Raw genomic sequence first — 141102 nt, forward strand, 5'->3', positions numbered from 1 at the left:
AGGGGTTGGAGCAAATGCGGTTGTATCGCAGAGCTTGGCTGTAGACGATGGATCGTGTGGTGTGGTCAGGGTGAAAGCTGGAGGCATGCAGGTAGGAATAGCGGTCAGTAGGTTTCCGGTATAGGGTGGTGTTTATGTGACCATTGTTTATTAGCACTGTAGTGTCCAGGAAGTGGATCTCTTGTGTGGACTGGACCAGGCTGAGGTTGGTGGTGGGATGGAAATTGTTGAAATCATGGTGGAATTCCTCAAGGGCTTCTTTTCCATGGGTCCAGATGATGAAGATGTCATCAATATAGCGCAAGTAGAGTAGGGGCTTTAGGGGACGAGAGCTGAGGAAGCGTTGTTCTAAATCAGCCATAAAAATGTTGGCATACTGTGGGGCCATGCGGGTACCCATAGCAGTGCCGCTGATCTGAAGGTATACATTGTCCCCAAATGTGAAGTAGTTATGGGTAAGGACAAAGTCACAAAGTTCAGCCACCAGGTTAGCCGTGACATTATCGGGGATAGTGTTCTTGACGGCTTGTAGTCCATCTTTGTGTGGAATGTTGGTGTAGAGGGCTTCTACATCCATAGTGGCCAGGATGGTGTTATCAGGAAGATCACCGATGGATTGTAGTTTCCTCAGGAAGTCAGTGGTGTCTCGAAGGTAGCTGGGAGTGCTGGTAGCGTAGGGCCTGAGGAGGGAGTCTACATAGCCAGACAATCCTGCTGTCAGGGTGCCAATGCCTGAGATGATGGGGCGCCCAGGATTTCCAGGTTTATGGATCTTGGGTAGTAGATAGAATATCCCAGGTCGGGGTTCCAGGGGTGTGTCTGTGCGGATTTGATCTTGTGCTTTTTCAGGAAGTTTCTTGAGCAAATGCTGTAGTTGCTTTTGGTAACTCTCAGTGGGATCAGAGGGTAATGGCTTGTAGAAACTCGTGTTGGAGAGCTGCCGAGCAGCCTCTTGTTCATATTCCGACCTATTCATGACGACAACAGCACCTCCTTTGTCAGCCTTTTTGATTATGATGTCAGAGTTGTTTCTGAGGCTGTGGATGGCATTGCGTTCCGCATGGCTGAGGTTATGGGGCAAGTGATGCTGCTTTTCCACAATTTCAGCCCGTGCACGTCGGCGGAAGCACTCTATGTAGAAGTCCAGTCTGCTGTTTCGACCTTCAGGAGGAGTCCACCTAGAATCCCTCTTTCTGTAGTGTTGGTAGGGAGACCTCTGTGGATTAGTATGCTGTTCAGAGGTATTTTGGAAATATTCCTTGAGTCGGAGACGTCGAAAATAGGATTCTAGGTCACCACAGAACTGTATCATGTTCGTGGGGGTGGAGGGGCAGAAGGAGAGGCCCCGAGATAGAACAGCTGCTTCTGCTGGGCTGAGAGTATAGTTGGATAGGTTAACAATATTGCTAGGTGGGTTGAGGGAACCATTGCTGTGGCCCCTTGTAGCATGTAGTAGTTTAGAAAGTTTAGTGTCCTTTTTCTTTTGTAGAGAAGCAAAGTGTGCGTTGTAAATGGCTTGTCTAGTTTTAGTAAAATCCAGCCACGAGGAAGTTTGTGTGGAAGGTTGGTTTTTTATGAGAGTATCCATTTTTGAGAGCTCATTCTTAATCTTGAAGCTGGCACCATTGGCAGAGCAGATGAGGGAGGTGGGGTGTGACACACAAACAGACAAGTGTGGATAAGTAGAGAGGTGTGGAGTTTGAACACAAAGATCAGATAATATTGCTTTTGTTCCTTGTTTGGATGAATATAACCTCCAATCAAAGTTTCCAGTATAAATACTTGTGTTTCTGAGATGAAAAATTTGCATTCTCTGAATACTCTTTAAAATTGGTTTAAAATTGTTTCCATAAACATTCCTGTTGCTACTCTCATTTACTATAATATTTTCTAAAAGTGAGTGAAAACACAACTGAAGTGGATTCAGTGTATTTGATCTGAGCAAATATGTGCAGAAAATGTTTAGCGGTATTCCCTCAGTGCTCAGCTTATAGCTAAGCCATTGTGATTTGCAGAAACCTATAATGCAGTACAAAGGCCAGCCTGAGAGCTTTGGGTGTACCAGTTACAACTGTTGCAGTTATACCGTCAAAAGAAATAATTTTGTTAGTAAGTTATTTCTTTTAACAAAACAAAAACTTGGGGATTTTCCCTGGGGGAAAGAGTGTTTGTAGGTGGAAGTGTTTATGTAACTAATGGATGTGCATAGAAATCAGGAGGTTACTGACTGCCTCCACATAGTTAGAAATGTAATTACTTAAGGCCAGATTTTTAAGTGCTTAATACCCATAATTGAGGCCAGATTTTCAAAGAACTCAGCACCCAGCAGGATCCTGATCTCCCACAGCTCTAACTGAAATCCATGTTGCTCAGGGCCTGATTCTACTATCTTGCATCTTGTGTAGTCACTTAACACCTGTGAGAAGTGGGTGTAAAATGCTACCACTGGCGTGAGTGAAGAATTCAGACGTGGTAGTATTTTATATGCACTTTGCACAGGTGTGAATGCACTGAAATACAAGGATATGGAAAATTGGGCCCTTGCTGCGAGATTCTGATCTCTTAGTCTTTTAACATTAGTATAACTTTAGAGACTTCAGTGGAGTTACTCCTGAGTTACAGCAGTGCGAGAGAGAGCAGAGTCAAACTCTTTGGGTCTGCCCCATTATGGAGTAGTATATATTTGTGACAATAGTCTGACTGCGCTAGATTTCAGAGTATAATAAAGCTGTGCATTAGAGTAGTGATTGTGATGAGTTACCTCCCACTCCAGGGTGCCACCTGATATACTGGGGTACCACTGAGCCCACCTGTTCCACCAGTGTGGGCTCCCTTACTCTGCCCTGCTGAGGCAGGCCCTTAAGCCTCCTCCAGCACACACATGGGTAAGGACACACCCAGCTGCAGAAAGACAGACACTGATATCAGCTCTGCATGGGAAGGCTCAGCTGAGGATTTGCCCAGCACTCAAGTGCACACCCCCTCTGGAGTGTAAACCCAAAATTGTATTGTCTTGCACTGCACAGAGAACTGTACAGCATAAATTAATGAAATTCACCCCCTCCCTCGATGTGGAGGAAGATATGCAAAGCTTCCCCCCCCCCCCCGGTTAGGAATTCCACAAACTGGTTTTAGAATAAACAAAAACAAGTTTATTAACTACAAAGGGTAGATTGTAAGTGATTATAAGGGATAGCAAAGAGATCAAAGCAGATTACCTAACAGATAAAACAGAAACCGTAATGTAAGCTTTAGACACAAAAGAAACTGGTTGCAAGTATCAGAGTAACAGCCGTGTTAGTCTGTATTCGCAAAAAGAAAAGGAGTACTTGTGGCACCTTAGAGACTAACCAATTTATTTGAGCATGAGCTTTCGTGAGCTACAGCTCACTTCATCGGATGCGCTGTAGCTCACGAAAGCTCACGCTCAAATAAATTGGTTAGTCTCTAAGGTGCCACAAGTACTCCTTTTCTGGTTGCAAGTAGTAATTTCTCATCCTAAATGTTGTTTTAGGCATTTCTTTCATAGGCCAGACACCTTTTCCAGCCTGAGCTCATCTCTTCTCCACACCTGGCTTTTTGTCTTTATTTCTTAGATGTTTCCAGTAGTCATCCTGAGTGGGTTTTCAGTGAAGAATGAACCCTGATTAACTCACTTCCCTGCCTTAAATAGGATTTACATATGGCAGGAATTCTCTGTTTCCCAGTTTGATTCCCACTCCCTATTAGTGGAAATATACTAGTAGTCCAAGATGGAGTCCAGTACCAGGTGACATGATGACATGACCCTGCAGTGTCACAGCAACCATGAGTCAAAGGTTGTTTGCAGCATCCCAGGAAGTTTCTAAGGAAGGTGGGAGATTAGCATCTTCAAATTCCTATTGTTCTCCCTAATGGCCCATCCAGGTTGATTGCATTCTGACAGGTGGGCGTTCCTCAGGTGTAAACCCACTTGTAATTGTTATATAATCAATACTCCTAACTTCTGATACAGAAATGCTACATGCCTACAAACAGGATAATCATATTCAGTAAATCATAACCTTTCCAATGAGACCTCACATGACCCATCTTGTGTAGATCACATCTTAGTTATGCCATAGTCATATAATAACAATATCTCTAGGGAGAATATGGGGTATAGTGTCACAGTGATGTCTTTACAAAGTACCCGAACTGAAAGCGGCATTTTTCTTTGCCCACTGCCTCTATCCCATTTGTCACTGCTACAAAAGCAATAAAAGGAGAAACACTGGAGCAAAAAAGATGGGGGTGAGCTGGGGCCAAAACTGAGACATGCAACCCTCTTCCAAAGTTCTACACCACATCTAAATTATGGACCGTGAGTTATTGGACCTGTAAGCTAGAAATAACAACTACCTCTGCACAGTTAGGCCTTGTCTACACAGGGAAGTTTCACCAATTTAACTTAAATTGTTTTTTAAACTGATTTAGTTAAACTAGTGCAAACCTCTGTGTGGACACTTATTTTGGCTTTGAGAGGCTTATTTCTGTTTAGCTTAAGCCAGTTCCCTATAAATTTAAGCTAATCCTTTAAAAAAAAAAAGGCCATTATTAAATCAAAATAAGAGTGTCTGCAAAAGGCTTTGAATTGGTTAGGTACACTGGGATCAGGTTTTCAAGTTTTTCTCTGCAATGAGGGTAAGAGACTTTTTTTTTTTTTTTAAATGAAAGCTGAGATTCTTTTGTAATCACTTTACTGAAGGAGCTGAGCCTTAAGAAAAAATACCAAGTATGGTGAGACTTGCAATAAAATTGCCAGAGTTGGCAACGGTGAGATGTGTATATATGTGCTTTAGTAGGGCCTGCACTGATACCCAGTTGTAGATTACTGCCGTACAGAATGCGGCAGCATGATGAGGCCCACATTAGTGAACTGCATTAGCCACTTGTTATCCAACAACTGTGCCTCAAGGGCTCGCCAACCGTGTATGGCGCCAGTTTGAGGGAAGATCCTTCAACTGGATGTGTCTACACGGTAGCTGGGAGGGGTGATTCTGTGTGGGTAGACAGACTTGTGCTAGCTCAGCTTGAGTTAGTATGCTAGTGAGGATGTTGCAGCACCGGCGGTGGTTTGGGCTAGGTGCCCAAGCCTGGACCCAGCGGTTTGGTGGGCTTGGACTGTGGTGACTAGCTCAAACTGCTGCCCGTGCAGCAATGTCCATGCTGGGTTTGTTTGTTTTTTTAATGCGTTAGCTCAGCCAGAGCTCAGGTGAGTCTATCTGTGCTGGGACTCTCATCTCCCAGCCGTAGTGTGGATATACCCACTATGTCCCATTGTGGTAGCTGGGTGTGATCAGTGGCCTCATACGGCTGACTTTTGTTCTCCCCCACCCCCCAAGTGCACACACACACACTTTTGTTCTTTGGTTAAGCACTTGAATAAATTGCCTAGGGAGGTTGTGGAATCTCCATCATTGGAGATTTTTAAGAGGAGGTTGGACCGACACCTCTCAGGGATGGTCTAGATAATATCTAGTCCTACCTTGAGTGCAGGGGACTGGACTAGATGACCTCTTGAGGTCCCTTCCAGTTCTATGATTCTATAAGAGGTGTGAAGGTGGGTGAGTGGAATCTCCCAGCTGTTGAGTGAAGGGACTTGTTGGGTGAGGGGTTGATTTATTTTATCACCAACTTGATTTGCTAGACATTTTGCCTATGGTTTTAAGACATGTTTTTCAGCAGCACCCAGAAGTCTTTGAGCATGGAGAGTCATAAAAATATTGACAAAGTTCCCAGTGCCTGACAGTTGGTGTTCAAAATATTCATAATGCCAAGCAAAAGTCCTTGAAAATCTAAATGGTGGCATTTTCTTATGATTCAGAAACTGCCACGTGTCCCAATTTTTAGTTTAAAAATGAACTTCCTATCCAGTGTAAATTGGCTTGTGTTTGAGTGAAAATGGGCCCATTCCAAGTAAAATGTGTCTTCAGACATCCACATTTTAATGTGAAAACAGTCCTTAAAAGAAAAGCAAAATTTGAGATACATTAAATAAGATGAAACTAGATAATAATGGGATGGTTTTGATCCAGTGTTTCGATTTAGTCCCTTCTGGACCACAATCCAGTATGAACTGAAGTAGTATTTTCCACAGTACCATTTACAGCGTAGTTGTTACATATTTCAGATATAGAACAAAAGGAATGGAAATATATTACAAAAAACCCCAGCTTGTTTCAATGGGACTTTACAACATTTCACTCAAAATACTAGTCAACCATTGTAGGGAGCCTTCAAACATTCTCCGCATGTATCCCCAAACTTGGAACATATAGTATGGGTATTGATAAAGAATACAGCTTTAACTATTTTGGTTTTACCTTAAATGGAGTTAAAGGTGAACTGTGACTTTCAGAAAAGTTGATGGACGTGCAGGGTTAAGAAAGCAAACATGAGGTTACCACTTTAGAGCTTTTGGGAAAACTCTGCTTTATGTTCTAACGTTTGGACTGTAAATTTACAATGTACAGCGTCCAAAATGCCACATAATGTCACTTCAAATACTGGTATCAGTTGCCTTCCTATACTGACAACCAATCTTGCAGCACTTTGCTACATAAAACTCCCATTGATATCAATAGCAGTCTACATACAAAAGGACTGCAAAACTGGGCTGTAGAAGAAATCAAAATTATGAGTTCAAAATGCTAGTGTCCTCTTATGAAGAGCAGGCAAACATACTTTAATACCTTCGGTACATAGGGAGAAAAATATCATTGTGTAACTGGATGCTACCTCTTCTTGGGCAGGGTCTTGCGGTTCTGTTTCTAGGTATAGTTCACTAGTCTATGCAGTATCTGTCTACCCACACCAGAGGTGTCTAACATGTCCCATAGGCCAAATCTGGTCCGCTCTACATGACAACATGCAGACTGTGCAGAATCTAAGACTATTTTTTTTTTTTAAAAAAAAGGTTGAAACCCTGACTCCATTAAAGTCAATGGGAGTCTGGAATTCACTCTAAAGGTATGTCTACACTGCAGCTGGGAGCATGCATCCCAGGCCAGGTAGACAGACATGTTGGCTCTGCTCACTAAGGCTTTGTCTACACTACACAGCTTTTAGCAACACAGCCGTGTCGCTAAATGTCGGGCAGTGTAAATGCTGTTTGTCAGCACTTTTGCAGACAAAAATACTTCCACCTCCTACGAGTGGGGTTCACGTTTTCGATAGGAGAGTGCTCCTGCCAACAACGCAGGCATTCACACAGACACTCGTGTGGCAAAACTTTTGTCTTTTTGGGGGGTGGAGGGGAAGGTTTTGTCGTTCAATTGGCAGTGTAGACAAAACCTAAAAGTAGCAGTGTTGTGAACAGTGTGGGATGGGCTAGCCACCCAAGCACAGACCCAGGGGGTCAGACAGGCTTGTACTTGGGTGGCTAACTCATGCTGTGACACCCACACTGCTAGTTTTAGTATTCTAGCTCAAGCAGAGCTAGCATGTGTCTGTCTACCCAGGTTGGGAGAAAGTTTTTAGCTTTCATGCCTGTGAACTGAATGTAGCTAAAGCAGTACTGTTTTCCTGGGTCTGCAGACAAATGTGAACTCCCTTGTACCCCCCATTAATCTCATCGCAGCGGCACAATATAAAGTGAGTTTAACTCATGAATGTCAACATAACTTTTGTATTGCTGATCGTTTTAGAGAATAGAATGTGGAAATGGGAGGAGGGAAGCTCACACACTGGTGGAAATTAGGAGTTGCCATAAAGCAGGAAATGCAGAGGGATGAAAGAGGGAGACACAAATAGGTATAACGTATGTTAACATAGTGTTCTTTATCCCCTTCTAGTTGCTAGCCCATGTACAGAAGTTTGAATCTGCTACTGCCTTTGAGCTACCTACATCTTATCCTTTAGTTCAAGCAGTAGAGGCAGATGAGGGTTTTTTTTTGATTCAGAGATCTCAGGTTCAATCCTCCCCAGGTGTAGTGTTACAAGTTAATGTGAGTGTGACAATCAGGTATTGGCCAAATACTAAATAATGGTAATACTAGAAGTTGTTATATATTCTACCACTGACGTCTGCAAACCATTCACTGATACTAGTGGGCATTCTACTATGGATTGAGTGGAGTATGAAGTCTTAAATGTATGCACCCACAGCACACTGAGCACAACTAAAACTGGAATTCCACCTTCCAACCAATGAATGTGACTCCCCCCTGGTCTACACACACTATACATAAAGGTACTGGGAGAGGTTAAACTCTGACATGATTACTGACAATGGCCAAGGAACCAAGAAAAGCCATTGCTTCTAGAATTCCACACCCAACAGTAAAAAGAATGAGGAGGACTTGTGGCACCTTCGAGACTAACCAATTTATTTGAGGCACCTTAGAAACTAGCAAGTGCCAGACGTAATCCTTGTCCTTTTTGCTGATACAAACTATCAGTGGTAGGCTACCACTCTACAACCAACAGTGGATTCTGTGGTAAACACTACAACCACCAATCAGGTTTAAAGCATGGTAACAGAGGTTTGGGGGAGCGGCTCAGAAAATGTGCAGTGATGAAGGAGTCAGAAGTCTCCATAGTTAAGTTTTAAAATAAAATTACGATACTACTAAAATGACAGCCTCGTTCCTAAAAGTTGCTTGTGCAATCAGGGTAGCCCTAGGCACATGTGTAAGCATAGCGAGGGTTGCTCCGACTTGCCAGGAGCCCTTCAACAAAAGTATATGCCTTTCTGCAAAGCTAAAAAAAGTATGTCTATTTTGGACCAAATGGCTTTATTCAGCTTGCTCTCTCATACTAGAAATTCAGGTCTTGCCTAACCCGTATTTCCTTGAAGACATAATGGATGACTGGAGAACTAGAAAGATGACATCACCACAAACACCAAGAGAGACCAAAGCATTTTGGAGAAAAGATCTTTGTGATTCAACATTCCTACTCTTTCAGTGGAGAGATATGAAAGCTTCTACTCTAGTTCATTGATCCATCGCAAAAGCAAAGAAGAGGAGTCTAGTCATTCCTGATATTTCTAAGGTAAAAACAAGCAGAATAAATAATTTAATGTTTTTTTCAGGCCTTTTATCATGATGCAAAAAGGGCACAATGCAATTCTCTCTCTCAAGTCATCTTTCGAACAGGTATGTTTTTTGCAGTTTTGCAGAAGGCTGAGATGGTTCCTCTTTTGGTACCCTTGCTTAAAAAACAAAACAAACATCCCCCCATACCTTTGGTTGACAATTATTTTATGCTCTTGCTGTAAAAAATTAACCCTTAAAACATTGCAGAATTTTAGGGTTGCTGTATGTGTGTATGAATGCTTAGCCTTAAATATCTGGTTTTGTTGGTTGTAATGAGGCTTGCTTAGCAAGATCCGAATTAATTGGCAAATAGTACTAAGTGTCAATTTCTTACTTTCCCTAAACACCAGAAACAAAAAATGTCCATTATTAATAATGGAAATTTAGTCTGGAAAGATAATGCATGTTGCACTTATCCACAAGTGATCTTCTCTTTAGTTGTTAGTTTTGCCTGGCAATCCACAAGCCAAGAAACTAAATACTTGTAATGCAATTATGATTTTTATCACCGACTCTGTTTTGTATCTCCACCACCCCAATGGTCAATTTTCTGTAACTAAGGAACATGTGAGTGTTTTTAAATGTCCTAGTTTTTAAAAAGTCAACTCAAACTTGAGAAAACATCCTGGGCACCGAGCGGGGATACCTATAACATCACCCTGAACAAAGGGAAATGCACTCCTTGCAAACCTGGCTGGGATGGGCCTGCCCGAGCACAGGGAACCTGACTCCCGGCAGGGGCCGTGGCGGTAACAAGCCTTCCCCACCCTCCGCTTGGAAATCCCATCGCAACTTGCAGCAGGCCCACAGCTGGCTGCTCAGCCGCAGCGAGCGAGCCCCGCCCCGAAAGCACAGGGGCCCGTGCGGGAGCAGCGAGCCCGGCCCCCGCCAGCGTCCGCCCCCCTCTGCCCGAGCCCACAGGCACCGCCCTCCTGGGCGCCAGCCGCGCCCCGCCCAGAGCGGGGGGCTGCTTCCACCCCGGCCCTGCCGGGCAGCCCCCGCGCCGGCTAATGGGCTGGCTGGCTGTCAGAGGCAGCCCCGGAGAGCGTCCCCCGGGCCCGCTCCCTCCTCCGCCGGGCCTAAAGTGTAATGAAGAAACAGGTGCCGGGGCTGGGGACTGCCAAGCCCAGCGGAAAGCCCTGCCCATGCTCAGGTCTCCCGCCTGCACCAAGGGGCGGCCCCGCCTCCGCTTTCCCCAGCTTCTGCTCCCCTCGGTGCAAGAGCCTGCCCCCTCCAGGTCCTGCCCCGCCCTCGGGGACAGCTCCCCCCCGCAGGCTCCCCCAGGAACAGCTCCCCCAAACAGGGCTCCCCTAGGGACAGCTTCCCCCCACCCCCGCTGCAGGCTCCCCAAGGGACAGCTTCCTCCCCCTCCCCGCCCGCTGCAGGCTCCCCCAGGGACAGCTTCCCCCCCCCCCCGCAGGCTCCCCCAGGGACAGCTCCCCATCCCCCAAAACAGGGCTCCCCCAGTGACAGCTTCCCCCCCTCGCCACTGCAGGCTCCCCCAGGGACAGCTCCCCCTCCCCCAAAACAGGGCTCCCCCAGGGACAGCTTCCCCCCCCCGCCACTGCAGGCTCCCCCAGGGACAGCTTCCTCCCCTCCCCCAAAACAGGGCTCCCCTAGGGACAGCTTCCTCCCCCTCCCCCAAAACAGGGCTCCTCTAGGGACAGCTTCCCCCCCCTGCAGGCTCTCCCAGGGCAAGGCTCCCCACCACCACCCAGCGCGTGCTGCAGGCTCCCCCAGGGACAGCTCCCCCTCCCCCAAAACAGGACTTCCCCTCCCCTAGGCTCCCACAGGGCTCTCCCCCCCAACGCGTGCTGCAGGCTCCAGGCAGGGCTCCCCTCCCCCTGCGCCTGCAGCAGGCTTCGCCGCCCCCAGTGCCGCCCACGCCCCCACCTATCTGTCCCGCTCCCTCCCTGTCAGGCTCCCAGCCTCCCCCCTCTTTGCGTGACCAATTTAGACGGGGGAGGAAAAGGGGGACGATGCCGCCTCCTCTGCCTCCCTCTTACCTCTGATTGGCCGGCTGTGCCATGCCCATCAAACTGATGTCCACAGCGGATTGGCCAGGCTGCCAGACCAGGAGAGGCTCCGTCCCCCAAGGGCTCCCCTCCTCCCGCTCTCCCTTCGCAGCAGTGTCCTCAGAAGACTCATTGGGCGAAGGGCCCCCCACCAGCCTTGGGTGAGAGCTGCAAGGGCACTGGCTGGCAGCCCTGCTACTCAGCCTGGCTGGCCTGGCCATAGGCTCCCTGGAGCAGTGTGGGCGGGGCTCTTCCCCCTCCTGTGACTAACTAAAGTCTGTGAGTCACTGCACAACCCATCAATCCCATTAAATGCCGTGTGCGGGCAGGCGGTGCTGCTCCCGGCGCTGCCCCAGCCCCCGTGCATGGGCTGCCGCCGCTTCCCCCTCTGATACATGGCTGGCTGGCTGGACTTGCTACAGTGTCACATCCTCCCCGCCAGCTGCAGCACCAACTTCCCCCCCAGCTAGTCTCCTCCTGCCCGGGGCTGCTGCAAAGTGATGGGATAGAGCAAAGCCACTCCAGCACCTGGGCTCCTATTTATTACAGTCTGTCTCCCTGTCCTGTTCCTCGGTGGTTGTTCTTCCTCTCTTCCCTTTCCCCTTTATTTTATTCCTCTCTTTCCCCCTTGTCTTGGAGCCTAGATTTGTTGAGTTCTTCTGGAAAGGGTGAGTACAAGACATGGCCTTTCTGACTTAACATTTTTGTGTGGTACACTCTTTTAATGAGAAAAAGTCATATGGGGTTTGGGTTGTGTCTTGGCATGTGCTGTTTGCTTATTCAATAAATATGTAGAATTAAAAAGAAAATGGGGGTGGGCGAGAGGGTATGTGATCATTATCCTTTACTACTGCTACTTGCTGGATGGGTCACTTATCTGTTGCAAACTGTTTAAAAGTTGAATTGATTTCTTTAAAGTTAACTCTGACATGGATCAAAGATCATACTTTTCCCCCTCTCATCTTATTTTACTCCTTCTCCCTTACTCCCCTCTTGTCTGTCTAGATTTTGATTTTTTGTATTTTTATAAAGTACCTGTGATCAGTGCAAATCCACATCAAATGGTGATAGATACATTCATTGTTTTGAAATAAAAATATTTCTTTTTGAGACAAGAAAAAATTCTATGGAATATATCTACTAACTTCTGAAAGTAATTCATATTGAAATGTATTTTGAGGGAGCAGTAGACAACTTACTGTCCAAATCATACTGCAGCTCAACTCTTTGAAATTTTGTGCTGTGTGTATGTCCTTTTTATTAAAACGAAACCATTAAGTAGTTGTAAAGTGTTTGAACCCACAACAAACAAGGAAATTCATTTGTTCTACCACTGCATCCTTGGCACACTCTGATCTGTCTAGATATTTCAACACATATGGAATGTATGAGTCTTATAACTGAATCACAGGAAAATGAGTGTATCCAATTGGATTTTAAGTCTTCAGTTTGAATGTCCTTGTGGTGGACTAAACTCAGATTCAAAATATTAGTGTAAAATAGTTTGACCTGGAATTTGTTTGTGTTGATTGTTTAATATATAATTAAAAAATGAGACTGGAGCATGAATTTGTCTTTTGTGTAACCATAATATCCAAAGGTGCTAAAATGAAAAACTAAGTCTCAACCCCAACAAGTACTTACAGTGTATCTCCAGAAGATACTTTCCAAGCCTCAGTACTTTACCTATGTATACTGTGTATAAAAGTATACAGTACTTTTATCTATATATAAAATATTTTAAATAGCAGACTAATAACTTACAACATTCAAATCAGGTAAATAAATTATTTTTGAATTGCGGTGTTTGGATGTTTACGCTCCTTTTATTACAACACTACAATTTTGTCTTTAACTCGTGGCTAAAAACAGTCACTAGAAATTTCTGCTAAACTTTGTTAAAATAAATAAATTGGTGCCAGACTAAGATCTTGTATACCAAGTTTCAACAGTCCTTTAAAATATATATATTTGTAAATGAGAAGAAATCAAGATAGCTATGATTTCTTTAGCCAGTGACTACTGAAATGAAACCCAGAGATTTCAGTGATTGTCCAGAGCAATCAAATTGGAGAGGTGAGAAATTCATATATTGTCACCATGTCATTGGAAAAGGAAAAACCTTGGGATGATGGCTGAGATACTAAATTCAGAACGTGACCACTATTCATAAGTGGTAACTACTTTTTGTTAATTGATATGCACAATAAAAAAAAAATTATGAGCCAAAATCATTGCTTTTATAACATTGTCAGACCCTGTGTACTTACAGCAAGTATGAATGTGACCAATGTGTGTGAAGCTTTTTAAAATACCTGTTACAGTTGCTCTCATGGGGTCCTTTTAGGTATGGTCTGTTGAGTCAATATTACATAGGTAAGGCCCTACCAAATTCAGGGCCCATTTTGATCAATTTCATGGTCATAGGATTTTAAAAATTGTAAATTTCATGGTTTCAGCTATTTAAAAGTGAAATTTCAAGGTGTTGTAATTGTAGGGGTCCTGATCCAAGAAGGCGTTGTGGGGTGGTCACAAGGTTATTGTAGCGGGGGGGTCGTGGTACAGCTACCCTTACTTCTGCGCTGCTGCTGGCGGCGGTGCTGCCTTCAGAGCTGGGTGCCCGGCCAGCAGCCGCCGCTCTCCGGTCGCCCAGCCCTGACGGCAGCGCAGAAATAAGGGTGGCAATACTGCAACCTCCCTAAAATAACCTTGTGACCCCCCCCCATTCCCTTTTGGGCCTGGACCCCCAATCTGAGAAATGCTGGTCTCCCCCATGAAATCTGTGTAATATAGGGTAAAAGTACCCAACAGACCAGATTTCATGGCAGGAGCCCAGATTTCACGGTCCATGATGCATTTTTCATGGCTGTGAATTTGGTGGGGCCCTATACATAGGCCTGTTTCACCTCTCTGAAACCAGTTTTATACAAAAAGAAAAGGAGTACTTGTGGCACCTTAGAGACTAACCAATTTATTTGAGCATGAGCTTTCGTGAGCTACAGCTCACTTCATTTATTTGAGCATGAGCTTTCGTGAGCTACAGCTCACTTCATCGGATGAAGTGAGCTGTAGCTCATGAAAGCTCATGCTCAAATAAATTGGTTAGTCTCTAAGGTGCCACAAGTACTCCTTTTCTTTTTGCGAATACAGACTAACACGGCTGTTACTCTGAAACCAGTTTTATACCAGTGTACCTCCAATAATTTTAATGGAGTTACTCTTCATTTACATCTGTATGGGAAGAGATTAGAATCCAATATTTTCAAAAAGCCTCCAAATACTTACTTGACAAACTGTGATTCCAGCTCTCATCAGAGGCAGTTCTGCTCCTGTTACTCACACTAAGTGGTATTTTACTACGTGAGTAGTCCCTTTAATCCTGGTGTGACTACTCACATGCTAAAGTACCAATCAGTGTGAGTAAGGGTGACAGGATCAGGCCCTTAATATTTAATTTTATTCTTTGAAATAAGAATATATTATATTTCTTGGGGTCATGGCAAAATTTTCTGAGAACAAAGCGCGAAGTTATTCTATTAAATGATTACACCAGAAATAACTGTTTGAGATTATCCCTATGCTACAAATGAAATAAGCAAGCAAGTAAGTATTCTGGGTATTTCTCTTGATGCTGTGGAAGGTAGAATAAGATTGTTGTGAAATTCAGTGTTTTGTAATGAAATTCTGTGCTGGAGGGAAGTTTGAATACTGAAGGTCTTGCGGGAGGCAAGTTGGGAATGCAGTGTTAGAGATGCTTTTTTACAATATGACATGAAGAATTTTGTTGATTTCAATGGGAGCAGAAGCAGTTCAATAGTCTTTCTGAGAGCAGTTGATGTTGTAGGAAGCGTTCACAACGCTACTCGTCTGACTTACTTCTGTCTTAGCAGAAAGATCAGTGCTAAACAGACTGTTAAGAAGAAAACCTGTCTAGCGAAGTGGTGTTATGTCCTGCCTTGATGCATTACATGTACTTTTTAATAAATCTCCTGAAACTTGTATTGGACACGATCAGGATGACAGACAATTATTTCATGTTTGTTTCATGTTTTCACTTCCTTTTATGACTGTATTCATTGCTACGCTTTTGTGTCACTGATTGCGATGTTGTTGTAATTAACGTTAATTATGCAAACTAGATTGTTTTTAGAGGCTCTCCCACTCTGTATTGATACTGTCATCTTGTCTGTTTGTTAAACAAGAATGCATACATTTCAGGATGCTGGAGGAACTACAGCTATTAGTTACAAAATAGTATCTGCCTGGGAAACAAAAGCAAATACCACTTTCAGCTCAAACATTACATGAAATTTTTATTTGGCAGCACTGCTTAGTCACACAATTTGATCTGAAATAATGAGGCATCGTGAACCAAGGATACAAAATAGGAAGTAAGTGTAGGGACTTTGTGAAGAGAGCATGTAGACTTTAGAGTTTCACCATGTTCTTTCAAGATCGACAGGATTATTGAGTAAAAATCTGCAGTCCTTATTTGAATAAAAATTCCATTTAAGTATGTGAGAATTTTTTGCCTGCTTAAGGAAAACCGAATTTGGCAGCTAGTAATGTGCTAGCTTTGGCAAAACAAACTGATGGAACAGGCAACTTTATGCTTAATTCTTCTTCTTCTTCTTTTTTTTTTTTTTTTAATTTTTGCTTTGTTGTCTCTAAAAACCTCCACATCAGCTTGAAGGGTGATATTCGTTTTGCACCCTAACTTTTCTAAACAAAAGTGCTCGTAGAAGAAATGATTAGTCTAATAATCTTTTATATAGAGGAAGTACAGTAATGATATTTGAATTAATTCCTTCAGATTAACTATAGTGAAATTAATAGAAATCTTGAAATCTGACTTTGAATTGCCCCTATGAAATACTTGAGAGCTGAAAGTGATTCATGTTAGAGTCTCAATAGAAATCATAATTGCAGGAATATTTGTGTTCTATTTTTATATTCATAATATATTACAGGAGAAATACCATGGTGGAGGGAGAATTTAAATTGGAATTATTTTACACTGTCAACATTCGAAGGTGTTGGTGTGTAAACATACTGTAAGACATTGGAAAACGATTCCCAGTTTTCCTTTGACTTTCCATACCAAATAAGCAATAATTTGTTTGCAGTTTGTATTAGATATTTGTCTTTTGTGCAAGACCATCAGTGTAGTAGTCCTCTGGAAAGCTAAAACCAGTACCCTGGGCTCCAACAAGTGGAAGTTATATAATTAAATGGAAAGATTCCATAGTATTAGAAAATTACCATTTAGCAATCTAGTGAGTCTGTTAAGCCATGGAGATGATTTTATGAAAATCAATAAAATGCCCATTTTTCTTCTAATTGTAGATCCACGTTAAAAGAAAAAAGATGCTATTTCTTGGTAGCATTTCACATTGGCTTGCGATATAGTTAAATTAGAAAGGCATTCTCTTCAGTTTAGACCATACATGTAAAGATAATAAATGTTTTTTGCTTTTGTTTTTTTAATTCTTTATTTATTAGATTGCCTTCCAGAAATCACACTAAAATGCTGGCCTGTAAGTGAATTCAGTGTGTCTGTCAGCAGAATCAAGAATGAGGGTCACTTATTTTTCAGATGACATGCTGGCATGACACTGGTTCCTATTGCCTAAATGCTGTATATTCCTTCACTTCCAGCTCATGGTTCCATTGCTTTGAAGTATGTATGAAGGTTCCAATATACCAGGATGTGATGTACCCAAAGTAAATTTGAAAGAGAAATTGTGACCTTAACTATTTTAGAGGGTGGGGTGGAGAGAGTTGGTATTGCTCTCTGTAGAGTCTGTAATGTTGGTTAGCCTCTCCTTGCCTCAAAGGTCCACCTGTTCTGGTATTAGCAAAACAAGTAACTAGACCATCAATCAAATTAAGTACTTGGGGAGAAAGAAGTGACAAATTGACAGCCTTCCTCTGTAGCATGTATGGAACATTAAATATTGGTGATCTGTAACAGTAAAAGGGAGCTGTTAACCCTTAATGTTGGGACTTTGTGTTTTGCAACTGAAATGAAAATTACTTTATTAAAATAAGATAACTTGTTTAAAATATCCTGAGTGTTATGACCCTTAACCAGATACTCCAAAACATTTATTCAAGCAAGATAAGGTACTCTACATCTTTTCTTGTGAGGAAACTTGCCTGCCTTAGTGATCTGTATTGTAATTCTTAACTGCTCTAGAATCCACGTATAACAAACTCCAAGTCAGCAGCTTTATGAAGAACCTACTTCATGACATGTGTGAGGAGTGCAAGTACTGAGTTTTGGTATGTTGGGGCTTACAAAGCTTGTTCTTGTATGAACAGAAACGGTTCAAAATGCCAGATTCATGATGCATGCAACAGTAAAGGTCACCAACTTGGAAAATTAATAATATGGTTCATGTTGACATTTCAGAGGCAATGCAGATTGGAGTGAGCCACACCCCAGTCTGTTCTAGTGGTTCCTGTGGACCTGCATTTTTCACTGCACTGAAACACACAAAATCAGTGGTGTTCCCCTTTTCTCCACCCCAGCCAAAATCCTTTCTATGATGAAACTGAAAAAATGTTTGTAATCTTTAACAAGCAAACAATAAAATGCTGATCAATTATTAAACAGAGCCAGTGAGGGTCAGAGTGGGGCTTTTAGCGTTCATCTGCATTTTACAAGCTGTATTTTGTCTTCTGGTCAGGTTTTGTTCCCAAAGGACCACGGGAGTCAGAGTTAGCACATTTTACAAATAGGTTCCTGATTCTCCAAAATACTGCTTGTAGTTAAGGAAACTTATTATGACCCTGTGGCCTTCACTATTTTTCTTTGGCACAGCTGTGGGAATCAGTTCAAGGAAAGTTGTAAGAACACACAAGTGAAAAACAGGGATAAAGAAATCCTAACTTGGGCTGGAACAAACTTCTTTAGATTCAATAATATAAAGCCAGAATCTCAAGAAATAATGATGATGTTACTTTTCATAAAGTCACATAAAATGTGGAGCTTCTAAGTGGAGAGGAAATCGTAATTACACCATTGTTTCTGTCTTGTAAACCATTCGGCCATTAACAGTGAGGTTAAAGAGCATTAATTCTGACATCAAATTTCTTGTGAACTTGGAATTTTTCTTGTCAGAATTAAAATGTTAATTTATTGCATTTTCCTATATATACTATAAACTTTGGGGAAAATAAAGCACTAACACTGTGGTAAGGAATATGCATTGTATTTTTCTTGAAATAAAATAGACGATATGCATATTTACCCCTGTGTTTACTCCTCCTTATACTTCTCTTCTTTTGTCTCATAACTCTTCCATTTCCTCTGTTTCCTCCCTTGTTTTCTCTTCTCTCACTCCTCGTGATCTCTTTTGTTTCTTTCCTCTTCCTTTCTCCTTTTACCTCTTAGTACCATTATTAGTATTCTCAATTATTGAGTTACATTAACACTTAGGTGCCAAAGTCAGGATCGGGGTCACGTTTTGCTAGGCACTATACAAAAACATAGTAGTAGTCCCTGCTCCAAACAGCCTACAGCTTGAACAGCCAAGATAAACAAAGGGTGGGAGGGGAAACAGAGGCAAAGTGAGGTGTAATGACTTGCCCAAGGTGGCACAAAGCAGGTCAGGAGGTTAGCCAGGAATAGAAGATGGGTCCAGAGCCCCACTCCAGTACCCTGTCCAGTAGACCACCCACTTCCCATCTTTTCACCTCTTTCTGCTTTCTATTTTTTGTGTGCCTCATCCGTTTGGTCTTTTCCCTCTTAAATACACTGAGTGACTTTTCAGAGTGCATTTTGAGACTGTTCTGTAGTCATAAACGTTTTTCTTCTGATACCATTTACATTGGTGCAGCATCACTGATTTCAGTGGAATGTCTCCTGACTTATACAGGAGTATGTGAAATCACAGTAAAGCCCACTGGCTTTACGTACCAGAAGAATACATGTACGTTCAGGTTAGGCACCAAAATATATATTTTTAAAAATGAATGTAGACAGGAAAAAGGCAATATTTGGTGCATTTGTGTTGTAATTTACATGCTGCACAAATGCAACTCAGGAATACTATAGAGGTAAAAGGTACATCTTTTCTTATTAGTTCTTAAAGGACTACATCAGCTATTGTGCTGGGCCCAGTAGTCTAAAAATTTGAAAGATGAGCAGTGCTTTTCACCATGATGAGTAACCTATTTGAAAATACTGTTTCTAAATAGACTTGACATATCTAAGGCTACTGCTAGCCAGGGTCATCTTGCTATGACTACTCTGGCAGAGTAAAAGCAGGAAGCTGATGTACAGACAGTTAGATCAGTACTGAAAGCATGTTGGAAATTGACTTGCAATGGCAGAAGAAACATAAAGTAGCAGTAGTCCCCTTTCCTCTCTCCCAAGCAAAATTTTTTAAACTTTGAAACTGATAAAATTATAGGTTTCAGAGTAGCAGCCGTGTTAGTCTGTATTCGCAAAAAGAAAAGGAGTACTTGTGGCACCTTAGAGACTAACCAATTTATTTGAGCGTAAGCTTTCGTGAGCTACATCCGATGAAGTGAGCTGTAGCTCACGAAAGCTTACGCTCAGATAAATTTGTTTGTCTCTAAGGTGCCACAAGTACTCCTTTTTCTTTTTGATAAAATTATGTTTGCTTAAACTTCTAAATTTTAAAATTTTCCTCACTCTCAAATATTTTAGTTTGTTCCCAGGAAAAGGTGCTTCTTATCTTTCAAAGTGTTAGATTGAGGGGCTTGACATAATGGCACATGTGGCATCCCTAATTTAGAAAATCCACTCTCCTAAATCACAGATTTTTTTTTTTCTCCAGTAGTTAATTAAAAATTAGATGAACTGCCCTCTTGCTCAGGGCAAATATTGGATTTCTTGGACTGTAACATATGGATTAAACTTCATTACTTCATACATTTTTATTATTCTGTAGGGGCGGCATCATAGTTGTCCAAGCATAAGTGGTTACCCACACAAAACGACCCTGCTAGGGATGTAAGTACACGGTGCAGAAAATTCAAAATTTACAGTTTCCAGAGCATTTGTTAGCTTGTCCTTTTTTGCATCCATACTTGTTAATCGTCATGTGTGTATTGATGATTTATTCCCATCATGATCAACATATCCCCTTTGTCCAGGGCATACACACATGTTGGGTGATTCATTCACCTGCATGCACCCATATTCTCTCATCACCTGCAATTCAAGCTCTGACAGCTGCTCGTCTTTAAGTGCTTGTTGATTTCTCATTCCCTCTCTTTTTCTGGGTGCAGGACTCTCCTTGGCTTTGCCTGAGAGTCCTGGCCTCAGAGGGTCCTGCTTTTGCCTGAGAGTGCTTGCTTCCTGCTCTTACTATCTGCCCCAGTTATGAATGTAGTATAAATCCTTACTGCTCTTACTCAGGCAAACGGGTCCCTTCAGGTACTGGGAAGTCTGTAGCAAGTCCTGTGTTCCAGTTCACATGGATATTAAGAACTCTAACCAGTAGCTCTGATGCTTTTCTCCTCTGATAGTCTCCCCCCCCCCATGCACCAATTGGACTCATGTTCTGAAGTGGAGGAGCTGGGAAGATCTTCTATTGCTTTCCCAGGCTCATGGGAGGAGAAGGGATGGGACAGAGAAAACTCCCAAGGGATTGGGCAGCATACGTTCTCTCTGGCCCTGGAGTGACATCCCACTGCCTCCAAGGGAGAAGAATGAAGGTTTCCCTGCTGCTCCCCTTTCCTTGACTTGTGTGAGAGGACAGTGACATTTCCTCTTTCCAGAGGAAAAGGGGAGTGAGATAGTAGCACCCCTTATGAAAAATCAGCATCAGGTAAGTGCTGGAGAGTCGAGGGGCTATTCATCTGGCCCAGATCCCCCTGAGACTGTGTATCTGCATTACATACATGAGTTATTTATTTTAAATGAAGAGGCTAGATTCGTGTGTGTGTGTGGTTTCCATGTGTGTTTTTTAATGGTTATGCTGGATTTTTGCCATGCCACAAAACTGATTAGAAATTATTATAATGAAAAGGGGGCAATGGTTCATTTCAGAGATAGGTAACATGGCGGGGAGAAGGCAAATCTGAACACTTCCCCAGTTGCTGGATGAGCATAGGGTGCAGGTTCCCCACCATCATCTCCAGGAGCTACTACTGTGCTCATTTTTTGGGTCAAAGATGGGACCAGTATTTTGTTATCTTAATATATATCCTTATGTGTGTTGCTATTATTTATGTGCAGTGGTGCCCACTGTGTGCCAGGCACTTGGTGACAGTTCGTGCTCCAAGAAGCTCCCAATCTAAAGCCAAAGGTCAGGGGAAGGAGAATAACAATAGGCAATTTACATAGAAATCAACAAGATTTACTATGGGCAGCATGCCAGAGCTGGGGCTTTTAAGAGAGATGTAAATGTGGGCAGGGTTAGGTGCCTTGCAGGTGACCTCAGGGAGGTCAAACCATGCGTAGGGGGCTGCATGAAAGGAGGTGTGTGGCACAGATGACTGTGAAAATCTGACAAAATTGGTGAACAAGGTTGGGAATGGGTGGGGGGAGGCAATGTTTGACAGGGAGAATAAGAAGGGAGGGACAGAGCTTTGAGAATGTTCACCAGAAACTTAAATTTGAGTTTGATATAATCGGATAGGAAGCCAATGGAAGGATTCAAAAAGGGGAGTTGAGTTACAATGTATATACAAGCTGCAGTGTGGTTGGATTTATTATGTTAGCAGCTATTGTATGCTTGAATTTTCTGGCTCTTTTTCATTTAAACTCTCAACTATATAATGTTGAGTTTGTGTAGGGATTTTTTTATTTTATTTCTTTTGCATCTAATTTCCTAAGCGTTCTAACAGGAGTAAAAAAACATTAACTGAGTGCATGCCATGTTGAGTTCCCATTACCTTTGGGTTGAGAACAACCATGAGAAACTTCAGTGCAAAGAGTAACTTCTCTGAAAGTTGTAAGTACCTGAAACCAGGGACTTGGATTGTAAGGACACTGGGGCCGGGGCTGTCTCATTTGTTTATGTTTCAAGCAGTGCTCGGAGGCCTCCGAGCAGCTAGGGTAGTACAAATAATCAATAATCAAATCTAAAACAAACAAAAGGAAGTATTTTTTCACATAACGTACAGTCAACCTGTGGAACTCCTTGCCAGAGGATGTTGTGAAGGTCAAGACTATAACAGGGTTCAAAAAAGAACTAGATAACCATTGATGGACCTATCCTCCATGAACTTATTAGCCAGGATGGGCAGGGATGGTGTCTCTGTTTGCCAGAAGCTGGGAATGGACGATGGGGGATGGATCACTTGACGATTACCTGTTCTATTCATTCCCTTTGGGGCATCTGGCACTGGCTGCTGTTGGAAGACAGAATACTGGGCCAGATGGACCTTTGATCTGACCCAGTATGGCCATTCTTGTATATGTTCTTATAATAATTTTAGAATAAAAACTCTTCAGCTGTAATTCTATTCCATGTGCGTGAGAGAGAGAAAGAAAGAGAGGGGAGAGATTCTTTCTCTCTCATTCTTCCTCCATCTGGAAGGATGAAATGCAGAGCTTTTTCTAAGAAGGTATCTAACATACTTCCTCAAATTAGCCAGTAAGTGGCATTACAAACAGGTTACAGCAAGTGGCTGGCAATTTTCCCATCCTTCTTGTCGCTGGAAACATAATGCTTGTGCAATGTGCTCATTCACGAGACATCTGCATGCAGAGTCGGTCCTGGGGACACACAAACAGTGTGGTTGCGTGTGGCACACTTTTATCTGTGATGCCTCATTGGTGGCATCACAAAGAAGTGGCCTGGGAGCAATGGTAATAAACCATTTTTCCTTTATTTGACAGTACGATGGAAGAGGTGAGAACTCCAGGAGCTGAATTTGCAGGGGAGCAGTGGAAACATCCTGGGATGGGTGGGGAGATGAGAAGTAGGGTAGGTCATTGGCAGTGCCATTGTGTGGTGGAGGACTTTAGATAATTTCTAATGCTCAGCATTCTGCGCATAATAAAGTAAGACCATAATAGCACTGAATGCCCTGAGCACAGCAAGGTGGAGTGATTAATTAAAGATGATTTTGATCATTGACTTAAATCACTTGATTTTTTTTTTAATAATCGATTTAAATCGGGTTGAGGCTTCATGAAAACTAATTTGAAAATTTACGCTATTACAATGTTGGATTACAATTTAATTGTAAATGTTAAATGTCTTTAAGTGCCGCTACTCATTGGGCATCGTATTTCAATTTTACAAAATTGCTGTAAGCAAAAATCAAAATGATTGAAAAGGGAGGCGTTATCCTGTGAACACATAAGCAGGTACATAAGTTTCACTCACATGAATGCTCCCATTGATTTCAAAGGGCTAAAATGGGGTTTTTATTAAGTTGGCTTCTCCTCGTGTCATAAAATCTGTCACTTCAAAAAAAATGTTTTGGTGTAAACCATGAAAAGTTGTTTAGATTGTCAATATGTTAAAGTTATTGTGAAACTTTTTTATGCACATGGGTCAAAATGTTCAAAAACAACCTACAGTTAGGCTTCTCAACTCAGTCTTAGGTAACTAAGTGACTAGGGAGCACAAGACCCGTTGACATCAGATTGCAGGCTCTGATGGAGGAGTCCAGCCTGGTTGAAACATCTCAGCTTGTTTAACCTGTGGAAGCTCAATATATCATAAGGCGGGGGTTTAGTTACAAATAATGCTTGCTTATCAATCCTGTGCTTGCATTTTTGGTGTTCTCACAGTTGGGATGTTAATGAGGCCCTGGAATTGTCCTTTTCAGCACAGAGAAGTATGAAAGTTCTTAGGAGGAAAAAAATCTTCATGTAGGATCTGAAATTCTACTGACCAGTTGCTGTTGTATCTGAATGCTTCTCAGACAGGAATGGGCCCTTGCTGCCTGTGGCTGACCTCAGAATGCCCCTATGCTGGAGGCTGTGAGGGGGTAGTGTAGTGCTGTCTATCCTGGATCCCTGCGCCTAGAGGATTCTGCTACACAAGAAGAATCCTCACCTGGCCACTTAAGTCAGCGCTGAGTATGTTTGCTCTGCTTCAGCTATTTGTCGGGGCTGAGGATCTGGTCCAGTTAACTTAAACTTGCAAGCGCCCTGTCAGATAGAGTTTTATCCCTGTTTTATAGGTGAGGCAACTGAGGCACAGAGATTCCTCCCCTCCCGCTGGAAATCTGTGTCAGAAGAAGTAATAGAAGCAAGACCTTCTGATGATCAGTCCTCTGCTTTAATCACAAGATATTTCTTAAGCCACTTACTAAAAAGCAGCTTAGATTGTTACTCTGTTAGTGGCTCCACCTCCCCATGCAGACTTGTAGACAGTGCATGATCACATAGTAAGTGGAGATACTTTGTTTGTGTTTCTCTTTACATAACACTCTAAAGTATGTAATAGAGAGAGGTTTTGTTCACGTGTTTTAGTGCCTATGCACGATGGTTGTATTTTTGGTTTTCTCCTATTATTTCTAAGCTGTTAATAACCAATAAGGAGACAGATGTGTGGGTAACAGTATCTGCAGCCAAATTGTCCTCTTGACTTTTAGGCACAGAGGGAACAAAAGGTGTTCATGGACCAAGCAAAGATGACTTGTAAGCACATAATGGAAGTATGGCCCAGCGGTTAGAGTACTAACCTGGGCTGTGGGGGAGACAGATTCAATTCCTGCTCTGCCACAGACTTCCTGTGCGGCCTTTGGCAAGTCACTTAGTCTCTCTCTGCCTCAGTTCCCCATCTGTAATATGGAGATGATAGTGCTTCTCTACCTCAGAGAGTTGTGACGATAAATACACTCAATATTGCAAGCCACTCAGATGCTTGGACTATGAGAGCCAATACGAGGGCCTTATATAGCAAATGAGGGGAAACTATAAACAGCATCTTTCTCACCCTGAAGCCCTTCTGTAACAGCAGCATGTAGTTTGGGCACAGAGTTTTTGTAGGTGAAAGCCACTTGCTGTGATGGGCCCACAGCAAAATGCACAGGGGCATTAATGCTGAGTGTCAAAGTCTTCATAATGGAGGACTTTTCTTGTACTATATCACAAGTGGCTGCTTTCATCTCTCCTCCATTTTAATGGCATATACATGATACAGACTTCCTTATCTCAGGTGGGGGGGATGCTATGTAGATATTACGCAGTACCACTGCCATCTTTCTTAATTATGTATGAGGTATGGCCATTATATCTCTTTCCTGATGTATATTAACAGAAAGGAAGGACATAACACCATCCAGAGTTGGAAATAGTTCAGTGTCTTGACTCTGGTTCGTGGCTGGGCAGCGATAAGCATGAGGCATGAAGTGCAAAGTGGCTTTCTTTAAGGCTAACTCCCAGCAGCTGTGTGCTCTGGTGGGCTGGGAATATAGGAGACCAAGGATGGCAATCTTGCGTCCCTCGTGTTGTGCATGTGGCTTGCAGTGCTGGACTGTGACACATACTTCATTTTACACAGTTTCCACACAGTTGTTTCCTGTGCGAAAGGTCAACATACAACGTATAGGGGCCCCAGATGCACCAAGAAGCATTGCATATATTACAGTGGCATATTTCTCATATACAGCATGCTCAGCATCTACCAGCTTGAGTCAGAATTGAGGTATTTCCACTCTGGCCTCTGACACTGAAAAGCCTAATCTCCTTTTATATTTTTAATATATTGCATCTGGAATCATCTGAAGCTGTTGGAGAGCTGCCTAGGCCAATGGTAGTGCTTTTCATTTTCTAGAGGGCTCCTGTGCATATCAGATTGGGCTCCTAGCCTCTCACCAGCCCCAGTTTGAGCAATTTAAGTCCCAAACTTGTCCCACTAATACTTACAGAATGCAGAGCCTGAGAGGTGTTACAAGTGTTCCACATATTTCCTGATCAGGCCTTTTGTCTTGTATGACATTGTTCCCAGTGGCATGGGAGGAAAAAGGCCCAGGGGGTCTTTTATGGAGTACATGTTATCTCCCTGCATTTTTACATCCCTTCCAACTTTAAAACTTTGTATCACAGCTACCATCCTTTTAGCCAAGAGGGCTTGGGCAATGTTCTTTGCTCATTGATGCTGGAAGAAGCACTGTCAAATGAGAGGAGGCACTTCCTATTTTAAACAGGAGGACAAAGTGTATTTCCTCTGTAGCACTCCTAGTCTTGCTGGCTTGGAGAAAGGGACAGGAACTGATCTCTGCTCTCACCTGTGGCTGTAAGGCTCTATCTCTCAGTATGCTGGCCCCGACAGTCTCTTATTCTCTATTACATTTTTCTCCTTTTTGGAGGAACTTTGACTCCGTAATAATGTGATACATCAGCTTGAGTAATTTCTGTTTGAAGATATTAAGCTCTGTGAATACTGAAGAATATTATGTCTTCAGATTTTGAATGGTCCTCTCCATAATTCAGTACTGCTGTTGGAATGATTTTGTTTCAACTGCCGGGGCTAGTTTAAATAGAACTGTCTGAGCATGGGCTGTAGTTTCTCATAGATCACAAAGTGAAGTTCAGTGAATGATGAGTTGTCACGGGATACCATAATGAAATAAGTACTCCTCATAGTTTTGAAATAAATAGTAATTTCATTAAAGGGGAGAAAAGGACATTTTGTCTGTAAGCTTAATTGTAAGAGCTGGAATTCCTAAGCAGAGATTTTTCACATGCAATTAGGTTGCAGTGAGTTTTAGTGAGAGTGAATTCAATGTGGGGAGGGATGCTAAAACTCCCAGCAGTGTCTGAACTACATGTCTGCAGTAGATTCTCTTCGTCCTTTTGGTACTTGGTGATGTGATACTTATGCATGGTCTTCGTACATGATATGTATGGCCGTGCATGCAGCCTGGTCCTTGAGGAAAAAGTCAGCAAGGTATCTAATGTGATACCTTTATTGAACAACTGACAAAGATGCAGTAGTTGCTGTTGAAAGTCAACATTTGATAAGAGTGACATCTGCTAGCAATTTTCCATTTAAAAAGTCAATATTTGCTATATATTGCTTTTAGGTAGATGTTTGCTAAGGACTGCATGACAGTGGAGTTCAAACCATAGTCCTACAAGGCAGAAGTTGAGTATCTCCCCCTCAGTTCTATTCATTTGCTTCCCTATTCATCTTGTTTAACACATAAGCACAAATATTGTTGTTGATTTTTTTAACTGGAAATAGTACTTTATAGTAACCGTGAAAAAACAGATAATAGGCTGGGGATGGAGAGCTAGGATCTTTGGGGTTCAAAAGCTTGTTCTCAAATGCTGACTTCTGTAACCAGAACCCAATCACTTTCTCCCTCTCCCCGAATTTCCCTATCTGTAGAACGTGAGTGATACCTGCCCACTTCAGAGTTGTTGAGAGGGCTGATTTTGCTGGTGTCTGTAAAACACTTTGAAGATGAGCAGTGCTATATATGGACCAAGTGTTTATTTTTGGAATTCACTGTGATGCTAAAAACAGCAAATTCAAGGAAGCAACTACAGTCGTACTGTCATGATCCTAGCTCTCAGAGCTAGTACCTGGGGTTTACTATTTGTAGCCTCTATCTGCCCATCTGTGATAGTTCTGCTGGAAAGTCTCCATTTGTAGAGGCTCTCATGGTACTGGGGGACAATATGCAATTGAGCATGTGGGAAAGACTCCCTAGTCAATATGAAAAATTCAATATAAAATTAAGTTTATTTTTTTTAATTTGTTTTACATTTTGATTTTAACATGAGTCACCTGATTCTCCCCAGGCCCTGCTCCCTTTCTCCTCCTGAGAACAATACCAGCTAAAGAGCAGACCAAGCAACAGGAGCAATAGTTTCTAGGACTGGAGAGTAGGGACCCGCCACACACACCGTTCTGTCAGTTGCTGCAAAGACTGGGAGTGACAGCTGGAATGCCTATTCTTCCCACTGTGTGGAGTCATGGAAGCTGGTGTCCATTCAGCAGAGGTTTCAGAGTAACAGCCGTGTTAGTCTGTATTCACAAAAAGAAAAGGAGTACTTGTGGCACCTTAGAGACTAATCAATTTATTTATATAAATTATCAATCTCTCTGGTCACGCAATCACAGACATGAAGGTCGCTATCTTAAAACAAAAAAACTTCAAATCCAGACTCCAGCGAGAAACTGCTGAATTGGAATTCATTTGCAAATTGGATACTATTAATTTAGGCTTAAATAGAGACTGGGAGTGGCTAAGTCATTATGCAAGGTAGCCTATTTCCTCTTGTTTTTTCCTACCCCCCCCCCCCCAGATGTTCTGGTTTAACTTGGATTTAAACTTGGAGAGTGGTCAGTTTTGAAGGGGTTTTACCAGCAGGAGAGTGAGTTTGTGTGTGTATGGGGGTGGGGGGGATGTGAGAAAACCTGGATTTGTGCTGGAAATGGCCCACCTTAATTATGCACATTGTAGGGAGAATGGTCACTTTGGATGAGCTATTACCAGCAGGATAGTGAGTTTGTGTGTGTGGTTTTTGGGAGGGGGGTGAGCTGGATTTGTGCAGGAAATGGCCCAACTTTATTATCATGCACATTGTGTAAAGAGTTGTCACTTTGGATGGGCTATCACCAGCAGGAGAGTGAATTTGTGTGCGGGGGTGGAGGGTGAGAAAACCTGGATTTGTGCTGGAAATGGCTCACCTGATGAGCACTTTAGATAAGCTATTACCAGCTGGACAGTGGGGTGGGAGGAGGTATTCTTTCATATTCTCTGTGTGTATATATAAAGTCTGCTACAGTTTCCACGGCATGCATCCGATGAAGTGAGCTGTAGCTCACAAAAGCTCATGCTCAAATAAATTGGTTAGTCTCTAAGGTGCCACAAGTACTCCTTTTCTTTTTGCGAATACAGACTAACACGGCTGTTACTCTGAAACCAATTTATTTGAGTGTAAGCTTTCGTGAGCTACAGCTCACTTCATCGGATGCATACTGTGGAAAGTACAGAAGATCTTTTTATACACACAAACCATGAAAAAATGGGTGTTTACCACTACAAAAGGTTTTCTCTCCCCCCACCCCACTCTCCTGCTGGTAATAGCTTATCAGTAGAGGGGGATTGTCCTTTCTGCACGGATCTGTAGGAGTTGGAAGAATGAGCTGGTTTCTGGTGGATTGGGGGGCATGGTATGTGCCCCACCCCACAATGGCTGGGACTACAGTAATGTCTCCCAGCACTCACTTCCCTGCAGCTTCATGGCAGCTGGTTTAGGGAGAGGATGGGAGCAATTCACCCCTAGGCACAATTGCCGAGGTAAGGCTAAGGTCCATACTGCAGTTACATGGTCCCTACCGTCATGGTCCCTACTGCAGTTACAGATGCAGCCTAAGTAAAAACCTGGTCCATATCTTTGGAATATCTCTGGTTCACTCAACATACCCATTAATTCAGACTAATTTAATTTCCAGTCTCTCTGGCTTGTCACTCAGGCACAATGAACCAGTAGGAATGATGGTGTTCTGGGACTGGCTTGACTAGTTTCTCTCTCCTGAGAGCCAGTTTCTAGTCTGCCACCAATCAGCAAAGTTGCAACCGGCTCCACTACTATTGTTCAGTACACCTGAGCCTCGTCAACAAAAGCTTCAATGACATCCTGGAAAAAAGACAGCAAAGGAGAGTTACAGCCCTTTGCCAGCTCTTTCTGGGCCTCTTATCACTAAGACTGAAGCAGCTGAGGCTTTAGAATCGCTGCACTCTCCCTCAGCCCTGGAGAGTTAAACAGTCAAAATCCTGCCAAGTGTGCTGCCCCTCAGTTTAGAAGGGGAGGACTCCTCTGTCAGCAGCCCCTCCTAGTATCTCCTTTGCCTGCTAGTCCACTCACCTCACAGCATCTTGTTTAATAGGTAGGATGTTGCATATTCATAGAATATCAGGGTTGGAAGGGACCTCAGGAGGTCATCTAGTCCAACCCCCTGCTCAAAGCAGGACCAATCCCCAATTTTTGCCCCAGATCCCTAAATGGCCCCCTCAAGGATTGAACTCACAACCCTGGGTTTAGCAGGGCAATGCTCAAACCACTGAGCTATCCCTCCCAGCGGGGGGACTCAACCTTCCATTGACAAGCACCCCAATCCCTTGAATTTTCCTTGACTGGGTGTTGACTGAAGTCCCTGAGATTCAGGGTGAGCTGGGGCCCTCATGTCTAAAAGGATCAAAAAGTGCCTAGAAGAGATCCTTTTCCTCATTCACCTGGTGGCATTGGCCCAGTGGCTCTATTTGCCAGGAGGGATCTTGGGGAGCTAAGGGGGGGCAGGGATTTTCATCAAAGTACCAAGGCACTGACAAAGATCCAAGCCTGGTTCAGTTTTCTCCAGCATCTTTGGAGAGCAGAGACTGGAGCTCTCTCGGTGCTTCCCGACTGACTGGAGGCCAGAAGGCTGCTCACTCCTGAAAAGTAAATATGAGGAATGGACCCGACTGGAAGGCAGGAAGGGATGCACCAGAAAAGTATACCTGAACCCAGTTGAAAGCTGGGATGGGATGGAAAGCTGGAGGTGTGGCTTGTGGATACTGTCCCCTGTCGTGACAAGCAGTATTTTTTTGTAGCTCTGACCCATGTCAAGAAACAAAGTTCAGTCTCTTCCTTGCACTCCTGTATGGTCAGACGTCTATTAAATGGTACTGGAAGTAAACCAGATTCTTGACAAAAATTGAGCACATGAAGCCACCTGAATCCCTTGGCCTGGAAGGGAGCCTGGCAAAGAACTGGAGGAAGTGGTTGCAGTACTTCCAAACCTTTCTCAAAACCAGTGGCATTGCAGAGAAATTGGGGAGGGCATTTTGGTTCTGACTCTGACAATGCAGCAATTGAGATCTATAGCTGATTCCAATGGAAGCATGGGGAGAACTGAAAACTGCTAGAAAGTCACTAAAATACGTCATTTAATCCTTTGACCAATGCAGGAATATCACTTGGGAAAGGTACACCTTCTTTATGCTGGCTCCCATTTATCATAGTACTCCATACTTACGTAAAGCTAAATCATGAGATTTTTGAACTGTTAGCAGATGGACTAATTGGAAACCAAATGATTTGTGGTATAACTGATAAGATGAAAAAGGTATTTGCAAAGAGCAGTGAGTATTTGCAGGATTGGGGAAAACTGCACTTTTCCCTCAATGAAACTGTTAATAAGCAGTGGAAGAACTGAAGTGTAGCTAACTAAAAAAAAATATGGAGCCATAAAGACCGAATACATTTTGTAAACAAAAATGGCAGACCCAGATTTGCTAGTAACAAATGCAGAGGTAATTGCAATATAAAGCCAAGGGGTCCAGCACAATGTGTACATAAAGTATACTACCATTTTGCAAAACTACTTCACGTCAGCACAAATTTCAAAGTATAAAACCAAATGATGTTCATGAACATACTGCTGAAGGACAAAAATCAAATGTTGATGCAGAAACAGTGGTCTTTGTTGAGTCACTTAATTAAAATGACCAAGGAAGGTTCTACAACAGAGTGGTGTGTGACCATGGAAATAAATGAACAAAAAATGAATTTCAAAATAGATACTGGAGCTGAGTGCAAAGAAATCACCGCAAATATATACAGAAACATTAGTGACTGCCTAATGTTAAAATAAACTAAGCTAGTTTCATATAGCTGGGAAATGAGCCCATGTGGCAAAGCCATGCTGGCATGCCTGAATAAGGGCAGATACCACTCAGTAAAGCTTGAAAGAGTGGAACAGACAGTGTCGTATGTAGAGTTGAAGAACAGTCTACAAATACGGATGCTCAAATGGGGCTCTTAAAGAACATGATGAGGTGTTTAATGGACTGAGATGAATTAAGGATATAATACAACATATGAGAGAGATCTCGGTAGATCACCAAGATACATGCACCATGTGAGAGATGAAGCAAAAGATGAAAATGACCAAACAATAGTTAATTATTGCTTGAATACAGACAGCAAGCTGAATTAACAGTGTGGTCGCTGGAAAAAAAAAAGTTTAAATATATGTGTACCTATCCAAAAAGTCTTAATAAGGCCATCAAACTCTAGAGCTCTAGCCTAGCAGTTCTCAACTAGAGGTCTGGGGCCCCCTGGGGGGCCGTAATCAGGTTTCAGGGGGGTCTACGAAAATATACCAGAGAGCAGGGCCCACGTTAAGACTCCCCGGGGCTCAGGGCAGAAATCCCAAGCCGTGTGGGGCTCAAGCCAAAGCTCGAGCAACTCAGCTTTGCAGGCATCCTGTGGTGTGGGGCAACAAGCAGGGCAACTGCCTGTGACCCCCTAACGCCAGCCCTGGTTATTAATCTACTGGATATGCAGAAAACCAGTTGTGGCACAGGTGGGCTGTGGAGGCTTTCATAGCATGTCAGGAGGAGGGGGCTCAGAAAGAAAAAGATTGAGAACTCCTGCTCTAGCCCATGAAAGTAGATGAGGAAACCATGTCTAGACTTTAAAAGCCAAAGTATATTCATTTCTGGATGAAAACTCCATGTCTCGCATCTTCTAATCTGCATTGAGGAAAGGTAATTGTTGATGCTTTCTTGATTTGGGGAGAACACAACCCCCCAAAGGAGTTTGACCAGACCCAAGTAAAAATTGAAGCACTTCTACTAGTGGAAAGACCACAAAACAAGGAGGCCTAACATAGAGATTCATGGGCATGTTGTCACTAAGTAAATTGATTACTAATTTGTTACAATTAAGTGTGACCGCACAGCTTGAGGACAGTACAGAATGGCAATAGTATGACTGGAAAAAGGAAAAACTTCATGGAATTAAAAAAAAATGTTACAGAAGCATCTGTACTGAAATATTTTGAGATTAACCAGGAGCCTAAGATCGGAGTAAATGTAAGGTCATGTGGTTGGATGTCTAGAAATAATGAAAGCGAAGAACGGTAGGAAGTGGAATTTGAAATAAGTGCAGCTCAAGAACTGTCCAATTCAGTAACAAAATTCGATAAGCTCAAATAAGAAACAAAAAGTGAGTCGAGCCCAGGTATTTTCAAACATAAAAACTTACTGGGATATGGAATTTCTATGTAAAGGATGTTATGTCATAAATACCACAGCAAGAGGTCATAAATGCAAATCACAATCTGAGTACAGAAAAATGCAAGAACGGAGGCTGGGATGTCATGTTGTGGCCAGGCACTCATGCTGCCACTGAAGATAAGTTTTTGAAATCTGTAACAAATACAGGAAGCAGGATGCAAAAGCGCTGCATGAAATTTCTAGTCAGCCCTGGTCCAAGATTGGCACAGACAACACATTGAGTAACAATGCAATAACCTATTGTGTATTGTACCTGTTCACCATGGGATTCAATGAGCTAATAATGGATTACGGCCCGCAATTCATGACGGACTCATTTCATTGGTCCTCTTTGATATATCCATTCAGTCACACCACGTCAAGCCCTGACTATGTATTATCAATGGGTCCAGTCTCTTACCAATACAGTCCTTTTTGTGTACAATACACATTACACAGCTTCTTTTACAGACTGCTCAAGCAAGTTCTGACTGACTTTGTCCATGGTAGTACACAACTACCATTATCCTTAGGGATCAAAAACCTAAGGTAGAGGCACCTGGCTTGTGCTAAGAAGCTCAAGACCCAGAAATGAGAATTTTGTCCAAATGGTATTGTTGGAGAGGTAGCTCTTATGCTGGTGAAATGCCCTTTTTGTCAGCTTACAAAGGGAGATGTTTCGCGCTTATTCCTAATTAGTGTTGAGGTGCAGCAGAATCCCAGACAGATCGCAGAATTGCTATCCTGTCCACTTTGCCTGGAGTATTTGAAAAAGGCCATCTTTTGGCTTTTGGATTGTGAGGCAGTAGACTCCTGTAAAGGAAATCTGCAACGTGTTGCCGCCTCTGGGAAGTCTGTCAACATGCTTTCTGCCAACTCTATGCTGAAGTCAGATATTTTAGCTTCTTGCATTGTAGCCTCGAGCCACAGGGGCTGAGAACAGAAATGCAGTCTCGTAGGTCACCTTCCAATCCTAGAAGCTTCACTTTAGGTACAAATACATGCACTTTCTTTTTCCACGATTAAAACGTAACTGAAACTTTCCTACGGGCAGAAGCTATGGTATGGCACTTGCAAACTGATACAGCTCTGCCTATCTGTCGGTGGTGGTGGTAGTGGTGTTTTTTTTTTGTTTGTTTTTAAAAAGCAGGATTAATCAGTCTTTCTTCAGCTAACTTTCACTCGACTTGAAATTGTCCCTCTTCCGCACCTCCAGCCCTTAATTTCCCACCGCTCACCCTCCCACCTTGCCCCGAAAACACACCTACATTTAAGTTTGCTGGGTTCCAGGAAATACCATAAATGAGAAGAAAAATGTTAAGTCAGGCGCTATTCTTTTTTTTTTCTCTACTGGCAGTAAATTTGACAAAATATCTTCCTCTGGTAGATTCTATTTATGTATGTTAGCACTGACAAGGGGATTTCCTGGCCTTAGAAGAGGAAGGAACTGTAGCTACTCTGAAATTTTAAATGGTTCCTGCAATGCTTGGTCACTCAGTGCAAAGTTTTGACATTCTGTGTATTCACATTTTCATCTTAATCCTTTTATTGGTGGGCAAACATTTTAGATTTTGGGAGTATTTACAGGGGCGGTAGGGAGAACTCCAAAATTCCTTGCTCTCCGTTGTCTTTGCAACTATGGTTTTCATATGCAGTATGATATGTACTGTGATAAAAACAGAACCAGGTTTTTATTTGCAGTCTGACTCTGAGGTTTTGCTGTCCTAGAGAAGATTGTGTATTTGTTTTGGCTTTTTTGGTGTCCGAGTGAAGAATAAGTAGCCTTTTGCCTGCATGCACTCACATACATGTGCGCACGCTCTCATTCTTTCTCTCCCCCGTGCACCAACACACAAAAGGAGTTTGTTCTTTTTTGTGCACAGCCAAAAGAGGCCGGGCACTGCTGTCTTCAGCTCAGTGGAAATTGGCAGTATCCCATCTCCTGTAAACAACAGTCTGACGTCAGCTCGTGCAGTGGTGATAGCAGTACAACTTGAGAGATTTTCAACTGGCCAAGCTGTTGAAAGCCTGTCGTTGGCTTTGATAATCTCTGGCTAGACTTTAGAGGAGTTGGTGGGGGGGAAAGATTGGTTAATGACAGAAATCGGAGAGCAATTCCTGATAACTTTGCATGCAGCAGAGAGGTGATTTTAAGTGCTGTATAAGAGTATTTTGAGTCTGATCTCATTGTATGTAGTAGTCCTTTCTGTCAATTCTTGCTCTAAAATATTTACTGCTTTGTCGAGTTGATATGATTGTACTGGAGATTGCAGCACAATTAAAGTACCATATAACAGGCAATCAAGCAGACGATTAAATTTGACTTTCCCATTGTGTTGAATTCAACACTTATTCATTTAAAAAAAAACTATGGGTACTTGTGGCACCTTAAAGACTAACAAATTTATTAGAGCATAAGCTTTCGTGGGCTACGGCCCACTTCATCGGATGCATAGGATGGAACATATAGGAAGAAGATATATACATACAGAGAAGGTGGAAGTTGCCTTACAAACTGTAAGAGGCTAATTAAGATGAGCTATTATCAGCAGGAGGAAAAAAACTTTTGTAGTGACAATCAATATGGCCCATTTAGACAGTTGACAAGAAGGTGTGAGGATACTTAACATGAGGAAAAGGATTCAATATGTGTAATGAACCAGCCACTCCCAGTCTCTATTCAAATCCAAGTTAATTGTATCTAGTCCTCCAATGAGAAACTGCTGAGCTTGAATTAATATGCAAACTAGATACCATTAACTTGGATTTGAATAGAGACTGGGAATGGCTGGGTCATTACACATATTGAATCTATTTCCCCATGTTAAGTATCCTCATACCTTCTTGTCAACTGTCTAAATGGGCCATCTCGATTATCACTACAAAAGTTCTTTTTTTCTCCTGCTGATAAGAGCTCATCTTAATTAATTAGCCTCTTACAGTTTGTATGGCAACTTCCACCTTGTGTGTGTGTGTGTGTGTGTATATGTGTGTGTGTGTGTATATATATATATATATAATATCTTCTTACTATGTGTTCCATTCTATGCATCGGTGAAGTGAGCTGTAGCCCACGAAAGCTTATGCTCTAATAAATTTGTTAGTCTCTACGATGCCACAAGTCCTCCCTGTTTTTGCAGATACAGACTAACACGACTGCTACTCTGAAATTTTTCATTATAGTTTTAATTTTTAGTGGTTTGGGGGTTTTATTTAGTCTAGATATAATTCAGGGAACTGAACCTGACATGTTAAGCTTCTAACTAACATGAAAAATCGCGGTACCGTTTGACAGAAAATCAGAATATTATAGCAAAAAGTTGACAAACTGCTAAAAACAATTTTTCATGATTAAAATACGAGCCAGAAAAGGACTCTCAGTAACATGTTAAAATATTTGTCTTGTATAAAAGAGCTTCATGTCTGCATTATTCCTTGTGCTGCAATGGAGACAGCTAAAAAGTACGTATTCCTTGTCAATTCTGCAGTGAGAGTTTGCAGAATCTGTTAAAATCCCAGAGGGGAATGAGAACAACAGTAAACCTTTCAGTTTTCTGAATTAAAAAAATGTTGAAATCTCTTTTTAAGGGTATACATGAATGGGGTTTGTAATACAATCTGGCTTTATTTGAGGGGGAAGGGAGGGAAGAGGAGAGAAGAGAAGGGGGCCATTTTTGGTTAGGTGTTTTTACAACCATCAGTGCACAGAGTCATAGATCACTTCCTAAAGAAACTATTTGGTATAGGATGAAAACAATCATAGGGTATTTCCCACACATTTTATAGAAAGAATGTAAACCAGGGGTTGTTTCGGTCTCAGAAAGGAGGCACAATAGTGTATCTCTTAAACCTGGAAGAGCCCTAGCCTACTGTTAGCCAGACTATTCCTTGAAATCAGTGTGGGTAGAAAGTACTCAGCACCCATGCAAGGCTTTTGGCATGTGGTAGTAGGATCTGGTCCTTCTTGATTTATATGTAAGCCTCAGATTATTTAGATAAGACCAAACAATTGAAGCCTTCAAATAACCCTTATGTTGTAACAGGCCTGTAAGTGAAAGATAACCCAGTTAAGTTAAGAATGCTCACATGTAATCCACTTGGGTAAAATTCATCCACCCGCCTGAAGCCCAAATATTTGGACTCTTTGCAGGTGGAGTGTAGAGGGGCTGCGGGGTGAAATTCACCCCTCTCAAACCAGAGCAAGTGAACTGATTTGCTACACACTCCTCTGCACCAGCTGGGGGCCGCTGGATCCATGTAAACGTGGATCCTGAAGCCTCTATCTTGGAGCAGGTTTGTGCACCAATCTATTCAGGGCCAGTATGTAGCTCCTTTCTGCTCATGTAAGGGATGCGCAGGTGATCTCTCACTTGGAGTGTCGAACACAGCACAGCTCAGTGAGACTTTGTGGGCATGAGAAATTTACAGAAGTGTTGCCAAAGTGTAAGAAAAAGACATCCCCCTCTGACCTCAGTTCAAAGAGGGTAAGATACATCCTGGGCGGTTACACGCTGTGCTTGAGGTTCAGTGCCCTGCGTCCACTGTCATTTGTCTCTTACTGATCTGGTGGCATATTACTATATTGTGTAATCCCAGTCTCTGCTGTGTGGCTTCATTCTCCCGAGGTCTGGCACAGTTTTTGTACTTATGCCCACAGAGGGTGAAATCCTGACTCCATTGAAATGGATGGGTGTCTTGCAACTGACTTCTGTGGGGCCAGGATTTCACCCAGAGTTTCCATGTGAGGCATAAGTGGCATAGCGGGCCTTGTGCTGGCTTTCTGCAGCATGTGTCAATTTCCAATATCAGCTAGCGACAAAGGCATTTCAGTTCTCAGGCGTGGCCTCACTACAGACCAGATCCTGCTGTCTGTTCTGCAAAGGGTGGAAGAAAGAACCATTAGGGTGGTTCTCCTCTTCTCCCTATTCCCATGTGTAAATGCCAGGGTGCTATCCTGCTTTATCATCTTGCCCACTATGACAAAGTTCCTGCTCTACCTTGATGGGTCTTGCTCTTATTCGCGGATTTGCTCGCCTTGGAGCTTCACGGCAGCCCTCAGCTTGGCCGTTTTTCTGAAGCCACAGTCCAGGTCGACTCCTGTGTCTGACCAGGAGTTGGGAGGATTTGGGGGGAACCCGGGCCCGCCCTCTACTCTGGGTTCCAGCCCAGGGCCCTGTGGAATGCAGCTGTCTAGAGTGCCTCCTGGAACAGCTGTGTGACAGCTACAACTCCCTGGGCTACTTCCCCATGGCCTCCTCACCATAGTACCTTCCTCCTGGTGTCTGATAATGCTTGTACACCTCAGTCCTCCAACAGTTCACGTTCTCACTCTCAGCTCCCAGTGCCTCTTGCTCCCAGCGCCTCACACGCACACCACAAACTGAAGTGAGCTCCTTTTTAAAACCCAGGTGCCCTGATTAGCCTGCCTTAATTGATTCTAGCAGCTTCTTGATTGGCTGCAGGTGTTCACAGAATATCACGGTTGGAAGGGACCTTAGGAGGTCATCTAGTCCAACCCCCTGCTCAAAGCAGGACCAATCCCAATTTTTACCCCGATCCCTAAATAGCCCCCTCAAGGATTGAACTCATAACCCTGGGTTTAGCAGGCCAATGCTCAAACCAGTCTCCAGAAGGTTCTTGATTGTTTTGGAACCTTCCCTGTTACCTTGCCCAGGGAAAAGGGACCTACTTATCCTGGGGCTAATATATCTGCTTTCTATTACTCTCCTGTAGCCATCTAGCCCGACCCTGTCACACCACCTAACATGCTGGTCACACAGTGCAATTTAATGGAGATATGGGCTGTGCTTAATGCACACGCTGTCAGTGGTAATCCCGAGCTGGACACTTACAAACCAGTCCTGTTCCAAGGAACAGTAAGCCGTGTGTTGCAGCCTGTTTTGCCAAGACTTCCTGCTCTGCAACTGCAAGATGGCTCTTGAGATGGCTGCACTGCTGGCCCCACTCTGGGATCTCTTACCCCCTCTATATGTGGTTCCCCCAGGTAAGGATGGCAGTTTGCCCTGTTTTTGTAACTAGGGTTCATTGCTTATAGGCATCCCCTCTTATATCATGCAGCACATTAGACCCAGCTTATGTGGCAATGGTCCCAAACTTGCCCAGCAGAGTTACAGAGTAATGTTAGTTGATTATGATTTTTTTCTATAACCTTCTGTTTTACCAAGATAATTCTTTTAAAAAGTGTGTTAGATTGCTTTATCTTTTTTCAGTGTCTATTTGCTTTTCAGGAAAGATGTGGACAAGTTGGAGAAAGTCCACCAGAGAACAACAAAAATTATTAAAGGTCTAGAAACCATGATCTGTGAGGAAAGATTGAAGAAGAATTGGGTTTGTTTAGTCTGGAGAAGAGAAGATGGCGAGGGGAGGGTGAACATGATAAGTTTGCAAGTTCAGAAAAGATTGTTACAAGGAGGAGGGTGAAAAATTGATCTAATTAACCTCCGAGGATAGGACAAGATGCAATGGGCTTAAATTGCAGCAAAGGAGACTTAAGCTGGACATTAGAAAAACTTCCTAACTGTCAGGGTAGTTCAGAACTGGTACACATTACCGAAGGAGGTTGTAGAAGCTCTTATTGGCGTTTTTAAGGACAGATTAGACAAACACTGGTCAGGAATGGTCTAGTTATTACATAGTCCTGCCCTGAGTGCAGGGGACTGGACTAGATGACCTACTGAGGTCCATTCCAGTCCTACACTTCTATGCTCCTATTTGTCATGTAGCTTAGGCATTTGTCATGTAATGCCAGCTCCAGTGATTAAGAAGTCATGGATCAGGCCTCCAGAAATCATGAGAATAATTTAAAAATCCTGGAACTATTCATTTAAAAAAAAGATTTTTATTTGCCTTCTGGTGTTTGAGCTTTAGGGTACCAATTTTCAAGCTTTTCTCCACAACCATAAGGGCTAGAAATTAATGTTATTAAAGATGAAGTGAAGTTTTAGAGTCTCTTATGATCACTTGACTCCAGGAGGTGGGGCTTTAAGACAAACATCCGGTATTGCAAGAATGGCAATCAAACTGCAAGAGCTGGCAATGCTGCATGAGACTGCCCTGATATCTTACTGAATTTCCACAGTGATCAAAATAGCGATGAACAATTGCAAAGATGGCTTCTCTTCAGACCCTTGAGCATGAAGCAAATTAGTAAATATGCAAGCCAGAGGTTTGTGAGGTGGCGAGGGTTCATTACTGAAACATTCCTTGATCTGACTTCATGGAAATGAGAAGGACTTAAATTCTGAAGTTTGTTCAGGTCAGCAATGGACCGTAAATTCTTACTAGAGTTCACCCTCTGTTGTCGCGGGCAGTTGTTGAGTGAATCTCTGCCATGATCACTTTGGGGGAGAGGTAGAGGTGGTGGTGGCTAGCTGGCTGGCATTTGGCTCTCTGCTCTTCCATTCCCTTGCTGCTAGGCCTGGGAATTCTTCCTCTGCCTGGGATTCTGACTGTCTACTTTCATTTGGGCCCTTGCTACCCCAGCAGCCTACTTGGATAGGGGTGCGTGTGTCCTTTTCTGCTCCCTTGAGCATGAACAGTGTGAGGAGGGAGAGGCTCACAAAGATGAAGCGTAGGTCTCCAGGTCCACCCCACTGAGGCACCTTGTGCTGCTTGTCACAGTGAGCTGGCAGGAGGAAGGCTAGACGTAGAAAGAGAAGAACAGGGTGACAGCATCACAGGTCATAACAGACACGGGGAGTGGGACTCTTGCCATTGGAGTTCAGGTGTCCTCAGGGTTCTATTCTGAGAGCTGCTGCTCCAGGCACTGGCTCAAGTGAGTGCGGTGAAGTTGAGGGTAGTTTACATTAGCTTTTGCTGTGGGTGGAGGGGTGGCTTTTTTTTTTTTCTTTCATGCAAGGCTATGAGGATAGAAGGAGGGCCAGGCAGGGCTGGTGAGGTTAAAGAAATCTGCGAGGAAGACACCTACATTTGCAAGCAGTCTCCTGGCCCTAGAAGTGCTACAAACCTTCCTGCTGCTGCCTGCCTCTGCTGCCCTAGTCCCGTCACCAACCACACAGTCATCTTCCCTCTGGTGTTGGCCTTCACTGGAGAAGAACCCTACCCCTATGCAGCTGAGAGCTGCAGAACTGAGGAAGGCAGCTGCTATGTAGAGCAACTAAGCCTTCCTGCAAGTATCCCACCGTCCCTATAAATATCATGGCCTCCTTCTACCCTCCCCCACTCCATTTTTCCAGTGGGCCACAGAGTCTCCCCTGCTGCAGAGCAGTAAGTAGATAGGAATTTTCTCCATGCTGTCACCCCGCTTCCCACCTTAGCCCTGACAGTAAGGCTCCATGAAGTACCCTATCCCAGCTCCAAGAGAAGGTCTGTGCAGCCAGGTAATCATTCTTGACCTTGATGCTGTCTTTTAATCTGGAAAGGATCTCCCTCTTGCTCGCCTCCAGATCTGCCCTTTTAAGGGCAGTGGCAGGCACAGGAAATCTACTGATCTCCCTTGGCGGGGAAGCCACAGAAGTCAGACTGGGAGGAAGAAGTCAGGAAGGCAAACCGGAGGGTGGGGAAATTCAAGAGCAGAAGGAAACAGCGTTTTATGGACCTGTGCAGCACAAATAGGAATTTGAATAATTTGACAGCTAGGTACATCGTGCGGGCCCTTAACGTCTGTGTGATTGAGCAAATGGGTGGCTGATTTTATGACTAGTGTTAACATTACTGTTCAAAATCGCACAGTGCTCAGTTGAAACTCTTGTCTCCTCCCCTGAAGATTCACTTATTTCTGTTGTAAAAATGATCACGCTGATTTAAAATGGACAAATTTTTTTTTTCTTCGAAGCAATATTGAGGCAGGACTTTGAACCCATGTCTTAAAAACAGGAAAGTGTGACAACAAGGGCGATTTGAATGAATAATAGATTGGGGGGGGAGGACTCAACAAAGAAAACAAGTTGCTGCCTCTTCACCATTTTTCTTTCCCTTTCTGTGAGTGACTGAGAGTAAGCGGCAGTAACAGCTGCTGGCCAAAGCTTTTTACTTCCTTTCTGCTGTACTCGTCTCAAACACAGGGCCCTGCTGAGGGAGCGAGGAGCAGCATATGAAGTGCGCCAAACAGAGGGTGTGGTTTCACCAACCAAACACTTCAGCAGAAAGCAACAGAACTGCTTCTGTGATAACACACCCTCTCCAGAATGGGGGGGGGCTTTTATTTTGTTGTTTTAGGTGAAGGGTGGTTCTTTGGGCCCCCAGCACATCTTTTTAACTTGAAAGGGATCAAGTGTTTTTGTTTTTGTTTTTAAATCGCACATTTGCCCAAAAATATTTTATCTACTTTTGATACAAGTAATATCCAAAATTACTGTAACTGAAAGAGATCAGAGGGAAAACCTTTTCTTTTCTCAGCTTGTTGACTTTGTGAATTTCGATAACGCTTTGGTGGCAGCTAGTTAGTTCCACCCTTTGCTCTGTTCTGTTTTCTTGTTTGTGTGTGTCTCTCTTTCACATGGCAAGTGGTAGAGAATTTTTTTTTTAAATAGAAATATTGTGATTGTAAAACCACAAAAATTGGCAGGGGACAATGGGAGCAGGTATAGAGCTGAAAGTAATTTGTAAACTCTTCCTCCCCTCCCCCACTTGGCTAGATTTCAAGTGGACTGTGTCCTTTCCAGGCAAGTTAAAGTGTCTGTCTCAACTATGTTTTGGCACAAAGTTGCAGCTTTTCATTTGCACCCTGAGGTGTATTTATTTTATTTTTCTGTTTTCTTTAAAATAAATAAATAAATGAAGAAAAAAAATCTTAAGTCAGATGTGGGACAAGGTCACTTTCATGTTGTACAACTGAAGTCAACAGGAGAAGCTTGTGTGGATCTGAGGGCAGAATTTAGCCCAAGCTTGTTAGTTTAACTCCAAAATAAGTAGTGATCTTGCTGCCTAGACAATTACTATACGGTACATCTGGTACACGGGGGTGCGGGGAATAGCCATAGAGCATTCTGCTCCGGATCTGTAGCTTTTTTAGCTTGAAGTGTTGATGTGTATGTTCTTCTGATGTGAAGTTACTTGCCTTTTTTTTTTAAGAAGTTTTTTTTCCATCTTAAAAAGAGGTGGCATCTTTTTCTTAAATTGTACTAGAATATTAATCTCTCCTTTCCCCCCACATTTCACCAAAATTACCCCTGTACATAATCCTGTGGTATCTTTCTTCTAAATACATACAGCATATGTGTGTGACAGTGATGCAGAATGGCTCTGGTAGGAGAGAACTGGGCTGGGTTTGGTTTTTCCCCCTCTCTCCTATATTTTTGTATGTATGTTTTAGGAGGATACATTTTCTGATAGACTACATGATCAATGGAAGACTAAACTCCAGAATTTCTGACACAGGCACACGGTCTAATTAAAAGCAACCCAATGGACTGAGGAATTGAAAACATTTAATTGAAAAATTCATGGATAACAAAAATCTGAACTTTATCTGCAGGAAATATTAATGAAGGAGAAGCTGACACTTTATGCGAGTGCCCTTTTCTCCCTGGGGTAGAATGCCAGACATAGTCACATTGAAGTCATTTCAGAGTAACTCCAAACACCTTTAAGTTGCTGAAAGTACAAAGATTAGAAAGCAAGTTGCTGTTATTGCTATTGTACATTTTTCTTTCGCAGTTTCTGTAACTGTTTAAAGCTATCTCCCTGACAAAGTCCCATTATTAAAGTTTTGTGACTATGGCTCCACGGGGTAAATTTTCAAAAGAGTTGTTTGGGATTTTAGCTATCTGACTCTCATTGGCTCCAAAGGGAGTTGTGCAGCTAGAATCCCACATAATTCCTTGGAAAATGTACCTGCAAGAGTTTGTGCCATCTCAAATCAAGACGAATTTGCAGGGAGTGCAGGAACTGTCAGATGACATAATGTAACAGCGATCATTTTGATAGCTGACACGTGGAACTCTCATAAATGAACTCATTAGCTTTTACATAAAGTTTTAGAACTTTTGAATGAATTACAGCTGGAAAAAACTGTATCTTGTGCACTTTATTTATCTAGTTTAAATGTATTTGTTTGTCGGTCATAGATGCAGAAATCAGTCGCATTGGCAGTTCTAACAAAAGTAACTAATATTACACATTTATAATGAATCGTGTATCATGAAGGATCCTAATGCACTTTGCAAGCTATTCATATACACATACAGAAATCATTTCACTTGCTAATGAAAAGCATCCACATTAGGGTGGAATGCAGCAGCTGTTTAACGGTACAGCAACATATAAGAGTTTAGGACAGGAAGTGGAGAAGTTTATTGTAGCTATTTGAAAGTGTATGGGGAAGTTAAGTAAACAGGTTACCTACACTGAGAGAGGGTCAGGACACCTGAGCTTTTTCTTGCAAAAAGTACTGCTAGATCTTTAATGTTCAGGTGGTCAGGACATGGTTTTCAATATCTCATCTTAAAAATACTCATTGGCTCAATAATACTGAGTCAGAGGGAAGAAGAGTACTATGATTGAATCCCTACCTACTCCATTTCCTGCAACACTTGGATTTTTCTCTGAAGGTCTCTCTCTTTCATGTGTTGACCCAACCTCACCCTGCTCAGCTTGCAAGAACTGAGGAGATCACAGCCCAAGGTATGGCTGTAAGCCGTAAAAATGTAAGGACTGATGTTGATTATATCAATGTGTGAGAGAGGTTATACATGGATGCACTCTTAATAAATGCTACAGCCTAATCCTTTCAGTCCTTCCTTTTTTCATCTATTATCAATAAAACATTTATTTTGATAATGCCTGGTTTTAAGTGACCGTGAAAGGAGCCAGATTAACCAAGGGTTTTGGAGACTGAAGTCCTCTGCTTACCCACAGAACAGGTGTGGCCCAGGCAGCATCCATGTGAGCTGCCCCAACATGTCCTGCCAGACACTTCAGCTTAAGGCTGAGGTATTCTATCTCTGAGGATAAGAGTTGCTTAGTCTCCAAATCCATCCATACTTTGGCTGTTCTGATTGCATGCTGCTAGCCAGGTTCTCCGTTAGTGCCAGCTGTAGACGTGAGTTCTGAGACCTTCTCTGGGGCAAAAATTGACTTTGAATATCCTTAGGGAAAGCCAGCAACTGGGATTTGGTTTCCATCTGGGTTGGATTCAAACAGGTGACCTGGTGCTCTATACTGCATTTGGGTCCCTTGAGCCATCCAGTCCCTGAGGGCTAGTTCACTTTCCATTTTTGTAGTTGACTTAACTTTTGCACGGTGGATCAAATTTTGTCCTTGGTTATAACCAGGCAGTGCCCTTGATTTGAATATAAATGAGGACACAATTTTTGTTCTTTTTGTTTGTTTAGAAATTGTTTGGGCACAGGAATATTTGTAGTGATATGAACTTGAGATATAGGTTCCCACTTGAAATACACATGCTTTACACTCCTGCCACACACACACACACCCAACATGTAAGGTAAACAAGCAATGACTAATGCAGAGGGAAATTTCTGTTACAAAACCTGAAACTGGACAAAACTTTCTGGGCTTTGGCTTTCATTACAAGGCCTGGTGATCTTTGGCAGTAATTCGAGTGAACTTGGGACTTGTTAAATGCAGTGTCTGTTTCTAGTTTTGAACCAAAACCAGGCAAAACTCGGAAGCTTCATGTTCAGCTTTGGGTTCACTCAAACTTGCAAATTAAAGCAAAACTCAGGTGGTCTGAAGCTGCTGAGTTTAATGCAGCTCTTGTGACCACCAGCCTTTGAAATAGGAGCTTTACCTTAATAAGATATTAATCTTATGATCTTTGAAGAAACTGTTGAGGGGATGGGCTGAAGTCAACTGCTAGTCAGTGCAGCCAGGATTTCATCCAAGAACTTTCTCAAGGCCTGGAAAGGTGGGAGGGGGAAGGGGAGGAGGGAGTGTGTGTGTGTCACTGTCAGGGTGGGTGAGTGGTGTCCAATTCTCCTTTGCCTAATCACAGATACAGGTGCATGACTGCAAGTCTGCCATTGCTCAAGGGTTTTACTCAGGATAATTAGTTGGCAGTGCCAAGACCCAGAGAAAAATAATTAAGTCCCTATAAAAATAACTTGCAAGCAACATTGAAATAAACCGGTGACTCTAGTTATAGGTAGTGAGTACTCTGGTTTCAGATGGCAGAAACTGAGTATGCTGAGGAGTGTTAACCTACAGCACTCATCATAATTTTCTGTGCACCATCCGGGAAGGTAAAATTCATTGTCTCTGTGCTGATCAACTCGTAGAAGTTAGAGGGGGTGAAATGGGATTCCTGTGAGCCCGGAGAGCAAATACATCCTCTAGTACTCTTAAACTACAGTCCTCTCCAAACTGCGTTGTGAAGGGCTCTCTTACTGTGCCTCAGGAGCCAATTTAAACAAACTTTTGAAAAATTGTAATCACAAAATATTTGCGTAGTGCTATTCCTTGTCAAAGTATTTTCTTTTTCTTAGTAGTTGGAAAATCAGATAAGCATGTTAAATCAGACACACGTTGAATAAGATTGTCAAACCACAATATATAAAAATGTATATTATCTGTGTGCTGTAAACATCTACTTTTGTTGGTGTGCTGCACAAAGTTAGGTCAAATGTCGTGTTCCAAAAAGCTGGCTAAGTCAAAACAATTCTCCTAAAAGTATTGTATTTCAAATGGACAACATTTGTTAAGTTTTACTGACCTTTCAATTATGGAGTGCTCAGAATATGTGCACAAAGGATGTTGTCTGTAATTTTAAATGGTTAATGGTTAATTTACACTTGGGCAAAAAGATCCCTCTGTGAAGAACCACATTGGTTTATAAAGCTCCAGCCTTATGAACACTTCTAGCCTTGCCCATCTATGAGCTAACCTTTGACATGGTTGGTCCACTAACTCCACTAATAACCAGCTTCATGATTCATTTTGTACTGTGAAAAGAAAAGGAGGACTTGTGGCACCTTAGAGACTAACCAATTTATTTGAGCATGAGCTTTCGTGAGCTACAGCTCACTTCATCGGATGCATCACGAAAGCTCATGCTCAAATAAATTGGTTAGTCTCTAAGGTGCCACAAGTACTCCTTTTCTTTTTGCGAATACAGACTAACACGGCTGTTACTCTGAAACCGGATTTTGTACTGTGTTTTGCAAAAACTAATGTGCAAAATCCTCAGTTTCTAAATGCTCAGCACTGGAAATATTCCTTCAGATTAAGACATTCTTAGGCTTGATTTAAGATGAATCCCTAATATTTAATGCTTATTATTTGTTTTATATTTACAAAATGCTGTGCAAACATCACTGATTTGTAATGTCTCAAGGAGCTTTCAGTTAGCCTCCATGAGACTGTGTACTTGCTCTTACTCTTTTCTGTACTATGTATGCCTGATGTTCTTCTTTCTGCTGCCCTAAATAATAGGACAGCACGTTTTCCTACATTCCAAGTAAGATGAGTGTTTTTTAAGGGAAAATGTTAATTTTTACATCACCCAACAATGTTAGGCACCTCACAGAATAAATAAAAGGATTGATTCCTGCCGTGAAGAATTTGAAGTCTAATTGATTGAGACAATAAGGAGCGAAAGAATGGTCTTGTACTAAAGGCACTACTAGACTGGGGCTCTGGAGACCTGAGTTCAGTTCCCAGATCTGTCACACACACTTGCTGTGCGAGCTTGAGCAAGTGACTTAATTTCAGCCTCAATTCCCCATTAATAATAATCCCGTTCTCCAACCCTTTGTCGTTTCTGTTTAGATTGTAGGTTCTTTGGGGCAGAGATTTTCTCATCATGTATTTGTAAAGAACCACATCCTATAAGAAGACACCAGGAGTGAGTATGAGGGGGATAGTTTGGTTATGCTTGCATCTTGGAGATCCCACTGGATTTCTAAACAGTGTTTGTCATTCGATAACTCCTTATCTTGGGAACTAGAAAATACACTCAAGAGCATCCTTCAAGTGACTCTCTTACTGTTCTTTTTCCCTGTTGTTGCTCCAGTTTCTGACCTACATTACTTAGGCACTCTCTCATTTAAGAGGGCATAACTCCTGCACAGGCTGTCTACTTGCTTTCACTGGACGTGGCATTCAGATGCAGCAGGATGATTTTGATGGTGTTCTTGGGACTTACTGAGCCATCTGTTGGTGTCAAAGTGGTACAATGCTCTGCACTCTGATCTCTTACTTTATTCCCTTCTCAGAAGATACTTTCCCCTTTTTTAGGATGATGTATTACTTCAGCTCTGCCTTGTAAAGGGACAGTTTTGTAGCTAACTTGCTTGTTAGAATACAGTTTGCTGGTGGCTGCCTTTACTGCAAAACTAACCCTCTATAGAAATCCATTGTTTCCAATGTACTGCTGTTGGCAGAGGTGTTTGCTCCAACTTCCTAATTTTAACTGTTTTATTACCTTAGTATAAATGTGTCTTTTAGTCTTTCTTTTCCTTTACTCCCTTTTATCTGAGCACAGATCACATGATACCAGGCCTTAACCAGCACCAAGCAACTGCTGGTCATAATGTGCCGTCAAATGGCACCATTCCCAATTCTCCATAGCTGGCAATTCTCCTCCTCCTCCTTCTGTTTTGTGGTGGTTGTTTTACTCCTGTAAAGCTCTGTTTTCCACACCTCTTGCCAAGCGCATTTCCTGACCATGGCCATGTCATTCACTATTTGCCCCTCCCCACCCATTTCCTGGCCTCACTTTTATTTTACATCCCTCAGTAGCAGTGGTCAGCATATGTTGGGGCACCCCACCCAGTGCTTCCAAGTATTCTTCCGAATGCAGTAAATCCTGCTGACCATTGTGTTCGTGTTGCGTAGATCTATGAAATTTCCAAAGCTCTGGGTTTTTTTTTCTTTTGATATACACAGTTTACAAATAAACCGTGATTTGAAACTGCATGTTTTGAACTGTTTTCAAACAATATAACCTTGACACAACAGTGGTTTTTATAAAAAACCCCCAAGCACTTTGTTGGTCTGATGTGTCTACAAGATTCCAGTCCCCAGCGGCAATTCTAAATACCCTGGCATGAAATGGCCTGATAAAATACATTCATATTGTTTTAAAGGTCGTTCTGCAGATGAACTACAAGTAGACCAACTCCTTCACAGCACCGTCCATTTTCTATTGCTTTGTCCATCTGGCCCCTACATGTAGAAAATGCCTCATACCAAGATCGAAGTTGTTGTTTAAGTGCAACTCCTGTGACAATCTGCTGGGCATCTTATTGGTGCATACCCCTGCCCCTTACAGGCTTCCTATTTAAGCTGGCAGACTGGTGCTTGTACTGGTGTCACCAAGACTGGTTGTCCTGGGGGGCTTTGTGCAGACAATATATTTAGCTCAGTGACCTGGCATCTCATGACTTTCATGTCACTCTTGAGGTCACCCTGTGTGACTGTTGATTCTAATTGTGGAAGTGGATACGCTCTGGACCTGATTTTTACAGTATGATGCTGGGGGTATAAGGAACTTGCGTGATCTGAGCACCATCTCTTCCAGCCCAAGCTAAAAGCCTTTCCAGCCTTCTGACCCTGCAGAGGGCCTGCTGTGATGGTCTGCTCTTGAAGACTGATGGGTCCTAGTGAGTTTAGGACATGCTGCCTCTAGACCACGGTGTTTCCTAGTGGGACACTATGAATCCATTGTCCACAATCATCCTCTAGGCCCAAAAGGGCCCCTCTCCCTGAATCATCCTAGCAGGTCACTGTGAGTTTCTAATGAACTGTGACAGATGAAGCAGGAGAGGGGTGTGTAGAGGCCATGCATTAAAGGAAATGTAATTGCAGCATGGGACATTTTTACCATCCTGTGCCATGAGGATACTTTGTTTGGAGTCCTGAAGGGTTTGGTCTTGCTCTCTTGCTGATGTGTATGTGTGAACATGCTGAGGTGTTATCGATATACTGACAACGTTCCTCTTTCTGTCCCCATCCCATCAGGCCCAGTTTTAGCTTTTCCCTGCTCACTTAGTGTCTGCCTAAGGCACCTACCTAAGTGGAGTGTCTGATGGAGATGGTGACTTGCGTGAAATCTAGTGGGCTTTGGCACCGCCCAGGTAAGAGAGAGGTGAAGCGTGTTGGCAGAGGAGAAAGTTTTGAGAAATTTGCAGGGTCACTGAGTGCACTCCCAGATTTATCTGCCTACCTGTTATCAAAGGGAATCACAGTCACTTCTATTGGATTCCCGCTCTCTAGTGACCCAGGACATGCCCCTCTTCATCTTTTGGCCTGCCAACATTTTGCAACATTTTCTGTCAAATGCGGTCTTGCCTCTCTTTCTGAAGGCCAGACTACGGCAGGGCACTCTGTCTGTCTGGGCCTGTCCCAGAAGAGCTGCTATTGTAGAACACAGCTGCCCACCTTGGGAAGAGGGCATGTTGGCCGGAGCATCTTACACCTGTCCTCCATACTTTACTTTGGCTGCCAATCTATGTCTGGGAAAAATTCAAGGGACCAGTTATTATGGTGTGTAAAGCTGTGCGTGGTCTAGAATCTGGCTCTCTCAAAGATGGCCTCTTTGTGTATGCTGCCACCATGGCACCTGTGCTCAGCAGGGATCTGTCTGCTTTGTTTTGTTCCAGTAGGAGAGCTCACAGAAACTGGGTCCAGCGTGTTCTGAGCAGCTGGCATTCACCAGAGACCTGTCTGAGCCTGATTCTGGCTATATTTGTCCAGGCCTGTAAAGAATTTTCCATGATTGGCCTTCTGGCTGTTCCCCCATTTCACAGAGGTTGGCCCAATAAATACAGAAGGAAAAGGAGTATATGTTCCCTAGAATGCAGAAAATGTCTCTTTATCTAAATCATGTAAAATGGGTCTAGACAATCACCTCTTATAAATCTATGTAATAGCAAATCTTAGTTCATATATCCATGTTCAAAAACCTTCAGAGTTTAGAGGAGCAGAGCTTTGCAGAAACCAGCACTGTGGTATCAAAGATTTAGATGTCTGGCTACGGATGCAGGTAAAGTTTAGGATATAGGTGCAAATGACACTGCAGGGCAAGTCTCTTTCCTGGCCACAGGCAGGGGGTGAGAGTATTTGGGAAGTCATGCTGCAAGCAATAGGACTGCTTCTGTGTTACCTGCAGAACTGCTACCATGGCACTACAGTGAAGATAGACACAGCATAACGTGTAACTCTTTAGCACTAGGAGACTGGGATGAGGGTTGGTTTTTTTGTTTTGTTTTTTATGGTTTGGACCATATCTGAATAAAGAGATTTGTCTTGTGAACCATCTCAACTACAACTGTCTGCATAGCAAAGTAATATTAGGAAAGTGTGTCTACATTTTAGCATTTTAGCATCTTTATTTTGGTCAGTCCCATCTGGGGAAAAAGAAGTTGCTCACACTGTGTCTACTCATCTCTTCTCCTCTCCTCCCATCTACTCTGTGATTTTCCCTTCTTTCTTGCACATGCTTCTCTGTTACTTGACCACACTTTTCTCCTCTCTTTGGCTCCATTCTTCTTCATCTCTCTCAAGATGCTGCCCAGTGACCTGGCCCTCTTCTACCCCTTCTCCCCAAGACAAAATATCTTGCTACCTCATTCCTTTCTCCCCGGTTATTATTCCTTTACCAGTGGTTAGCCACTCCAGTCATGCTAGTGGTGCCTGAGGGCAGTGCAGTTCTGCCCTCCGATGCTCCTATTGGAGACAGCCAGTCTGCTTCCTCCGCCTCCTTTTTCCTCTAGCTGCTTTTACTAGTCTGCCAGCTCTCCTTTGCAATGAAGAGTCTTGGCATCTGTAGAAGCTGCTGGAAATGAGAGAGAAAGCCAGCAACATGTGACCAGCCAACGCTCCACAAACCACAGTTTGGGACCCAGCAGGCTAGGATACCCTTGCCCTAATGTTTAGGTCAGAGGGAAGGCTTTTATTTTTCATTATTAATTTCCATAATGAACTCCTATTTCCCACCACACTGACAAATATAAACATTTATGATGATCCATGATGGTTTCACTAAATTCCATATGCACAGTAGCTGTAGTTTTAGAAATCTCTCAGCTGTTCAGAAAAATGAAGAGATCTGCCAGACCTGAAGAAGAGCTCTGAGTAGCTCAAAAGCTTGTCTCTTTCCTGAACAGAAATTGGTCCAATAAAAGAGATGACCACATCTACCTGCTCTTTGATATTCTGGGATCAACATGGTTATAACAACAACGCTGCAGACGGAAAAATGAATGCTCTTAAACTTTTGTGGAAGAAGGTGAAATTATACCATCTTTGTCTTCCTCTGAATTTGGCCCTGCTTCTGTAATTTAATCTGCTTGCATCTTTTGATGGCTTCAGATGACTGACTTGATGCTGTATTAACTAGTTGTGGCTTTTAGTGCATCATTAGCCAATGATCATTTGATAATTTACTTTTCCTTCCCTGTGTGGCATGCAGAAATTTGCCTCCTGAGCTAAACGTAAACCTCTGTCTCTAGGAGGAAGCGATCAGTATGCTAATCTCAAGAACTACCAAGTTTTCTTTACCCATATTGAACCATTTTCCTGTTTTCCTATAGACCTTGAGCCTAAATGGGAAGGCTCTATCAGAACAGAGGGGAAAAAAGATACTTTTGCTGCTATTACTTTAGAAAAAGGTAATCTGACATCAAGAATTATTATGATGGATTCAGCAGGATTGTGGGGCTGTGCCGCCCCCCCAAACTATTAAATCATGTTGCCATCAAAAGCCTTGCAGCATGTTACAATAATGCTTGGCAACTTGTATAATTGTTTAACTGAAATCACTTTAACACAACACTCAGCAAGAAAGTTTCTCCTTTGGAGCAGGCGACTACACAGTATCTTTCACCAATGCACAACTGTCTGTGGAAGCCAAGCATTTAGATTTATATTGCAAAGTATAGTGACTGTAAATCCTTACAAAACATATACTTTATTAGGGAATTAAAGTTTCCAGTTCTATGAGAGGGTACATAAAGAAGCAAATGTGCATGAAGATGCCTTGATTCGCTTGCACGCATGTACTGAAGGGATTTTTTTTTTAATTTTTTTTTTTAATGTAGAACAACATTTTTGTAGGGATCTCAACTCAGCCTCTCATTTTACTCTTGCAGTCAACTACAGGAACAGTTTTTGCAGAAGCAGCTATTGGCAGTTAGATATCTAACTCTCTGATTTGCAACATTAACTAGCTAGTTGTAGCTATTTGTTTAAATGCTTTTTTTGCATTCACAAAATTGCAACTTGCAACAGCAAAGCTGGGGAGACCACCTTTAAAAATATGGCACTTGAAATAAATTCAGGGAAACTTAGGCATTACTAGAACCACAGTATAAGAGAGAGGTTTCGTGGTTGGTGGCCTTTGCACACAGATCTCTGTGCGTGTGTGCACACGCACGTACCTATCGCAGGTGTTAAAGTCCATCGTAAAGCAAATGTAAGAAAGTAGCATGGAGATTTTTGTCCCTAAACCTTTGCTGTGAAAGAGCTTTCACATTTTCCATTCGTAATTCAAGAGCTGGAATGATCACGAAAGCCAGGTATCATATTACAACAGAAAGAGCGAAGACATTTGCTCGCAGCTTCATCAGCACACAGGACATTCACACAGCCATTTTCGTCTGCCCCTCAGTCCATGTGCATATGATGTAAGGGAAATAGTGCATCTTTTCTATAAGTCTGTCCTTGAGAAGTATGATGTCTGAAAGGGAAGTTCATGCCAGACTTTCATGGAGTTTGGAGGCAAAGCGCAGTACCGGTACGTGAACTGGGGAGCCTTATTTTTGTTTCGCAGGGGACAGTGCAATGCTTTTTAGAAATTTTGTTACTACAATGTTTAACCGACAAGTAAAAATGTCTTTGATAAATAAAAATGTTCAGCTGAAATAATTTGAACTGGTCATGTGTGAAAATGTGGGTGGATTGGTACCTTGAGTCTGGTAATCTGATTTTAAACTCGGTGAGCATAGTCTAGATACTGCATGTCCTTGCTTGTGATGGAGGGTTTGTCAGAGGCATTCTTAAAATATTCTTTTTTGGGGGGGGAGGGGGACACTAATCCTAGTCTGAAGATTATCTGCTGGGACTGTCAAATATGGGGCCCAAATCCTGTCTCATTTAAACATGAACTTTAAGGAGAGTTGCACCTGTGTGAGTGAAGGCAAAAATAACTCTGATTCTGTGTTTGTTCCCTCCTTATTTTCCCATCCTCTTCCTATCCTCCACTTGTCTCTCTCTATTGGTATATCTTTCTTGTAATCATTTTCAAGGTAAGTGTATTTCCTCAAGCTAACTTCATCCTTTTAAAATGTTTGATGGTTTCTTCTGTCTATAAAATAGTCTCCCCCACCCCCTTTTTATTTTCTGAATTGGCCATGTCCTCCCTCTAATTCTTAACTTCAGTGTTTGTTTTTTCTCTTTCATTCCACCCACCAGTCTTCTCCCCTCAGCCACCTGTCTTACTTCACCTTCATATCTCCTCTATGCCTTCTCTTGGTCTTTCCTCCATCAGTAGTTCTCTTCCCTGACCCTATCCCTCCTGTCCCCTGCATTATTCCTTCTCTTCTGTATGTTGGTGGCTGCATGGAGGGAGAAGGGAGCAGTAGCTTTTGGGGGGATTGTAGTGCTTCTGAAGGGCAGGCCAGGCTCTGCAAGCCAACCTGTGAATCGTTCTCCCTCTGCACCTTTTGATGGAGGGAATTGGAGAAGTCCTCGGTGTGGGTAGGTGACAGAAGAAAATCTGTGGTGCAGGCATACTGGCAAGGCTGTGAGGAGAGCAGCCCTGGGAAGTGTAGTTATCTGCCTTTGTGTATTTTGCATAGCCTAAGTATTGCAAGCAGGCATTCTCTGCACAGCTGGGGTCACTCCTAGCTATTTTGGTAATCCAGTGGGATGGCTCTTTTGGGGAGAGGATGGTGGGGACCCAAATTTAACTCTCTGATTTTAAATGGACCATTATCCATGTGATTGGGACTATGAATGACTTGGGGGGGGTAGTTGTTTTGTTGTCCTTTCAGCCCTAGCCTTCCATTCACATTTTGAAGGCTCTTTTCACAATGAAAAGAGGTAGAAGCCCCCCACCCCGCTTATAATGAAAGCTCAGATCAATGTTAGCGGGACCTGGAAAGCCATGGGACTCATGGCCAGGGACCACAAAGGGTGACTCCAGGCACAACCAGTTACCCAGGGAATTTTTGAAGAGTTGAAGTGGTGTTTTTAATGGTGTATTTCTTGGCGCTTAGTTGACACTTCCAATATGTCAGTCCCGAAACCATAGTCATTCACAATGTCTGACTGGTGTATTAAGAAATTCTGTAAACTACATTAACCCTAAATATGAAACCATATAAAATTATATATAATGTGTATATGAAAATAGTAACCTAGATGATTTGGACAGCTTTATATACTATCACTTCATCAGCCTTCACATCTCTCCTGTGTAACAGGGGAGTTCTTTGTGTGCAAACTGTACGTGCAATATATAATATGCACAGACTACATTTGTACAAGTTGCATTTAATAGTGCATAATCTCCCCCCCCCCCCATTCCCTCCCCTCCCAAATCAGGCTGACATTCCTCTGATGGGCCCCTGTGCTGGCAGTGTATTCCAGAGCTAAATGAAGCCCACAGCATTTCTGTGTGAAAGACAAAATGTAAGAAGTGGTGTTCTGTCATTTCCAGTGTTCCCAAGACTCTGCTTGGATAGAGCTGTTTGGATTTTAAAAAAAGAACAGAGCTGAGCTTTCTCCTGCAAAGCTTCAGCTAAACAGTCTGAAGTTTGGTTGACTTGCTTAAAAGGATCATTTTAGCAATGCATAGAAGTAACTCCTGGTTCCTGGTGGAAGTAGTAGTGATGAAATACCAACTAGACAGGCTCTTCTTATGGTATTTCTGACTTCCGCAGAAGCAAGAAATACTAAAAACTTTGAGCCAGCCCCTTGCCCAGGTGATTTCCACTACAGTTCTGCAGACATGAAGCTTTCAGGGAGAGTGGTATTGAGACTTGGATTGCTTTCTAACAGATATGCCATAGCACAAACAAGTTATGGGCTTGATGTACAAACTGTGAGGTTCTGTGGCCTGTGTCATGCAGGAGGTCAGCACAGAAGATCATAATGGTGCCTTCTGGCCTTATTAATCCCTGAATACAGGTCGGCCAGACTGACAGGTCCTTGTGCGTGTGTGTGTGCACAGGGAAGGGAAGCACAAGCAGCCTTGCCTTCCTCCCCCCTTGTACGGATGATGTAAATGCCTCTCGCAATTGCAGAGCACAAGGACTGGTCCCTCCCTATGCTCCTGGGAACCTAGAGGAGGTGGGGCCGCATCCCCATACTAGCCCCAAAGGCATGGAGGCCACCCACAGGGGCTGGGGTGGTGGTGAATGGATAAGCAGGATATCATGTTCCCCAGGATGCTGGGCTGGCTGCTCATGGGAGGATTGTGGCTGAGACACATCCATCTTAGAGCACCCCCTGAGGCCATGTGATTGTGGATGTGACAGCGTGGTGGCTAAATGTTCTGGTTTGACCTTAGGTGTTTATCTGCACGGAGCCTTCTGAGGTTTGCCCCTAACTAGTGTGGTTCCCACCTGCAAGGTAGAAATGTCACTGTGGGGTTCCTTGTTCCTCTTTGACTTCCATACCAAGGGTGCTCATTTTGCAAGCAGAAAGCCTACCTTAAGTATTCAGAGAGAGCCAGCCACCATACTTTCTAGGCACAATGATGTATTTTTCTAATAGCCAGCCCAACATCCTCATCATGGGCTCTGAAAGCCACGCTAGGGTCTGTCCAGCTCTTGACATCAGAAAGAAAGATTCTGCAGGCCGAATTCTGCCCTCTGTTCCAGTCAGTCTCTTCAGTGGGGTTGCATGGCTGTCCATGAAAGCAACCTCTGAATAGAACTTCCTGAACACCTGTTGGTGATGGACAAGTTAGAACACAGAGTCCGGCTCATTCTCCTAGAGCTGCAATGCCAAAGGCAGTGGTAGCAAAAAGCCTGCTGTTGAAGTGATCAGCGATGATGAGACCCACAGAGGAAGCATCTGTTGAGTAAGAGGGTGCCTTTATTTTATTTTTTAATTTATTTAAACACAGTCAATTTCCAGGGTAGAACTGCATTTTAAAATTTAGCAGCCTTTTGTGCATCACTCTGACTACGCTTCCACATGCCAGGGGTGGGGGTGTCACTTTTTAGTCATGGTTATTTACTCACACAGATAGTGATTACCCTATGTTCACCAGAAACCTGTAATGAACACACAGTGCTGTGACTGGGTGTAAGGGCAGCAGTTCTGAACAAAATTATCAGGCAGTGATTCACCCTCTGCAATTAAAAAAAAATATTTAAAATCTCTGGACAATAGTTTACTTGGTTGAAGGGAACAACAGCCCCCCACACCCAATGAATAGTCCATTGTTCAGACCCATTTGATTCAGTGTTTCTTAGCTGAATTAACGCTGTGAAAAAAGGCTTGCAACTTCAGTGTTGTTTTTTGACTCCCTCCCGCCCATCGATGCTGTTGCTGAATCCTGCTGTATTTTCTCCAGACCATTTCCAAACTCCCTTCGTTCCGCTCCGTTCTCTCTGCTAACACCGTCGTCCAAACCCGATCGTAGTTTGCTTGCACTACTGCGATCTCCCCCATCCCTGGCCTCCCAGGCTGTCACCTCGGCCCCCTTTAATCCATCCAAAGTGCTGCTGCAAAAATCATGTCTGCTCCCTGCTGTTCTAGTCAGGTCTAGCCCCTCTTCAAATCCTTTCGCTGGCTTGGAGTGCCTTCTCCACCCGTTTTAAGCAGCATATTCTTACCTTCAGGCTGCACAGTTTAGCCCCAGCCCAGCTCTGTGCTCTTGGTATTTTGTTTGCTATCTTTGTCATGCCCAAGCTGCACAAGTAGATGCTTTATTATGTCCCTCCCATCTCTGCACCATCTTCCCTGTGATCGGAATCTTCCCCTCCAAAGGGGCCTCCACCCTTAACACAGAACAAGTCCTCTGTGAAATACCAGGCCTGTAAATCCTTGTCCCCTCCACAAGGAAGTGTTAGCAAAACAGATCATGAATAATCACTGTCTTGCAAAATGTCAGAATAACCTCACGGCTCAGTCACTTGCTGCCCCTTGCATTACCTCCCTCTTTTTATAAATGGCTAAGGATGTAAGCTCTTTGCCACAGGTATTTAGTTAGGGTGACCAGATAGCAACTGTGAAAAAACAGGATGGGGATGGGGGGTAATAGGCGCCTATATAAGAAAAAGTCTCCAAAAACGGAACTCTCCCTATAAAAACGGGACATCTGGTCACCCTGCGTGCCTCCTGTTTGTCTGTAAAGTGCATGCTGATAGCTCGCTCGTCCCTTCTGCATAAATAAATGGACTTTGTTGTAGTTTGTTTCTGCGCTTTAACATCATATATGTGACCCTGTTGACTGTTAATGGGGTTTCTTAGTTGTTTACCTGCATGGCTTGTTTCAGCAGTGGCTTGAACTGAAATGCACCACCCTGGGACCACATTCACTTTCTTTCGAGCCCTGATTCATAGATAACCAGATGTGTAAGTTCTTGGCTGGCCTGTTTGGAGAACTCTTTCCCTACAGTAAGGTTCACCTAACAAACACCCATCACAAGAACAACTCCATTAAATTAAAAGTCTTCTGGATTTTCCATTAAAAATACTTTTTGTTTAAACGGTAATACCCTTCCAAATTATGCCTCAAGGGACACATTCAGCATCCGCCTCCTTAGCAGTCTCATGGAATCTGAACCATTAAGGCAAGGGAGAGTTGAAGGAACTGGATTTGTGGGCCACGCAGGCACTACATGCTTATTGCATCACAGCTCTGAAGGGGATCCCCTGCACAGCAGCACAGAGCAGTGGGTCAGGACAGGTGACCTACTGCAAGGTGCAAAGATACAGCTGCCCAGGAATTCCCTGCACAGCCGCCTAGAGCAATGACTTCGTAGGAATCAAGGAACAGACAGGCCTACGGAATCTTCTGCTGCACAGGTCCTCTCCCATGATGATGCACTGAGGCCAAGGAAAGCTCCTTCAAAGTTATTGGGTTGAAGTATTCTCTGCAGGGTGGCCGTGGAGAGAATATTTCTTTCCCTGCCCTCTAGATCTTTTGTGGAGATGCCTAGCTGGGTACTGGGTCTTTGTATGAGGGTGTATTATAATATCCTGTAAACATTCAGGATGCTAGTGCCTAGCTCCATACCTCTGGCAGTGAAAGTCACTCTAAGTCATGTAAAATTAGCAACAAGAAGTAAGGAGATCAAGGATGCATCAATCCATGCCAAATAAAATCTTATACAGGATGCTGAAAATTACCTGTCAAAGGGTCCCAGTTTTCAGTTGTCAGGAAGCTAATTTTGTGGTGCACATCATGTGAAATAGGGTATTTGTTTAAATAATCCTCTATCTGTTAAAGGGATGAACCTTTGTGGGCAATACATTTGCCATCATACTCAATTGTCAAAATTGGGATTGCAGGATCATATCTATTCAGTTAATAAATAAATATGACCTGAGACAGTCCTTAACAATGCTGATCATGGCTTCTCCAAATTAATGGTCATTTGGGGAGAGATACATTTAAGGAATAAATTTACTTGCCAGAAGGCAATATATCAGTAGAGGATAAATTGTACCTGTGTTAGATAACCCCCCTACCAATTTCCCGTGCTGGTCATGAAACCACATTCTGGGTGGAATTACGATGGCGCTCTGTAGCCGAGAGAGATGGGTGCTTCCTTTGCATGTGATCTGCTCCGGTCCCATTCGCCACTCCAGATTGGTAGGGAGGTGTTCAGCATGTTTGAAGGTTCTCAGTGCTTTACTGCCACTTTTTTTGTGGGGGAGGGGAAGGGAAAGGAGTGGGCATGGAGCCTGGTGCGGGAGGACCTCCATAAGGATATCATTACAACAATCATCCAAAACTGAGCTCTAAGTCTTTTGAGATTCAGATCACTAGTAGCTTCCCTCCCTGGACTTTTGTGGATTTTCACACACATAACCCTCAATTAAGGGAGTTTTCTTTCATGTGGGTTTTGACATGTTTAGTAGTAACCGTGTACAGTGTCATAAATATAGCATCCTGTTCTATAAAACCCATACATCCAAACTGAATTTAAGTTCCTTGTCTTTACTGTTAAGGCCTACACAGTTTAGCTTCTGACCCCTAAACCTCTCTTATCTCTTTTCACTCAATCCAAGCTGCAGAACTCCTTCATTTCCTTCCCTCACATCAGTGTGTCGTCTTCCACTTGGGTCCTTGTGCTTAGTACTCTCACTTTGTAGCCCTAGTCTGCTACTCTTCCCTCTTGTTCTCCTCCTTCTTCCTTCTGCAAACATAATTCTTCCATGAGGCCTAGTAAAATCTTGTAGAGTAGAACCTCAGAGTTACGAACTGACCTGTCAACCACACACCTTATTTGGAACTGGAAGTACTCAATCAGGCAGCAGCAGAGACCCCCCCCCCCCCCCAAAAAAAAAACAAACCAAAACAGTACAGTACTGTATTAAACATAAAGTACTAAAAAAATAAAGAGAAAGCAGCATTTTTTTTTTTTTTGCATGGTAAAGTTTCAAAGCTGTATTATGTCAATGTTCAGTTGTAAACTTTCGAAAGAACAACCGTAATGTTTTGTTCAGAGCTACAAACATTTCAGAGTTACGAACAACCTCCATTCCCGAGATGTTCGTAATTCTGAGGTTCTACCCTAGTTAAAAGGGTTCCCACGTCACTTTGCTTCTTGTCACCATTCAGTCTTCACCCTTCACCAGCACATTGTATTTCTAGATTGTACGTTCCTTAGGACTGAGACTTTGATGACTTGCCAGTGCAGGACTTAGCATACCAATGATGCTAAATTATAATAAAAAACTTTTTTTGAGGACAGAGGCAACATGAAATTGACATTTCCAGCATAGATACAAATCAAACGATGACACCCAGACCCCTTCTGTGGATGACCATCATGTATGCCAACTGTTTGTGTGACATGCAGCAGAATACAACAACATTCCACAAGAGTGCCTCACCTCAAAGCAGTGACTTCAGCATATGAGAATACTCTCAACTTCGGGCATTATCGCATTTATAAATGGGGGAGGGAAGAACCCTGTAAAAATTCAGTATTCTCTAGCTCCGCTGGCTGGGTCAGGAGTTTTCTGTCTCTAGGCTGACTGGTTTAGATGCACCCCATTGAACTATGTAAAATGAGTTGTTGATCTCAGGCCATTTCCTAGTGGACAGTTCTCCATACCAACAAGACCACCATCTCAACAGGCCTCCTTGTTGCATATCCCACCTGGGAAGCCATAGGATTGGATGGCATGGAGACCAAACGAATAATACTTAGCACTGAAATAGCGCTTTTCATCTTCAAAGTTGCCTTACAAGATTTAATCCATACACCCCTCTGAGGTTGGTAAGCACATATTAGCATCCTCATGTTGCAGATGGAGAGGAAGTGAGGCTGAGTGATGAAGTGCCACATTTTCAAACACTTGCATGAGTGCAAGTCCTTGGATACTTAATCTGGGATGCAAGGAAGAAAGGGGCATGCATAGAATTTTCAAAGGGGGTTCCTGGAAATGTGCAGAGCATGGACCTGCCAAAGCAGTTCAAGTACGGTGGTGGTGATCACCATATAAAAAATATTCATGGATAGATAGGAGGAGGACTATATGCAAAAGTAGTCTTAGTTTGTCCTAGTGTCCCTCTCCCCCAGCCCTCAGACATTGACTGCAAATGATTCAAACTGTACTTGAGCAGCTCTGTGCTGGCTCTAGGTCCAGTCAAGGAAGGAGGATCTTTTTCTTGGGAAAATATCAAAGTCTGAGAAAGATGTGTATTAAGGAGACTGGCCCATTCATCCAGTTCATCTCCTGCTCATTCCGCAGCTTGTAACATTCAGTTTGCATCTGGTCAAAACAGCCTGGTGCTTCATCTACTGGTGGCCCTGTGGTACAATGACAATCTGAGCTGCCGATGCCCCCAGGGAGGAGAAGCAGGCATGTGAGCTGGATAAGGCACACACGCCCCTGTTTCAAGATCCCGCTGTTGTGCATGCAGCTGCAATCTCTGCCGACCCAGGGGTAGGCTGCACACAATGGCTGTCCAGTTTTTCAGTCTGTCTAGATGCCCACATAAATCTTTGAAAACTGATGCCCCCAATGTGTGCGGAAGAGCATGTGTCTACAAGCCCCGTTGCATGTACATGCAAGCTGCTTTGAAAATTCGTTCCTAAGTGACATGCCTATGTTCAGGGTGAAAGACAGAGCCAGGATTAGAACCAATGTTCCCTCTAATTTTTGACAGGCTGTATGCGCAAAAAATTTCTTCTGTGCAAATTGTGAGTGCGGGGTTTCGCCATGTGCGCGGGGTTTAGGATCTGTGTACACACGCACATAGCTTAGAGGGAACGGTGATTAGAACTTGGGGAGTTCCTGGCTCCAGCCCAGAGTTTGTGTTCAGACACTAGGGCCAGGCCTTTTCCTTCTAGAGGTGGGCCTGCCTGTCAGTGTGCACTGACGAAGGCCGTGCAGTGACACTTGTATGGCTGCTGCCCATGCTGTACCTGACTTTGTCTATTGAGCAGCTTTTGCAAGCATTACCCTTAATTGTGCTTGTGTCGCAAATGAAAAATACACCCTATTATTGGGAGAAACGAGAAGTTTCATTTTCACTCACTCACTTTGTTTTTCATTTGCCTGTTTTAGTCAGCAGCTTGTGGCTTGTCTGCATCAGTGCCGCAGACATCTTTGCCCAAGTGTAGCAAGCCATAAAGCTGCAAGGCTCTGGGGGTGCATGCGTGAGTGTGTGCTCTCGGAGGACAGAAAGTAGTTCCCCAAATTCTAAGGGCAATTCAGTCAATTGAACACTAAAGATAAATGTCAAATGTTTTTAACTTACAAGATACTTAAGCAAAATAATTGTGAGGGATAAGGGGGATTTAATAACCGTTTTCCAACACTGACTTAATCTTCTGTTCAGTGTTTGTAACTGTAAATTATCTGCTAGTTAATACCAGTATTTTTTTATACCTCTCCAGAGCCAATGCACTGAAAACCTTCAGCCCTGGTGGGTATTTGTACTACAGCATATTTAATAGCCATGACAACAATTCAAGAATTGTATAGCAGTCTCCCCTCCCTGTCTGGGTGTTGCAGGCACCAGAGTGTCTCCATTGGAAAACCCCTAAACATACAGTTTCAGCCAAAACTGGTTTAATGATAGTCAGAGCTTGACAGTACTTTTTTTAAGGCTTTCTTTTCTATACACATACTCTTTTTTTTTTTTTTTTAAACTTCTCCCCTTCCTTTGAAAAGCTGCCACTATAAAATACAAGGCAAATTAAAAACTAAATTGCTTAACAGGCTTGATGAGACAAAGACTGGTGTGTTGGAGTGGCTGCAGGGAGCTCTGCGGCTGCTTTTGTATGATTTCAGAGGTGAATTTAGATGGCTGGAAGATAGATGGGTGCCAGATGCAGTTTGACATACATTCAGGCAGCTGTTCCTGTGCTAGGTTTCATTAGCTTGTAAACTACCCAGCAGAAGAACTCCAGTGAGGCCCCTGAATGCTGAAATGACAGCAAGGACAGTAAAACAATACAATATTCGCTAAGTGATTTTAATCTAGGAGATTAAATGACACCAGTCTGTTTCCAGGCTTTAAGACCAACATGGTCTAAAGCTGTTAATGGAGCTTGATCTAGCCAAGTCCTTATCATATACAGAATATTTTTTAAATTGTAAATGTTTTTCTGTCAGCTTGGGGGGTGTGGAGGGGGTGGAATTCTGTGTCACAGTCAAACCTCATGTTAGCTTTTTTATTATTATATTCATAACTCTATAATATATTCTTTAATGCAACAAGAAGAATAGGCTCCAGTCCTGCAAATGCTTGATTTCAGTTGTACTACTCACATGCTTATGTTAAATACATGTTTGCAGGATCAGGGCCATAGTCCGTAAAGCAAATCTTGTTTTAAATATGGGAAGTAAAAAGGGCATTTTCTGAAGTCAGGTCGTCATAGAGTGGTTGTGTGTGTTCGAGTTTTTTAGTTTAGTTTTTTTTTTTTTTGGGGGGGGTGGTTTAAGAAGCAAATAACTCTAGAAATTCTAGCAGAACGCAGGCCTCGGTAGGTGGCATTACCCCAGGGTTCAGAAGCTTAGAGTCATCGGCACTAAATCAGCCATCTATGCTGCAATTCTTAGCCGTGTGTGTAAAAATAACTTTTGTACATTTCTAATGACTAAAGCAAATAGGCCTGACTTGAGCGGACAAGGGCTCTGCTTTCTTTTATGTGCAGGAGAAATTACCCTTTTCAACTCCTTTCCATCCCATAGACTGAATCACCTTTGTGCCTCCCGGAGACGGTTGTTGTATAACTGTAACTATTTGGGAACTGTTGTGATCTACACAACTAGCAAACAAAATTAACCAAAAGTGTATGACAGTGCAGCTTTTTTTAATTAACATACAGATGGCTGTGCATAGTTTCTCTTTCAAAGTTCTAACGTTCTTTTTTTTGTGGATGTTACACTTCTGTATCGAGACTGCTTCAATAAGTAGCCCTTAGTCTCCATGTATGAGTCCAGTTAAGTTGCTTTCTGTATTGAGAAGGTATGCCTTTATTTAGCTGGTTAAAGATATCTCTGTTACATCAGTTTGTACACAAGTGTGTTGTGACCTAATCCACTAGGGATGTATATCAGTTGAGGAAGAATAATTACCAAAATCTTTCAAAATAGCCAGGAGTGAATTGGCTAATCAGAATCCATATTGAAAGCGGCAGATCAGCACTCTGGGAGCTTGGCTCTCCTTGGCCGAATCTGGGAGGGGAAAAAAGCATGCACAGCTCAGAACTATAAAACACTAGGCTACAATGTTCTCTGTTCAAGCTCAACTCCCATTCATGTTAATGGGTTATGCACGTGCATGGGGAGAAGAATGGACTCCATTGTGGTGCAATGTTTGTAGCGTTTGGTTCTCAGAGCTTTGGCGTTACTCGTTTTTAAAAAAATCTTTGCTGAAAGTTAGCGTGGCAACAGTTTTTTGTGAATGGGTTTGAAACTGCACGTGTGTTCTCTGTCGCACAAATGACTGAACTGATTTTTGGTGGTTTTGTCATGTGAAAAGTCTTTCGCGGCTTGGTTAGACCATGGTCAAGATACAGTGCAAAGTTTGGAGGTGGGGTTGTTATATCTCTACTGGGAAGAAACGATGATAGTGACGAAACAGGTTTGTTTTGTTTTTTTTCTCTGCTTCGGCTCTTCTTGTGGGCACAGGCTGATGAACCTGCCATCTTTAGCTAAGCCCTGAAGCATCTTTTCTCATGTTTCAGAGAAGCTGAGAACTGTAAACCCCATTATTAGGGAGACAGTGGGCTCACCGACGCTGACCCATTTTGTTAGCCTAACCAGGAGATATTTAACAGAGGCTCATTCTGAATTTTTTGGCTCTAACACTTGCTGGAGGGGAGAAGGGAAAATCCCCATGAATTAACATGATTTCCCTGGTGGATTTTCCTGCCACTGTATAGAATTACGAGTGCTATTTCTCAGATCACAGTGTAAACCTTTGCACGAGGAGGTCTGCCCCTTACCTTCTTGAGTAAATTAACTAAAACAGTCTGGGCTGACAACCTAATGCATGGCCACATGGGAGACCAACAGCTTCCCTACCTTTGGACAGGAAGAGCTGAAATAATGAGCAACTACGTTCTCTGAGGCTTGGGGCGGGAGGCCCAATTGGAGACACGTTGAGAGTGCATCCTAGTCCGTCTTGAATACTGCGTGCCGATGTGGTTGCCCCATCTCCAAAAAGGATATATTGGAATTGGAAAAGGTTCAGAAAAGGGCAACAAAAATTATTCGGGGTGTGGAACGGCTGCCATATGAGGAGAGATTAAGGAGACTGGGACTTTTCAGCTTGGAAAAGAGACAACCTAAGGCGGGATATTATAGCAGTCTATAAAATCATGACTGGTGTGGAGAAAGTAAATAAGGAAGTGTTTATTTACTCCTTCTCCTAACACAAGAACTAGGGGTCACCAAATGTAATTAATAGGCAGCAGGTTTAAAACAAACACAAGAAAGTTTTTTTTTTTCATACAACGCACTGTCAACCTCTGGAACTCCTTGCCAGAGGGTGTTGTGAAGGCCAGTACTGTAATGGGGTTCAAAAGGGAGCTAGATTGATTCATGGAAGATAGGTCCATCAATGGCTATTAGCCAGGATGGGTAAAAATGGTGTCCCTAGCCTCTGTTTGGTGTCCCAATCCTAGCTGGGATTGGGTGACAGGGCATGGATAACTTTATGATAACCTGTCTGTTCATTCCCTTTGGGGCACCTGCCATTGGCCACTGTCAGAGGACAGGATATTGGGCTTGATGGATCTTTGGTCTGACACAGTATGGCCGTTCTTATGTTCTTCAGTCACTTAATTTCTCTTTGCCTCAGTTCCCCATCTGTACAATGGGGTTAGTCCTTCCTTCCTTTCTCCTAGCCTTTGTCTTTTCTGTTTAGTTTGTAATCTCTGTCTCTTAGAGTAGGTCTACATTGCAACCAGAGGTGTGACTGAAGAAACAGGTAGACAACCCTGTACAAGTACGTCTTAAAATAGTGATGGGATGGGCATTGGCACTGGCTAGCAACAGGAGCGCATACCTGGTGTCCCCAGCTTGCCTGTACAACCCGTACCAGTGGATCTTTGCTGCCATTTGTAGCCATGCTGGTATGGCTATACCTATCCGTGCTGTGTTCACACTTTGGATTACAATTTAGACATATCCTGTCTGTACTGTGCCTTAACACAAGTCCCAGTTGTCTTGGGGCCTTTAGGTGTTAATGTCACGTCAAACAGCCATGTGGGACTGCAGTCAGCACCCTCCCAACTCATGACTTGGTTTTCCTCCAGCCCTCGTGTACAGCAGAACCTCAGAGTTACGAACACCTCGGGAATGGAGGTTGTTCGTAACTCTGAATAAAACATTATGGTGGTTCTTTCAAAAGTTTACAGCTAAACATTGACTTAATACAGCTTTGAAACTTTACTATGTAGAAGAAAAATGCTGCTTTCCCTTTATTTTGTTGTTAGTTTACATTTGACACAGTACTGTACTGTATTTGCATTTTGTTTTGTTCTCTGCTGCTGCCCAGTTGTGTACTTCCTGTTCCAGATGAGGTGTGCAGTTGACTGGTCAGTTCGTAACTCTGGTGCTCATAACTCTGAGGTTCTACTGTATAGCTAACACACATCCCAGTAGCTTCCTCACCGTGACCACTCACTCCTCAAGCTATGGCAACTCTTTCACTTGTTTGTGGGGATTTGTGAGCACTAGGAAAGGAGGAGGTAGGAACAAATGAACACAAGAAAATGCAGTGTATTTCTCAGACTGCCTAAGAGCTAAAGCTGGGTGAGCCCTGCAGAAAGCAGGTTCTTTGGTGGAATGAGGGAGAGTTAAAACCCAGTGGGAATGATTTGGCATTTGGGCCAATGCAGTATAACAAAATGTACCTTAAGAAAATAAAATCCAGAGTGGCTTTCACCACTTACGGGGCTTTGGTAAAAGCAGGCAGGGAGGGAAGGCAGCCAGACTGCTATCGTCCCTCTGACTGATTCGCGGTTTGATTTGAACTGAACTTGCTTGATGAGAAAGTGCTAACTTCTGGGCCAGTCACACCACTAGGGTGCAACTTTGCAGGCTGTGGATAACTCAGTTTGTCTTGAGCTTCATCCACTGGGTCTTGACATGTCAGCCAGCTTGTACACCCCAGCAGGCGTTGCACTCACGCCTGTCAATCATACATGCCCGGCAACAGCTAGGGATGTAGCAGAAAGCCGGCTGGCAAGCCAGGCAGGCAGAGCTGAATGACAGTTCAGTGAGCAAGGGAGGGCCCATGGGCAGGTAGGGAACTTAATCTCTGATCTGGCCTGCTGGTGTTGAGTCGGCTAGGATCATGAATGGGGAATCAGCAATATGACACTGGCTAGCTGGCTGGTTTTGTGGGTGATGGTGACAGACGGGCAGACACAGTGACCCTGTAAACGGAGGAACTTATCCATTCTCCTAGTTTGTTGTTGCTCTTTTCTACTCTAGATTTTACCTAGCTACTTCCATGGCTCCTAACATCATAGTATTTCACAACTGTCTCTCTCCTCCTATCTTCTGATGCTAATTTCCCTTCTTCCCAATTTCATAACATCTGGGGGTGGGAGAGAAGTCACGCAGCCCCTCTAGAGCAACGTTAAGGGAGGTAAGGTGACTCACTGTGTCTGGTCTCCTGCTGCTGCTGAAAGAAACACGACTGACCTTTTTATTTTTTTTTTATTTTTCAGTTGTAAACAAATAAATAAAAATGAGTGTTTATTCCCTCCATCTAGTTACAAGAAAAGGGTTGGAAATGTTAGCAAAGGGATGTAAACATTTTCTAAATCACGCACCATTTACATGCTGAAACATCACTGCTCTTTAATTTTAGAACGACATTGTAATGTATTTCTGTGACTGGGGTGTATTTTGAATGTCTGTGAGATAATGAGATTTGTCAAATAAAGAGCTTGTCTTTCATTTCTGTTCAAACTCGGCCTAATGTCTCCAATGAGTGGAGTTTCGCTCAGCCTTCAGTGATCTGTAAGCTGGATCACAAAACCACCACACGTAATTCATAATGGCTGGTAGCCGTTGGATGCCATGGAGACAAGAGGTCTACAATTGCACTGGTAGGGAGGTTGTACTAACTTTTGTGCCTAGTCAGAGCAGTCTGACCAGGGCAAAGTAGGAAAGCTTGTGGTCACTACAAGGTTATTGTGGGAAGCAGCTGATGTTGTGGCTGCCTTCATGAAACTTGGATTGTGACTTAAAAAAGAAAGAGAAATCTTTTCTAATACGAACAGTCCCTGAAAGACAAGGTCACAAAAATATGAAATGTGTAATAATTAAGATAAGTGCAGTTGCTACAATAATACTACACAATACAGTGACTATTTCAATTATTATCCTTATTATTTTTGACTCCCGTAAGATGTTAGAAAGCTTTCTAACATCTCTCTCTCTCTCTCTCTCTCTCTTTGTCATCCTGTTTTTTTTTTCTAATTCATCAGTATCCTGCTGTATGCATCCTCCAAGCAGGTAGGAGGATGAGTCGGAGGTGGATGACTGTGTTTTGTTGGAGCTTCGCTTAATGCACGGTGGGGGCTGAGGAAAATGAAGCTAAATTACGCAGATACTGTAGGACGCCACATCACTTGTGAGCATGACTAGAACTGAAGATGAATCATGGCAGTTTTAGACATTGTGTGTGTGTCAGTGTATGTGGGCTGAAATATCACTGAAGTATAGTACTTGTTCAAAAGTCAGATAATCAACTGAAATAGTTATAGTATTTCAGCCAACAGCTGAGAGCTTATAAACTTTGTGCATTTGCTGCTGGATACTTATTTGTTTAGCTTTTCTTCCTTTTGAAAGTGCTAAAGTCAGGTCAGATCACTACAGCAGTGACCACCACGGCTTCTTGATAGTTGCAAAGACCATGGTATCAACACTTTGTACACCTTTTTTCAGGGTTCGTAACACAGCCACAAAATTTCATCCCAGGCTAAATCTCTACATACAGAATTTTCAGCCTAAGAGCCAATTTCTGTTTACAAAATAAAATTGGTTTGACCTTTTCTGTAAATTTTTAAAGAAGGCGGGGGGGTGGGGGAAGAAAAGTGAGCTTACCCATTCAGACTGACTTCTCGCAGTTGTATGACTCAAACCAGGCTTTGAGTTCTAAAAACAAATTTGTTTTGGGATTAAGTTAAAATGTGGTATAATCGCACTGGCATTTTGAAGTAAAAATGCTTGAGATATATAACCCTAAAACGTGGTTTCTAAATACGTACAATATTTACAAATTGTAACAATGTCCTAAAGATGCCTAAACATATGATAGCTAGTAAATAATATGCATTTTAAAACTATCTACATGTTGGCAAAATTGCTCTGGGGGGACAAGTGGGTCAATCATCCATATATTTGTATGTCTCACAGTATGCATGGTTATACATGGGGACCGATGCTGTAACCTTCACTCACCTAAGTAATCCTTATTCCCACGAGTAGACCCAGTGAAGTAAATGATACTATTTGATCAGTGAGGATTACATTGCAGGATTGGGTCCTTAATCTTTTGACTTGATTCTGCCATTTGGTGAGAAATCAAATGGTTTGTTTTTTTTTAATGGAGCAAAATACTACTGTACTTGAGTAAAGGTGGTAGATTTGGGTCCTAAGTCCATAACAAATACATAAAATAATTCCAAGTGTCCTCTAAGTTCCAAAATATAGTCCATCAATGCAACGCCTGTTCAGCTCTGCCAGTCCTGGGGCTCTTCTTCAGTCCCAGCCCGCTGTTTAAGGACTTCTAGCTGGAGTCTGTCCCTCCTCTTCTCAGCAAAAACTCCCCAGTATTCCCACCTGGAATCCTTTCTTCTCCAGGAAAGGATCTAACAACCTCCTGGTGCCCATTGCTCTCCAGCTTTGAGAAGTGAACAGTCAAAACCCTCTACTGTTCTGGCCCTCAGCCTTCTTCAGCTGTCTGGCTCTGGCTTCCAGGCTCAAGCCCTTCTCCCAGTCAGGGTCACTTGCAGGAGCCTCCTGCTCTCTGCCACAGCTTCCTCTCCCTTTCACTGTAGCTTCCTTCCGCTCTTATAGGACCCCGGTCCTTTAAAACAATATTATTTAAAAGCAAATGTGTTTTTAAAAGAAAACAAAACCCTAGGTTTCCCTTTTAAATTATAAATAAGCTGTCTGGAACGTTAAGGGGCCAGCAAGTAGTGCCTGCCATTTTTAGGGGACAGCCTTTTTGATTGACATCATAACTACTTATGTTAGGAATACAGTACTTGCACTTCTTGAATCTCAATATATCAGGTGAGAGAGAGTTTCCTTCTGGGGGAGCTACCGGCATGTGGGACGTTTCTGAGCACTGACCGGGGGGCGGGGGAGGGTGTACTTGAAGATGTGCCTTGCTTCTACTGTTATCACAGGCCACACTAAAGCTGTTAATGTGGCACAGGTGGGCAGGAGCAGTTCCTTCTTAAAGGACCCAGTCCATCTTGTGACAGCATGATAATCCACCTTTTAGGTAAAGAGCCTTATTTTTCTTAAAGAAAATTTTAGTTTAAAATCTCCTCCTGACAGAGAAGATTGTACCTTCTTTTTTGAGGCTGGGAACAGGAAACTTCCACTAACTAAGAGCACAGGGATGTGTACTCAAACCCCACTACCCCAAATCCTAGTACATTTTGCAGCCAGGATGTTAACAGGAACAGAGTAAGTAAATGAAAATTGAAAGACTTCGAAAAATACAGATTATTGACCCAGGTCTCCTTAATGGCTTTGTTATGTGAATATGGAGATAGTTATTTCTGAATGCGTATGATTTGTATAAATTTTCTAGATGCAGTTGGCTAGATGTCAGTACCTCTGCTAGTGCGGGATTTTGGCTGTAGAGTTGTTGTTGCTCTCATTAAAGTTAGTGCTAACTTTTGCTACGTATATTCCTCTTCGTTTTCTCACCCCATCAGTGTGCACAGGAAGGGAAATTTCCTACTTGTAAGTTGGATTTTCTTATTTCATTATATTGGAGCTCTGAGGGTCCTTCCTCATTTTCCTCCCATTCTGTACCCCAGCATATTTTTAGGGTTTGCATCCTGGTCATCCTTCTGGCTGAAGACTTCTGCAAGATTGGGTTCCTTCCAGAGCCCATTAATGCTGCTTGTTACTGTGGGGCAACACAAGGCACTCCCTTTCTGGAGTCCTTCCTGAAGAGACTGAGCACTGGATCTACCACAAATCCAGCCCCAGCCAGCTTTGGAAACAACAAACCAGGTCTTCCACATAGCAATGTAGAGAACTATTTCTGTTCCACAGTTGGCCAGGCTAAGCTGGACTTCTTTGAGTTAGGGCTTGTGTACATGAACATTTAGTTTGTGGCAAACTGGAGTGTAAATCTACTCTGCGCTGACGGTCCTTGTGGACCCTGTTGCTGCACACTAACAGTTTCTTAATGCACTTTGATTTAGTCACATTTCAAAGTGGGACTAAATCAAAGCACACAAAGGAACTGTAAGTGCATGTCAATAGGGTCTATGCTGAAAGGTAGTGGGCTAGTTCAGCGTAGACCCCCGCTTGCCATGAATTAAATGCTCGTGTAGGGAAGCCCTCAGTCACCCTTCCAGAATTCTTCCATTTCAACTGACTCATGCAGATGGGATAGCTCTTCTCTGCATTTTTCTACAGAAACATCGAACTGGAGGCTCGACAGAATGGGGAACCTCGAGAAGTTGTCAGAGTGAAAATCTTCCCCTCCTGTCAATCTGTCTAATTTGTAGAATGAAGGCCAGAGTAGTTGATCAATCTGGACTGGTTAATCTGAATTACAGAAATGTGCTGTAAAAAGAATCAGTATGAATGTTTCCTTTCCCCCCCAGAATATGTAGACTCAGATTTGTATTGTTTCTTGTGCTACTTGAAGGGCCAGATCCTGGTAACATGTAGTCTCATTGAAGGGAACATAGCTTGGTGAAGAAGCAAGCAACTAAGAGCGTTTCCAGGGTCAGGCCAATATCTAGAATGATCTATTTCTAAATTAGATGTTAAAGACCTAAACTGTTAAAATTGGCTGGTGACTTGTGGTGTTCTGATTTTCAGACAGCAGGTGCCCCACACTTTCTGAAAGTCAGGCACTTGTAAAATGTCTCTGACTGAGAACAAGTCCATTTTGAAAACCTTGTTCAGGAAACTTTTTTAGTAAGAACATGTTCTGAAAAGTAAAGATTTTAGACGTACTGTGCATGAAACAAAAGGCTGTTGTGAGCTGTGTACAAGAGTTGGTGAGAGTTTGTATTCTGCCCTTTTTTCTGTGGGAGTTATTTCCTGTTGTTGACTAGAATTCTTTATTTAGAACCACCTAGCTACTGAATGACTGCAAGCTAGCAAGAAATTGTGTGATTAAAACTTTTTAAGGCTTATTTCAAAAAGGTCTCCCTGTTTCAATTTACTTAGGGTGAAGATTCACTCAGCAAAGTGGAAGACAACTCACATTCCCAAAGTTCAAGACAACAAATGCATTTTTTTCTCCCTCCAAAAGAGACTGCTAACAAAAAGCAAGAAAAATGTGTTGGAGTTTTAGAGGTGTTCACCTGAACATCATGGGGGAAACAATATTATTTAAAAGCAAATGTGTTTTTAAAAGAAAACAAAACCCTAGGTTTCCCTTTTAAAGTATAAATAAGCTGTCTGGAACGTTAAGGGGCCAGCAAGTAGTGCCTGCCATTTTTAGGAGACAGCCTTTTTGATTGACACCATAACTACTTATGTTAGGAATACAGTACTTGCACTTCTTGAATCTCAACATATCAGGTGAGAGAGAGTTTCCGTCTGGGGGAGCTACCGGCATGTGGGACGTTTCTGAGCACTGACCGGGGGGCGGGGGAGGGTGTACTTGAAGATGTGCCTTGCTTCTACTGTTATCACTGTGACCTTGGCTAAACGTTAGAGTAAAGGGAGTTTGCAGAAGAGAACATCAACAAATATTTAAACTAAAGGCTAACAGAAATCCTTTTAAAATCCAGAGCCATGTGGGGAAATCTGCATGTGGAACTCATTGCCACAGTTTTAGCAGTACTCAAGAAATGATGAGATACTTCTATGAATGATTTAGAACATCCACTGTTACATTAGATAGGTTAATAAAAGGATATAGTCAGTCATGCTTCAGCACAGAAACCAACCACTAACTGACAGGGTGTTAGAAGAAACTTCCCCTGCAGGCATGTTATTCTATAATTGTTCATTACAGGGATTTTAGCACTTTACAGTGAAGCATCTGATGCTGGCCACTGTCAAGGATTGGCTGTTGGACTAGATGGAGTATGGGCCTTATGGCAATTCCTGTGTTTGCATTAAGAAATGTGCTTAGACAGAAACTGGCTTATAAAGTTATTCCACCAAATACAATTCATCTGTTCATGAAAGAGAGAAGATCTCTGGGCCTGGCCTCCTCTTTGCGCTGAAATATCCATAGTAGAAGGAAAAGCCGGGGGGGGGGGGAACTCTGGTTTGCCTAATGGAATTTCCTTCCCAGTCTCCTTTCTCAGGAGCGCAGCTGGGAAGCCCCACCGAGCCTACCCGGCTGCATACTGGCAGGTAGCAGGGTTGTGACTCCTTCGTGTTTTCTGGGCTGACTCCTTTTGTCTGGCATAATGGCTCTGCCTTGTCATTGGCTCCCTCCCCACACCAATGTCCTGTATTGCCTCTCCTTTCCCTGCTCCCATGTGGTTAGAAAGCGCAGAAGCGGGAGTTAATGCTACTTGAAGGCTGTATAGCTTTCAGCTCACTCAGAGAACGCCACCAGGCTCAGGGAGGAGCATGCCGCATACAGCAGCTGCTTCCCCAGCTCCATGCCATCCTGCCTCAGTAATATCCCCTTTCCTTCCTCTGAATCCCTAGTCACAGGCTATGACAGCAGCGGGGTGGGGATAAACGGAGCACAGCTGCCTCTCCCCACTTCCACACCCCCTACCAGATTCTGGTGGCTTTAGCTTCCCTCTGCTAGCACAGGTGGAAAGAGTGGGAGTACATGGCCCTTTGTGTTAAGTTTCGGAGTCTCTACTGCTTGAGATGGACATTGATTCTTGAGTCTGTCCGCAAGGCTATTACATTTTACCTCTAAATTAGAAATAGTGATTTGTAGAGCCTTCAGTCTTCCATTCTCCTGTTGTTGTCCTACAGATGGAGAACTGCCCTCTTGCTCACTTTGTGCTTGAAGTGGGAAAGAATTAGAAATTATGAAAAGGGAAATATATGAATTTTATTATATATGTAGTCCTTTTTATTTAATTATTTAGACAGTAATGTGTTAGTGACCATTACAATGATGATTTCAGGTGGTGCTGGGTGTGCAAATGTCCCTTCCACAGACTAGTAGCTATTTACCTGCATATACAGTACTGGATTTTGCTGACTCTTCTTCTCACTAACACAGCTAAATCTAATGAGGCCAAGTGAGTCATTACTGTAGTTGTAGTCAGTAAAGAATCGGACATGATGCTTTGTTTGCTTATATGGCTTTCAAAGATTGTACTTTTTTTTTTTTTTTAAAGGGAGGGAAAGTGAAACACTTAGAAATGTAATTTAATGCATTGGTTCAATGAGTTTAGGCTCCGTCTGCCGTGTAGTTGTTTGTAACGGAACAGAACAGCAGTGGGAGTTTATGCTACATCTGATGTTCTCATGCTAGTTGCTGTCAGACACTTTTTCCTCTAAATTTGGTGGTGCAGATTCAACTTCTGGTTTTTTTTGTTTTGTTTTTGTAAGGGGAAGCTGTGTAGAGCCGGGTTTTTCAACCTGTGGGTTGGGGACCCAAAATTGGGTCGATAGAATGTTTCAAAGGGTCTTGTGACAACTCCTGTCCCACGGGGCTAGCTGGGCTTGCCTCCCTACTCCAAGCATTGCAACCCCTGGGGTCCCAGTGGCACTCAGGTTCTGCCCAGCCATCATGACGATGGGAGTTCCAGGTAGGCTAAATCTGAGTGAGTAGCATGGCAACCCCATGAGCCAGGTCACAATTCCCCTCACACAGATTTGGTCCAGTCAAAGGGGCGGGGCCAAATTTAAGCAGCGCTGTGCAACTCTAGAGGTTGCAACACCCAGAGTGGAGAGCCAAGCCAAGCCCAGCCAGCCCCACAGCACAGGAGCTGCCCCTGTGGGGTGAGCGCTGGGCAGCACCCAACCCCTCCTCCCTCCCCCAGGGTGGGCAGGATCCTACCATAACCTCACCCCAGACTATTTACTGGGTTGCAAGAGGCCATAAACATTTACAGGTGGGTCCTGAGCCCAAAAATATTGAGAACCACTCGTGTAGATCATTCACTGTTTGATCAGACCCTCTCATGTTTGCATGATACAGTTTTTTCTTTTTCTTTTTGCACTTTTTTTGTGGTGGTGGGAGGTAGGTTATATCATTACACATTTGGGTTATTAATAAAATGCCTAAGTATCAGTCAGTTGGCACCTCCTTGAATCTGTACTCCCTGTGATGTTTCCTAAAGTTTTTAATGGGGTGCCAAACTTCAGAAATGCTATGAAAGCTTAGCTTGATGTACCATTCATGTTTTTTTTATAAGCCAAAGTAGGTAGAAATATACTCATCCATTTTGATGTGTACATGCATATGCATATACATGTTTACATGTAAACTAGACTGAAATTTATTCTTCGGCACAAGCACGTTCGTAGCAAATATAAACAAGAGCATGTTGGAACTCGGACAGTATGGGTTTAAATGAGTTTTTCAATCCATAGCAGCATCTAGGCTTTATCCTTATTATGACTGAAATTGCACAAGCAACAGTCACTGCTATCAATAAATGTGAGCCAGAGCATTTCCCTCTGTGAGCCATGCTAGCCAAATCCTGCTTGTTATTACCTATCTGGTCCTATTCATGCTAAAAAATTTATGATATTCAAGCCCTATTTCATGATAATGACCCAAATATGTTATAATATGTGTGGCCTTGCCTGTGTAGAAAGAACCAAACTGTGTTTTAATATGTTAAGGATCTGTGTTGGGTGCATCTACACTAGTAAATGTGTCTCTGTATTACATCACTGTGGAAATGACTTTATTACAAGCATTCTTACTACACTTTTTTTTTTTTTTTTGGCATCTGCAGAGCTTGCTGTTCACTAAGTTATTGAAGTTTAGTCTAATTTTGATTATGAACCAGAAGTGAATAATGCATCAACAAAACTGAGTGTGGTTGCCTTTTTTACTTACAGTGTGTTAGCCCAACAGTGTCTGTAATCAGCAGTATTATTCACGCATGGGGGCATGCTCGGAACTAGAATTAGTGGCCCAACTCTGCTGGCTTTCATGGAGTTCAATCTCTTTATGGTTAATTTGGCCCACAGACTGATTGCTTCCTCTGGTGTTTTCCCACCATTTCTGTATTTTTATTTAGAGGTGTATTCCTTTGTTTTACATTGACCCATCTAAGGACTCCTTCTGTATTGCTATTTTTCCATTTCTTTAAAAAAGTGTCTTAAAAAACATAACTTGTGTTTTCAATCTTGTCCAAAAATTGAGAACTGAGGGGGAAAAAATTCCTTATAGCACCAAATACTGTTTGAATTCAGTGCACTACAAAATCATTCAGTGAGAATGCTGTTAACGACTAGACTTGTAACTAGAATTACCTGATGAAATCTCCCAAAATACTAGTATCCAATACATTTTTAAAATAGGTAGAGGATCACACTAGAAATGTAATAAACTTTTTTTGATTCTTTTTGAAAAAGTAAAAGATGTTGATGTTCAAGTTAATATTGCAGCCTCAATAATGCTGTTGTTTCCTAAACAGCACGCATCTTGGTATTCAAATGTTATCGATCAGTTAATAATAGTCTAATGAATTACTTCAAGAAGAACCAAAAATCTGCAGCTATAAACACCATAATACCTGGATTCTGAGTAAGGATACCAGTGACAGGCTTGCTGCAGCAATCCTTACTCCGGTGAGTTTTGCCTAAGTAAGGAGTTCAAAGGTGAGCCTTTTAATGGTAACATTATGCTAATACTTCAATATCAAATATTTGGAAGTGTAAAAGAGCCTGATCTATCCTGTGGATGTTTTTACCAATCAAAGCAACAGCGTGAGGCTATGCTTGGACTCAGTTGTAGTAAACACAATGCAGGCTATCCTCATGTGGTATTCGTGTTCATGTTTTAGTAGACTTGTTCTTATGCCCTGCATCCAGACTAGGTCTCATTCAGTCAGGTTAGCAGCAATGCCTTCTGGGAAAACCATTGCTCACACCATTCCAAACTGTGGTGCACTGTGGGTGATTATTAGCTGCCCTCTGGGAGCACTTGTGCAAGCCCAGGAGGATTATGGTCAAACTTCCAGAATTCCTTCATGATCTAGAAGCCTCCATTGACTTATTTCCCTGTTCAGCAACACCTGGCTCAGTCCCCAGCTGTTTCTACGCTAACCAACGTGATCTAGGCCAGGGGTGGGCAAACTTTTTGGCCCGTGGGCCACATCTGGCTTTAGAAATAGTATGGTGGGCTATGAATACTCACAAAATTGGGATTGGGGTGCAGGCTCTGGCTGGGGGTGCAGGCTCCACGGTGGGACCAGAAATGAGGAGTTCAGGGTGTGGGAGGGTGCTCCGGGCTGGGACCAAGGGGTTCGGAGGGCGGGAGGGGATCAGGGTTGGGGCAGGGAGTTGGAGCATGTGGGGGTGGCTCAAGGGTTCATCCTCTAGGCAGCGCTTACCTCAAGCAGCTCCCAGAAGCAGTGGCATGTTCCCTCTCCAGGAACTACACAGAGGCACAGCCAGGCGGCACTCCTGCGTGCTGCCCTGTCCACAGGTGCCACCCCTGCAGCTCCCACTGGCTGCAGTTCCTGGCCAATGGGAGCTGTGGGGGCGGTGCTTGGGGTGGGGACAGCTGTGGAGCAGAACCCCCTGGCTGCCCCTATGCGTAGGAGGCAGAGGGAGGACATGCTGATTTTTCCAGGAGCTGTGCAGAGCGGCTCCCGATCCTGCTCCTCGGCTGGAGTGCCGGAGCAGGGCAAGCCCCAGAGCCTGCTCTCCACAGGGAGCTTGAGGGCCGGATTAAAATGGCTGGTGGGCCAGATGCGGCCCGTAGGCCGTAGTTTGCCCACCCCTGATCTAGGCGAACCTCTTGTAGGTGTTGTGGAGAATGAGGGAGTTCTGTGTAGTGTTTTTCACAAATCTCATTTACCCCTTAGATTATCTATTTGATATCAACCTGCTTGAATGGCAGGAGTTAAATCAAAGGAGGCTGTAAAGGGGGAAACCAATCCACAGGAAATGAAACAATGACAAAGATAAAAAGCTCTTTGAGGAAACAATGGGGGGTGTGGGAGCTATCAGTTGGGGAATACCCCAGCCGGCTCCATCCAGACTAGAGTGGCTGGCTCCTTCCAGCATCTTTGAGGTTTAGGATCCCATTTGATCTTCGGCTCAGCCTTGGAAAGAGGGGTTGAGTGAGTGGCCGAAGGCTACCCAGGGAATGTCGGTGAAAGCTGACCGACTCACAGAGACGGGGAGCTTGCTGCAGTAGGATAGGCTGCTTCTCCCTGCTAGAGACAAAGTTTAACTGGGCTGAGGGAAACTTGCAGCAATTGGCAAGGACAGTCGAAGGTATAACTTAAGACCCGTGTGTGGGCCTCTTATTGTTTTTCCCCTTTGCTCTATATGTTTTGAGGAATAAAGAAGGCTTTGTTCTGAAGACACCGTGTCTGTCTGTGTCACTGCAAACTTAGACTGTCACACGCTCCTGAAAGGAAAGTATTACAGGTGCCAAAACCAGGTTGAGCCTGTGTTGTTATCGTGGTTCAGAACCGAGGGGCTGACATCCAGAGTGGTTATGCTGCATGGCTCCCCTCTGAGTGAGGTGCAGGAATGTAGTGTAGTCCCTTAAGCAACGTACTTCAGAGGGACGGAAAGGGTTCTAAGGTGGAGTTCACGGTAGAGCCATAATAGCGGGATCTGGTCAGTTTGGTGATCTTGGGGCAGTGGAGTTTTGTTACAGAGAAGCCACATTCACAGTGTGGGACAGCCAATGGTAGGCTAATCTGATAAACGTAGTGTAACCTTTGCACACACTGGCAGTGACGTATTGACCTGACATAGTGGAGCCTAAAGGCTTGTCTACACTATCCACTGGATCGGTGGGCAGCGATTGATCCAGCGGGGGTCAATTTATTGTGTCTCTAGTATAGACACGATAAATGGCCCGCTGAGCGCTCTCCCGTCGACTCCGGTACTCCACCAGAACGAGGAGCGCAAGCGGAGTCGACGGGAGAGAGTCTCCTGTCAACACACCGCAGCTAAGACACCGCGGTAAGTAGATCTAAGTATGTCGACTATTCAGCTATTCACGTAGCTGAAGTTGCGTATTTTAGATTGACCCCATGCGGTAGCGTAAACAAGCCCTCAGTTGTGCTGAAGCTCCTAGGCTATATAGCATGTGTGACTACACTCAGTTGGGGGACTCTTGGGCACAGATGCAGGGTGTACTAAATTCCCACTGGATGCAACAATTGTGTTACAACATGACCAAAAAACCACTCATCAAGAAAAGTTCAGTGGGGTCACTCACTGTAATAAGCAGAAGGGATCTGATTTTTCTTCAGACTGGTGTACATTGGGAGCAACTCCATTGAAGTCAGTAGCATTATACCAATTTAAAAGTCATATGAAACGGACTCTGGCCCCATGCCATGCAATATATAACCGCAAGACTGGACCCTTAGATATCAGAACCAAACTCAACTGCTTCTTTAGCAAATGTTTGTAGTAGCAAACTCACTGGCATGCAGACGCTGTAAGTTAATTGTAAACTTTTGAATTCCAAGGTACAACAGCCTCTGTGGCCTGAATGTATCATATAGGCAACACACTCGGCGCCAGATTCTACTCTTAATTACACCAGTGTAAATCTGGAGTAACTCTGTTGAAAGTAATGGAATCACTCCAGATTTCCACTGGTCTAACTAAGAGAAGATTTGGGCTCAGTGGAATTACTCCAAAATGACACTAGGCCTAACACATCAGAATCTGGCCTCCCCATTTATAGAGGAGTTAATCACCTAGTGAATTAGTAGCTGTTGTAGCACCCAGTATGTGCCTTGACGTTTTATGAAAGATATTGGAGAAAATCTATTCATAATACTGTTTGAAATGTTAAATCTAACAATTATTGTAGGCCAAATCTGCTCATACTTTCTCTGGTGTAAATCCACTGAAATCAAAGGGTTACTCAGGATGTTCACTGACGCAACCGAGAGCAAAATCTGGCCATAAAATTTAGTAGATGTAGCATGTGAAAATTATTTTAAAATATACATAAAAATCTTTAGTGGCTTATGAGAATGCTGAAACCTGCCGAAGTCTTTGCTATATCACAGTTCAGTTCAGCAATAACATTAAGTTACTTTTTTTTTTGCCTTCAAGAAAAGATTTGCTTCCTTCAGGCAGACAGAAGGTTATCTTATCTGCTGGATAGTATCCAGCCATCAGAAAGACTACTATTAATTTTTGCCTGCTTCCGATCAATTAATGAGCCACTTATCAAAATTCAATAAATGGTTCATGAATTGCTTTGCAAATCTGGTTGAGTGCTACCTTTGTATCCCAACAGGAGATCATAGGTATTATTTCATTTGCTTTCCTCAAAATGAGAGGCTGATTGTGAGGGAGGAATGGGAAAGAACACTAAGATATGAGGAGGCCTCCAAAATACACAGCTCTGGTGGAAATGGACAAGCACCAATGCTTCAGGTCTAATATTTTTGTAATGGTGTATGCCATAGCCATGTGAAGTGGAGTACCATCTAAAAGACTAGAAATTTAAAATATAAATTACCTGTCTTTTTAAATTATAATTTAAAAATTTGTAAAATCATCAGTGGTTTCTTATTGTTTTGGTAATTTTCATTTTAAAATGTTTTGATTTTGTGGATTTTATGTGCATGCAGCTTCCAGTTAAATTCAACTTTTTTCAAAAGTATGCTTTTTTTTCCTCAGTGCTCTGGTTGAAAATTGCAACAAGACCATAAAATGGATTGATTGCAAATCATTACAGAACATTTTGAACATAATACGTAAACTTGTCTTGATATTAATGACTGCTAATCTCCTTTATGTTAGGTCTTCAAGCTTTATTGTCCCAAAGTACTGGTTTAGTGGACCAGAATGATCTGAGATGCTTTTGGGGTTGCAGCCAAAATGTTAAGGTGTTTGTATTGCCTTTTATAATAGTGTCTAGAAATACATTTTAAAACGTAATCATTTAGTAACTTTTATAACAGTCTTTCTTTTCAGATAACACATGGTTCAAAGCTTTTTCCCCCCCTCAAGTCTTTACGCATTTGAACACACCCATTTGGCCTAATATTGTGCATGGGCATATATCTGTAAAGCCGAATTTAGAATCTAGGATTCTATAGAGGGGAGAAAAATCACTGTTGTGATTTTTTTTTTTTTTTTTTTTTTACAACAGAAAAATCATTTCCCAGGTTAAAAAAAAAAAAATATTTCCAAGATGAGAGAGAACAAGTGTGCACAGTTTTCTCTGCTAATTTAATTAAGTCTCTATTAGATTATTTGTTTGTTTTTTTAAACTACGTAACCTTTTTTGGAAAGGTGAGGTGTTGAAGGGTGGGCACTGAGAGGAAGTTTGTGAACTAAGAATTTAATAATAATCCAAGCACTGCCATTGAGTTGCTGTGTTGTCTTGTTCATATGATTTAATTTCTCTGTATCTGTTTCCCCTTCTGTAAAATGGGTGTAATACATAATTAACTGCACAGGACTTCATTAGTTGGTGTTTGTACAGTGCACTGATCAAGGGGTAGTAACGTTAGTTAATATTATCACTATTTTTCTGTTCATAGAGGGGGATGCGTGTACCATGTTTTTCTGTTTGTAGTTTTAGAAGCTACAATACAAAACTTTGAAAAACGAAGACACGTTCTTAACTCTGAAATAGAAAAGATAAGGATCTAGGCCAGTGGTTCTCAATAGGGTACCCCTGGGGATGCGCAGAAGTCTTCCGGGAGTACATCAACTCATTTAGATATTTGCCTAGTTTTACAACAGGCTACATAAAAAGCACTAGCAAAGTCCGTACAAACTAAAATTTCATACAGATGCTGACTTGTTTATACTGCTCTATACACTTACTATATGCAGAACTAGAAATACACTATTTATCTCACTTGGTTTATTTTATAATTATGTGGTAAAAATGAGACACGCAGTTTTTCAGTGTAATTTGCTGTGACGCTTTTTTGTATTTTGATGTCTGATTTTGTAAGCAAGTAGTTTAAGTGAGATGAAACTGGGGGGAGGGAGTGGGGTGGTATACAATACAAATCAGCCTCCTAAGCGGCATACAGTAGTCCAGAAAAGTTGAGGACGATTGGCCTAGCCAGTGCTTCCTTTTGCAGCCCCCAGCCAGGCTCCATGAAGGCTTTGACTGGGGGGTGGGTGGGTGTATCATCAGGACATTGCTGACACGTTTCTAGAGAGCTCTGAGGGTGCAAAGAACATTTCCACAAGCAGAAGGTCGCTTACAAGCCCCCTGCTCTGCCCTGCTTGTGTTTTGTTTGTTTGTTTGTTTGTTTCCCTGTGGTGCATCCCGGATTCAGCGGGGCAACTCGCTGGGATTTCTCCTGGTTCACCTCCCCGGGGGAGCGCCTCGCTGTCTCCGGGGCTGGGAGGGGTTTCTAGCTGCTGCGTGGGGAACCCGGGGAAAGTGCAGCCCGACTTCGGCGACCAATGGGCCCCGCCTCTTTTCGCACATGCCGGTGAGCGAGGCCGGGCAGCGCTCCGGCCAGCGCGCTGCGGGGCAGGCCCCCGGCTGCTGTCCCTCCGGCGGAGCCGCCTGCTGCTCCCGCCCGACTGGCGGACCGGTCCCAAGCTGCCGGAGAGCTCGGATGCTTGTCATAGTTGTGGCTGCGCGCCAGGCCCCCATCTCCGCCTTTTGTCCCCGCCCGGGGGGGGCCGCTGCTTCCCCCCCCCTCCCCCGCCGGGAGAAGCCGCCCCCGCCCCGGCAGGTGCCCCCCCCCTCCCCCGGGACAGCGGCACGCGCAGGCGGCGACCCCGGGGAGCGCAGCTCCTGCGGCGGGGGCGGGCGGGGGCAGCGACGAGCCCCGGGGGGCGGAGCTTCGCCGTGAGCCCGAGGGCAAGGGGCTCGCCCCAGCCTCTCTCGCTCCTCGCGTCACGCTCTGTGCCTGGCGAGTGCGGGGCGCGCGGGCTGCTCTCCGCCCCCCGGCCGGCCGGCCGGCCTCCCTCCTCCATTGTATAATGCTTCGTGAGCGCGGCAGCGGCGGCGGCGCGGAGAAAGCCGCGGCTTAAATCCTCCAGCTGCCCCCGCCTCCCTCCGCTCCGTGCCGCCCCCAGTCCCCGCCAGCCGGCGACATATGGAGCGGGTGTAGCCGAGGCGCGTGCAGACCCTGGTGCTCCAGTTCTCAGGTGGAACTGCATGGGGTGAGTTCAACTCATTGCGCGGCCCGGGGGGGGGGGTCTTTGCTGTCCAGCTGCCGGCGGCTAGGGGCGGCTGGGACTGCAGGTGCTGGTGAGAAAAGCGTGTGTTTGTTGTGTGGGGGGGGGGGTGTCGATACGCAATAACACAATGACACTGGTGGGGTGTCTACAAACAATCGATTTCCCTTGGTTAGCACCAAAGACAAAAACTCTGCAAGAAGTCGGGTGTGTGTGTGGGGGGGGGGGTTAGCCATGAGTCCGGTGCTTTTTGCATTATCTGTAACCCTCGGGAGCTGGGATCTCCCCCCTCCGGAGGCGGCCGGGCTCTGAGCGGGATGAGCAGAAAAGAGGATCCTGTTAAAAGGACTGTCTCCAAATGTGCAGAGTGTGTGTGTGGTTTAAATGCGTACGTACTTTCTCAAGCGGGGGTTGTTGGGCAGCGCTCTGGTAGCGCTGCGCGCTAGTGTTCCCAGAGCCGTGTTTACCTCCAACTTGCAGAAACAGTCTCTGCTGTAATAACTTTCCCTGTGGGCCGGAGAGCTCTGGACACCGGCAAGAGACAAGGTGCAGTGGAAGCTGCATCTTGCAGTCTGCCCCCCACCTTTCCTCCCTCCCTTCCCCCATTGCTTTCAGACCCTGGCAAACAGGACTTGGGAGTCCCACGGGAAGTGTGTATCTTTGCAGGGCAAACTAAAGGGCTTGGGGGAGGGTTCTGAATCTAGAAGACCTTAGATGTGTTGGAGCTGAAATGACTTACTCTGGTGGAGGCTCTGCTTGTCCCAGATAGGTTACAGAACAGCTGGATTATTCCATGCTTGGTGTCTGTGTGGCATCAGGACAGGGGGTTATTGTGTCTTTTCATCGAGCAGCAGTATATTTACGTTTTTCCTTGATAAAAGCAATGCCAGCAGAAGAAAAACATGCGGGGGGAGGGGGGGTTAGAGAACAAGATTCAGGCACGTTTTAGAGGTCATATCAACACACCAAGGAATACACAGATTTAGGGAATGTTGGAAACATTTTATTCAAAGCAAGAATTATTTTATTCTCTTGCAGTGCCCATTGGCTTTAAAGTGACTTCTGCTTTATTTGCATGAGTGTTTTGGGATTTGTAAAAGTAGATTCCTGGCTGTTGGGGTATCCTGAGATTTTAGCACCACTTGTGTGTCACTCACTGGTTTTTCTAGAAACATGAGTCTTTCAAGGAAAAGGCATTCATTTGTAGTGCATATTACATGCTGTAGTTCTTGTATTTTGTGAGGTTTGTATTATAAAATGCAAGGAGATTTTTTATACGAAGTACCAAATTGTTCATATGCAGTTATGGAGGAGCCAGGAGTGATTGATTACAGTTTGGACTCCAGTTCTGATCAGCTGATGGTGCAAAATGAAACTGCCAGTTTCAGTTCCTTCCCAGGTGGAGGTTAGTGCCTTTACAAAGTTGTGACACAGAAAGTGATATGAGTTGCTGTGCCTGGCAGTCCTGGTTCGGAGGAGTCCAAAGCAACAGTCAAGCACCCGTCACCCAGGGCCTATCTATTGTGTACTGAAATCAATGGACAGACTCTCACTGACTTCAGTGGATGTTGTATTCCGCTCCAGCAGAGTACCTGTAATCCTCACAATGCAGAGGCCTGATTCTCCCATCATACCAATTTTACATGAGTGTAACTCCAGTTAAGTAAATGGAGCCACTTCTGATTTTACATGGGTTAAAGTGACAGAAGAATCAGGTTCATAGTTTGTCTTTTCAGCGTGCAGAGATTTACCTGCATAAAACTCTCTACATCCAGATGAAGTGTATAGAGGGTATAGAAATTGTACACAAGGGTTGTGTGAACCTTACCTAGCTTTCTGATCCAGTGTCATCAGGATTTTCACATGGTAAAGTAATTGCATAACTAATTGAGTTTTCTTATAACTTGCTGCTTAACATACATATATTGCTTTATAAACTAAGCAGTTGATTAGGTAGGCTAATTAAAAGTAGCTCTTCCTGCTCACAGTAAAAGTGATACTTTTTTCATGCATAATAAAACAAGCTTGGTGTCTTCTGAACCTAATTTACCTTTATGGGCTAGTATTAATACTGTCACTCCCTTTATTAGAGATGGAAGGAGGATTAGTAACTTGTGGTGCCAGACAGGTACATTAGAGCATGTATCCTAGGGAACACTTCCATTGTCCAAGCAAGTATTGCAGCATCTAACATAACAGCTGCAGTTTCCTCCTGTAGAGCCTGATTCTACTTCCATGTAAGTCAATAGCAAAACCTCCAGTTGTCTTCAGTAGCAGCAGAATTATGCTCTTTAGAGAATGAAGCTATTCCTTGTGCTTCTTGAAGTACTCCTTTTGATTTTCATGTCAAGCTGATTTTTATTCACTCTGAAGTTGTTTAAAAAACAAAAGAAACTTCTTAGCCTACACATATGTAGGTTTGTCTTTATTTAAAACAATTACAATATACAGAATTAAACAGGCGTATGTGCTGATTTATTGTGAAGTGTAACTGTGTTCCGTAGACATCTGCTAGTCTTAGCATGATTTACCCAAAAGATAAGATGAGTTTTTCACTATGCTTTTCGTGGAAGTAATACAAATAACGGAGAAGACCCAAGTACTGAAAATGACTTCTTAAAAGACATCACACAACTGGGCACAATGTACTAAAAACAGCCAGCATGAAAATTCAAACTTTATAATGTAGGTTGACATTTTCTTTAAGTGAAGTTTCACCTCTGTTGGATACAGCAGATCTTAGTAGTATCTAGTTGAACTACTTTTGCTAACAATTAATGAGCCTTTTTTTCCCTGAGAATCATTGATCTGGAAACCAATTTAGAATGTTTTATAGTTCACACGGATGTATAATGCTTTGCCATAGTCCCTGACTAGGAGTGCTGAAGTAAGGCAGGGTAATCCAGAGTTGTGAGGACCATTTTTGCGTTTAGGTAACACATACTAAAGTGTAGCTTTTCACAAAAGAGAATGCATCCCTTCAAAAGTATAGACAATCGTCTGAAGACCCACTTACTTTTATAAGTTCTGTTTAATGCAGGTATACTTTCTTGTGAGTTAGTTCATGTTTGTAAGCCTCGCACAGAAGGAGACCGCTTCAGTGGCAACAGTTTCTTGCACCCTCCCCCCTCCGCCCCCAATCAATCTGTGCCAGAAACAGCAGACTCTGATTGCTGAGTCCAAAGATCATGAATGCACTAAAAGAAAAGAGAGCAAGGTCCAGTTTAAAGGGAAGGCAGCTGGTAATAGGTGCAAATACTTAATGTAGCTGAGCCTCCCACTAATTATTAGTTTATAAAAAGTGGAATCTGCAAATCTAAGAATGAATGGTAGGTGTGTTGGTGTGGGGTTTTGGTTTTTTTTAATAGATGCAATTGACACATTTCTACCAATAATTATTTTACAAGTACACTGATCAGTCAGGAGGAGTGTAGCTGCTTCTGAACAGAAGGTCCTGCTTCTCCTATAATTTTTTATCTGCCGTAAATGAAGTAAACTTTAATGTTTGCCACAACTGAGGTATTCCTTTTTTTTTGTTTTGTTTTTTTCAGCATTACCAGTGCAGTCAGCAAAAGATAATATGTAATGTAAACGGAAAACAAACTGTTACCGCAACATTCAGATTGCTGTGTCACTGAAAAGTCCAGGGAAGCCAAATTCAAAGTGACCGTACAGCCTTTAGATTGTAAGCATTTTGTGGTGGGGTGGTCATTTTGTTCTGTATTTGTATAGTGCCTGCCACAAGGGGGTCCAGGGCAATGACTGGGGTTCCTGGGCACTACCCCAATATAAATAATATGTGCATGTAGGTAGGTAAATTACATGGCTAGATTCTGCTCTCTGTTACACTGGAGTAACTCTATTGAAGTCTTTGAGCCAGAACCTCAGTCCCATTACAGCCCCGTTGTCCCTTTTGGAAAAGCTGGAATGGTCTCTAGTATTGGGCTTTGGAGTTCAGTTTTTACATTACTTTAAGTGTCATATGTCCCATTCTGTGTAATCAGTGGGAGCCAGATCCTACTTGTCTTACTTACACATCAGTGAATGAGCCGGATTTGGTTCCATTTCCTGTGTTTCCTGTTAAGAAAAGAACAGCATAAGAGAAGTGTTACTACATATATAAAAATTATATGAAGCAGATACAAATGCATGATAGGAATCTTTAAAAACTGCTGTTTAAAAAACAGAGTGACACAAAATTGTACTGATTTGATCAAAGGAATTTTGAATTGGGTAGGTTTAGACCCTTCCTTCTGTTTGACACGTGTTCAGTCACTACAGTATTTAAGTGAAGGATTTCATTTCCTCAGATTTAATACCTGACAGGATTATCTGTAACAAGCAAAACATTTTTCTTTGAGCCATGATTTTCAATCCATGGCAAAACAATCATGCTGTAGGATCCAAACAGACTTTCCACTGAAATGTGATTTGTATCTACGATTTGCTAATATCCAACTTTTTCTTAGCATTTCACACTGGTCTTTTTGAAACACTCTTTCCCTTCCAGAGGAGGCAATAAGATGGTTGAGTGAACTACACTATAGAAAGAAACGCCCATGATTGGCGGTAAACTATGCGGATATGTAGGGGTGGGGGTTGGAAGAAGTGTGGAGGGCATATTCGAAGCAGACTGTGCAGCTGCTGCAGCAGGTCTGACTAGTTTTAAATGCCTAGAGGCAGCTTTGTCTTAACTGTAGGTAGCTGCAAAAATGAAGTTCTTAAATATAATTCATAAGTATGGCAGCATCTTCCTGTGTTCTCATGCACTCATATTTTTCACAGGTGCTAAGGGGTAGCCCCTCCCCCTGGAAAAATATTTGTTTCTTTAAAATATATAATATTTGTATATTATTTTAAAAGATACATTTTTCTTTTATTAGAGTAAGTTTCTTTAATTCATCATAAAAAGGAGACTTTGGTACGCATGAAATCCACCTGAGTGTTTTCAATAGTGGTAACTTTGTTTCCTTATTGCATTGAGGGGTGTGTGTGTGTAACAATCTGCAGTATTTAAGCATTAACTCTAGTGTGGTTTGCTGCAAATCAACCCTTATCCCCTTGCCTTTCCTCTCACCAAGAGCAGTAACTTGTATCACTGACCATCAGAAGGGCTTTGAGCAGAGCTACTTTAGTACCCCACCCTCCCATGGGCCCAGTAATTTTGCTTCTGTTACCCTCCTGCGATCAGATACATTGCCTCTGTTACTCTCCAGCCCCCGTATATTTGGGAAATTGGTTTTTCTAAGATTACACACACCCTCATTGCACAAAATATTGCAAATGTACAGAATGGAATATTATACCTTTTTGTATTTTTAAACTTAAGCCTTGGTTATCTGGTGTGTTGCCCCAAATGTGAGTGCAAAAAGACATGCACAATACACAGTTGCTGTGTTGGGTTTTGTTTTTTTTTCTAGTCATTGTAACTCTGAAAGAAAACTAATGTAATGGGGAACTTTGGCTATGGTGTATAATTTGTGTCTGGCTTAAAGGGGAAATGCAACTTAGAACGCTTTCTCTTTTCTTTTTATTCTGTTCTTCTAACATTACTTTTCTGTGAAATGTGGGCCAGCTTCCCATCCCCCAAATGCACACACAGTATCAGTGTTTAAATTACAGTATTCCAGGCTAACTGACCTGCATTAGCCAGGCTTTTAAATATGGAATTGATCCTAAAGTGTGCCATAAAATAGAAGTGTTCCAAAGTAGGATAATTGGATAAAACCATGTAGGTCTAGCATGACAATTTTTTCCTGAGGATTGAGGATATTAGCACTTTAATTACTGGACATTATGCAGTTCAAGTGGGTTAATATTCATAATTCTACTATTTTTGTGTGTCTTTTTAGTTATTCTGACTGTGGAATCAACCAGATACCATGAAAATTAAATCTCTCTGCCTCTTACTGGCCATTGCCATAAGTTCATTATAGTTCAATGCTAGCCAAAGTTCCCTTTATCAGCTTTCAGAATTCTACTTCAGGAAACATGAAAACACACGCTGTATTTCAACAAATGCAAGAGCTTTAGTGCACTAGATTGAAAGGCCAACAGTTGTCCACTTTTCTAACCTCATTTAATGCTGTCTTGGCAAACTTTCACATCTGATCTTCGGGACCGTTTTTTCTGCATGTGTTCACATGTGTGGTAGAGGCAGGATAATAACTACTCCTCCCATTAAAATAAATTAAAATGTTTTATGCTCCTTTCTACATATTAGTAAGATTTTTTAATAAAGAATCTGCATATTATTACAAGTATCAGAACATTTGAAGCCCTCAGTTTGCAGGACCTGGCACAAAAATAACAATTACCTCTGATTAGATGACGTATGTAAAACTAATGATCTTGAGGATTTTTGTGACCTGTCTGTTTGTTTAAAGCAATCTGTGCTTCGCTTATTAAAGCAAAAAATGTTGAAAACTACTCCAAAGCACATAAGAACAGTTGCTTTGAGAACAGCATCATGGAAACACTTCCTGTTGTAGTCTGTTCATGGTTTTTTACTTTCAGTGGCAAGAAACTGGTTGACATATGAAACCTACAAGACAGAAGCTAAGATGATTTCCCATTGGTGAGATGTAGTTTGCATTTTATGCCACACTTTTTTTCTTAACAGAAAAAGAAAAGTCAAGTTGCTTCTTTTCAGTTTGACTGTGGTAACTTATGCAATACTCCATTTTCAAAGCTATAATGTGCATTTTGGCAAACGCTTCATCTTCTGTTTTAAGGGGGGAGTTCCCAGTGTGTTTTATTAAGAGTCTACAATGTGAGGGGAAAAACAAGGTATCTTTGGGGAAAAGACTCTATGAAAAGACTCTATGAAAGCAAGGACTCCATCCAAGTAATTATAAATACATGAGAAAAACTACCTTCCATTATACACAAAGGGGTCTAGTCTCCCTTTGATGCACACATAACTCCCATTAACCTTTACAGGAATTGCATGCATCCAGGGGAGAATAGACTGAAGACTTTGGATCTTTAAATACACTAAGTACATCAACCAGACCATGACATGTACATGCCAATAAAGATGTCTTGTTTAACCAGCTGAACATGACACAGCACAGCATAACCCCCTTGTTGAGCACATTAACAAAATCACAAGGGAGGTGGGAGGGAGGGATAAATAAATATTAAATATTTCAGCATCACCCTTATCCTCTGTGTGCAGTAGCATACCGTGATCACAGTTGACAAATGTTAACTGTGACAGGAAAATGTATTTTGTTAGTGTAGTAGGCCTTTCACCTGGTTTTGGATTTAATTTACAATTAAGCTGCTCCTTCCTGGTAGGCTCTTCAGCACATGGATTCCTGAAGGCTCTGAAGTCAGTGGGAATGGAGGACAATCAACTGGATTTGGCCCTAAAGCAGTGCCCAGTCATCTTAACTGCTGAGGCTTCCCAGCTTTAAGAAACTGGGACCCTGGTTCTCCAAGTAGAAGTGTATGATGCTGCACAGAGCCCCGTGGGTTTCAGTGCGGTTCCATTCAAGGGCCTGCCCATGTGGTTCTCCTTGCAGGACTGTGGCCTATAGCGTTGCTGACTACTGGACAAGAGAGCCCATTAATGGGAGACATGCTCAGAGAATCTAAAATGTGGAGACTTCGTACCTGACTTCAGCCCCCAGAGGTAACTTTGAATAGGCCCCATGGCATATCTTCACATAACAAAAAGCATAGCCTGTTTTTTTAATAAGATGTGGATTATTCTGCACAGTCCATGTAGCTTGATTAGTCTTGGATACTATTCAGTTAATGCATTTCTTATTCTCTCCCACAGCAGAAGTGCAGGGATCCAAACCGTGGTGCTTGAGAGATTGCTGTTACTGTACAGTGGCAGCACAATTCACTGCACCATTTGAAAGGAGTTTGAACCATGTGTATACAGCATAATATAACTTGATTCATGCTTGGCAGACCTGACAACTTCCTTAGCCCTGCCACGTGGAGATCCGAGTTTCGGAGTAACCTCAGTCTCACTTTTCATGTTGGCTAAGACGAATCCTTGCAGAGTTGACGCTCCTGTTCTGCCGGGGAAGAATGTGCTCTTTTTTTTTTTTCCCAGCGCTCCAAGGCGGCATTGCAGATTCCATGTAGGAACCCTGTTTTTGCCTTCATTGGTTTGCAGTATGCGCAGCTATTCCGGCGAAAAGAGTAATGAGGATAGTGGACAAAGAGGTGCCCCGGAATAAGGCTATGTCTGTGTTTTGCAAATATTTCCCCCTCGCTAACGCCAGTGGTAGCAATGGTGTAAATGGGCTGCCAGTGTATTTAACAGTGTTATCTACTTCTGCCCCGAGTAGGCCTAAATTGTGCCTGTGATCATAGGTTCCATGCTAGCGCTCCCACTGGTGGAGCTGAGCCAGTTAGCAATGGTAGCAAATTTTTGCATGAAACTCCCAAAAGGGAGAAGGCTTGAGTCTCGTGATCACATTCACACTTGACTGATGCCCTTGTTCACTGTTTCAAGGAGGCAAAAGAGAAGTTCTACACAAGGTAGAATATGTCAGAACTGACCTTTTGGCTAGCTGGAGGCGCTGGCATAAAAATAATGTGTATTGTCTCAAAACAGTTCGTTGCTGCTTTAAAGACAGCTCCCTGCCAGACAGTAAGCACTGTTTGGTTGGTTGGGTTTTTAAAACATTAATACTTTATTCTAAAAACACATTGCTTGTTCTCCTTTGTATCAGAAAGAAGATCCTTTTTCTGTTTCATTCATCTGTGCCTTTATACTGCCTGTGTTGTTTGCTCGTAATTTCTATTCAGGTGGCCATTTTTAAAGTGCCTAGTCTTCCTTCCATATACAGCACCTGTGTACTTTTGATCACCTCCTAATTCTTTCAGTGTAATTTTTAATGGCTTAACAAGCAAAGGAGGGTAAATTTGACTTCAACTTGTATTAGGGCAATAAAACTTAATACAATTTCTTAATATTAAAACACTCTTATTAACATACAAAACCTGTTCCTCTTTCAAATGATTATTTAATGAGGCCCTAATTTATTTTAAATGATATTTATTGGAGCCTGTTCCAGCTTCATCTGACATAGTTTTGTTTGCTGAGTGCAGTTTGTCAAAAACATTAAACCAGCTTCTCTTCTTCCAAGAGAAAAGGTTACACTTAGCAAACTGACAGCATTAGAAACTGTTTCTAATTTAATAGAAGCATATGCTTCCTGCAAAACTTAGCAGACTGCAAGAGTAGAGACTTGCTTAGAGTGGCTTTGCCTTTTTTAGCACAGTAAAAACTGTTGGAGATTTAAAATGAGAGAGTTGCGGGCAGGAGGAGGAGGGGTTGCTTGCTTTAGTTGTTCCAAAAAGGTTAACCTTCTGGTAGGGTTTCAATAATCTGCAAGTTTAAGAAACTATCGAGAAAGTATTGCGGGTGGTGTGCATACAGATCTCGGTCGAAATGCAGTGTCTGATCGTTAATAAACAGCAAGAGCTTGCCTTGCCCTCTGGGCCTCAAATAGTACAGTATGCAACAAGGGAGTGCAGGCAAGGCACGAGGATGGAAACAGTAGTATCGGATTACAGTTTCAAAATATCGCTGGAACACGTTAGCTGGCTTTACACTGTTGACTTGCTTTATAATTGCATTGCTTATTTGTTAGGGAAGGCTTCACCTTACTTTCCAATTAACATGGATGTCACTGCAGGGACCTCAGAACTCCTGGAAGTGCAAAGTAGAACTCCAGCGATAACTGCAGGACTTCATATGTTCCTATACTGAGATTCTAAACTTCCTCTGGCATCCTATCATTATGACTTCCATAACTTTCAATACACTGCACTAAAGCCTACTTATGATCGCTACTAAAAATTTCCCCTGTGGGTTTTTTGTTTTCTTTTGTTTAAGCATTATTATTAAATTTACCAGGTGTCAGTGCTTCCACTTCAGTATCTGTGTAAAACCAGCCAGATTTTCAGAAGAACTAAACACACACCACAGCCGTCTATGGTTGTGCATGACTGGCACCTCTGAAAATTCTGGCTTGAGTTGACGTGTATGGGGTGCATTTGTACTAGCCTCTACAACTGAGGTTTAAAACTTGCTTTAATGCCCCCCACAAAAGCAAATGGGGAGAGTAGTTTCATACAGAATACACACCAAAACCACCTGTCATTTACGGTTATTGCTAGCACTGTGCAGAGAAGGCTGGTGAATGTGAGTGATGCCCTGTGCTCTCTGAGAGTGCAGCGCTGAAACTTTTTATATTCAATGGAGAGAGTTTTGTGAATGCTTATTAAAACAAATATTTTTACTCCTTAAAAGTCAAAGGGAATGCAGGGGGTGAGGGATCCAGCTGAGGGTGCAGGTTCTGGGGTGGGGCCGGGGATGAGAGGCTTAGGGTGCAGTAGGGGGCTCAGGGCTGGGGCAAAGGGTTGGTGTGTGGGGGGAGAGGAGGGCTCCAGCTGGCAGTGTGTGGGCTCTGGGGTGGGGCCGGGGATGAGGGGTTTGGGGTGAAAGCTGCCCCAGAGCTGCGGTGGCTAGAGAGGACTCCCCCCAGCCCTCTCTCACCGCAGCAGCCCGGGGCCGGGGGAGAGACGCCTCTTCCCGCCTGCATGGCCCTTGATAGCTTGCTGCACAGTCACGCAGCTTACAGGGAACTTAGGTCAGAATGGACCTAGAACTAACAACTTAGTATTAGAAAAAACACACTGTAAATGGGAAATCCTAACTATTAAAAGTCAGAGAGGAGAGCAACCCCAATATTGTCCCTTTCCATATAGCCTTCCATCTCTTCTGGCTTCTCCCACCTGTCATGTGCCCATAATATCAAGACCTAGGACCTGATTCTTGCCTACAGTAGTGTAAATCTGGAGTAAAACTCCTTTGGAGTAAGCTGAATCACACTGGTGTGCAGCCTGCATCAGTGAGATCAGAATCAGACACTAAGAAGTCTTGCAAAAACAGTTAATGTACAAATTCGGAGCCAGCTGCAGCATATCAAATCTAGTTGTGCATTGCCATGCAGTACGTACTGTACTAGCTACCTAGTGTGACATTGCTATGCCAGGATTTGCCTTTGTACCAAGCAAACAAAATCTTTAAGGAAGTGTAATTTTTAAGGACTGTGGGTGTTTTTGTTTTGTTTTTAAATCAACATAATTTGTTCTTCCAATTCCTTGAGCTAAAACCCAGTAAGTATGGATTTTTAAAAAATACAAAGTGAAATGAGAAATGGATGCTAGATTTGTTAGCTTTCTCCAGCCAGAGCTGAGTAACTGCTTTTTACCCTTGGTAATTACCCTTCCTTGCTAGCTTTAACAAGTGGTTGTGGGAGAAGGGGTCCACTGCTCCTTTAGGAGGTTGGAGGGCTTCCATCTAAATGGATAGATTTAATCTTCTAACTCCTTCCTCTGGCCAGTGGTGGTCATAGGCTGGCACAACCAGTGACATCCTTGCCAGGAATTTAGGGGCCAGATCTTGGGCCTTGCTTGGGCAACACAAAGCTGGCAGGTCTGGCTCTGTGAGGGATTCACTCAAGGGTGTAGTTGAGGGGAAAGGTATATGGATAGGTGTGCTTTTGCTCTGCTTGCTGCTCACCACCCAAATGGCCTCTTGAACCCATAGGTGGCTGGGTGTAATTTAAGCTTGTCCCTCTGGCTGCCCTGACCAGCCCTAGGATCTGGGAATATCAAAAAGGCTTAAAGTTGCCCACTCTTGTCCTTGTGCCAAACACAGATCGGCTGGATAAGAGGCTCTGGCCCATGCTGTTGCCATTTAAACTACCCAATAGACCCAAAATACCCTTTACTCGTGGTTCTGTGGCATTGCATGCCAAACCCTGCTTCCATTGAAGTCTGTAACAAAACACTCACTGACTTCAGTTTCACCGGAATTTGTCCCTCCGAGATTTGAAGTTGGGAAGAGAAATAATATTCCATGTTACAGAGGCAGCGCAGAAAGTGCCTCAAAAACTTAAAATCTCAGCGCGATCACCACTAAGGCTTGAAAAGCTGCATACTCAGAGTTAAACAGAGAAAATTTCCCCAAATTCCCTTTTCACCCTGCAGGATTTCGGCTTTAGTTCTTTTCTGAGAGAAAAGAAAGTGAAATAATCCATTTTTCTCCTCTTTTAATTTTTATGTAAGTGCTGTGGTTTCAGCTACACAGGATTTCAGTCAGGAAGTAGATGCTGCCAGGTCTGCTTTAAGCCACCCTGCACACACCAGCTCCTCCTGGTTTTCTCTTTCCTTCAAACTTTGGACCCATGAGGACAAAACACTGCCTGTGAATTGTTGAGACTTATGCGAGTGCCTTTTAAAAAGCCACTCAGTGTTAGCTTTGAGAGTGAGTCTTAAGCCATTCAGCATCGAGAACTCCCAAGGTGACAGGGCAAGCGAAAGGATGGGGGATATGGCTTCTTAAAGATTCGACTCCGGTTCTGTGGATTCTGTAGGGTATATTTCTTGAGGTGTTCAACTGCTTTTTAAAATAACCTTTTTATTAGCAATGAGGGCTTTTGCGTTCTGGAATAGCTTTCCAAGAAAAACCACTGTGAATGGGAGACATTTAAAATTAAACTGGACAAAACCTTGGAGAATATACAGTAGGGAACAAGCCTGTATTGTCTAGGTCGGGGTGGGCAAACTACGGCCCGTGGGCCGGGTCCAGCCCCTCAGGGCTTTGGATCCGGCCCACAGGACTGTCCCATGTGGCGCCGCGGGCCCCACTCCACTCCAAGAAGCAGCCGGCACCACGTCCCTGTGGCCTGCGGGGGCGGGGGGCAGAGGGCTCTGTGCATTGTCCTTGCCTCCGGGCACTGCCCCCCGCAGCTCCCATTGGCTGGGAACTGGCGTTCGCACAGGAACCTGGTTCAAGCCACTTCCCAGAGTGGTGCAGTGTGGGACCAGGGCAGGCATGCAGGGAGCCTGCCCTGGTCCCGGTGCACGCTGCTGCCACCCCAGAGCCGCTTTAGGTAAGTGGCGCTGGGCTGGAGCCCAAACCCCTCCTGCATCCCGCTCCCCAACTCCCTGCCCTAAGCCCTCTGCCTGCACCCTGTGCACCCCAACTCCCTGCCCTAAGCACCCCTCCTGCACCCCAACCCCCTACCCCAGCCCTGGATACTATTTCCCCACCGAGATGTGGCCCTCGGCCCAAGAAGTTTGCCCACCCTTGGGCTAGGTAGAAGGTGAGCAAACCATTTTCTTTTTCATTTTACTTTTTATGGCTCCAGTGCTGCAGTTCTTATTTAGGCAAAATTCCCAATTAGTAAAGACTTCAGGATTCAGCCCAGCAATAGCAAAGAATACCCTTGTGACCAAGACTGGCAAATATGTCTTCAAAGATGTGTATGGATCTGTGTTCTCGAGAAAGTGAAGGACTCATATCAGTAATTAGGACCAGAAATGTTACAAGCTTCCCCACACTTACTAATCATTTTGCTGTTGGATCTAGAGAACCACCATCTTCGGGCTGTTTCTCTTCAGTGAAACAAAACCAAAACCAGTTTCTTCACAAAGGGCAAAAGATGTTTTTCAATAACATCACTTGTTTTTTTAATTAAAAACAAAACCAAACCCACTGTGCTAAATGACACGAACTTTACTCTTGTAAAGTTCATCTTCTACTAGAGTGTATGTAATCATCCTAAAGTGCAGAGGACAAAAAAGCAAGTTCAGACTTTCTGCAACAGAATGAATGGATCTTAGATACTTTTCTGGACTGGGTCATCCAAAAGCTGGAGCTGGCGAAGCTTACTTTGTGGCTAATATCTCTGGAAAAATCTCAAAGCAACTTTTCTTTTTCTTTTGAATGGCTGAATCAGTTCTACATTGTCTCCCTTTAAAAGTAGTTCATGCCCATGACCACATCAACCTTAAAACACATGGCCATAACATACAGTCAGTCATCTTTGGGCTTGACGTGAATAGCACATGAACACAAATACAGAAATATGTTGCAAGGCATCACTAGAAATGGGATACAAATACCAAGGAAAAGGAACCTGTGTAGCAAGGAAGAGGTCCTGAGGTCATTGTAGACCAGCTCCTAACAGATGTAATATACTTTGGAGTTCTTACTGGGCACTGCCGTTCTGAGAATACCAAATGGTCCATGACAGCACTGCATTTTGTCAGATTGTTTGTCCCTGCCTTCTATAATTGTCTGGCTCAGGCCTGGTCTGCACTGGGGGGGGCGGGAAATCGAGCTAAGATATGCAACTTCAGCTATGAGAATAGCATAGCTGAAGTCGACGTATCTTAGGTCGACTTACCTCGCATCCTCACGGCGCAGGGTCGACTGCTGCCGTTCCCCGTTGACTCCGCCTCTTGCTGCGGTGGAGTACAGGAGTTGACAGCAGAGTGATCGGGGATCGATTTTATCGCGTCTACACTAGATGTGATAAATCGATCCCCGATAGATGATCACTATCCAGCAGGTAATGTAGACGTACCCTCAGACTTATTGTGACTTCCTAGATGTGGAGGGTGTGAATATATTTAATTTTACACTAATTTTTACTCTTTGCCTAGCCAGACCTGTAAGTTGGCTTTCTCAGCTCCTCAACAGGAGTTTTGACTTGGGAGTGTAGGAGTGGGCTCTTCACCAAGACCGGTGGAGTCAAGTTGGAGAGAGTGTTTCTTATGTGGTGCATATTACCTCAGTATCTTTTATTTTAAATCACTTGATACTTTAACAAGTCAATATGTGCAAAATTGAAATGTTTTCTAATGTAGACACAAGATCATTGGTGGGGGGGGGGAGGAGTCATGCAGAATGAACAAGTAATTAATGGAAATTTTTCAAAACAATTCCCATTTGTGGTCTGGAATAAAATATTTTAAAAAGCTTATGTTCCAATGCTAGTCATTCTAGGCCCCTAGTTAGTGAAATGAAAATCTCCTTGTGTAGGCTAGAAATAGCTACTTCTGAAGATTGAAAGTTTTAGACCCATTTGATAGGGGATTTCTGGAGTGTGAAAATACTGTAAAGTTAGTAGGTGAAGTTGAGTTACTTGATACGTTCTGTCTTTTAAAAGGACACTAACAGCACTCTGAGCTACATAAAGGTTGAATGATATGTGAAAGCTAGACAGTCATGTGTACAGGAAGACTTCAGTCATTTCTAAGCTTCCTGAAAAACAATATAGAGAAGTTAGAGAGAGAGAGAGAGTGTGTGTGTGTGTGTGTCACTTTAGGAGCTTACTTCAGGTACCGCGCTCTTTGGTGCCCAGTGGAGAAACCAGCTCATTTAAGAAACTTAGCATGGGAAGGCTGTGTTAGCCACCCAAACTGCCTGCTTTCCTCTTGATGGGAGGGAGGAAGGGTTTGCTTTGTCCAGTGAATATTTTCTAGTTTCCAGGGACTGACAAACTTTAAAACTTCTCCAGCAGTCCCTACACCATTAAAAAGCTCTGTTTTAAATACAAGGTTGGAGGAGAAGTATCAGATAAGTTCATGGAGGATAGGTCCATCAATGGCTATTAGTCAGGATGGGCAGACATGGCGTCCTTCCCTAGCCTTTGTCTGCCACAAGCTGGGAATGGGTGATGGGATGGATCACTTGATGATTACCTGTTCTGTTCATTCCCTCTGGGGCACCTGGCATTGGCCACTGTCAGAAGACAGGATACTGGGCCAGGTGGACCTTTGGCCTGGCCCAGTATGGCAGCCGTTATATTCTGTTGCTTGGTCTTCTTATAATGGAGCCCTTTTCTGCTTGTAAGGCTACCAGTGCTCATCCTAGCACAAAGCTTCTAAAGCTCCTGGGCTCCGAACACTTACTCTGATGTATCCCATGTCTGCCAGCCTCGCGATTCTGCTCTTGGCACACACATTTGAAGTGAAAGGAAGCGTGCCCCTGCAGAACTTTTAAAAAGAAAAGAGGCTGAGCATTCTGTGAAATTGGCACTAGGGATGAGAGAAAACACAGACTTCCATGGGGTAATGCTACATTTCAGAGTTTTCGTTCACCCGAGATTCCAGGCTTAAGGATTCTTGGTAGCTAGCCAAGAAACTTGGATTAGTGCCTACAGGTTCCACAGCTTTTCTTGGGTTTGTTTGGTTTTTTGCCCCCCCCCCCTTTTTTTTTTTTTTTAAATTGCATATAACTCCAGAAAGAGATCTGGAGTTTGGATTTATTTTTAACCATAAAGATTGACTTTCCCCACGCTTGTTTTAGATTCAGTGTTAGACAAACTTCAGAATGTGTCAGTATTTCCCTGATGCTTCTTTTACCCTGCCTCTTCCCCTCCACTCTGCAAAGGCTTTTGTTTTAGGAGCAATTTTAAAAGCAAAGCTTGGGGCTGAGAAGAAAGGTTAGAGATCTGAAACCAATTCAAATGAAAGCTGCACAACAGTTAAACCAGTGGGTACATGCGGTGCAGTCCTTCCTCAGGCCAAACTCACATCAGGTGAACTGGGAATTCTGCTTGAATAAGGACCGCAGAAGTTGTCTCTGAAGATATATCTATGCTACAATAAAAGCCCTGGGGTACTGAGTCCCAGAGCCTCGGTCAGCTGACTCGGGTTCACAGGAGCTAGAAAATTACAGTGTAGAAATTCTGGTTCAGGCTGGAGCCTGAGCTCTGAGACCCTCTGAGCCCGGGACCCTGAGCTGAGCCTGAGTCAGTTGATCTGGGCCAGCAACAGCCAGGCCACGGTTCTTTTTTATTCCTAGGTAGGGTCTGTCTGCATAGCACCTGGAAGACAAAATGCCCAGCTTGTGTAGACCTACACGCACTAGCTCTGCTCGAGCTAGCACAGGACAAATAGAGTGGCCACTGGAGCATGAGTGCAACCCCAAGAACAGTCCCACCCGATTCCGCATGTATGTACTCAGGCAGCTCTCTGCTTCAACCACACTGCCCCGCTCCTGGCCCCGAGATGTGGACAGGAGTAAGGGGGGCGTGACCTTGAGAAGTTTGGGAGCCACTGCTTTAGACCTTTATGGCAACACAGTAAGGATTGTGTAAGAGTCAGGCTTGGGGTTCAAGTCTACTTATATTTCTGTTGTAATTTCCCTCTGCATCTGGAGCTGATCTCATCTGCCACTCTGTGCTTTACCAGGGGGACTATGATCCTCCTCCCCTCGTACATGTTACTAAATAAAAAAGAGAAAGGGGTGAGCCTGAGCAGAGATGGACTTGATTAAATGAGAATTTTCCTAGGCCACCTCCTCTCCACTGCTGTCCGATGGGGAGGGGATGACAGGAGAAAACACCCGTCAAAATGGCTCCAGAGTCGTTAGAGCAAGGGAAGCAACACCAAGGAAGCACTGCCCCACCAGCCTACCTCCAGTCCCCTGCATAGCCCTCCAGGTGAACCCTGCACTTTGGGAGTTCCATGGGCTTGGGGGAATGAGGTGCCAGGCTGGTGAGGGGACAGCAGCTCTATGGTTCGTTTCTTCATTGCAGTAAACGTAGGTGCAGCATTCCAGGTGTGCCTCTCTGCAGTGCCACACGCCAGACTCCATGCTCTCACTCCTTAGGCCTGTTTCAAGGCACTCTCGCTAATCTCTGTGTTGTTGCCAGGTAAAAGCATGCGAGTTCTCTGCTCCTTGCTTTCTGCTTTACCCCCTTGCCCCAGTAAGAGGAAAGGGCGGGCAGGGAGCCAGCGGTAGCATAACTCCTGGGTGTGAAGAGTGCCACTCTGGCATGCGGGAGCCAAGTGAACAATGCAAAGGGGGGAGGCTTTTGTGCACATGTGGGCTTGCTAGGGACCTATATACCCTTTACCCCCTGTGTGAACTTGCGATATTCCCCCCCCCCAGCCCCCACAGTGGGTTGATGCAGTGAGAGCAGCGTAGAGTTTCTCCCTTCTGCAGGATTTTCCTCAGATGGGGTTGATGAAGCTTGTGGTGCAAGTAAGGGAGATGTATTGATGGCCTCTCTTCTCAACTGTTTAGATTACGTCCAATAAAACTTCTTGTACAATATATTCATTCCACGCAGCCTAATTATCGGGGAAAAAATCCCAAGACTGAAATCTCACAAGCACTGAAAGACTATCTGGAGGCCATCCGCAGCAGAAAATATATTTCTACATCAGGCTTTGAAATCCATTTTCCTGAGTAATAATTGAGATTCAGAAAACACCCCAAGCAAAACAAAACCTCTGTGTGCTTCCAGAACTATTGGAAGAGCCACGTGGTTGAGAAGTAGTTGAGTTCCGCCCCTAGAGTACTGTTTGTACACCCAAGTGTGTAGCATAAGGTGCACCTGTTACGATGATGGTAGAATTGGTTTGTTGAGCTGATTACTATGCATCTCAAATACGATATTTTCCCACCCAGTGAATGCTGCTGACAATAATATGGTCACAATTATGGTGCTCTGGTTAGATATGGGCAACACTTTCTAGGCCTCTCTTTTCAGGTGCTCTCTAACTTTCTGATAAAACATCTGTGTTTGGAAAAGCACCATGCTGCTTTGCTTAGCTCAAAGGCAGTTTATGTTCCTAGGAAAGTTGGACGAAATTCTGATCGTCCTTTTTTAAATTTATCTTTGCGTTAGGAAAGTGTGTGCATGCTGACACTTATAAAAAATGTTGTCCTCTGATACCTCAAAAGAAATTTTTAAGCTTCCAACTTGACATGTATGTAGGCCTCAGTGATGAACATGCTTTGATTAGGCATTTAAAAATAAGACACATTGTGCATGTGCAGTAGTGTGTCATTTCCCTGTTGATTCAGTATGATTAGCCAGATATGCGCATCGGATGCGTGTGGATGTTCTACGTGCAAAATCTAACAACTGGAAAAAGGCAGATGATGTTTCTTCAAATAAACAAGGTGAAAAATGAGTGAAACGAAACTTTTGACAACACTGTTAGGAAACGTTTCCTGTTGTTCAGCCTAAATAGTGCCCTGAACAAAATGATGGAAGCTCCTTCCCTTAAGTATATTAAAATGGAAAGTTCTCAGATTTGTAAAGGCATACCTTCTCTGGGTTGCAATGCCTAAGTGACTTAGATGGCTGAGTCCCAGTTCCAGATGTGATTTTAGGCACATAGGAGCATAAAATGAAAATGGGACTTAGCCATGTGAACCACTTAGGCCAGGATTCTCAAAGGTATTTAGTGCCTAGCTGTCACTGGTTTTACCTCAGTACCTTTGCGAATCTGGGCCTAGGCCTTGCAACCTTGAGCAGAGAAACGCTGAATACCTTTAAAAGTCAGGGTCTAAGATCCACAGTGATTGCAAATATGCAGGGAGAGCCAAAGAGCAGGTGGTGGCAGGGTAGGCTGTCAGACCATTATGATCTTAGTGCTAAGTGTTAATAGGGTGACCAGCTTAGCTGTGCATTTGTGACTGCCTCGGTTTGGGACAGTGAAGTGCCTAGAAACAAATACTCTAATAGACCAGGATCAGTGATTTTTTGTGTGTGTGTTTTGATTATAGGGTGCCAGATTTCTGCAGGGTGCGTGCTCAGCACATTCTGGACATCAGGCCCCTTTAAGGGGTCTAAATTTGGGCACCCTGAACTTTGGGTGCCCCAAATTACTAGTCACTTTTTGAATGTTGTGGCTGTAGCCGTTAACTTTATGTTAAACGGGAGAATACACAGGAGAGAACAATCCTGCATTGGCAGGAGGATGGTCTAAATGACTTGAAAGGATTTTTTCCCTCATTTGTCATGTATGTGCTTTGGAGAGGTGAGACGAGCATTTCCTGGGGTCTAGAGTTCATTTTAATCATTTGAGTAAAACAGCAAGTTGGGGTATACATATATCCGGAATGCCAGAGAGTAGGCTCTGCGATCTCTCAGTGTATAATTTCTGGGAATTTTTTAAATTTAAAATAAAAAGGGAAATTCAGTATAAAAGCCCCTAAGTTAAATGCAGTGTTATGATTGGTAATGTAAATTCAAAACTCAGGGAATGATTAATGCCCGCAGTAGAGCTATATTTGAAGGCATACACCTAGCAGCGAGGAGGGCAGGACACTCAGCCTCAACGCCGCAGAGTGGATTGGAAGCAGCAGCAAATGCTAGAGAGGAATGGAAGAGCCTAGTTTCTGCCCTGTGTGCCCATATTGGCATGAGAAGGATGCAACTAATGCACCTAACAGCATGCATTAGTTGCATCCTTGTACAGTGCACAGTGTGAATGCTACAGGTGTGCAGAGGGCTGGGTTACAGTTGCTGCTGTAACCATACTTTGGATTTACTGACTTAGGTTTGTTTAAATTATCAGCCGTAGCATTGTACTAAGGTAGGTCTAGTCAGAGCAAAAGCTATCTGTGCCTAATTCTGTTCTCTCCATTGCACCAGTGTAAATCAGGAGTAACTCCATTGAAGTCAATGAAGTTACTCTAGTGGGAAACCAGTATGAGTGGGATTCAAACCCAGTGTCACTGATATGTAGAACATCTGCTGAGGGTAGGTAGAAACTGTTGGACACTGAGCTGTTGGTGTGAAGCATAAAGACAATGTTTTGCTGTAAGATATAAATATTTTTAATGATTTATTATAATGGTTTCCCCCTCTTTTTCAGATATATGTTGGGAAAAGGAGGAAAGCGGAAGTTTGACGAGCATGAAGATGGGCTGGAAGGCAAAGTGGTGTCTCCTACTGACGGTCCATCTAAGGTGTCTTACACCTTACAGCGCCAGACTATCTTCAACATTTCCCTTATGAAACTTTATAACCACAGGCCATTAACAGAGCCAAGCTTGCAAAAGACAGTTTTAATTAACAACATGCTGAGGCGAATCCAGGAGGAACTCAAACAAGAAGGTAGCTTGAGGCCTGTGTTCATCACCACTTCGCAGCCTACTGACCCTCTGGGTGACAGCTTTCGAGAGGCTCAGCCTGCGTTCAGTCATCTTGCCTCTCAGCCAGTTCACCCCACTGACCTAGTAATCACTACACCATTGGAGTCTTGCCTCACCCCAGCCTCTCTGCTTGAGGATGACACTTTTTGCACTTCCCAGACTGTCCAACATGATGGTCCTACAAAACTACCACCTCCAGCTGTCCAACCAGTAAAAGACAGTTTCTCCTCGGCCTTGGACGAAATTGAGGAGCTCTGTCCAGCACCTACCTCTACCGAGGCAGTCGTAGTAGCAACAGAAGCAGCAGCAACAACAGATGACTCTAAAGATAACTCCAGTGAGTCTAATGTTCAAAAGTCTGAGGGAGTCCAAGAGAGCAGAACAAGTGAATCAAAACTCATGGACTCTTTACCTGGCAATTTTGAGATAACAACTTCCACAGGTTTCCTTACAGACTTGACCTTGGATGATATTCTGTTTGCTGACATTGACACATCTATGTATGATTTTGACCCTTGCACATCCGCTACAGGAGCTGCCTCAAAAATGGCTCCTGTCTCAGCAGATGATCTCCTAAAAACTCTCGCCCCCTACAGCAGTCAGCCAGTAACCCCAAATCAGCCTTTCAAAATGGACCTCACAGAACTGGATCACATAATGGAGGTGCTTGTTGGGTCTTAAAGTATAACGACTTTTTATGTACCAGTATATACACTTGGTAGTATTTTCACAACCCTTTCCTCCCTCCCCGCCCCTCCAAATTCACAGCACTGTGCATGCGTCCTTGCTTGCCTTTTTTAAAAGAAAAGGATCACACTAGTTTTTGCTTCAAGCAGAGTTGGAGTGCCTTCATCCATGTATGACCACTTTCAATGTATTTTTTTAAAGTGGTTCCTCAAGGAAGACCTAATACCCTGGTATAGGAAAGAATGCATATTGTAGACAATATTACTATGATCTTATGACAAACAAATTGAATTGTAAAAGCTAAGCACAAGGATTATGTTGGGGAAAGCTGTAAATTTGCATGTGCATATTTGTCTATTTTTTCTATAAGTTTTATTGCAAGAGGTAAAAAATTTATTATTTAGATAATCTCAGTACCTTTTTGGCATTTTAGCCCTGTATAGGTTGACTTAGCAATTCAGCCCTTTGGAGGCATTAACTAGTCTTCTTTAAGTGTTGCATTTACATGGCTGTTCAGAAACTGCTGCCCAAATTTATTTTATATTTTTGTACAGATTCTGCAGTTTATTATATTGTTTTTTCTAAAAAAAAAAAATGCTGTTTATACACACAAAAAATAGCTATTTTGATAGGATTTGCTCACATAGTTCCTGCATAATTGATGTACAAGAACCACTTGTACTTTTATACAGAGTTGTAATGTTTTATATGTGTATGGTGCAAAGAGAAAAACGGATCAAATAAATCTGCAGTTGGGTCTCCCTGAATGCAAACAGTGCTTTAAGAAAGGGCTGGGGCTGTTTCACAAGAGTTTCACAAATATTTACTCGCTGCTGTAGCCACCTGTGCACTACTGTGATTTGTAAAACCTTAGAGCCATGTCTACTCCAAGACCTATGTTAAACAGTTGGCAGGAGATAATTGTGAAATTTCATTCTAAGTGTTCTCTTGTGAGATCAAGGCTACTGAAAACCTGATCCTGAAGCCAGTATGTCAAGCAAATGTATAATCTTTTTTTTTATTTTTAAGCAAAGTTTTTGGGTTTTTTTCCCCTAAATTTGGAACAGCCAATTGTCTTTGTTACTTGAAATGTGTTACCATTTTAGCAAGTCAGCATTTCCTTAGCTGAAGTTACTGCGAATGATTTTAATGGGAATATACATGCCATTTACAAACAATACATCTCGTTGTAATTTTTCTTAAAGAAGGCATACGTGGTATTTGTTCCAGTTAATTTGTGTTCAAGATTCCACTTGCCCTTTCTTGGAGCATTCTTTCTCCCTCACTGTGTTAATGAGTGCTGAAAAATGCAACTTCAGTATTACTGCAGTGAAGCTCATCTCTTATCTGCACTGGATGGACTTATCTTCGTATCCATTGCTGTTGAAACTGGAGCCAGTTGTGTTACATCACTTGGCATCTCCTCTAGGGTTCGTTTCTTGTTACCTGCTTTACACTTTATAGACCTGTTTTACAATGAATATACAGACACAGCTTTCTATGCATGTTTCCCTCCCCTGTAACACCTGAGAAGTCTTCTCATTACTGCACCAGTAGCATTTCTGTATTCATTGTGGTGTACATTTAATTTAAAAAACCGTTTGCAATGTATCATGCCTGTTGCTGAAATTGCTATGGCATTTTAATTTTTCAATGGTACTTTAGCTGATGAGTGCAGGTTACAACCTATATTGTTGACATGCCTATGGCTTCTTTAGGAATAACTTTTATATTTATTTAAGAAATTTTAAATTATGTTTTTATGTCATTTGGCAATATTCAGTCAATTCTGCTCACTTCTTGTCATGGATAAAATTGGGTCTTGTCTGCCTTTAAAAAGGCAGCTTTATAAATTGGCACTTTAAACAGGCCATATATATTTACTAGTAAATATATATAATGCACACACATAACACAAAGCAAATAAATTTTGCAATGAAGGAACTGCTACTCTAAATGCAATGCATCATACAATTAGGAAATGCTTCTAGATCCTAATTAATCAGCCAGTTTTAGTATATTTTAAAGAGAATTACTAAGTGACACAAGATGTTGATATAATCGCAATAGTTCGCTTACAATACTAGTATTTTATGACTTCAAACAGAATGGCATCAACCAACTGTAGAATTAGGGACCATTTTTAATTGCTGGCGCAGGGCCAGCTAGGGAAGGGTTGCTCTGTTTTGCATCCAGTAATGTTTGGCTGTTGTTCATTCAGCAGCTTCCATTCCTTGTGAGAGAACAATCCTGCCACAGACTCCGCAACTTTTGTAACTGGAGCACCCAAGAAACCCTGGCTACAACAAGGTGCATCAATCTGTATACAAAACCCTAAAGCCATGCAATAATGTTGATTGTTCAGAACAATAACATGGTAAGCAGTTGATTATCGTTGTTCTAAGTTATTGTAAATCGGTTCTTAACAACTGCCCTTTCTTTGGATTAGTTAATTGTGTTTTTAGACAAGCACCATATGTTAGGCAACAGTTCAAATAAATGCTATTTTCAGAGCAGTGAACTGCTGTTTAAAAATGGTTGTTTGAAGTCTCTTTGTATTTGCAGAACAGGAGACAAGATCTCAAAATCTACTTTACCACTCAAAAGAAATCTGTGTATTCTTGGTAATAAAGTAGGGAAATCCTTAATAACAGAGTACTTAAAGGAAATTGGCAGGAGATACACAAAGAGCAAAACACCTGATTTATAAAATTAGGCAGAAGGTCAGTAATTCTTATTTTGAACTGTAACCTTTAATTCTATAGATTGAAATGCTTGTTGGAATCTTCTACTTTGGCAGTAACTTTCTTTCTATAGCATGGCCTTCTTGCAAAGGTCAGAGTATAACAGTCAGGATAAGAATTCTTTATAAAAGATGAATACCCAGGTGATGGATATTGACCATGATGTGCAATGAAGTGACAAGATGGGAGCAGAACAAAAGAGCTTTGGATTTGAAGTGATTTTTTCATAAGTTATTTATTCCTTTTTTTTCATTGTAAATATATTTATTTTATTGTGAAGCTAACAACATCTGGATTGTAACATGTACAGAATGTATGGTAGGAATGTATTCTCTTGTAGGAATGTAAATCTGTATGAAAAGGGGATGGGAGCCTGATTCAGAGAAAATGCATTGGGTTCTATTCGGGATATGCACGGTTCACATTAATCCCCCCCGCCCCCTTTCCAGTATGGGTCTGGTTGTTTGAAATATGCAAAAAGGATGGATGAGGGAGATTTTAATACTCAAAATTACTCATAAAAATCGGGCTTGTAATGCGTCAGTTCCTTTAAAGGGGCTTGCTCTTGCACCCTTTAAAGTCGGATGGAGTCTTGAGTAGACGCAGCAGCAAGGTCAGCATACTATCGCTGTTCCTTTAGGGCGTGATCTTGTAAATGCATGAGTAAGGGCAGGTCTACACTACCACTTAAGTCAACCTAACCTGTGTCACTCAGGGGTGTGAAAAAGCCCCTGCTTCCCGCCCCGCAGCGCAAGTTTCGCTCTGTCCACACCAGCACTATATCGGCGGGAGACGCTCTCCTGCTGACGGAGCTTTGGTGTCTCACTGAGGTGCCGATGGGAGAGCACTCTTCCGTCAGCAAAGCACGTCTTCACCAGACGCGCTACAGCTGCATTGGTGCAGTTGCGCCGATAGAGCGCTGTAGCGTAGACTTGCCCTAAATCTTTACTCATGCAAGGAGTCCCCGTGAAGTCTGTGGGGCTATACGAGCGAGCAAGAGTTTGCAGGGTGGTGTCCTTGCTCCAGGAAGTGCAAAGAACTGACACTGCATTTGTGCAAAATGGTAAGACACGGACAAAAAGTTGTAAATGCACTTTCCAAGTGCACCATGTTTTTTTGCATGGGTTTTGATTTTACTATTGCTTACTGGGCCTGATCAGGCAGTCCTTGCTCATAAGTAATTCACGTAGTTCTTAGTGGGAATTTTGCTAGCAATATAGGATTGGGCCCCAATAACAGTCCCTGCTCAGAGTCTGAGTGGACTGTACATAGCTGTATGCAAAGCAAGGAGAGATTCCTTTTAAAAGAAACTTTGAGGAGCAGTAAAGTATTAAAAATTAAAGGCATCTATTTAGTCATGTTCCTTGCAGTAAGCTACAAAATAAGATGATCGAGACACTTTCTTCAAAAACTAAATGAGCAAATTGTAATAGTTCCTGTCTGAGAAATGGTTTAATTCACTCCAAAGAGGTGTAAACATTTATTTAATTTTGAACAGATTTCAGCATCCTGCTCTTGTGAAAGTTGCTTTCAGTACATACATTAATGAGTCTGAATGTTTCTCAGAAATTAGCTCATTTTAAGCTCCCCCCCCCCCTTTCAGAAAATAGGCCTAATGCAAATTCTGGAATCCTTTTTAAAAAAACAAAACCTTTTTCGAGGGTTAACAATGTAATCCATGCTAGAATCTGTAAAGGCAGAGATTCTGGAAAAGGTGTATATAGTGTGACATGTTCAGTGCATGGTGGTTGAACAGGGCTTGTTATTGTCAAAAAGAAGGCTGTATTTTTTTTCCCCCCACAGACCTTAGCGCTGTGCCTTTTCTATGCAATATTACAGACATATACATCTGAAACCAGATTACTGTATTCACATGTAGGTATGGGCTGTAATCAAAACAGTTGGACAAATGTACATGGAAATGAGCAGTCTTACTTTTGTAGTTTTATATTATACAATAAACAATTAAAAGATACAAAACTCTTGTCCCCGTTTTTTTTTTTCATGACCAAAACATTGTGTTAAATGGGAATCCAGACAGGGCTTGGGAGACTTATTGACCGAGGAAGCGGGGTTGCTTTCCCAGACTTCTCCATCCCCATTAGGGTACTCCATGGAAGTTAGGGGTAGCTGGGTTGGGGACAGGTGGCCTCACATAGGGTTGAATGGGACCAGTTGTGCAAGACACACACACTCTACCCCCTAGCTCCTCTGTGGAGATTGCCCGGGAAAGGTAAATACAGCTTTGACCTGCGTTGCCTATGGAGCCCCCTCCATGGTAGGAGTTTCCTTGTAAGAGAGCTTCTCAGAGCAACCATGGCCAGTGGCAGTTGCTGGTAGCATAGCTCGATTGGAGCCACACTGGCCGAGGGGCATGAGGGAGCACAAGGCCTCCACAGGGATCGATCTTGACTCCCATTAGTTGCCTGTGCAGGGTGGCGGGGGTGGCTCATTCCCCAGGAGAGCAGACCCTGCACCCCGACAACAATAAGAGACTGTCCCCCAGGAAGATTCTGCCCTCGGAGCCCCCTCCGAATGGTTTGGCTGTCGGCAAGGTGGACCAGCCCTGAGTTTAGTGTGGGAGCAGTGTGGTCCTGGCTTTATGTTCTGTGGTATTAATCACCAAGTGTTAGATGTAGAATCAGCAGCTGCATTTGACTGGTGGGGCTGTCAGTTTACAGAGAGGAGGGAACAACCCTGCTCTCACTGGCACTGGGGCGAGCCTGAGTAACCCTGGGGCCTTCTGTGGAGTTTCTCTGGATTTCAGCTGGTGCAGCTGAGAACAGAATCCGTCCCGTTTTAAGAGACGGAAGGCACTTTAAGTTAGGACATTAAAAGCCAGCTGGAACCATTTGCTATATAATCCACTGCTGGATTTCAGATGTCACCCTCTCATCCCTTTAGGTCAGCATTTCTCAAATGCGGCCACCAGGGACTCTTCTTGTTGGCCACAGCCTCCTGGGCTGTGATGCGGGTGAGGGGAGTAGCGACCTCTCTCCCTCCCTGTTGCTCCTGGATGTTGGTGTTGCTTGCTGGGGCTGCCAGCAGGGGTTGAGCCCTGCACCCCCCTGGCGTTACCTGGGGCACAACGCTAGAGGAGCAGGCAGCAGGTGAGTTCTGCACTTTCCCAGGGGTGGTGGGGCCCAGGTTTTGGGCTTCAGCTGTGGGGTGGCAGGGCAGAACGCTCAGTTTGCGGGGCTCCACTGCCTCCCCCACTCTCCTTCCCCCCCCCATCACCCCTGGCTCCAGCTGCCTCCCCCAACCTCCCTATCCAGGGCTTAATTTGTCCCCAGGCTTGCCTGGGCTGAGTAAGTCTGCTGTGAAAAGTGATATTAACAAACATAAAAGTATCACTTTTCACAACAGACTTACTAGCTAGCAATAAAGGAACTACAATGATATCTATGTGCATATTTATTTGTTTTTCCTAAAGCTAATTAAGTGTTTTAGGAAAAAGTGTGAGCACGGACACCAGAAAGAGTTGGTGGCCGCACTCTTGAGGCCACCAAAAAATTTGTCCTGAAAACCCCAGCTCTTGGTGAGTGGTATTTACTTCCCAGGATAGCAGGAGTGGAGAAGGCAAGGGCTTGTCTTTGCTCGAGCAGTTTTAAGCAATAATGAGTCTTCCTGAGCAGAATCTACATCAGGACTGGGTTTTGCTGTGGCCAGGTACAGAGGAGTTGAATCATATCATATCCTGGTTACGTATGGCCTCGTGTATTCACAGAGGTGGTGGTCTCTTACAAATTCAGGCAGGGCCATAGGTTCAGACACTGGCGATGCAGCTTGAGTTGGGGATTCGAAACTTCAGGAAAGCAGTGAGCTTTCCTGTCTTAACATGCCACAGACACCGTCTCCACTGCAGTGAACTGGCTCATGTCATCGGAATCACAGCCAGCAATGGCAGGACACTGCATTTAGAACGCTTGCGACCCTGCTGCAGACCAGCTGCTGCTAAGGTCTGTTGCTCGGCAATAGTAACAAGTGGCTGCAGGAATACAGGGCACAAAAAATACTGAGGCCAATGAGACGAGTGGGAGGCTTAAGGACAGGCTGGTGATGATGTAGCAGGGGGAAATTTGCTTTCCTATTTCTGTTAAGACGAGAAGCCATTTAAATAAGGGTGGAATGTAACTGTGCAATGATAAAGCAAACCATCTTCCCAAACTCTTAGATACCTTACCAGAATCTTACCAGAGTGAATTTGTGCTCGCTCTCCCTAGCACACCCATCTGCACTGTACACTCACTCTTGTGCGTAAGGAATCTAATATTCCTAATCAAATATTTAGGAATCATTAGCTTAATTACCTAACTGGAGACGATTAGTAAAGGGATTGGGGATTTTGTGTTTTTACTAGTTTGGTTGACATTTAATTTTTAAAACATCTTGGCCATTTATTCCCATAGCTCGCTACTTTTGCAGAACAGGGTATAGATTCTGGGTAAATCTCAAGCTGTTGGTAGAATGCAGTTCCTAGCCTGCCTAGATTGGTGGTGGGGATGGGATTTGTCCCTTTTTTAAAAGCTGCTCATCTTTCCAATTCAATAAGATAAGGGCTTTTCTGATTTTTTCCCTATACTGGCAGAGTGATCTGTGTCTCCCTTTAATGGCTAGTCCATGTAGGAGGAGAAGGGTCTACTACAGCTGCTAGATAACAGAGTTTTTCTTTTAGCTCAAACAATAGATGCTTGTGCTGTTTAGTACTATAGATCCCAAGTGAGGGAAATGAGGGGTGCTCTGTTATATGTACAGACAAAGGCGATTCTGACCTCACTCCATGTTTAATTAGGTACAGAACCATGGAGGGCCGTGGAATTACATCAGTGTAGATGGGATCAGACTCAGGCTCATGGTATTTGAGTTGGACTCCTAGATCACTCTGGAAGGATGGGGCAGTCATGCAGGTGTGTTAGTCACTCTATTGAGGAGTTGCAAGAGTTTAAATATACACCCCTGCCCCCCCCAAAAAATCAAGAGAGCAACTACAATCTAAGTGCACCTTTTCCCTTCCCAAAGTCCATGTCCCCCTTGCTCATGTGGCCATCTGCTGCCAACCATCCAGGCAATGAGTCAGGCTATCACTTTATGTTCAAGGAGTGTCTGGTGTCCTCCCTGTTCATACCAGAGATGCCATTTCTCCTTTCTCCCTCCCCTAACCTTCCAGCAGCAGCATAGTACAGGCATCACAACAACTCCCTAGGCCTGGGGCAACCGGACATAATTACTGCTGGAGCCTGCCGGTGCTTCTGATCAGACACTGGATCCAGCCAGTTTCTGTGAAGCTGAAAGGCCGAGTTGGTGTAGAGAAGGGGCAGTGGGCGGGGTGGCTCCAATGTTAATGTAGGACTGAAGGGTAAAGGGGTGGGCTCATCTGAAAGAGTGGGAGGAGCGCTAGGGTCTGTCCACTTTTCGCCATTGGCCCAACCTGAGGCCAGGCCTCTTCCCCCTCAGGCCCCACTCCCCAGCCAGGTCAGAAGCTGGAGCCTGGCTCAGGTCAGAGTGGCCCGGGCGTCTGAGCAGCTGTGGGGAGCCATGGACCCTCCATCTGCCCTGGGTGGGAGGCCTGGGGAGGGGCGAGATGGGTTGGGATCTGCTCTCAAGCCCTCCCCACCCTGGGTAGGTGGAGGAGCCCAGGCTCTGCAGCCTGGCTCCAGCTTCTGGCTTGGCTGGGGGATGGGAACTTGAGGGGGAAGAGGAGGGGCAGGGGTGGGGCCATGGAGCGGGCAGGGCCTCATGCCCCCACCCCCCTTTTTAGAAAGAATCCATCATCCCTGGTAGATTGCACACACACCCCCAAACTAAAACAGTCACTTTTTTTTTTTTTTGGCCATTTCTTCACCCTCTGTTCTCCTTGTGCTGGGAGCCAGGCAAAAGCAAGCAGGAACCAGCAGAGACAAGAGGGTTCTGGGAGAGAACGCGCTCCCCCAGAAAATGTTCAACGAGCAGGTGCAATTTCCTGTCTGTTCCAAAACTGTACCCAAAAACTCTGTCTGGGAGCCTGCACTGGAATAGTGTGTGCACCAAGGCCCCCGGTGATCCTCCCCCTCGCCCCCCATATTGCAACAGCACCAGCAAAACAGTGTCCCGCATCCTCACATCAGAGCACTGGGCTCCCCGTGCCCATCTCACTACCGCAAAGGCCTTGCTGGGCTAGGCTTCAAAGGTGTGACGCTGGCATGTGTTCGTCAACCTGGCCCAGCTCCTGCGGTCTAAAGGGCTCGGGTAACAGTTTCAAAGTGCCCAAGTCACTTAGGAGCCCTAGGCCTCGGCGACACACGAACGTCTGCGCCACTTTAGCGCTACGAGGCCAGTTATGCGGGTACGAGGCTGCAGTTCTGTTGGTATAAAGGCACCATAAAGCAGCGTAGCTTAGGCCCGCTTCCTTAATGGGATTAAGCCATCCCAGTTTAAGGCACTGGAGTCACACGATGGGGCTTACAGCAGTGGAACTATATCCGTAAACAACATCCCCTCTAACTGAAGTAGTTACACTGTGTGTAGACCAGGCCTAAGGACTGTTACCGTTCAGTGGCGCGTGGGGCAATATGGGGCCATCTACACTGGGAAAAAAAAACAAGGCTTATAGCCTGGGTCCACTGATTCGGGCTTGTGGGACTCACGCTACGGGGCTAAAAATAGCAATGTAGCCATGCCCGCTCGGGCTGGTGCCCAGGCTCTGCGCCCCCCCCCCCCCACACACACACACAGCCACGTTGCTGGGTTTCAAAGCCTGGGCTCCTTCCCAAGTGGGAACACCTACACTGCTACTTTTAGCCTCATAGGGTGAGCCCAAATCAGTTGAGCTGGGCTCTGAGGGTCTGGCTACCCTGCAGGCACAAACCCCAGCTGGCCCAGGCCTGCTGACTAATTGCTGTGTAGACGTCAGGGCTCGGGCTGGCACCCAGGCTCTAGGACCCTGTGGGGGTCCCAGAACTCATGGAACCTCTACCCTGCAATTAAACAGCCCCTTAGGCCGGAGTCAGCTGGCACAGGCCAGCTCCGGGTGTCTAACTGCAGTGCAGACAAACCCAGAGCAGAGACTTGCTGCCTTGTTTTTATTTTCTCCAGTGTAGCTATAACCAAAGTCATGTAGACAAGACACACTCTCTGCACACACCTGTCAGGACAAAGCCTTTCGCACATGTTATCCCTAGAGTTAAAGACCAGACTGGAGCCTAGGTTCACCCCACAAGAAAGGGTGTGCGTGTGTGTGGGGGGGGTTGTCTCTTTCCCGTAATCGCTTCCGTTGGCCTGCTGGAGCAGCGGGAAGCGTGTCCCTCAATATTTATCAGGGAAATAGTCCTCCATCTTTCCTACCACAGCGTCCTTTTACCACCCCTCCTCCAATGAATTCCTAGCCCATTTGGTTGCCCTGGCAGCCTACCCACTAGGGATTTCCCTACCGCCCCGCCCCCTTGAACCCCCCATTCCCACCCAAGTAATCAACTAGTCACATGCAGTGTTGCCTCTTCAGTTGTTTTCCATCCCTCCAGCCCCTGTAAATTCAAACACCAACCCCCGCCCCCCCAATTTCAGTTCCCGGAGGAATTACTGCTGCCAACTGTGACTGGCTTGGGAGGGATGGACGCTGGGCAAGGTGCGTGGCTGCAGTTAGGCACTTGCTGAGGGTTAGGCCTGCGGAGCCAGTTAGGTTCATTTCAATTTTACAGTGTTTAATTAGATTTAATTTGTTGTTTTATTCCTCTCTCTCTTTTCTAGTGGGGCCACTTCTAGACTCCAGCCTGGAGTTAACTCTGCCCTGAGTTTGATTAGCGGCCTCCCCAGCCTGAGAGGGTGTCCCCTGGGGCGACTGCAGGTGGGACCGGTTAATGCCGTACTCACACGCTGGCAAACAGGGCAGGGAAGAGGTGAGTTGCAATACGTGGCTCCTCCGCTGTTCCTTACTCTCTGCCCCAGGCGAGACCCCCGCTGTGTCCCCGCCTTCCTGCATCCTCGGCCATGGGATGCACAAGGAGAAGGGGCTTCCCATGCTAGATGGCAGAAGGGCTCTGGTTATGTCCCAGAGGTCTCTACCCCCTTAGGAAAGCAGGCCATGTACACTGCCTGGGGACATCAAGGAGTGGGGTCATACAGCCGAGACTGAGTCAGGGGGAACGAGTTAGTCTGCTTTGGTGTGAGGCCCCCTGAGGCCTGAGAGGCTTAGGCCAGTGACAGCACCCAGGCTGGAGAAAGCAAAGGCTTTGTCCTGACGGGTATGTGCAGTTAGTGGCTCGTGGGGCCTGTCACCACACTTGCTGCCATCACTACTGGCTGAATACAGCCACTCACTCTGACGCTGCCTTCCTATCGCAGCCCCCAAGCATTCAGAAATCATGCCTCAGGTATTCCCAAAATCATCCGACCGGCTTCACAATCAGTAGATGTTAAAAATAATAAAGGGGGGTGGGGGAGGTTACTGAGTCCTTAGGATCACCTTTTCTCCACAACCATGAGGGCAAGTGACCAAGTTTATTTATTTTTAACTGAAAGCTGAGAGTCTCGTGAAATCAGCTGACTCCAAGCGCTGGGGCTTTAAGAAAGACCCCAAATGTTGTGAGGCTTTCGAAAAGTCACCGGAGTTGGTGATGCTGCTGCTGCAGGGTCTGCAGTGCATTGTCGGGCATAGGCGCCTGCCTCCTTTCTAGGGAGCGAAAGGTGGCTGTTGCTTTGGTCGTCCTACTTGTCTAGGCGGCTACAGTAAGATTTTGGAGCACGGTAATCTCATACCTGTTGAGCTTGTTTCTCCTCCGCCTCCCACTCAGAGGAGGCAAGAACAGTCCTAGGCAGCTCGATGTCAGTTTAGTTCCCTTGCTTGGAAACTCTCCAGCAGAGCTGAGGTAGCCAGCGAGCTCTTTTTTGTCTGAATCTCATTCTTCTCCTGTCTCTACCTGCTTGTAGGCGGAAATAAATCACTTGTCTGGGCTGGTGTGTGAGGATATGGAGAAAATGGAATAATTGGGAAACTGCTGCCTTTTCGTCAGCTGGAATCTCATTGGTTTGTATTGTGGTTTTCCACATTAACCAGCCTGAGCCCCAAAGGGCTATGGTGCAATTTTTAGCCCCACGAGCCCAAGTCAATTTACCTGGGTGCTGAGACTCGGTGCAGTGTAGATGTACCCCACGTCGGTTTGCATCTCTCTCTCACGCACACATCCCACCCCTCCACAACCTACTCTGTTTAAGGCATCTGTTTATCAGGGAACCCTGCTGAAGTTCATTTATGTGAAGTTTAATGTTCTGGAAAACTTCAGGAAGCTGCTGGCCTACAACTAACATAGCTTATTTTTCATTACAGACCCAAATCCTCAGGCCCAGAGCCAGACATTCCTGATGGACTTTGGGGGAGTCCCCATCCAGATCTGAACGCAGCAGCTGGGGACCATTTCCAGTTATTTTAACTGAGACTGAAGAACTTGCAGGTTAAATTTTCACCCTCGGTTTGTCTGCTTGTGAGTGCAAGGGAACATATTCCACCACTGTACTCTTTTAAGGCCAGGATTTAAGGCATCTCTTCTACCAGTGTACATACAAAACTGAATGTGACCCTACACCTTAAAGCAACGGTTCTTAACTGGAGGTCCGCAGCCCCCTGGCCACAAGTCATTTCGGGGGGCGGGGGCTGCAGAGCCTGTGACTGAAGCCCTGGTGCCCCCTGGGTGGGCTGAAGCCGGAAGCCAAGGGGATGAAACCCTGAGTCCTACCATCTCCCATGGGACTAAAGCCCCGAGCCCATGAGCGGAGTTAGGGGGCATAGGAGCATTGCAATCCAAACTACACTGCCTTACCCAGAAGGGGCAGTCCCAGGGGAAGCTCCATCCCCCTCCCCCACAACACAGACACCTCCTTCTCTTCCCCAGCTCCTCCCTCTCCTGAGGCCCCAGCCCCAGGCCAAGTCAGAGGCCAGAAGTTGGAGCCGGGCAGTGGTTGGGCAGCTGCTACTGCTCTGGCTGGGGCCATGAAGCGGGAAACGGTAGCATCCCCCCATCTCCTCCTGCTGCTGGTGCCCGAGGTTGCAGCTGCTCCCCAGCTCCCTTTGACTGCTTGCATGGCTGGTAAGAGCCACACAGGTAGGGGAATCCGGCTCTGGGGCTCAGAGAGCCCTCAGGGAGCAGCAATTGCAGGTGGGGGCCTTCCCCGCACACAACCCCTAGCTACCACCCTGCCTGCACCCTGAGCTACCCCTTGTTTGCACCCTGAGTGGTTTTCAAACTTTTTGAGCCACCCTTCCCCCCCGAGTTATAATTTTTGGTTGCACCCCTACACAACCCAGACAGTCTCGCTGGCCTGCTGAGGTGAGTCAGGGCGTGACGGTGGCGCTTCCTCCCCAGGTCCTGCTGTGTGGAGCTGGCCTGAGTCCCTCTGGGCTCTGCCCCCGAAAACAGAAGTCAAGTCCCTGGCCCTGGAGGCTTTAGCCCCGCAGTGGCGGGGAGGGTGGGGGGGGGGCGCCACTGCTTGAGGCTTCAGTCACAGCTCCCCTGAAACAGAAATAAGAAGGAGAACCCCTGCCTTATAGTTTCTATAGACATAGACTTCAAGGGTTAAAAAATGAGCAGCTCTTTGCTCCTAATTCTGCCCTCTTGGCCCCTCCTCCCCCCCAGACTCCACAAAGTCAGTGCCATTACACTGGCTAAAAGTGAGGGCAGAATTTGCCCTGTACCCCTCAGAACGGGGCACTATGGAGCTGGAACCAGCAGCATGGCCTGAACCATTTAAAGATGAACTTGTCAGAGTGCTGGGGAATAATCCTGCCTGGGCAGCAGAGAAACTACATGACCTAATCCTGGAACTTTAACTGTCCACCTGTTCTGCAAGGGATTCCCACCCTGCATGGCCAGTAACACTGCGGTCCTGTGACCTGGGCAGGACAGGTGCAAGTTTAAGACTCCAGGACTGTAGGTCCTTCCTACTTCCAATGTCTATGGGCCGTGTTTGGCGCTCAGATACATGCATGCAATTCCACCGATTACACCTGCACAGCTGGAGGGGCGTGTGGGGGGGGGGGAGTTCATTCCCCCTTAGTCTGTGAGCTAGACAAATTGAGGGAATGCAAGGCAAAAATGGGATGGGGAAAGGGAGATAAAGGGGAAAGGGAGATCACTGCTTGAAGCCAAACTGACATGAGGAGGGGCAGCTAAATCCAGTCCATCCATGAGCCTAGTGCCTGTATATCTGCCAAGTCAGGCAGGTGCCTCACAGTGGTCTAAGGAAAGCTGGGTGATTGTGTCAAAATGACCCCCCAGGAATAGCTGCTACTGTGCAACACCTGAATTCAATGCGGTTGTGTTCGCACCCCTTTTACTTTTCACTAACACCCAAATGATCGTGCTGATTGGCAGGAATGTTCACAGAAACAAAGAATTGTCAGCAAATGTTCGTGACCATTCCTGGAAAGCTGTGTTGATCTCGCCAACATGACTCTTTGCACCAGAAACCTGATCTGAAGAGTTACATTCAACCCTTCAAAGGCCAGAAACAATCATAGGGCTAGAAGGGCCTGCAAGGGTCATCTAGTCCAACCCTACAACCTCCCGAGGTGTCTGTTTCATTGTCCTGCTGTTCTTACAGTTAGGCAGTTTTTCCTGAGATTTAATCTAAATCTGCTGTGCTGTAGTTTGAACCTATGGCCTCTTGTCCTGCCCTCTTGGCAAGAGAGAACAACTTTTCTCCATCTTTTTTTATGGCAGCCTTTCAAGTATCCGAAGACTGCTATCATTCCCCCCTTTAGCTCCTCTTTTCCAAACTAAACATACCCAGTTCCTTCAGCCTTTGCTCATATGACTTGCATTCCATCCCTTTGATCATCTTTGTCGCTCACCTCTGGATCCTTTCCGGTTTCTTTACATCCTTTCTATATATTGGTGACCAAAACTGGACACAGTGCTCCAGCTGAGGCCTAACCAGCACCTAGTACCGCTCTGCTATCACCTCCCATGACTCGCATGCTATGCCTCTGTTAATGCAACCTGACATTGCATTTGTATTTTTTGCAGCAGCACCCCATTGCTGACTCATGCTGAGGCTGTGATCCACCACAACGCCCAGATCTTCTCAGCAGTGCTGCTGCCAAGCCATTTCCCCCCCATTCTGTATTTGTGCGTTCGATATTTCGTCCCTAAGTGTAGTGCCTTACATTTGTCATTGTTGAATTTCACGTTGCTGTCTACAGCCCAGTTCTCCAATACCATGGGACTGATCCAAAGTAACCAGCACTTCTCAGATCAAAGGTGGGCAAACTATGGCCCACGGGCCACATCTGGCCTGCAGGACCCTCCTGCCTGGCCCCTGAGCTCCTGGCCTGGGAAGCTCGCCCCCCAGCCCTTCCCCTGCTGTCCCCCCTCCCCCATAGCCTAAGCTCACTGCACCACTGGCGCAATGCTCTGGGGCGGCGGGGCGACGAGCGCTTGCTGGGCAGAGCCGCGGCCTGACCCGGTGCACCGTGCTGTGCGGCGGCGTGGGGGCCTGACCCGGTGCTCCGTGCTGTGCGGCGGCGTGGGGGCCTGACCCGGTGCTTCGTGCTGTGCGGCGGCGTGGATGCCTGACCCGGTGCTCCGGGCTGTGCGGCGGCCTGACCCGGTGCTCCGTGCTGTGCGGCGGCGTGGGGGCCTGACCCGGTGCTCCGTGCTGTGCGGCGGCGTGGGGGCCTGGCCCGGTGCTCCGTGCTGTGTGGCGGCCTGACCCGGTGCTCTGTGCTGTGCGGCGGCGTGGCGGCCTGGCCCGGTGCTCCGTGCTGTGTGGCGGCCTGACCCGGTGCTCCGTGCTGTGCGGCGGCGTGGCGGCCTGGCCCGGTGCTCCGTGCTGTGTGGCGGCCTGGCCCGGTGCTCCGTGCTGTGTGGCGGCCTGACCCGGTGCTCCGTGCTGTGTGGCGGCCTGACCCGGTGCTCCGTGCTGTGCAGCGGCGTGGGGGCCTGGCCCGGTGCTCCGTGCTGTGCGGCGGCGTGGGGGCCTGGCCCGGTGCTCCGTGCTGTGCGGCGGCGTGGCGGCCTGGCCCGGTGCTCCGTGCTGTGTGGCGGCCTGACCCGGTGCTCCGTGCTGTGCGGCGGCGTGGCGGCCTGGCCCGGTGCTCCGTGCTGTGTGGCGGCCTGGCCCGGTGCTCCGTGCTGTGTGGCGGCCTGACCCGGTGCTCCGTGCTGTGCGGCGGCGTGGGGGCCTGGCCCGGTGCTCCGTGCTGTGCGGCGGCGTGGGGGCCTGGCCCGGTGCTCCGTGCTGTGCGGCGGCGTGGCGGCCTGGCCCGGTGCTCCGTGCTGTGCGGCGGCGTGGGGGCCTGGCCCGCTGCTCCGTGCTGTGCGGCGGCGTGGCGGTCTGGCCCGCTGCTCCGTGCTGTGCGGCGGCGTGGCGGCCTGGCCCGGTGCTCCGTGCTGTGCGGCGGCGTGGCGGCCTGGCCCGGTGCTCCGTGCTGTGCGGCGGCGTGGCGGCCTGGCCCGGTGCTCCGTGCTGTGCGGCAGCCTGACCTGGTGCTCTGTGCTGTGCGGCGGCCTGGCCTGGTGCTCCGTGCTGTGCGGCGGCCTGACCTGGTGCTCCGTGCTGTGCGGCGGCGTGGCGGCCTGGCCCGGTGCTCCGGGCTGTGCGGCAGCCTGACCCGGTGCTCCGTGCTGTGCGGCGGCGTGGCGGCCTGGCCCGGTGCTCCGTGCTGTGCGGCAGCCTGACCTGGTGCTCTGTGCTGTGCGGCGGCCTGGCCTGGTGCTCCGTGCTGTGCGGCGGCCTGACCTGGTGCTCCGTGCTGTGCGGCGGCGTGGCGGCCTGGCCTGGTGCTCCAGGCTGTGCGGCAGCCTGACCCGGTGCTCCGTGCTGTGCGGCGGCGTGGCGGCCTGACCCGGTGCTCCGTGCTGTGTGGCGGCCTGGCCCGGTGCACCGTGCTGAGCGGCGGCGTGGCGGCCTGGCCCGGTGCTCCGTGCTGTGCGGCGGCGTGGCGGCCTGGTCCGATGCTCTGGGCAGCACTGCTATAGCGCCGCCAGCCACCCGTGCTCCAGGCAGCGCGGTAAGGGGGCAGGGAGGGTTGGATAGAGGGCAGGGGAGTTCGGGGGGGGCGTGTGGTCAGGGGGCGGGGGTGTGGATGGGGTCGGGGTGGTCAGAGGGAGGGGAACAGTGGGGTTAAATGGGGGCAGGGGTCGGGGGGGCAGTCAGGAAGGAGAGTGGGGATTGGATGGGATGGCGGGGGGCAGTCAGGGAGAAAGAGTGGTTGGATGGGGCAGGGATCCTGGAGGGGGGGCAGTCAGGGGCAGGGGATCCGGGGGTGGTCAGGGGACAAGGAGGGGTGGATGGGGAAGGGGTCCCGGGGGGGGCTGTCAGGGGACAGGGAACGGGGGGGGTAGATGAGGCACAAGTCCTGGGGGGGCCAACATGGGGTGAGAAGCAGGAGGGTCTGATAGAGGCCTGGGGCCGGGCCTTGCCTGGCTGTTTGGGGAGGCACTGCCTCCCCTAACCAGCTCTCCATAAAATTTCAGAAACCCGATGTGGCCCTCAGGCCAAAAAGTTTGCCCACCCCGCCTCAGATTAGGGATATTGAATAGCCCCAATTTAACAGCTCATGGACACTGAAGAGACCAAGAATTATTTGCAGAAATTAACATGATTATTCAAATGACTACTTGACTGAGTGGACCGTGCCTGGGCTTGTGGGTGCTACAGGGATGTAAACAATACCTAATGACAACCAACACCTTTATGAATATTGCAAACAGCTTCTGGACAGAGCAAGAGGGGAAATCTGTCTAGTGAACCATTTGCTATGAATTATTCAACCAGCTCCAGTGGTACACCCCAGGGGCAGGCACACAGGGCCTCACTGCTTCCCAGAAGGGTTATGTGACCACTGGAGGGGCGGGGGCTGTGCTTAGCACTTGGAAGTGGGACCAAGGCTGGGCTCTAGGATGCAGCAATCCCCACCTGGTTCCCCTACCAAAACTCCTATTCTCACCCCCTGCTGCCTCCCAGCCACCCCCTCAGGGCAGGAATTGGTGTCAGGGGACCAGATAGAAAAGAACCAGGATGGAACCCAGAGCCGCTCCATGCAGGAAGGCAGGAACACGGGTCCAGTGGCCCACTGGGGGGGTGCGTACAGGGAAGAGAGAGGGGCGGGAACAGGAGCCACGGAGGTGAGACTTCTTTGGGTTGGGGACGGGGTGATGAAATAGGAGCACAAAGGCAGAAGACAGGGTTACCCCAGCACAGACTTAGGGCTGAGCCTGTGAGATGCTGGGTTCTCTGCTCTCAGTTGCTGGAAGCGGAGAATACTCAGGCCCCGGCAGGAGGTACTCAGTTTGATCCCAGGATTGGCCCATACAACGAACAGGGAAATGGAAAAGGTGCTGAAAATCACCAGCCTGCAGTGTAGTTAATCTTTAATCACACCCAGGCCAGGCTGCAATATAAATGGGGTCAGAAGGCTGCTGCATACACACAGCACAGGGAATCCCCCCTAACCCAGGCTTGAGTCCTACCCCTACTGGTGTGAATCAGGCCCCTGCTACTGAGGTAAATGATTGCAGTGCACACTGGCTTGGAGCACGCCTGCCTTGCCCCACCCATTAACTTCACAAATCCCAGCGTGGCGCTGCACACGCACTGTGACTCGGGGTGCGTGTGGCGGTGTTGCTACTAACATCTGGGCTGAGACAAACCCCGTCTTTAATTCTGTGCTCTAGCTGAGTGTTTCAGGGTAGAGTTCCACTCCGCCTGGCTGGTCAGCTGCTGACGGGAGGGGGAACACAGCACGTTAAGCCTGGTGAAGTCATGCTCTCAGACTTGCTGTACTCCTTTCAATGCTGAGTCTCTTCCTCTGCGTTGCAGCAACAAGATTTCAACCCCCAGTAACATGGCTCTTTGCTAGGTTTACTCTCGCCCATGTACAACTTGCTACCTGTACCAGGCAAGCAAAACACACCCAGGAATGACTGTGGACAGTTTGCATCAATTTCTTCTTCTCAGTTACCCTGGGGTACATCTGGTGTTAACTATCAGCTGTAAGTGAAAAGAGAATTTGGCCCTTTGGTTTCAGAAATCCCCCCACGTTGTTATGATCATTTCTATGCCAGAGACATGCAGGCTGTTGACAAATGTGTCAAACAACATATTGTAATGAACATGCTATAAACATGCCTTAGCACCCAGTATAGGCAGGGACAAGTCATGTGGTTAAATGTGGTAGTTGGATGTGGTTAACTTTGTGGGTGAGGACTGTCAACTAATAACCATGGACAGCAAACACCTCGCCATGCCCAGCTAACAGGTGTTTAAACCCAACTAGCCTTGTCCACACTAAGGGAACAAATCAAGTTTAACATCATGTCAGTTAACACATATTCTAACATGATGCCATTCCCACCTGTGGACAAACCCCAAGGCTTAACATGTACCCTCGCCATAATACAGAAGTTGTGTATCATCTAGCAAAATAGTTGTCATATAACTCCAGAATAGGATGCCTGAAATACATCGTCCCCAGGGATCTATGTTGCCTCTGTGTTAACATAGAGGACAAACAACAGGCACCTACTGATATCATGAACTCTCTCATAGAACCCCGAGAGGCACCCCATTAACAATTTGCCACCATATAAATGTGGTGGTAGGAGCAGCTGCAATATCTGCATGGTCACTGGGGTGCTCTGAAGTTTGTATGTGAGCACAGTGCTGAGTTTTTATACAGAGAGAGACATATATATATAATAAAATCACTTACTCAGAGGCACTGGCTAAGCCTGATGGAATACAGGCTTTTCTAGCACAATTGCCTTGGTCACTGCAAGAGTGTCTTGAACACACAAAGAGAAAACAAGCTGAAAACCACTAAGCTCTTCTTGGCTTGGCAGGAGAATCTTATTAAGCCTCTGAATTGTGTAGCCACAGATTTGGGACTTTGTAAACATTAAATTAGCCTTATTTCTTATTAGCAAGGCGAGAAATGAACCAGGCGATTAAGGTACAGTAACTTCTATTGTGAGTCAATGTTTCAGTATGTTTCAGTTTTTTTCCATGTAAACCAACAATTAGTGAGGAGTCTTACTACTCCCATAAAGAGAATATGATTTTTAATCTCCAGGATGCAGTTTTCCAAATTTCCTTGAATTACCTTGGCCTGAGTGGACTCACTGCCATACCGCAGGGGGATTTCATCTCCAAGTCCTCTTTTAAATGATTGCTCAGCCGTCATTGTATTTACCTATGGACCAGGCAGGTCAAGGCCCAGGACAGCTGAAAACAAGGAGAGACATTCAGGGGGCAAAAGACAGAGAGAGAGAAGAGATACACAGGCACGTCCAGGAAGTTTTTTCCCCCGCCCCAAGTGCCAGCTCCGTAGCTCCCATTGCCCGGGAACCTCAGCCAATGGGAGCTGCAGTTGCGGCGCCCACCCTCAGTCTTTTAAAACAGTGACCAGCCAGCTTTCTACCGCACAAGAAAAGGAAGCAACAATGTATAGGGGGAGGGGAAGTTACTTTACAGTTCACCGTCAAATGACTTGTGAAAGATGGATTTATTTATTTATTGACTCTGCAGTCAAGGAGCATTAGTTCGATGTCCGTGAGCTGGCAGGTTGAGGGGGATGGCTCATGGCTCCCACAGATCTCAGGGCTGCCCTTAGGGAGGGTGAAACAATCAGCTACTGAGTAACAGCATGTGTACAGACTGCTGTCTTAGGCTGGTACCCCATACAGACAATAGCACAGACCAGATGCAGAGGGAGCCATATCAAATCTTCAGCCTGAGGCAGGTAATGTTTGAGTGGAAATAAAGTAGGAAGATGGAAGAAACAGGCTAGGGATTTTCTAAATCTCAATACATTGCTGTGAACGCTGAGTCTTTCAAGGCCAATCTCTGAAGCAACGTGCAATGGCCCCGGTGGATTTCTCGCCATTCACTTAACAACAGAGGATAGATTCATTTTAACACCACTAACGAATATTTATTTTACATGTATAATATAGCACCTTTAATCCCAAAGCACTTTACAAGCATCATCATGAAATGCAACCACCTCTGGGGTGAAGGGCAGCAGGGAGGGGTATATTGGCACACACAGCAAGCTTTACAACCGTCAGGCAGCAGGGAATGTTGGCCAAGGACATTAGGGGAAACCTGTGCTCTGAGCTGCCAGGGAATCTTTCCTTTCTAATCAGAACAGACAGGACCTCAGTTTCTGTGGTCTCGCCCACACAGTAAACAGCATGGCACTCAAACGCTCTACCTCCAAGGGAAGAAAGGATATTTCAGGATTTGGCTCCATGCTTCCAAGCAATCCAGTTTTTATCAATCCCTGTACAGTGTTCCTAGCCTCAAATGCTCAGAAATGATGAACCCCTTTTCCCACCCTCCGAATCATGAAGTTGGCTGAAAAAGCCACGAGATTTTTACAAAATAAATTGCTGGGTTCTTTTCCTGGTGCCTGCTGGTTGCTGAACCTTCGGGGTGCTTTTGGGGCACTTTTTCTGCAACCATGAGGACTAGAAACTTCTTTTTCAAAATGAAAGCTGGGATTCTTATGCAGGAGCATGAGTCCAGCTGTTGAGGTTTTAAGAAAAAACTCTAAAAAAATCACAAGAGCTGGCACCAGTAGGCAGTGCTTAGCCCACGAAGCCTTCCCCTCTGGCTAGGGGCCGGAGACATTTTGCTGACACTTGGGGAGACTGTACCCCCTGCTGTGGAGGCAGTGAGGACACAGGCAATGCAGTGCAGCGCTGGCCTGCCTGAGGGAGGCTCGGGATTTCCAAAGCTACTGTATGGAGAGCTCTGTTTTTTCACCCTTGGGACACAGACTGAACAGAGGGCTCTATTGTGAGAGATTGGAGCCAGGGAGACTCTGCTACCAGTTCTGTCCCCCAGCCAAATCCACTCTCTCCCCCTGCTCCTCGTCTCTTCTAACCTCCCCTCCCTTAGCCGTCCCCCTGAGAGAAACAGAAGATCCACCCCCAGCAGCTGGACAGCCTCACACTCCCTCCTCAGCTCGCTTGTGAGGCCACCCTTGCTCCCTTCAAGTGGCTGGACCTACGCCAGCTCTTCTCCACCCTTGGCCTCTGCTGCTGCTAGCGTGCGCTGACGCCCTCGCACACTCGGCTTCCTGGCCTGAGGGAAGTGGGAAGGGCAGGACGCAGCAGGAGTGGGCGCAGGGCATGCCAAGAATGCAGGACAGACAGCCAGGCAGGGTGGGAAGGAGCCCAGCTGGCAGGGGTGGGTAGGGCTGGACAGGGCTCCTCCCAGAGATGCATGGCTTCTCTGCCCCAGCACTTCTCAGGGGTAATCCCAGGAAACCGGCTGTGGAGCTGCCAGGCAGGTCTCTAGAGATACAGTTTCAAATCCAAGTTCAGAGCACCAACTGCTCTCTGGGATGGGAGAAATCTGAGCACAGTGCACATGGGGGAAGTTCAGAGGCAGGTGTTAAACCCTTGTATTTGGAGTACAAATGACAGGGGCCAGAAATTTGCTTTTCTTAAAAAATGAATGGCTGAGCTTCTCCTGTAATCACAGGACTCCTGGAGCTGGTGTTCAAGCAAAACACCAGATCTGAGGAAAGTCACAGTAAAATGATGCATGCTGACACCACTGCCATTACCAGAGTGCCTGAAGATTTTTGAGGGGTTTGGTTAGGCCGATTACAGAGATACGAGATTCAAATCTAGGATTTCAGGCCAGGCCTCCCTCTGTTTCCTAATCCAGAAAGCGGAAATAATCAGGCCCCATGTATTCAGCCATTCCAGGCTGAAGGATGGGTGTGGGGGTTGTATTTTCAGTGTTAGAAAGCACTCCACCTCCCAGGACAGCTCAGAGCTCACAGTGGGAGCATAAACTGGCCCAGAACCTAGTGTTCCTCTCTGAGTTGTGCCTGGCCCCTATTCCAGGGCTATGAGGCTTTGCTGGCTGTGTTGCTTCAGTGGAGGAAAAGGGAAGAGGGTCCCTACCAAGGCAGCCGTGGAGAGCATTTACGTGAGCTCTCCTCCCTGGAGCAGCTCCACAGCTCCTGTCAACTGAGCTTCGATGCGCCCTTCAGCAAGCTAACCTTTCCCCTGGATAGACCGAGCCACGACAGAGCCAGCCTGTGCAGCCTTCCAGGACTGGCTGAGCCTAGAAGGCTGCAGACATTTTTGGATGGATTAGGCCCTGGATTTCCTATTCCTCCAGACATAACCTCCACTGCACACCAAGGGGTGAATCCTACAAGAACCAACGTAGGGCTCTGATGGAATTTGTTTTTGTTTCCCCGTAGAGGAATAAGAGTCGAGTTGGTTCATGGGTGCACAAAACCCTCTTTGCATCGCAAAGAGAGGGGCACAATGCTGGCCCATCTTGCACGTGCTACTCAAGCCCTAAGGAGGACAATCAGATGACAGTCATGGTGGCTTTTTGTTAACTCTGGGAGCTGATACAGATGGGCTTCTTCTACCCCACCGCATTTAATCTTGACCGGACAAAAATATTTATTGTTTTGTCTATGACAATACAAAGCAGTTCTCAGCAGCAAATTCCCTAGATATGAAAAAGGACAGTCTGGAGTGCCTGTCAGAAGTGGAGATGATTAAATATGCAGCTATCCTGACCCCATGTTGGGTATTTTACTACTGAAACCATTGGGGCACTTCTCAGCCACCTTTTGAGGTGTGTGGAGGGAATTAGGAGGCGCACACCTTGTCACGTGTGCAGAGAGTTCACTGGTTGGATTAGACTCTTATCGCCACTATGAAGTTTGGTTCAACTCTCCTGGGGGGACGGGGGATAGGCTATGAATTGTGCTTTTGGTGCTACAATACCAGCAGTTCTTCCCCCATGAGCAGAGACTTTTTCTTTCTCAATGGTGGTTAGCATGTGGCGTTTTTGCGCCTCCCTACTTTCTAGGCACTTGCTGGTTTCAGAGGAAAGGAATGATGCCAGCTTTATTTTCCTTCTAGCCTGGATTCCCTGTTGTATCAGTGGCAGCTCTCTCAATCTTTTAACAAACAGTTATGGTGAGTATCCAGCAGCACCAGGCTGCAGCGTTGCTCCTATCAGAGGAGGGAAGCAGAGCTAGCTGAAAGCCTGAAACTAGAGCCCAGCTCCCCTCTATTCCTGCCACAGCTCCCTTGTCTGCCTCAGCCTGTTTTGCTTGCTGCAAAGAAACAAGAGTCTATTACCAAGCCTCTTTTTTGTCAAGTGTTTCTTGGATGTAAATTCAACCATGATCCAATGTGCTGATGGTAGCAAACAACAGAGGGGGAGCAAACACACAAACCGCAGAGTGACCTGGAGAGATTAGAGTAGCAGGGGCTGCAGGCAAATAGCGGAGATTGGGTACAAATAAATGTAAAGTCTTGCACTCAGAGGAAATAAGCAGCACAGATAGAAAACGGGGACCAGTGACCAAGCAGCCACTCCTGCTGCATTAAATCAAGGTTAGTTTTGTCTGGACTCCTTTGCACTGTCCTAACATTACTATTTCAGGGGTACTAGCCATATTTCTGGCAGGGGCTAAGAGAATCTCACTTAAGTGCACTCTACTGTCCATTTGCCCTATGTTTTACCGATGTCACACTGCAGAACTAACCCAGCCCTGGGGGCGTGGAATGGGTTATTGTGTAACTCTTGCAAAATTGTTAACAGGAGACCCCCACACTCTGCTACTGGAATGTCTCTGCAACCTCAGGGTCTGCAAATAATTTTTCTCCCAATTACACCAGTGCATGAAAGCCTTAGGGTTTCACAGCTGGAACGAAGGGCATTATTATTAATTAGTTGTATTACAGTAGCACCTAGAGGCCTCCTCAGGCAGGCTGGTGGGGGGGGGGTGAGGGGCGCATTACGCTAGGCACTGTAGGCACATAGTAAGAGAGAGTCACTGCCCTGAAGTGTAGTGACTGCACAGAACTGAGACTAGATGGCGTATGTTTCAATTAGGGAAACATTACATTGCTGACACCTTGGTGTGGCAATAGGCTAATGTAGTTAGTAGTTCCATTATTTTTCACCATTCTTAATGCTGTTTATTACAGTAGTGCCAAGGGACAAACCTACTGTGCTAGGCGCTGTACAAACACAGAGAAGCAGATGGCTGCTGCCCCGAAGAGCTTACCATGTAAATGGGCAAGATAGACAGGGTAAGGGATGGGGTAGAACACAGACTGTCTTACGTGATGACAGCAATTCTCATGCTAGTTCCATGCTTTTTTGGGGTTGGGAGGGGGCAGGGGAAGAGGGAGAGGGTTGAAGCAACCACCCATCGGCACAGGACAGAGGAAGATCTCAATGTCCAGAGCTCCGTGCTTGGCTGCTTCTGCCCCCTACTGGCTGGAGTCTCTGCCATTACTTTTGTTTCCATGTGCCGCTGCTATCAGTAATGGTACCTGATCTTCAGGCGGGTTCCTTGGGTCCCAAAGGTCGGCTTTGGTGTGGGAGGCCACTTCCCAATAGCAGCAGTCCAAGTCCAACAGATGGCAGACAAGCATTCATCCCCTGAACCACTTAAGAAGAAACAGATGCTGCTTCTCAGCCGCTGTTTTTCAGCAACCCCCCTTTCTGCTGCTAAGTAGCAGGCTGGCTGCAAAGCAGGTAACATTCCGGTATTTCAGGTCTTCGCCAGGGCTGTGGGCATTAGCTATATTCATTGAGGAGGAACGTTTCCAGCTGTTGTACCTTCAGTACTCCGGCTGAAATCCCCATTTTCCCCTGTAAGGCAATAATCCGGCCTCCTGCCTATATCACCTGTAAACCAACACAGACCTTCTGTTCACACTTAAAAGGCAAGAATCAATTCTGAGGCCTGCCAATCAAATCCTGCAGGGCAAGAAGTCAGTGAAGGGGATGTGGAATTCTGTACACAAGACCTGTTAGTTACTAATGAGATTTCAACTGTAATACTCCCCACCCATAGCTTTCAAGATGCGTCTCTGCCACTTTGAATAAAAATGCTTAGGGAAACAGACCTCTCCAACATAGCTTTGTGGTGCCATGCCTGGAGCAACAGTCCTGAACTAAAGCCCAACTCCTGGGGCCTCAGTTTAGACAGATGATGAGAATCCACTGCTCTCATTGACTTCCACTGGGGTTTTGGGTGCTCAGCACTTCTGAAAAATCAGGCCCCTATTATCCTACTTCAGTACTGGAGGGAAGGGTGATGTTCTCCTTTATCCTTTTAGATTTGTGTATTGCTCTGTCAGTGGCATTTGCTTTTTGGATCATGACCATGGTATGTCTGTTCAACTAACATATTACACTGTACTAGCATTTATAAATACCAATCATTCACACTATCTGGAGCTCTCACAAGGAGCAGAGAAAACTGTAGGATTAAAATCTGACCATGCAAAACCAGATTCTGCTCTTAGTTCCACCAGCGCAAATCTATTGGGCCAGATCCTCAGCTGGCGTAAATCAGCAGCTGATACCAGCCGAGGATCTGGCCCAGTTTGGCTTGAGTAGAATCACTCTGTAGTTACACAGGCTTAAACGAGCAGAATTTGGCCCTTCTAAACAGGAACATCAAGATCTCATACTCATAAATAATCCCATTCTCAGCAGAGTGGCTTTAATACACAAAGGGAATTTAACATGCAAACTGCAAAACTTCAGTAGTGTGCAGAGAAATAATAGAACCAGAGCTCTTCCTAAGTGCCAGCATAGTCCTTCACTGTACTGTTCAAGTCTGTATCATCCCATAATGGAAACATACGAAACCTGTGCCAGCCTGATGGTCCATGTTGGAAAAGGCTGAACTCCCTACCCCTTCTTCCCTGAGCTGCGGAAGAACTGGCTCATGCAGTCTCCCTGCATGAAAGGGCAGCCTTCCTAATGTGTGAACTCACACTGCCAGCTCGCTAAGGAGCGTCATTGATTTGGAGCCTAAAGGAACAGCTGTTTGGGTCCTCCCTCTCCACCCCTTTCCCTCCTCCTCAGCCAAGGGAGGAGGACGGTTGCCAGAGCAGACTCCAGATGGGTGGAGACGGAGAAAACCAGAGAAAAGGAGGGAAAGCTGAACACTTAAGTGCACGAAAGCAGCTAGGCAACTGCTCACTTTGCCACTGTCAGAGCCAGTCACAAGGAAAGTTTATTAACTTACAATATTCCTGACAGCTATGTGATGCCACTGGCAGTTAGACCACCAGCTCCGTGTAGACTTTTGACTAACTTCAGGGTTAACTGAGCAACAGGAGAATTTAGTGCTCAGTAATGCACAATAATTTCACATACTAAAATATTGGAGCCTCACAAACTATCTGGAAATAGAACTGTCTCACACAAACAGGGACAAGTCATATCAGTCCCTTGGATATGGACAAAACATCTGAAATAAGGTTTTTCTGGGTGAGTTTAAAGAAAAGAAACTCTTGTTTCCATTCTGGTTCCACAACAGCCACATGTTTGTGTTCATACTTAGAATCAATGCTGCCTAAGAGCCAAACTGTGTCCAGTGATCGCCTTGGAAATACACAGAACCAGCCTTTGCAGTTTTGAATGGGGCTCAAACAGTCCCCCCCAGCTTCCCTCCTCTAAACGCCTGTCAACCATGATCACAGGGCTGGGCCGAGGGTGTGGGGAGGGCTCGGGGAGAGGGTTCTGTGTGGCTAACCACACTAACTCACTTTATATCAAAGAGTGGGTGTTAGGCGTATAACCCAGCCTTCTCCTATGAGAGCAGCAGAGTCCAGCCGCTTGCGTCCATTACACAGCTGCCAGCGTTTACAAGGGATGATTCCCGAACTAAGATTGGGCCATTACAGGGTACAGGGACATTCTGGTGAATTTTAGAGCTTTACAAACCTTCATCACAGCACCACGTCTCAGGGGGACACTCAGGCAGAAGATTAAGGGGCTCAGCTGAAGGCAGTGCTACAGTTATAATGCATGAGGCCCCTTGCTTTCAGTCCTGTTATTACTTGTATTACTGAAGTACCTAGGAGCCCCGGTCATGGACCAGGACCCCATTGTGCTAGGCACTGTACAAACCCAGAACACAGACAGCCCAGCATCAGACTTCTACTCATACCACTGAGTGGGCCACAGAGGAGTCAATTGGGTGGGAGCTTTGTGACAACACTAGTGTCGTGAGCAGCCATGGGAGCAACCCTATGCCCTGCAGCCAGAAATCAGTCTGCTGTCGCTATGGCCAAGGGACCTGTGGCCGCGGTCTGCATGGTGCTGAGGCCAGCCCTGGGTGGTAGTGGTGGGGACTGCAAATAACTTATGATCTTTAGGAGGGGAGAAAGAAAATGGAGGTCCCTAAAAGCAGGAAGTACTGACATGTGCAGGCTTCACCAGCCAGATAGGGGGGCAAAGCAGTCTCCAGCCCATTCGTATTCCTGTCCTCCTAGATTAGGAAGGACTATTTATTAGGCCAAGAGAACATTAGTTGGCTAGGTCTTCTGCAGATAGCTCTGCCTGCAGTGGCTCAGAAAGGGGGTTGCCTTGCTTAAGAAAAGTCCAGCATTCATTGCAGGCTCCCTGTTTCACTTGGGTTTGTGCCACAATGAAGGGCGCTCAGTGTGATTGTATGGAAGCATTTGGGTGCCTGATGCATTGTGAAACTTTTGTCTATGTGTGGGACTTAAATACAACACAACTCTTCCCAGGTACCAGCCACCTGAGCAACTGGAGCTCAGTTATAAAGAGTCAGGTGCAACCAAATGAGCCTGCTTTTCACCAATTGTGTAATACCTTCCAATTACTAGTCTAAAGAGCTTACGGCTCAGGGGAGTTTCAGCACTGGCTGCTTGCATCCTGCCATTTAGAAGATTAAAGCTGTCTTGAAAGCCACACCTGGCCTCGGTAACAGGGCTGACTGCAGTTCTCAGTGTCTGAGAGAAGCAAACACTGAGCCAGCATTTTGTCCCTTAGCGATTTAAGAGTGAATTGGTCACATTTCACTGGACAAGCTGAGACAAAGGCACAGACAACACACCATTCAGCATACCTGCTAAACTGCACTGAAATCTGCCCTTCCACACTGCATTCCCACTCCTCCTTCATGATTTAAAAATCCTAGCACTTTGATAACATCCAGACTACAATTACAACCATGGTAGAGAACCCACTTTCATCGAGGGTGGGTTTGACCATGCTATAATATGCTCTGATTTTGCTTGCAAGGACCAGACCAAACCATGTTATAACCATAAGGGCGATAGCATGGTTAAAAGACACAGGCAAATCGAAACTATGTTATAGCATGTTTAGAACACATCCATGTCATAAATGTGTTCCTTACCCTGGTTGTAACTGAGCAGACAAGGCTAACATGGTTTGTACATATATTCTCCTTATTCAATAATGCTGATGATGAAGGTGCAGGGTTGAGGGAAGAATCAGAACAGAGAGCTCCAGATGATATCTACTGTGAAAGCTAATTGACAGTGAAATTTTGATTCCTCGGTTTTGCTTTGTAAAGTGGGTTAGAATTCATTTGAAACCACAGGATCATATAAACTATATTACATGCCCAAAACTACATTGAAAAGAACATTAAGGCAAGCACTCAAGTTAGGAAATGCCAGAAACAAGGTTGCCTGTACAACCATACATGTATATGGTGTATACATGATGATACAATTTAATTACATGATCGCACTGTTATTCTGTATTTTTTAATCTTCCACGTTCAATATTTGGTCCTAGATCTTACTTAACACATGCCGTCCAAACCCTGCACTGCATACAGAATTATTTCCTCCTACGCATTTCTTAGGTGATATCACCAGACTGTCTTAGAGCTTCATAAACACGAATGAACTCATCTTCACAATACCATCTTACTTCATAGGGGTGTTGGCCCCCATTTTGCAGCTGGAGAACCGAGATGCAAGATTAAGGCCGAAAGTGTCCACTAATTTTGGGCGCTCAACTTCTGATTTTCAAGAAGAAAAGGAGGACTTGTGGCACCTTAGAGACTAACAAATTTATTTGAGCATAAGCTTTCGTGAGCTATAGCTCACTTCATCGGATGCATTCAGTGGAAAGAGTACTTTGCAGTCCATAAACACAGCTCCCAATGACTCCGTGAGTGCTAATCGCGTCTTCAAGTCTGTCCCAGGTGTCTCATGCTGGACACTCAACAAAGGAACACACAGGCCACCTGTGAAGAGTTTGGTTCAAGTGGACACCGGCCCACCATCACACAGGATGTGGTAGAGGTAGGGATAGAATCCGGTTCTCTAGGGTAGCATTCAACTGCCTTAACCAGGAGACCATCCTTTCTCTTCCTGCTCCCCCCTCCCCCTGCCACATTCACTACACACCTTCCAACACTTCTGCAACTAACAAAGCAGGTGTGCTACAGTCTCCTTCGCAACACAACCTTGAATCATTCCCAAAGCACAGTCCATCCTGTGCACTGAATGAGACAGGAGTCCTGTAGGAAAAAAATGGTATGTGATCATGTCATTAAAAACTGTATTATAATGCATTTGCACAAGGGGATCAAATTAACATTGCGCAGGCAGTCTTAATTCTGGCATTTCCAGCTTCTGATTGCTTGACTTCCAAACTTCACATTTTTAAATGTGATTTTCAAATAAAGAAATGGGAACAAAAAGATTCTATCATGTAGAACCATATTAACCCCAGCTTAGCTCATCAGTGGAGTTCCGTCCTTTAGATTCGCAGCTCAGACGTCTGCTACTTTAGCCAGTGGAGTAACGGGTAGCCGTATTAGGCTCTATATGGTTATTATCTGTGTGGACTCCTTTTCCAGTGGGTTTCACATCTCTTTACTGACAGGAGAGGAGGGCTCTGGAGGGGAGCGTGCTCTAGTGGTTCTAGCCCTTCTGCTCCCATCCAGCTCCCGTCCCCCTACCCCCTGCCCTCCTATCCAGATCCTCCCACCCCCACTACTTGTACGCCGGAGTTCTCGCTTCCTCTGCTCCCCACCACCCTTTAGCTCCCGCAGCCCTCGGTGCCTCTATTTGCCTCTTGTTCCTCCCTCCCATTTTCACTCCTCTGCATTCAAAGCAGGCTGTTTTCCCCTCCTCGACCCTGCCTGAGCCCAGCAAGGCAGGCACAGAGCCCAGGAGAGAGTCTCTCTGCTGTCAGTTCCTGTTGCCAGTGTCACAGCAGCCTGTGCCAGCCAGGAGCAGCAATTGCAGGGAAAGTCCTCCTCAGCCCCGGTCTGGCGCATGCTAAGACTCTTCAGAGGATTTAGCTGACAAATGCTAACAAGTCTCTACTGGGTTCTGATGACATGGTAGCCACTAAAGATCTCTACCTAGCCATTTCCAGCCTTGCATTCATATGTTGAAGAAACTCAGAAAACTCTAAACATTTACCCCAAATCAGCTCCAACATGGGCGTTGGACCAAAGCTGAGTATTTATATTTGTAAGACTTTTAGAGAAGCCAACAGAAGAAGTTCAGTCTCCACTCCCAACCAAAAAAGCCAAACTTGTCCTTGATTTCATGTCTTCTGGGAACACGACTTCAGAGGTAACGGAAGCATTCCAAATGGCCTACACATCTGTGGACTGCGATTTCCAAAGCTACCTCATTTGGACACTCAATTCCCATTAAAATCAATGGGCATATAAGAAGTTCATTAGGCACCTACGGAAACCGCACCGATAGCACTGAAGAGGACTGTCAGACACCTAGCCCCACCACTGCTTCAGAGGCTGTTGGTTCTTTTACTTACCAGTTTCCCCCTAGCCAGGTACTTATCTAGCCTTCGTCACCATAGCAGCAGATCACCCCTTCCTCCCTCATGAGAGCTGCTGCTCTCAGAACCCCCTGACACAACATAGCTTTAAAGTTTGGAGTGTTTTAAAAACATGTTAGAGAGTCACATCACCCAGCTCAGAGCTGTACATGGATTAAAACGGTTCTTCCTTTGCCTACTCCCCACTAGCGGGAAGGAGGTTCACTTATTCCTGAGGCACATCAAACTGTAGGGTAGGGACTTTGCCATTTGAGCATAGCTGTAAAGCACAGACAGGTAATGAGAGTCTGCAGGGAAATCTTATTCTTTGAACAGGCTTGATCTTGCCATTGATGTTTGTGAAAGAACGCTCAAATGTTTTTGTTTTTTTTTTGACACTTTCCCTTTATAGGTTGTTTGGTTTTTTCCAAGATGAAACAAAGCCTTTATGCATAGGAGGTCCATATTTTTGTTCCAAGATGTTTATACCTGATGACAGGTGTTGGTAATCTTAATTTAAGACTACTCATTTCTTACAGCAGGGGTTCTCACCCTTTTTCTTTGAGCTCCCTCCCCCAAACATGTTATAAAAATTCCACGGTCCATTACTGCCACAACTGATTTTCTGCATACGAAAGCCAGGGCCGGCGCAAGGGGGTAGCAAGCAAGGCAAGTGCCAGGGCCCCACAAAGCTAAGTTGCTCAGGCTTTGGCTTCAGCTCCAGGTAGAAGGGCTCAGGGCCACAGGCTTCAGCCCACATGCTGGGGCTTTAGCTTTCTGCCCTGGGCCCCAGCAAGTCTAACACTAGCCTTGCTTGGCGGATCCCTTGTCACTGGCTTGCGGCCCTGGACCCTGGCTGAGAAACACGGTCTTACAGAACATGCACCCCCCGTTCAGCGGGTGTCTGTTGAAATGATCCTATCACAACCAAGGACCATCTACACAACATCCAACCACTAGAGCTGGACTGGTGGAAAATTTGGGGGGGCGGTGGGAAAGCCAAGAGAAGTCCTTAGAATTTCACACAGAAGGACATAACAGCGTGTCTAATTTTGACTAAAAAAGGGGAGTAGAAAAAGAGCATAATCTTACAGAAAACGTGTTAGATGGCTGAATGGAACAAGTGTATATTTTTACTTATATTGGCAATTGTAAATGCAGAGGGGTTTATGGACAGTAGCTGCTGGTGAAGAGACCAGTACTCACAGGTTAACTGTGTTGCAGATGGAATAACTGCTGGTGCTCCATAGCCCCAGCTTTGTTTGAAATTTGTTTTTGGCTTTGTTTGTTCTGTAAACTTAAATATCGAGAATATTTGGCAGGCTTGACAGAATTTCCAAGCAAACAGGCAAAACTCCTGTGGTGAAAGGTTTTAGATTGCTGATTATTAGTAACCAGGAAAGCTAAGACACCAATATTAATAAACACACTGGGACAGATCTGCATTGAATTTATACCAGTGTAAGCCCCAAGTAACTCCATTCGCTTCAGCGAGGGACTGTAGTAGAACTGAGATCAGAATCGGACACTGACAAAATCTGTGATACTGGATTATCAAGCAGTTGAGAAGTATTTTCATATACAAGAACTGCAGTTCCTGAAAGGAAGAGGAAAAACAAGCTTCAAAATATAACTTCAGACCTTTTTAAAAAAGTAGTCATCTTTGCATAAAGGAAGTGCTCCCCCAGCAATTAGTGAAACCAAAGCAGCATCTCTGCTTCTCTAGGCGAGACACCCTCAGGGCTCCACACAATTATCACTGTGCAGTATGTATCTGGAAGTTGTGTGTGATTTACATGAGGTGAACTGTTTTTGCAACTATCTTGTACCTTGACAGTATTCTGCAATGTAAATAAAAAGAGACAACCTCCAAAGACACAAAAGGGACAGAATCAGGCAAAAGGGGTTCTGTTTAAGACAAGTGAGCAACTAGACCAACAGCTGACATGTGGCTTGGCTTGATCTCCTTTACACTCATCTGCCCACCCCCAATAATATCCTTTGCACCACTTGAAACCCCCTAAAATCCTAAACATGAGTTGCTGCATAATTAAATAAGGTGTCGACAGATTCACTTGAAGGTATTTGTGAACTTTCCTTTTGTGAACTCGAAGCTGATCGAGGTAAGTTATAATTGTTTTTTCAGGAAAACCTTAGATGTTGTGGGAAGTCTGGGTCAGGAATGCAGTAGGTGGCACTGTTCCCTATGGATCAGTACTGAACTACAATGTGCTATGGGCATGTTGTCCTCTTGTGTCTTACCCAAATGGAAGTTCAGCTCTTTTATATCACTGAAGAACCTGTGGCACTTTTCAGAGTAGGTGTATTAGATTTGGGTTTATGGCCAAACTCCAATTCAGACAGTGGGTTTCCAACAAACACATCCTTGCAGTTTCAGTTGGGTATGCACACAAGCACTTCAACTATCAAAACCAAGCAGGCTCTCGAGTGAACGTGGTCCACATTTACATGCCCCTGAAACATTACCTAACAACGTTTTTGAGAAGATACAAGTGGCCACCATCCAACTGAAATTACAGGCAAGATTTCAATTAGAGAGAATATGCTGTTCATCTCAGTAGACCCAAAATGGGTAAACAGCTGTTTGTGTGCAGGTCTTCTCGATGAAAGTAGCTACATAAAACAAAGCAATCTTCTGAGAAAAATCTATAGACCTGTACACAGTAAAAAGGACAGCTGCAGGGAACACTGTCCACTCTACTAGCCAGAGGCAAGATAATTGCAAAGAAAGAAAGAAAGGATTAATATGAAGGGGAAATGTGGTTTTGTTTTTGTGGCTTGTTTTTAAAGCAAGCAACAAACATCTCAGATACGGACCACTTAAATCGATAAATTTAGATAGGCATTTTATACATTTCAGCAATGTAAAATTTCGTGCAAAAACTAACTAGCAAGCAGGTTTTACATGAAGTCCAGGATTAAAGCATCAGTTACAACAGACATTCCCTTCCCCCATTGTCTCCCTCCCCCTCTTTCTGCCAGGGCCACCAGTCCTGCACTTTGAGCTTGGAAGACAAAACAGGCAGCTGCCACTAGAGGCAATTCTGAGAAGACTGAAGATCAACGTGCAGCTGGCATTCCCACCCCCACCTTTCTCTAACAGCTTAGTCCACTAGCCCTCAGCCTAGGATCATGAGTCAGCTCCCAAACATATTCTCCTCAGACAATAGCTCTAGCTCTCTACTCCAACTATATCACACTAGTCTGGCTCTAATGGACACATTTGTAGTTATAAAAACAAATGCACTGATTTTCAATACAGCAGTCCACTGTTAGAACTGAATGTTATATTAAGTAAATGTTGCAAAAACAACAACTTAAACCTCAGAATGAATCAAAATCTAGTACTGAGATGAAGTGTATATATAAGACAATGCTGCAATGAAGATTATTTGGAAGAAACAATTTAAAGAGGTTTTTCAGGCAATAAAGCAGATGGCTTTCACATCAATACTTTCAGCTACGCGGGGATGTCGCTTTACATGATGATACTATGCACTGGAGCACTAGTCAGAGAGCAGAGGAGAAGTTTAGGCTTTGCAAACTTACTTTACTGCAGCTGTGCGGCTAATAATTAAGCCTTGAGTGGCCATCACAAACTAACTGGAACTTCCACATTACAAGAGGTAGAACTCAGGTGAATTTTTTTGGAACACTTTACAGAATAGGAACATTTAGATCAGCGATTCTCAAACTTTATTGCACCGTGACCCCCTTCTGACAATAAAAGTTACTACTGGAGCCCAGGAGGGTCGCTGGGGGCCAAAGCCCAAGCCCCACCTCCCTGGGTGAGGAGGAGGGGGGCCAAGCCAAAGCCTGAGCCTCGCCACCCTTGGTGGTGGTGGTAGTGGGGCAAAGCCAAAGGGCTTCAGCTCTGGGCGGGGGAGCATGTAATCTGAGTCCTGCCACCCTCAGGCATCGGCTTAAGCCCCGGGCACCAGGAAGTCTAACGCCAGCCCTGGCGACCCAATTATAACATGATTGCGATCCACTTTGGGATCTTGACCCACAGTTTGAGAACCGCTGATTTAGATTTAACAGGCTGAATTTTGTGAAGATGTATTCCAGGATTTTGCTATTGGCCAACGACAGCAGAATGAATTTATACGGTTATGACCAAAATTTCAGACAGTTGGACAATGAGGCACAGGAAGAAGAGGCACATTTGTTGGAGATTTCTCAGAGCTGAATATTCACTGATGAATCGGTAGTTAATATTGGTATATAAATAGCTAAGTGAAGACCTGAGATTACATGTTAGATGTGGACAGTTAACATCCCTGGTGGATCTCTCA

The 141102-nt window shown here is 44.7% G+C and overlaps 1 protein-coding gene across 4 annotated transcripts; it reads left to right on the forward strand.

Moving 5' to 3' along the window:
* Positions 1-11379: 11379 nt before the first annotated feature.
* SERTAD2 (SERTA domain containing 2) lies at positions 11380-110174 on the forward strand. Of its 4 annotated transcripts, none has more exons than XM_084622509.1 (2): positions 11380-11742; positions 104498-110174. In XM_084622509.1, the coding sequence occupies exon 2, from the start codon at positions 104502-104504 to the stop codon at positions 105456-105458; it is 957 nt and encodes a 318-aa protein (XP_084478635.1). In that variant the 5' UTR covers positions 11380-11742; positions 104498-104501; the 3' UTR covers positions 105459-110174. The 4 variants fall into 4 exon arrangements, with proteins under 4 accessions (XP_084478635.1, XP_084478636.1, XP_084478633.1 ...); XM_084622510.1 differs by lacking the exon at positions 11380-11742 and adding an exon at positions 17340-17359; XM_084622507.1 differs by lacking the exon at positions 11380-11742 and adding an exon at positions 53515-53696.
* Positions 110175-141102: the final 30928 nt, after the last annotated feature.

Source organism: Lepidochelys olivacea (assembly GCF_965140295.1).
Source record: "Lepidochelys olivacea isolate rLepOli2 genome assembly, chromosome: 3".
Lineage (NCBI taxonomy): Eukaryota > Metazoa > Chordata > Testudines > Cheloniidae > Lepidochelys > Lepidochelys olivacea.

What these genes read in the sequence shown, in the direction of transcription:
- SERTAD2 (XM_084622507.1), top strand. Translation starts at nt 53,668, where the DNA reads ATGGAGTTTGGAGGCAAAGCGCAGTACCG. An exon ending in GGAGGCAAAGCGCAGTACCG is followed by an intron (nt 53,697 to 104,497) that starts GTACGTGAACTG and finishes CCTCTTTTTCAG; the next exon opens with ATATATGTTGGGAAAAGGAG.